We start from the raw sequence: 144,179 nt of genomic DNA on the forward strand, positions 1-144,179 counted from the left end.
CTTTCTTTCTTTCTTTCTTTCTTTCTTTCTTTCTTTCCTTCTTTCATATCTTTGGATGAGTGCTCTGTAGAATAATCAACTTTGCACCACCAGGAATCCAAAGAGTATTAAGCATCTTCTATCAGAGGCAACATAGGATGGAGGCAGGAACACAAAGAGACTTTTTTTTTTCCTGACTCCAACTGTCCATGTAGCTTTTGACAAGTTACTTTTCTAAGTTTTCATTTTCTCTTCTGGAAGACCTGAAAATCTCTGATTCTGTGGTTTGGGAACTTTACCTATTTTCAGTATTCTCTTGACAAACTAGGACCTACAGCAGGTACTTTTGCCAACATTCTCAACTTCTTTACTTATTTTTAAAATGTAATCCTACCAACCTGGCAAAACATCAAACTAAGCATCCTTGTTCTTCACTCAGCTTTAGCTCTACTGAGGCTGTTGGATAAAGCCACCCAAACTCTTATATCTGTACTTCATGGGCTCCCACTCTATTCCACCCTCTCTGCCTCTTAGGGATGTATTCTATGTTTCCCTTTTCCTTTTCTCACTATAGAAATATCTAAACCAGGGGAGCTTGGGTGGCTCAGTTGGTTAAGCGACTGACTTTAGCTCAGGTCACGATCTCACAGTTGGTGAGTTTGAGCCCCACATTGGGCTCTGCGCTGGTGGTATGGAGCCTGCTTGGGATTTTCTCTCTCTCCCTGTCTTCCCCTTCCTCACTTGGTCTCTCTCTCTCTCTTTCTCTCTCTTTCAAAATAAAGAAATGAACTTTTTAAAAAGGATTAAATTAATAAAAAAAAAAAGAAATATCCAAAAAATATCAGACATTTCTCTCCTGGCCCAGTGTTTGAAATGCATCTTTATCCTTTTACTTTTGACCTATGTTATCTGCTGAAATCCAATGGTTGGAACTACGGTTTAATCTATTACCTATCCGTCTCCTGGCAATAGTGACTATTATCTGACTACGCTTTAATCTTGCTTTCTAAAATCTACTTCATCAGAGGAAAATGACTTCAGCACCTAAATGGATAGTCTTTCACCTTTTCCAAAGAGTGAGCTATATTATTCTTCATGCACACTAGAGATGAAGAACCCACCCTCCTCTGAACGCTAGAAATGGATTCACCCTAAATCAGCGTGTAAGTAGAAGACGCGACCTCGGTGGCCTGCTTCTTCCCTCGCCTCCGCTTTCAGTTCCTCTTTTTGTCTTCTCAGCACTTGGTTCAAGCCATGTAACTGAGCAGAATTCTCGGATCCTCAGGCTTGCCGCTCTCTTGCATAAGGGGGTGGGCGTGGGGGATTATTAGGATACATGAAATCACCCTGAACTGCTAAAGTCATGCTCCTTCAAGGGAGCATTCACATTTAAATAAGCTTGTCAAAACAGGCTACTGCTCCTTTATCTTAATTCAAGATTTTCTAGCATGTGACACTTGAAAAGAGGAACTAGTATGAAGCAAAGGCACCCCTAAAAAATCCCTTCTGCTACCATAAAGAATTGAAAGTGAAACAGTATTGTGTCTTGTTTACTTGAGGAGGGGTTCTGTATGAGTGTCTAACAAGCATCATTTGGACATTTCATTGCCCACGTATTTCTAAGCTTCCAGATACTCATAAAATCAGAGAGAGAAATGAGTGACACAAGATTTATTATGTTTCCTTAGACTGTATCTCTGATGTAACTACTCAAACTGAATGCACAGAAACTCTTCACAAGCTGTGTGTGATGATAATGTAATAGTGTTCGGCAACGATTTGTAAAACATTTCCTATTCTTCAGTCATATTAGTGGTCCTACAAGTACACAGAAAAGATGCATTTCACCCACATATAGCCATTATAACTGATTGCATACTGATTGCATTATAACTGATTGTATACATTTTTAGTTAAACTGTAGACAAGTGGCTCATAGAGTGTTTTACGTAGAACAATAGTCTTACGAAGGGCTCTAAGAAGAAAGGAACCCGTGGCTATACAAGTTTAGGGAGAGTTATAAACTATATCCCCCTTGGAAATTTAAAACGTATTTAACCATGTAAAAGGCTCTGAGTGGCTCCGCAGGAAAGAAATCTAACTGTTTTTGGCAAAAATTTCTCCAAATTGATTAGACTACTAAACTCTTCTTTTCACTTAACACCCATTAACATTGTGAGCCAGTGCGCTGCATAGCATATTTGGGGAAACATTTTAGTACCCTCTTGTCAGTTGGGAAGGATATCTTTTCCAGCTTTTACCAATCCCCAAGTTCATAATTGCCATCGCATTTATGCCATTGCATATAATTTCTATCATAAAATGCACAAATGCCGATCCTTACTGAAAAATGCACTGGAAAAGTTTGTGGCGTTGTGTTTCCTGTTCCTGTGAGGGGTGCATGGTAAATTCATTCAGGTCATAAATCCCAACTACCTCCCCCAGAATCAGGCTTCACACTGCATTTACCTCCAACTTCGTTGTTTGAAAAAACACTTTTTATTTTTATTTTTATTTATTTATTTTTTTAGAGTTTATTTCCTTTGAGAGAGAGAGAGAATACACACAAGAGCAGGGGAGGAGCAGAGGGAGAGACAGAGAATCCCAAGCAGGCCCCATGCTGTCAGTGCATGCAGCCTGACCTCAGCCTGCTGTGAGGCTCGATCCATGAACCCAACCATGAGGTCATGACCTGAGCTGAGATCAAGAGTCAGGCACGTAACCGACTAAGCCCCCCAAGTGCCCCCAAAACACCACTTTTTAAAACTTCTTTATTTTTCTTCATTTCTATCACAAGGATTAGCAGAGGATAATTTGGGGGACAACTTCTGTTTCTGACTCTCTACCTCCCTCCCGCATTCGCACACGCACACGTACATACACACACACTTTTCATGTTTTCGTTGTGTTTTGTACTCTGTAGAGTAATAAAGAGTGGAATAAACTGTGCCCAAGGCACGACGTGTACAAAAGCAGGAAAAATAGGTAAGCAAATATGTATAATCAGTCTTACCCTTTAAGCCATATGATCTATCCATAAAAGAGGAATTTGGGGGAACTGTTGGTTTCTAATCTGAGATGGTTTTGGATTCAAACAGAACTGGGTGGATTCTAGGTGACCTTGTGCAAGTTACTTTATCTCTCTGGGACATGCTGTTTTCATTTAAAAAAAAATTTTTTTTAATGTTTTATTCATTTTTGAGACAGAAAGAGACAGAGCGTGAGCAGGGAAGAGACAGAGACAGAGCCAGACACAGAATCCGAAGCAGGCTCCAGGCTCTGAGCTGTCAGCACAGAGCCCGACGCGGGGCTGGAATTCACAAACCGCGAGATCACAACCTGAGCGGAAGCCGGACGCTTAACCGACTGAGCCACCCAGGCACCCCTGTTTTCATTTTTAAAATGGAATTATAATAGCTATTTGAAGAACAATTGAGATAAGGTATGCAAATGTCTGGCACATAGTGAGTTATCAAAAGGCAGTAGTAATCGTGTAAGGAAGAGCCTCACGGTAGAAGTGTCACTAAAATCAAAGTTTTTAAAAATTACACATGTGCCCATGTGTATAGAAATCAAGGCTAATGTGTACAGAAATCATGTTTGATTTTATCAGTACGTTTTTCAAGCTAGTTCCAATTTATGCCACATTGAAGATTCAAGGAGCATCTACTGGGACACTCTTTTCCAGCCCTAAATGGAGAGAACAACATTCCTTGATGCAAATTCTGGAAGCAAATAACCTCGCATGCCTGTCTTTTCTGAGTAGCTGCAGTTGGGCACAAATTTGACATAGGTCTCCGTATCTAGTATTTCTCCAGGAATTAACAATCTTTTTCTTTGCAGAGGTATTTGGATGCCAACTTTTCTACCTACTCCTCTTTAAGTCAGAAATCACTAACCATGTACAGAACAAGGATGAGTGACTCAGAAAGAAGACAAAATCATACCCCTGTACTCATTTCCCCAAATACAAATTATTCTTTTTTTTCTTTTCATATCCTTTATTTGACCCCTCAAACACTCTCTGTGTGATCTGAAACAAAACCAGGTATGAATTAAAGTGTAATAGTAGAGAACCCTCGGGGTTCATCTCCCTTTGTTCAACTTGCCTAGCTTGTGGCAGTGAAATGGGACAGAATCCCTCTGATGCAATGTCACGAATGGCAGAAATACAATGCTTAACGCAATATCATTTCTCTCGGTCTTACACACACACATGCACGCACGCACACACAACAGGCACACGCACACGGAAACTCGTAGCGTAGTAGACGGTGCTTTGCGCGACTGAAGTCAAACAAAACACAAACAATGGCTGGATTACTATGACAACACAGTCCGTGCCATGGTTTCTAGGAAGCTCTGGCAACTGTCTTCAATTTGAAGTATTTGCTCTGCTCCCTTCGATCATGTTAGCAGCTCTGTGGGCCTCACACTGTGTGCCTTGCCCATTTAAAGAGAGTTTCACTCTTTCTGTGCGCTTCGAAGTGTACAGAAATAAGGCCAGAGCAAATGAGTCCTTGCTCGGGGCGAGCCATTTCCCAAACCTCCCTCAAGGAGAACCTGCAAGGTCTTCTCATTGTCCTTTATACTGTGGAAAAACTGTAATGGCGAGACTGGGTTTGTCATCATTTTTTGAATTAATTACTGCAGAATTCCTAATTTCAGAGGGGGACAGTAGGGGCTTTTATGTGTTCTCATATTTTCTTTCATGGAGAAAAACATTCTGATATGAAAATAAGAGGTCACCTTTCTTCACCAAGATTGTTAAGTGGAATCAATTTAACCCTCTACACAATCCTATGAGGTAGGTATTATTAGCTTGATCTTATGAATAATGAACATTGGATTCAAGACAGTAAGCAATTTGTAACAAACCCACAATTTAATTTACTTTAAGAACAAGAGAGCCTAGGTTAAAGCCCAGTTACTCTGATATCCTAGTCAATTCTTCCCAATTTGGACCTCTCTATGCCTTTTACTGCATTCATGAAGATTGCTCAGAAAATAATGTTTCGGGAACATCTTTGCCTAAGAAATATTTAATGAAGGCAAACAGCAAAACTAAGAATAGTGCTCCTGTTGTCGGCTTCCACCGGGTCTGCGTGTAGAGAAGACAAAACACAAAATAGTGAATGCTTTTGAAAACTGATAGATGTATTTAAAAACCAAACGATAATCTTCTTTCACAGGTCTCTATAAATAATCTTGATGGAAAATGGGAAGATGTGAGTGTTTGGATTCTAGGTCACACTGAGGATTCTTCTAATATTACTGAAAGGTAGTTGATGAGATTATCTAATTCATGCACATATTGGCTTTCCCAACGATTAACTCAAAATTGTACAACTTGAGTGAGCCGTAGAAAGGGTAACTCGATGGTGACAAATTTAACTTCACAATATTATTGCCTGCACAGTTTAATGCTTATACACAATCTACAGTCATCCCGTATTGCCCAAGTCAATTCTGTATGCCCTACGAGACATAAACAGACACATGATACACATACCATCCTGGAGGAGCCTACCAGGAAGTCAGTGAGACAGAATTCACAGACAGAAAGGAATTAGAATGCACTAGAAGACAATATAGACTCAAAAGATATGAAACATCTTGCTCCCATCCAGCCACTATTGTTACTCACATTTCCCCCCCCCAAAAAAAAACAAACAACTAAAGCCCCATTTATTCTGTGATATCTTTCCTGAATTTTCTAGTTCATAGTTTCCTCCCTTGTTTACTGGTTGAGTCATGTTTTATCAATTATCATATAGATGTTTGAATTTCAAAATTTGTTAATATATTACCTGCTTTCCCAGCTAAATCATACATCTCTTGTTCAGGAACCATAGATGATTGATTCGAAGGTTTTCAAAGCCAGACACTTTGTTTTGCACAATGGATACACTACTGATTTGTTTTCCTGGTGATCATTAAAATGATGACAATTGTTAGTGGCATATGAATTCATAGAATGGAGCAACCACAGGCAACATTGGTACGGCGTTATGTTGTAGACACTCTGGATGTACTTGACTATGAGTTCCTCAAGCATAAGGATTATGGCTTTTTCACATGCATCCGTGTTTCTGTCCTAGCAGGATACCTAACACAGAGCAATGTTTGAAGGACAGTAGAGAGGGAAGGTGAATTGAAAGGAGAAAGGGATGGCCCCAGGTATTGAAGAATGGACTGGATACATGAAAAAGTGAGGAGTTCTAGACAAGAAGGACATCATCAACAAAAGAATAGTGGTTGAAGCTGGCAGCATGTGAGTATGTATATGTGTGTGTGAAACTATGTGGAAGCTATTCTAACTGGAACAAAAACTGCTTTATGATGGCACAGGACATTATGCTGAACAAGAAAGGTATTTTTCATGCTGTGGGGGTCATAGTGTGAAAGTTAGAATGAATAATTCAGAATTGGCACTGGAGGCACTGGGGCCATTACAGGTTCTTAAGATGATGAAAAGCATTTTTAGCAAAGTGACTTCGGAACAGCATCATTGCAAGGAGGAAGAGAAAAGAAACATTAAGGAAGGGAAATTGGTTTAGATACAATTGTGATAGTGTAATCATGGAATGATGAGCTGGAACTATGTAGCAATGTCACCAAAATGGATTTTCCTTTTTTTAAATCATTGGGTTGATGATTAACTGAACTTTTAGAGAGAGAGACAGAAAGAGAGAGAGAGAGTAAATATTCCCAAACTTCTAACTAGAAAGAGAGGTTGCCCTCACACATTGTGGTGTCATAAATGAAAATAAGTAGTTGGAGGAAAATGACAAATTTCATTTTGGACATGATTATTCTATGTAGCATGAGGTCATAAAAAGAACCATATAATAGAGATAAGACATGCAAATCTCTAGCTCTGTGCAGAGCACGGAAAAGGTGCTTAAGATGTTGAATTACTGTTTTCATTAAGTAACTTAACATCTTTAGGTAATTATGTTTCCTAAGAGACAAAAAGGCACATAAACTCCTGCTCTCATTACCACATTGTGAGAATACAATAAAATGGTGGTTGTTAGAACTTGTGGCTATTGTCTAATCTTATATTAAGTTATAAATTAGAGAGCAGAGCAGAGGTGTGCATTTTTGCCTGATCCCCATAGAGGTGGTTTATCTCCTCTTTTTAGGGCCCTACAAAAGACTAGAGGAAGATCTCCTATATCCACCTTCAAATGGACGGAAGATAGCAAACTCTAGAGAACGCAGGATTTATGTTTCTGAAAAACAAACCATAGGGTTGGCTGAGCTTTCTTCTGTCAACCAAGCACCTCTGCTTTCCTCACTATAAAATAAGAACAAGACAACCTTTTTTCGATTTAACTGATTTGTTCTACAAGCTTCAGCAAACACAAGAAGAGGACTCTGAATGGGTTGTAGAGGGACAAAGCGATGCTGAATGACAAGGATATATGGCTCTCTGAATTACAACAGATCTGCAAAGAACTAGAATCATGTAGAAGGAAAACACCTGATCACAGGGGACTTTAATTAAAGGGGAGAAACATTCAGGGGCACTTGGGTGGCTCAGTAGGTTGAGCATTTGACTTTGGCTCAGGTCATGATCTCGTGGTTCATGAGTTCAAGCCCCACATTGGGCTTGCTGCTGTGAGCCTGTCAGCGCAAAGCCCCCTTTGGGTCCTCTGTCCTGCTCTCTCTGGCTCCCCAGCTTGTGCTCTCCCCAAAATAAATAAATATTAACAAATAAATAATGGGGATAAAACATTAGATAATGAGTAGGCATATGGAATCTGGAGTCAGATGGAAGAGAGTTCATCTTGAGATAAAACACGACTCCTAGCTATGTGGCCATGGGAAAATTGCAGAAGTCAGCTAAGCCCCAACTTGTAATATGAGGCCCAGAAGAGGACCCACCTCCTAGAGTGAAGATATGACGACACGCAGGGTAAGTACCCAGTGAGCACTAGCTAACATTATTAAAAGGAAACAGCAGGAAAACTACTTTAGTCAGCACAAGGACAGCACTCATTTCTAGTACAGAGAAAGAGAGAGAGAGAGAGCGATGGAGGGAGGGAGGGAGAGAGGAGACAGCAGCAAAGATAGGTAACGAAGGAGAAATGAGACAAAAATGAGGGAGAATAAGGGAGAAAAGTGACAGGAAAAAAGTCAAAGAGCGACGGTAAAAGGGAACAAGGAAAGGATTCTTAAAATTAATACTTACAGTCTGAAATTTCCATATATTGTTCCTTTGTCAACGAAATGGAGGCAGGACACAATCAAATAGAATTACGAATGAAACTGGAAACAAATGTTAATTGGAAGCTCACTGGAAAGCCAGGTTGGTGAGCAGAAGGGTCAGGGAGGAAAGTGCCTGGTGTTGGATATATGGGAATGGAATAAAAGAGTGAAATATGACTTTATCTAATCCTTCACTGTGTCTTCTTCTTCTTATTTCTGTAGCCATATAAAAATGGTTGCTTAGGGGCGCCTGGGTGGCGCAGTCGGTTGAGCGTCCGACTTCAACCAGGTCACGATCTCGCGGTCCGTGGGTTCGAGCCCCGCGTCAGGCTCTGGGCTGATGGCTCCGAGCCTGGAGCCTGTTTCCGATTCTGTGTCTCCCTCTCTCTCTGCCCCTCCCCCGTTCATGCTCTGTCTCCTCTGTCCCAAAAATAAATAAACGTTGAAAAAAAAAATGGTTGCTTAAATAATGCACAACATAAGCCTTCTTAGTCAAATATGGTTTGGCCTATATACACTGTTTTAAACAAAGTACACTTACATCATTAGGAATGGTGCTATAATACAAAGCAAAGATATTACATTACACCAGGAAACTGAAGTCCTGTAAAGCAGAGGCTGCATTCCAACAAACTAGCAAACCTTTTTTTATAATCCCTATTCATACACAATTCAGAATGATGTAATGCCAGGTTATATATCAACTAAACCATTCTTTTACTGAATCTCTCACCCAAATGCCTGAAAAATCTGTCTGGAGTTGATGGCATGTTGAAGAAATGAATTCACTCTGTAGTGTATCTGTTATATATTACTACAGTTCTTCCACGAGGACCAAAAATAACTTAATTTAAGATGCTCATATTATGCTTAGGAAATGAATATTAACAAGGGATGCAAATTCACTGAGTTAGGACTTAACGCAATTTCCTTGTGAGTTAAGAAATCCTTGGGGCGCCTGGGTGGCTCAGTGGGTTAAGCAAATGACCCTTCATTTCAGCTTAAGTCATGATCTCACAGTTGGTGAAATGGAGCCCCACATGCTGTTAGCCCAGAGCCTGATTGGAATTCTCTCTCTCTCCCTTTCTTTCTCTCTCTCTCTCTCTCTCTCTCTCTCTCTCAGCCTTTCCCCCACTGTGCTCTCTCCCTCTGCCTCTCAAAATAAATAAAGAAACTTTAGGGAAAAAAAGGAAATCATTTATATAGACTGGGATTTAGAGATTTAGTCACCAAGAGATTTTTTTCAAACTTTGAACGACACGTAAAAACTTTGTAAGACATGTACATTGAGGGTTGGTCACAGGAAAAATTATGTAGTCTCTGCAATTATATTTAATGACCGATCACCTTTCAACTTCTCTCCCTTCCTCATACCCAGATACACATACCCAGAGACTCATCTGTCTCTCCCTCCACAGGACTTCCAACTGAGTCCCTACACTCTAGCTTTGGCTTTGACCCCTTCCTATAATATTACCTTTTATCTCAATACCCCCTACTCAGTTATTTGCTACTCAACGTGGTATAACAACAAATCAGGCTAAGGTGTTCCAGAACATTCATGTATTGGATTCCTTTCTAGTTAACATATTTGAAATTGAAAGGTAAAGTTTTTTGTTTTTTGGTTTTTGTTTTGTCTTTTGTTTTCTTAAGTTCAGTGGTGGTGCTGTAGAGAAGATAGTTTTGCTAGATCATTTATGAAAAATATAGAGGACTCATTTCATAAAAGCCTTGTGTGGTTTGCTTTGATTATTTTATTCCATGTTGCATCAGGCAGTAATTCTGCCCAGTTTCGAGAGTTATTCTTTGCTCTCCATTTAAAGGAGTTGTTCCAGAATCATATACTGTGCCACATACCCCATACTATGGGACAGGGAGACACAAATCTTCCATGAGATAGCCAGACAATTATAATATTTTTGGCACTGTGTGTATACAGTTAGGGTTCTAATATTTAGTACTGACAAAGGCTACTCAGAAAATTCCCTATAATTAAGATATAGATATATTCAGTAAATGACATTTTTTACTTCTCAAAACACCCAGGTTCCCCTTCAAAAATATTCCACCTAATTTCTTTCTTCAGGATTAAAAAAGACCCTACTTGTTATAGAAGGTTTGACTAAACATTTAAAAATAAAATGGAAAGCACTAAAAAGACATTTAAAAAATGCTATTCTGAGTTCTTTTTATAATTAATTAAAGTTAAGTAGAAAAACACAGACATAAATCAAAACCACTCATAATCTCACCCCACAGTATAGCTTCGTTATTTGATAAATACACATATATTTTTATAAGTAGCATATTTGTCTGTGTACATATGTACGTATGTACATCTATATACATATGTGTGCATATGCAAACATAGCTACTTGCATTTTTTATCTTTTTTTTTTCAGTTAACAATATATTGGCAATACTACCCTCTCCATTTTAAGTGTTCTGCACTCCATTTTATTAGTTGCTGTGTTGTCCAAGCTATGGCTACACGTAATTTACTTAAGTAATTCCTTATTGCCAGGCTGTGATAAAGCATCTTTCCTCTCTCTCTCCCTCTCTCTCTCTCTCTCTCTTTTCCTCTGCCCCTCACGCCTGCCCGTGAGCTCCCTCCCTCAAAATAAACATTTTTCAAATAAAGAAATAGAAAGAAAGAAAGAAAGAAAGAAAGAAAGAAAGAAATACAATGTTACCAATTCACAAGTATACCACAGTATATTAAACCCACCCCCAATACAGTCACATCGGGTGTTTTGAATTGTCTTTAAGTATTTTGAAATTTGAGGTAAGTTAGCAAACAAACCAACATTTGGCTCTCTGTTTTTCTTGCCAAGAAGTTGTAACAACCCGCGTACAAATCATCAAAGTTCATCTTTTCAGGACCCCACTATTCCCCCAAATCATCTCTAGCACGAAACCAAAACAGACTGAGAGAATGAGAATGAGAATGAGAATAAGAGGGGTTTCTGTTCCAGATTTCTACACAGCTGTCACACGAAACTGGTTGCTGTTGTGGCAGGGGGACCCTCCCTTTGGGTATTCGATAGCACCTCAGACATTTATGATCACGTCTTTGCAACTGACCCCCTATGAACCAGCATGGACTCAAAAGCTCAAAACAAACAGGAAGTGCTTCTGATAGAACATGATGAAATTTAAATAGAATTAGCAATGTTCTTAAGTCCCACTTGGAAGCATTTGAGCTACCACAACCAAAGGTCAGTGTGGAACTCTGGGTCGGGTCCCACAAAATCAGCTCTCACGCATGGTGGGGTACCGGAAAGCCACACAAGAGAGAAGAGGTTGAACAATTGTACTCTTGGCTGCCTTTTATCTTCTGGAATGGCAGCGTGAGTTGGGCTTTTTTTTCCCCCTGTGAATTTATCATGCCCTTGGCATTTGCCTCATCAGACTGGCAAGGACCAGTCTCACTGGCGGGAAGGTCATAGACCTTTCTGCCCAGCCGTGATCATTGCACAAGCGTTCATGCAGCACCCTTGCCTGATTGCTTTGTTCCCACATTTCCACTATGTTTTTTAGGACCATCACCTTGTGACCAAAGAATTAACTTCTACTTCTTTTCAGATCTAGGCTCCACCAAGTGCCAGCTTCAATCTGAAATACCGGCCCCATGCTGGAAGGGAGTGATAATTCATATGAAATCAAGGGCAGAGAATGGGAACAGCCTTCTACAACATTCTAATGCCCCTTAATGATTTATTGTAAATGAATCTTCCATGAATGCATTTATCTTCTTTTTTTGCAACTGTATTTTATTTTTATCACTATGTCACTTGCACTTGAATTGCCCAAAAACATCAGAAGCAGTAGCTCAGTGTTGGCCTTATCAAAACTATATGTTCAACAGTGAAAACCCTAAACAGTCCATCAGTAGGTATGGAAACAACAAGGCTTTGGGGGTAAATTATAACTTGGGGCAATCCCAGCTTCCCTTCTTGAGGCCAGCAGAGAACATCAGGCAAGGGGCTTCACCTCTTGGAGCTTCAAATTAATCTTAATGTTACCAGGATTTGTAACATTTGTTTTTCTGGGCTGTTATAAGGAGTCCATCATACAATAATGTTTAAGACAGCTCCGCTGGTAGCCAGTGATTTTTCAGAGTTTCCCCTACTTTTTTTTATCACCGTGAGTTGTGCTGCTCTCATTTGAAAGTGCTTTCTATTTCAAAAGGGTTCTTGCTGATGCATCAAATGCATATAATAACCAGTAACTATCCCCCTTAATATTTGGAGAACATCATTATAGTATTTATCTTTTATATAAGGCGCACATACGCAATGTGTCTCATTATGGTCATAGAAGTATTCTCATTGAATCATACCCCCTTCTGAAGGAAAACCACATTCTCAGTATCTCTCTCTCTCATTCTCTCTCCAATGTAGCAATGCTAGTTAATAGCTTAAGAAGGCTAACTTTCAACTGTCTAGTAATGCTCTTAAGTTGTAGGACTAAGATCCGCAATTCTAATATGGGGAGTTCTTGAGTTTTAACACCCAAATAATGTTAATTCGTGTGTCTCTTTACATAGAATCTTGGAGATCTTTTTAAAATTAAAAAAAAATATATGTAAAAACTTGTATTCCTCATTCTCTTTCTCCCAAGACTACTGGAAGGCAGTTCTACCTTTCATTTATACTTGTAACACCAAGACCAAGGAGAAGCTAGATACCTAGATATGGGCGAGGAATAATGTATTCAGAAGGCATTGCCAGAAATGGGCATTGATCATGAAGTCAGGGTATTCGAGTGGGTATTTTATACCATGTGCCACATCTGTGGGTTAAAACCCTTGCGGAAACTCACAGTTCTCTCTAAACTTCGTAGATACCATCTTCTCTGTGAATGTTCAACATTGCTTTACTCTACCCTCACTGGGCTTCTTGTTCAATGTGCTTGCTTTCCATGCTGTGTAAAAAACAATTTTTCGGGGCACCTGGGTGTCTCAGTCAGTTAGGCAGCCGACTTCGGCTCAGGTCATGATCTTGCGGTCCATGAGTTCGAGCCCCACGTCGGGCTCTGTGCTGACAGCTCAGAGCCTGGAGCCTGTTTCAGATTCAGTGTCTCCCTCTCTCTGACCCTCCCCCATTCATGCTTTGTCTCTCTCTGACTCAAAAATAAATAAAACATTAAAAAAAATTTAAAAAAAATTTTTCAAATGATATCTGTGGAGTAATTTTCAAAGCAAATTCGTAAGATTACCTCTAAACTAAGACCTAGAAACAGCATTCTTTTTTTTTTTTTTGGCCTTTCATGTTTGTCTTAAATTTATACTATATATTGTAAGAGCCCACCTCAAATTCAATGTCAGATATCATCAAGATATTTGGTAAAAGATGTCAAATGTTGATTATAGGAATTATGCCTGTGACTATGACACTGTATTGAAGGATAAGGGTGTTTCTGATCAAAGTTTTCTAGCCTATAAAAGCATATTAAAAATATCTAACAGCTATTATTATCTAACTCACAGGTGATGATTAATAAAGGAGTAAACTAGACTATCATTTAAAAAATATATTTATTTATTTTTGAGAGACAGCACAAGCAGGGGAAGGACAAAGAGAGAGAGGGGGGACACGGAATCTGAAACAGGCTCCAGACTTTGAGCTGTCCGCCCAGGGCCCTACGCAAGGCTCCAACCCATGAACCATAAGATCATGACCTGAGCCGAAGTTGGATGCTTAACTGACTGAATCACCTAGGCGCCCCTAGACTATCATTTTTAATATTTGTTGCCTGATGGAGGCAAAGTCTGTTGTCTGTTTCTTCCCTATGGGTTTCGCTGTGGATTCCAGTTCTTTCTTATTATTCATGGTCTCATGTCTGAGATGAACCCCCAAGATCAAACGCCATTCCACAGTGTTATGGGTTGAAATATGACCCTCCCCAAAAAAGATATGCTGAAATCCTAACTCAATGCTACCTCAGAATGTGACTTTATGTGGGAATAAGTTTCTTGTAGTTTTATTTCTATTTATTTATTTATTTATTTATTTATTTATTATTTTTTTTAGAGAGAGAGGACACAAATGCGGGATAGACGCAGAGAGAGAGAGAGAGAGAGAGAGAGAGAGAAGCCTAAGCAGGCTCTAGGCTCAGCATGGAGTCCGACACGGGGCTTGATCCCACGACCCTGAGATCATGACCTGACCCAAAATCAAGAGCCAGACACTCAACCAACTGAGTCACCCAGATGCCCCAAGGTTCTTGTAGTTTTAATTTGCTAAGTTAAAATATACTGGAGCAGGGCGGGCCCTTAACCTGATATAACTAGTGTCCTTAGAAGAAGAGAAAAATTTGGACTCAGACACAGAGAGAAGACAGCCATGTGATGTTGGAGGAAGAGTCTGGAACCATGTTGCCACATGCCAATACTTGGACAACAAAAGCTGGAAGAGGTGAGGCAGGACTGTTCCCTAAGGCTTTAGAGAGAACAAGGCCTTGTCCACATCTTGATTTTGGACTTCTCGTCTCCAGAACTGCAAGACAGTACATTTCTGTTGTGTTAAGCCGCTCAGTTTATGGCGTTTGGTTACGGCAGCCCCCTAGCAGATGGCCACACACAGTTTTATGAATTTCCGAATCATCCTGCTTTTGACTTTGGTACACATTTCCCCAATTATCACTTTGCCCAACCTTCAACCCACAAACTGCACTGCTTTTTTCTGACTTTGAATCTCTATTTCCTTTCTTAACTGTAATTAATGATCATCCTCCAATATTTTATGAACCGGAGGTGTACTGGGAGCACCTTTCAGGAGCAGATTGTTAAATTTGGGGGTATTTTGCAAGTGGATTGCTAGACTTAGCCATTATTTCAAAAATTACACTGTGTAAGCTTTAAGTTAGGTAACTTATGCTAAAACAAAGGGGATAAGTAATCAAAATGCATCTCTTCCTAATTATTTGACTGCATTTTACTACCATCTATGCTCGTGGGGCTATTTATGTCTCATGCATCTGTATGGTAGAAATCCTATTATAATGCTGTGCTGGGACCCATCTTTTCTCAACTCACACTGGAAGCTTGAAATCAGCCATAGTGGGAGTACTTACACCAGGAGAACTATCGAAAGCTACAAATCGGTTATTTTTACATTTTCAGAGAGCTAGGTATAAACATTTACCAGCACGCCTTTGAAACAACCCACAAGTCCACTCTAGAAGCCAACCTGGATGGCTACGGAGGAACTGACCAAGGCTCGCTTCATCGAAGAGATCACTCTTCTGGGCCCTGCTTGGCACCTTTCAGTAGGAATTCAGAAAAGCATGGAAAGAAAGTAAAAGCATATAAAGGGCTCCATTACAAATAATGAAGGCAGAGAGATTTGACAGGGATTGTCGAGAGGGGATAAGGCAGACTTAGATGCTGGTGACCTACTTTTAGTAGTGTCTCCTAAATCTCCAGGGAAGTGTTTAGCTGTGATTATAAATATTAATTAGATTCCAATCAGAGTACTATTTAAAGGATCTGTGCTCCTGAGGGAGAGACATTTTAGATAGGCAGATAGATAGATAGATAGATAGGGCAATATACACGGCATAAGATGTGTAAGCTGCTCAGGGTGCTAATAAACCAGATGATTCTACTTAGTAAAACAGACCCAACCCAGCTACAAAATTATAGGTGAATTAAACGGCCATAAACAGGCAGGGTAAAGTCTTCATAGCTTTACCAGATATCTAATTCCACTGTGTGTGGATAGGCTCAACATTCTTTAGTTTCGCGATGACATCTTCCTTGTTAAGCAGTTCATCGGCCGAACAAAAACATTTATAGGAACAGCAGCTCTCCACATTTAACGCAGAAATTCAAAGAATCTGTTACCCATGAAATAGCTACTTCCTAAAATTCTTAAGCGTAATTTGAGGCTGTTAGCTGGAGCTATTATCCTGCACTGTGGGAAGTGGAGTCTCAGGTTAGAGACTGTGCCCCAGCGCTTGAACTCTCTGCCAGCAAGAGTTGGGAAAGCTGCAAACTTTCAATCAGTGCCAGAGAGAAGGTGAGAGGCCTTTTTTTTTTTTTTTTTTTTTTCTTTTAACCACATTGCCAGCAGCAGATTAAGGAGTGGCATTACTCACACCACGCAAGGGCTGGCTGAGTCTACTTGGGCTGAAAGTAGTGCGTCCCCTACCAGGAAGCCTTCTCAGTGTGCATCACATCACTCTGCTTCTGTGACTGAGGCATTCTTTGAGAACCTGTCATCTGGGTCCAACAGTGTTCCTATTTAATTAGCCACTAAGTTTCTTTTTGTTTTGGTTGGCTTTGTTTTGTTCTGTTTGCAATGACAAACAAGAGGCTCCCTTTCCTTTTCAATGAGCACAATCCAACTAGGAAGGAAAGTCTCTTCTTCTCCTCCATAGTTTAATCCTCATTCTCAGATTTCCTAGGCATTCTAAATAGAAAAAGAGAAAAAGAAAAAGGCCAATCCAGGTCACATTTACGGCAGTCAGAAAAAGAAGCATGAAAATCTAAAAAGTTAGATCACAAATAGGATGAGAACTATTTTTATAATTTTACTTTTCAGTAGATCAGGCTCAGGGAACCAGGCGCTGGTTGGAGATGGACAGGAAAGAGCAGGGAGGGTATGCTGTTATGAGTGACAGCTGGGGAAATAGGAAAAGGTTATCCAGAGAGGTTCCCCCCCCCCCATTTCTCTCTGTTCTTCCTCTTATTCGTGATGACCTCACTCCCAGTCCAGATTCCCATCTTAGACCCACCACTGCCAGTTCTCAACAGCTGATTCCCCAGATCAAGATGTGCAATGAATCCACGGGGCTAACATACAAGGTTAGCAAGTGGTTCAATGTCTCATGCTTTTTTTTTTTTTTTTTAATGATAGGAGAATCTTGCAAACAAAAAACATTCTCAAGACCCAAAGGTTTGGTTTGTATGTTTTGTTTTGTTTTGTTTTTAAAGACCTTTTTTTTTTTTTTTGAACTTTTTGAGTAAGGAATGTCCTCATACCAGACCACATAAAAGTTAACACAACCTGTAAGAAGCCTAGTAAGGGTCCTGGGATTCTAATATGTTTTGAAAATTAGCATTTTGGCATTCAGAATGTGTCTATTTTATTTTATTTTTTTTTACTTTTTAAAGTATTTATTTGTTTTGGGGAGGGAGTGCACGTACTCGCTTGGGGGATGAGGGGGTGGGGGGGCAGATAGAGAGGGAGACAGAGAATCCCAAGCAGGTTCCACGCTGTCAGTGCAGAGCCTGGGGGCACAGGGCTCAAACTCACAAAGGGTGAATTCATGACCGGAGTGGAAATCAAGAGTCTGAAGCTTAACAGACTGAGCCACCCAGGCGCCCCAAGAATGTCTCTATTTTAAACTAAAATGTTATCAACCATTAAACTGAGAAAGCTGGAAAGGCTCAACATAATTAAGCTTTTCTTAAAATTTTTACCTTTGTTGTATATTCCACTAGCACAAAGTATCACTTTACATACAGGCTTTTTTTTCTTAACGAGGCCAGATTTATTTTGTAAACAAGAACCAAAAAGGAGGGTGACTATAGAGAGACATTTCACGTTTCGTAAACTATAGGAAACATTTATGTTTCATAAATTACAAGAAAAGTATTGCATGCCTTTGTGAGTTCTCAGACTCTGGTCCTTCGTTGCCTTGGAGGGTTTTCATCTAGCTGTAAACTGGACCTACCGTCTTTCATATTTTATCAGACCTTACCAAAATTTCAATTCTAGTTTCCTCCAGTATCTGGCAGTAACGTTCCAAATTAGTGTTTTCATTTCTTCTCCCACCCTCTGGTGGCACAGCTGCTGAGAACAAAAAGCTGACTACCCAGATCCTTAAGGGCATGCTAGGTTATCTTCTATCTAAAGAAGTCATACAAGCTGAAGCCGGACACATACAGGGCTTATTTTTACTTTCAGAGAAGGTTTCTCTGCAGACATTCAAAATGAAAACATACATACATACGTACATACATACACACAAGTTTTCTATTTCTGAGTGATCAACCTCAGTATCAAATACCAGTTTTACTGTCCGTGACTCACAGCAAAGGAGGTGTTTATTTTTTGTACAGTTACACTGATAATTTGACAATACACTTTTTAATTGACCAAGTACAAGCTAAACTATTGCGTTTGTAAAGCTATTCCTCTGGGCCCACCCTGTGCTGAACTTTGTGAGGGTTTGAAAACAACAACAACAGCAACAACAAGGCACAAACTGCTCTTGAGGGAAGTGCAAACCTTCCTGGATTGTATGTCCATCCCAGTGCGGTTCTTATCTGATGAGTTTGTGGTTTTCCAAATTCAGGGCAAAGCACGTTGCTTTATCTGTGAGTTGAGATTTAGCACTGTTCTCCTTTGATTCCGTGAATGGTTGTTCCAACTTTAAAAGGGGCCACTAAATTTACAACTGTTTTCTTCATTCATTTTTAAGAGTGAGAACTAACACACCAATTTCTGGCAGGCTGATAAGAGAACTTTAGCAATTTTCTCCTGGCGTGAAATATTTCATTCTGAAGGCCTGTGTTGTCTATCCTTATCACTCCTAGATGAGGCTCTACAAAACAACAAACTCTGAGATGGGATCTGCCTTCATGCCAAGTATAAAACCCGAGCGATGTTTGGGAATGGAGCCCACGAAGGACCAAGAACACAAGTAATTATTTGTCCCCCCAAATAGAGGAGCCCATATTTTCAAATATTCCAAAGGAACCCCCAAATCAGCCTACTGAATTGGAAAGAGTATCCTCTAATTGAAGATCATTCACACAAACTCGATATTGAGTCCAACCTATAATCCACGTAGCCCATGGCAATTTACTGGGTAGTATCTTATAAATAGATTATACGCGTTGGGTATCTTCTGAGTAGTTGAAAAATATAGCTAAATTACCAAACACAACGTTTCACTAGCTCTGTTCAGTACTTTTTTTCTCCCCGATTAAAAGTGTCTCAGCAACTTCAGCCTTTTAAAATCCACCCCTACCTCCGCACTCATCTAAATTATTCTGGCTACGTAAGTCTTCACTTCCGGCAGTGAAATACTGTAACATTTGGTAAGGTAATTCACTTTGGCCGGGCATTCTCACTGAACTTATGGTGAAACAGTTTCACTTTTTACTAGCGTACAAGTAGAAAAGGCTTCTTTCTAAAGGTAGACTTTTGCTGTATGGGAAGATCGGGGGCGGGGAAGGACGGTCCATTTCAACTCATTCTTCTCCCTCTGACTTGTGTTAACTGTTTTAAAGGTTCTGGCTACCAGGCGACCTAACACCCCTATGAGGTACTTCGACCTAAAGCAGTTCGCTGAAACTCCTAACAGCAGGGCTGGGAACATTTCTATTGCTCTTCTTGCCTGGGATATACGGTACAAGGGTTGGCCGTGGTTTGGTCCACCTGCCAGCGGAGTTTAAAGTTTCCAAGGCTCAGAAGAACACAATGACTGGGACCAAACTGCCTAAATGAGAAGAAGGGAATTTCTGCTGCAAGGAGAAAGCCGTTAAACTCCCGCTGAACTAACCACCTCTTTCACGCGGCCATGCACACGACCGACCTCCTCTTTCACTGACCAGGGATTATTTCTGCCAATCCAGGATATTCCGAAAGCTTGGAGACATATGGCTGGAAAATGAAACGACCCCGGAGTGTGGCCACATCTTACTTTGTGTCGCGTGGTACCAGATGGGCAATCAGTGAATGAGGCAGAGATGTGAACGGACAGTTTTATCATGTGAATTTTCCCCCCATAACGCCAAAAACCAGACTTCGTTTTCCCTCTCACTTCTTTGGGCTTATAATACTCGGATTTTCTCCTCTCTGCAATACCAATTGACTCAACTTTGCAGTGGGGTGGCCAAAAGGGAAGAGGATGAAGCGATCTCTAAAATCTCAGTAAGTGTCGGGGGAGCCACAGCACCCGGGAAACTGCGGCTGCGACCCGCCTCGTCCTGTGCGGATTTCAGGGTTGGTAACAGCGCAAGCGGTTATGGAGCGGACGGTGCACTCCATCCGCCGCCGAGGATAGAGACCCGGGCGCCGGGAGGGGTCGGTTCATTTCGCCGCAGCCTCGGAAGCCGCGGCCGCCTCTCCTCCGCTGCGTTTCATTACCATTATCCTCGTTCTTGAAAAGTCATGGAAGACGGCCCGCTGCCAGACCTCAGAGACATCGAGCTGAAGCTAGGGCGCAAAGTACCCGAGAGCCTAGTGCGCTCGCTCCGTGGGGAGGAGCCGGTTCCCCTGGAAAGGGACAGGGACCCCTGCGGGGGGAGCGGCGGCGGCGGCGGCTGCAGTAGCAGCAGCAGCAGCAGCAGCTGCAGCCTCCCCCCCTCCCTGTCGTCGTCCTCCTCGTCCTCTCCAACCTCTGGCTCCCCACGTCGTAGCCACTGCAGCGCCCTGGAGAGGCTGGAAACCAAGCTGCACTTCCTTAGGCGAGAGATGGTGAGTGCGGCGCGCCAGCTGTGGGAATGAGGGCCCCGCCGGAAGGTGGGGCGATCAGAGGAGGGGGGCGCGGGGAGAGGGCGGCGGACGCTGCAGAGCTGAGTGCAGGGCGCCTGGGCAATCCGGGGGGCAGAGGAGCGCGCGGGGGGCGCGCGTCTGGAGGCTTGTTTACCCCGGACTTTGCTCGGCCAGGGTTTGCTAAGACGGCAGAGCCTGCTTTGCTCTGTGTACTCTGTGATAGCGCCGACTCCGTGCTGCAGCCCCTGACCGCGTAGCTGCCGGTCCGCGGCCTCCCGGGCACCCTGCCCGCCGAGGGTTTGCAGTTACTAAGCCAGTCTGGGGGCTGCTGCGTGCCGTTCAGACTGTCGGTTCGAAAGGTGGCTCCATCCTTTGCACCCACAGCAAAAAGGACTTCCTGGTTTGCCGAGAGGCGGCGAGGCAGGGTCTCCGCCGGCGCTCCTTCCTGGCTCACTCTTGCACCCACTACCGCCCCCGCCCAGTGGTGCGGCAGCCGCAGCTGTTCCAAGGCCACCGTTCAGCTGATTCTCCACAGCTGGCTCTGAAAACAATGGCCCACTAGTCCTTGATGTCCTTAGGAACAGCTTGTTTCACTGTTTTGATCCTAGGGAGCAGGTGATCCCCAGGCCCAGGGATTTGCTAACGACCACTTCCTACCCTCTCTCTCTCCCCCTACCCCCACCCCCCACCCCCAGTCCTCAATCTGCAATTGTTTTCTGTGATGCTTGCAAACATTACCTTAAGAGTAGGACAATGAGACTAGTACAGGGTCTGAAAATACTTGTCATTCCGGATGTTCTTAAACGGACAAACTTTAGTGGCCCTGAGCTCTGGGGCCAGACGCTTGGCCTCTGTGAACCTCAGTTTATTTATCCAGTGAACTGGTTGGAGGAAATAATTCCTTCCTAAATCGTTTGAAGAAAGTGACAAAGCAACAGCATTTTCTACCAGCTTGGAGCAGAGGGAAGTTGCCACAGTGGTCGCAGCCAACCAGGAGGATGGCGGGGATTTTCCACCTAAAGGATCCTGTCTCCTAGGGCCTTGCATTAAAAAGTAACCAGAGGTGTTTCCCCTGGTTCCTCTCTTTCTGCATTTGGAACACTCAAGAGGTGATAAATTCCACAGCATAAAGTAATCTTGGTGAATATATAAGGGTAAAAAGCCAGTCTTCAGAGATCATGTCCTGTGTTCAGAATTTTCACACCGTGTTCTCTGCATAAAGGTCCTAGGATATATACTCTAAAAACCTTTATCGTAAGATCTTTAAAGTTGGTCTACCTAATAACTGTAGTTTTATGTAGTTTTATGTTCTGTTTTCTTCCTACTTGGAGTGTTCAGATGTTGAAAGCAAATTACACACACACACACACACACACTAACACACACCTATACATGTATAGGCATATATATTCATGCATCATGTATATTGCAAATTATTATTCTGTTCATGTTTCACTGTCTAACACACAGGTTATATATCTTCTTCAAAAAGTACTAAGCATTTACTATGGGTAAATGGGTGCTGAAAATACAAGAGCTTGTCTATTTAGGGCTCTCAAATCTCTTGCACTCATTTGCCATTTATTATTTGTAGTAAATCAAGCCAAGTGTGTTGAAGAACTCCGGGGGGGGGGGGGATCTGGTTATTTTCAACCAAGGACACTTTCTAGACTTATCTGTTGTTCTCAATGAAAATACCATAAGTACAGTAAAACTGTGTTTTCCCCAAACCAGAACTTGCTGTGCATGATCAGGGTGTATTAATAAATACATTTTTAAAAAGCAAACAGAAACCACAATGCTCTCAGCAGCAGATTGCTACATTGAGTATTTGTTATATTTTCTGTGTTTAACATCAGGATCCACAGAATTTACCCCAGACAGATGTTTTGTGTTCAAATTTGTGCTCCACAAAGAAAATAACATTAGCCTTGGGAGTTTAGAGGAAAGATTGGGACAGGTATATTCCCCTGCCAGTGAGACCCTTTTCCCCCATTTTACATAACTCTTTTGGGTGGTAGAAACCCCAGCTTCAGCATATCTGGGAAGCAACAGATTTGTTTTTTGTGTCAACTTGGCAGGTTTGTTATAAACACTGAGCAGGTGTTCTGCTGTTCTGCCTGTCTCCTCCCCACATCCCCATGTGGAGAAGTTAGGGACAGAGTGGAATATGACTTCTTAATTGTGATTTCTTATGTGCTTTTCTGCCCTATACTATGTGCACTGAGTTAACCTCCTTGGTATTAAGCGTGACCCCACATTTCATGTTTATTACTTTTAGTTCACACATTGTTCTTCTGGATTGTCTGGAATTACCAGGCGTTGGGCCTGCCCTTGGAACTCTCTCCCTAAGAAACACCTGAGCCATGCCCAAACCTTTCTAGAGACTTCCAGGAGTTAAGCCTCCCTTCTTTTCCTGTTAGATGGATGTGTATACCATTGACACAATATAGCATAGACTTGAAGGGGGGTAGTCTGAACACAAAGTTCTTTACATACACATGGTTTTATATAGCTTCTCTCACCTTTTATGCTTTCATGGATCATCTCCTTCTCTCTTATTTGAGACAGATTTTCCCAGTATGTGAAGTATTTTTATTTTGAATTTAGAGATCAGGAAATTTAACAATACAATAAACACAGAGATATACCTCGGAAATTTATAACGAGATTGGAAAGAGATGTCAGGCCTCTTGTACAAAGTCTGCCCAGTATGTGTTCACTACTTTTCTGTTCAGAGCGTTTTATTTATTTTTTTTAATGTTTATGTATTTGTTTTCAGAGAAAGAAAAAGTGTTTTTCCAATATATGTAAATAATCTCTGTCAAAACCTATGTTGCCACATTCTGGTTCCAGTCAGTTCTAGGTTATGTCAAGATGACTGCTAATCTTCACATGATACAATGCTATCATGAAAACTGCCATGGAAATACTATGTTCTAATTTCTATATTTTTGGGGTTTGTTTGCATAACAGCTGTGTAATACAGCAAATAGAATAAACAATCTCAAGCTAGTTACTTATCCTTTCTTGTTATTAAAACCTTCAAGTACCCCACCAAGTTCCTCAAATCTTGCTTTAATAAAGTTTCGAGGGAATACCCAGGACTAGACACAAACACACGTATACTCAGACACATGCGTACATGATTATTAGCAGAACATAAATCAAAATGTCAAAGATTTTAAGAGTGGTAGACTTATATTTGGTTTTTGATACTTTCTCTCATGGATCTTTTCTAATTCCCCCCCACACCCCCGTTCAATGGCTTGCTGACTTTGTAATAAAGTTATCTTATATTCTCTCGAAAAAAAAAAATTCATTAAATTAACTTCGCAGTTGCTTTGGATATGCTTCAGAGTAGGCTAGGAGATTTCTTGTTCCATACATGTTGATCTATAGATCACTTGTTCTATAATTTAGTCATCTTTCATAACTTCACAGTTTCAACAATATTTTTCCTATTTTATCACTTAGCTATTTTTTAAAGTTAGACAAAAGTTTAAGCAAAAACCCTTATGTATGTAATTGAGAATCTGTACAGTGGAAGACTCCTTCCTGGATGAGGTCACAAGTTAGTGGAAAAGATAAAATGGGAGTATCATTTGGCCAGAGAAAGATCGCAAACTACCATGTCAGCAGGTGCCCGATGCCATAGCAGAGATCAGGCTATCAGGTAAAGTGAGGAGATTTCTGACTGCGCCCCGGGCAAGGAGTTGAAATTGCTGATAATGCTACGAAGTAAGGGGCTTAATATTAGGGACAAAGACATCAAGGAGATGAGGAAATCTGATTCCTAACAGTGGCTTCTTCTGCGATTATGCACATGGAGTGTCATTATACTTACCTAAACCTGACAAACAAATCTTGTTGAAACATGTTTCCTTACACAGTGGCTGGAAAATTGACAGAAGTGAACACAAAGGCACTCGTGTCATTCTCCTAGAAACACATAGACACAATTTAGAGAATTTATACCTACCCTGAAAACAGTGACGTTTCCAAAACCTGATGGAGCCCCGCCCTGTACCTAGGAATGTATGTTGAATTACTGGCACATACTTGAAGAACACTTTCTGACCAAAGAGAATTCCTTTCCATTGCATTCAAGTTGCACAACCATACTGCCCTGATACTGTGAGAGACCACAAATATTGTGAGATTTTTTTTTTAAGACATATTATGTTCATTTCCATGACAGCACAAAACCCATATATTTAGCTTTCCATTTTGTAGTTAATAAGTCACAATTAAAAGAATTTGTCACTTTTTTTTTAATGTTTACTTATTTTTGAGAGACAGAGTCTGAGTGGGGGAGGGGCAGAGAGAGAGAGAGAGAGAGAGAGAGAGAGAGAGAGAGAGAGGGAGACACAGAACCTGAAGCAGGCTCCAGGCTCTGAGCTGTCAGCACAGAGGCAGATGCAGGGCTTGATCTCATGAAACATGAGATCGTGACCTGAGTCGAACTCAGATGCTTAACCGGCTGAGCCACCCAGGCGCTGGATTTCTGGTTTTTTAAATACTGCTTCTGAAATGGGGATTTATGGCTGGAGTCTCTGGAGTCCCTGAGTACTTGTTACATTCTTGTGGTGTTTTTTTTTTTTTTTTCCTTTGAAGGATGTTCCTTTTATTTTTCTTTAAAGGTTATTCTTCACTACTCAAGTGGTAGGCTTCTGGTTTGGTGGAATCTTCATGGGTTTGGACCTAGACAAGCTGGGATTCTGGCCAAGTCTAGAGCAAGTCGAGATACAAACCAGGAGAGCCCAGCCGGCTGCCAAGGCCCTGTACCCTCTCCCTCTGGAGACTCTTAGCCCATCTTCCCAGACGGAAGGCCTGTCTAGCCCTCAGTGGCTCTCTTTCTGGTTTTGTGCGTGGCATTGAGAAAGTTATATAACCACTCAAGGATTCCGCTTTCTTGTTAACATAGGGAAAAAAAAAATCTCTATGTAGGCAGTGTAAGAATTCAATGAACTAATACAAGAAAGTCAACAATTACATAGGCATTCAAAACAGTAAGGACGATGGCAGTAAGAGGTAGTATGTCAATGACACGGCTGTTCTGTTGATCTTCTACAAGTAGCTGCAGATGGGCAGTGTGGTTTGGGGACTGATTAAAGTTTAAGCATCTCCTCTGCTTGACTATCACAGCACCTCCCGCGTCACACGTTCCAAGGAGACACTATATTTCTATCTAGAAGTGAAAAAGAAATACGTGAGGCCTTTCCCTAGCTTCAGTCCGACTGAAATGTCGATTTTGATTTCAGACTCAACGTTTATGAAGCACGTGCTGTGAACTAAGCCCTCTGCAGTGTATGGGTAGCCTAGGCTAAGGAGCTGTAAGAACCTAATTTTGGGGTGAGCCTAGGAAGTCTGAGAACAGAGACTAGTATTTGGTTCGTTGACAACAAAAGCTTTCTAATGGGCAAAGCACCATGCATTTTATATGTATCATCCCAGTGAAACCTTATAATAATCTTAACTAAATATAATTTTCATATCTACGTTGTAGGTAAAGCGTTGCAGATAATTGTCAATGCTCAAGACCGCCTACACAGTAAAGAGACAAGCTAGGTCACGGTCAGAATCTGAGCTTTAAACCATGATTGTGCTGTTACTTTTCATGCTTCAGAATTTCTTGATGCCCATGTTGACACCCGAGATGATATACTCTTCCAGATTTTTAAAACTTTAAACATGTTAAACTATGTGTTTATTTACTGTGGGCTCCCTCTCACGAGTAACATCCATAGACCATCCCTGTGTCAGACTTGGATGACTTGGATCCAAGGCTTGGATGAACACATCCAAAAGTCACCTGGTTCCCAGCAACTGTACCCTTCCTGTCACCAATATCTTCATAAATACCTCCTCCCACTCCACAAATGCTGCTAGGGAAGGATTCTCTGGACCAGTTCAAGACCAGAGCTCAGGAGTGGAACTCAACAGTGTTCATGACCTACACTTTTAAACGCTTCCAACCGGTCACATTTTGGTTCCCTGAGAGATTCTGTTCAGGATGAGGTTGGATCTTAGGTAACCCACTAGGAAGAACCAGAAAACCGGGAATTGTGACACCATCTTGTGTCCATTTGAGCAGCACCTTCGAATCGCCGTTCTTCTGACAGGAGCTCTGTGATCCTATGTTTCTGTGGCGGTACCAGTTGCACAGCACTGTGCTGGGACTTCCCGCGTTGGGTGGCTGAACCGCACTGATCCAGATGGAGCCCAATGTAAATTGTGTTGATAGATTTCACAAGAAACAAGGTTATGTTTTCAAACATACATTTCAAACACCTCAGTCTAAGACTTAAAAATAAAACCTGAATAATTCATTTTTTAATGTTTTTTATTTATTCTTGAGAGAGAGAGAGAGAGAGAGAGAGAGAGAGAGAGAGAGAGGCAGAGAGAGAGGGAGACACAGAATCTGAAGCAGGCTCCAGGCTCTGAGCTGTCAGCACAGAACCCAATGCGGAGCTCGAACTCAGACTGCAAGATCATGACCTGAGCCAAAGTCGGACGCTTTACTGACTCAACCACCCAGGCGCCCCAATTCGTTTTTTTAAAAGGGAATAAACATTGAGCTAGATTTTCATACATAGCTATTATTATGTTCCTTTTACAGAGAGGAAAACTCTTGTTTCTGGGGCTGGGGTGGGGGGAGGTGAAATCATTTCACTAAGTCACTGTAAGTGGTTTCCCAGCCTTCCATTCAAACAAGAACCTCTGTGAGCCTGGTTATAGGCTGGATCCCATTCACTCCCAAACCCTACTGTGTCTGTGCACCATGGAGAATGCCCGTTTATTACCAATGAACATTTTTAGAGAAATTTCATCATAGCCACCAATGGATCTTTTGGTATTCCTTTAAAAATGTTATTGCTTTCTTTTTAGAAGTTAACGTCTGTTTTCTCATTATAACACTTCACAGAAATATATTATAAAAAGAAAAAAAAAGTGCCCTTTTACCTTCCCCAGACACCGCACCTCCTCCTTATTACTCCACACCCCAAGGGAATCACTCATCTGCTGACAGTTTGGTGTGAATCCTCTCAGGTCTTTTTCTGTATCTTTGCCAGCATATAAATGGTACATATATGCTTACATAAATTTGGTGTGTGTGGATTGGATTTTGTTTTCCTTATTTTACATAGTAATATTATATTACCTGACATTTATTGGAGGGTTGCGGTATGCCAGTTAGCATTCTAAACAGGCTTGATGTATTATGGTATTTCTTTCTCACTCCTCGCCCACTTTTGAGGTAGGCACTGTGGGATGTTAGGTAATATGAACAGAGTCCTGACATCTTAAGGAATTTTTACCTAGGAGACACCTGGACGACTTAGTAGGTTAAGTGTCTGACTTTTGATTTTGGCTTAAGTCATGATCTAACGATCGGTTGTGAGATCGAGCCCCGTATTGGGCTCCGTGCTGACAGAGTGGAGCCTGTTTGTGATTCTCTCTGTCCATCTCTCGCTGTCCCTCCCCCTGCGCTTGCTCTCTCTCACTCAAAAGAAAGAAATGAAAAATTTAAAAAAAAGAAATGTTTACCTGGTTAATCTTTATCTTATTCCTTCACTTTTATAAGCAACCTAATTAATTACTAATCAGAAGGAAAAGTAGTTACTTCACTTTTCATAATAACTGATTATCCAACTTGTAACAGGTCCTTTACAAAGTAAATTCTGCGCTTAGAAATCGGACTTAGATTAGTCTTTGATTCAAGAAATAACAAAGTCTTCCAATTGGAATGTACTCATCTTCAATCACATACTGCTTTTTTAAAAAATACCTATTTGGAGAGAGAGAGAGAGAGAGAGAGAGAGAGAGAGAGAATGAGAGAGAGAATGAGTTGGGGAGGGGCAGAGACAGAGAGGGAGAGAGAGAATCCCAAGCAGGCCCCATGCTCTCAGCATAGAGCCCGACTTGGGGCTTGATCTCACAAATCGTGAGATCATGACCAGGGCTGAAATCAAGAGTTGCTTAACCAATGGAGCCACCCAGGTGCCCCTCACATACCATGTTAACATAATCTTCTTATTGAGTTTTTTCCTGGTGATAATAATATAAATACAAACTCTAAAATTTGGGTCTAAAGGCTAACAGTCATAAAGCGATCCATGCCACATGGAGAAGGCAGAAGGGCAACCCACGGGTTTCATGTGCCTTCAGTCTTCATGGCTCAAAAACATCTTCGATTTTTGTCAGATATTGGAATGTTCGTGATATTCCAAGAGATTAGACATAATCGGAATATTTGAGTTCTCAATTAAATGATTCATATCTTTCAAATTGACTCTTGCAAGCAAGTGATGTTTAAAACTAAAACTATAATATGTCACTGACTAATAATCCCTCTCTCTGCAGGTCTATGCAGTGGAAAGCTAGAAGACTGGGCAAGCAAGGAATCAGGGCATGAGTGAAATAGGAATTTGATTATGACCTGGCACTGCTGGACCCAGGGCTTCATTTGGCAATTTCAGGACAGGACCCTTTTTGATTGGGTCTGCCAGCATGGCCATTGCAGCTCAGCCTATAATTCTGATACATTTTCTTATTCACAATGTTTGTTAATCCTGTCAATCTGGAGATAGCCACATTGGACTGTCTTTAGGGATGAGTTCTCGACCTGACCTGTGATGTCTTATGATTGATTTCAGATTTTCATAGGATAATCACTTCCCTTCCATCACATTCACAGGCATGACCCCACCCCTCTACTATCAACGTAGTGTTGCTTTTGTAGAATAGTTTTTAATTTAACAAATTCGCTAGATAATGTGTGTGAGCTACAAAATCATTAGCGTTATCTATTTTTAATTACAATTATGGAATGTTCTCTTTTTTCCTCTGTATTTAAATTAGGACACCTGAAGTGAGCTAGAATTAAGTCTTTGACTTTCCATATATTTGATGGGCAGAATAAAATTGTCGTATTCATACCCACCATGAGTAAATTCACAAAAATGTAACACCAGCATCCCAAACAGTGAGCTATGTCGGTTACAACTCTGGTTGCTGGCATAGGCTATTATTCTAATAGGTTCCCTGATTTTTTTCTTTTGCAAAAGTTGTCTCTATCATTGTTGTTTTATTGTTAACCAAAGCATGAGATCAAAGTTGAGAAGGAAATGTCTCTCCTCATGCTGATGAAGTCCAATTTTCAAAGCTGCTAAATTCAGAGATCTGCCTATAGTTCCTTTGCTGAGATTTTAATCATAAATAGCTACTGTTGACTTTTGATTGGTATGAAATTAACTGTGTTTCCAGGTTTTCTCTTAATTTCATAAAATTTAAAACTTATTAAAATGATACTAAACATGCAAACTGTATAATAGGACCTGAAGTGGAAAATATAAGTTCCCCGCATCCCTTTTCCCAATTCCCTCTCCCTAGAGATAACTACTATGAATAATATTCTGTGTGTCCTAAAATTTTTCTGAACATATGCAAGCATACCGGTAGTTTTTTTGTTTTTTGTCTTTGCCTTTAGCTATAATTATAGGTACCTATTTGGAAAGATATATGTATGTATAATTTTAAAATCGAGACTCTCGGAGCTCATGTTGCAGCTAGATTTCTAGATATAGCAAATACTCTGGTCTATATCATATATGACGTATATTTGATGTGTGTGTATATAACATATGATGTGCGTATGTTCATATACACACTTTGCCTCAAAGCACAATTTACAATGTGGCCACTTTGGATAAATTACCATCAAGGACAGAAGTTAGAAAGAGTCACTTTATTTGTATACAAAGATTGCAGTTGATGAGGTAAAGAAACAGAGTCAATAATCTCTAGAAGTAGAATAGAGCATCATAAAACCCTAGGGTGGAAAGAAACGTCCGAGTTCATCTAGACCAATTCCATACTATCACCCTAACCAGTCATCATGCATTCTTTGCTTGAACGACCTCAGGGATGAGAACTTCATTGGCTCCCAAGGCCGACCATTCCATTTCCAGACACTTCCGTCCATTAATATTTGTTAATCGGCCCTTCCGGTTGCTCATCAAAAGCACCCTCTATGATCATTCACCACAGGGAGGAATTTTCCAGCGTGTGAGCCTCCAGCTGTGGATTTATAATTTAAGATGAAAGCATTTTCAGGTACGAAGTGCAACAGAAGGTCAGTGAGTTTCTCATAGGTTTGTGTGTCTGTGGCTAAAATAAAGGACTTTCTTGCCTTTCTTGCAAAATGAGAAGAGAACAGCAGTGCAGCGCATTGCTGAGGATGGAGAGAAATGGGTGCCGTCCTGTACTGCTGCTGGGAGTGTGCACTGAAGAAACCGTGAGAGATAACCTTGACGCTGTACTAAAAGAAAGAGCAGAAAAGAGAATCCCCTTGACATAGCAGTTCTGATGCCAGTGATACTTAGGAAAAATATAGAAATTTACCCCAAGGAAACAATAATGAATTTGTTCAAAAATTTAGTTTATATATTTGGTATTCTGTGTGACTGAAAAAACTGGAGTAATCTGAATGATAAATAACAGTAGGTTATTTATGTGTGTGTGATAGAACTTTATGTAGCTATTAAAACTGTGCTGCAGAACTGTTTATGGAAGAGAGAAAGTGGTTATGGATATATTCATGTATAGAGTAAAAGGCTGAAATGAAATACCATCCAGTGTTAACCGTGGTATCATAAAATGGTGGGTTTATGGGTGTCTGTTTTTGTTTCTCTGTCGAGTTCTTTTGTTTTAAATATTTTTTTTAACGTTTATTTATTTTTGAGACAGAGAGAGACAGAGCATGAACAGGGGAGGGTTAGAGAGAGGGAGACACAGAATCTGAAACAGGCTCCAGGCTCCGAGCTGTCAGCACAGAGCCCCTTGCGGGGCTCGAACTCACAGACCGCGAGATCATGACCTGAGCCGAAGTCGGGTGCTTAACCGACTGAGCCACCCAGGCGCCCCGAGTTCTTTTGTTTTATCCAGTTTCTCCGCACCAAGTATATATTGTATTTTGATAAGAAAAAAATTATAGGTAGATAGAGTTTTAAAAAAAATAAAAATCAAAGAGTATGGGCTCTAGAATAAGGTAGAGCTGATTCAAGGAATCACAGCTCTTTAACCAGTGCTATGGTTTTAAGCACCTAATGAGTTTAATATTATGTAAAGTAGCTGGGATTCTGCCTGCCAAATAGTAGGCACTTATTTAGCATTGATTTTTTTTTTTTCTTTTTTGGTCCTTCCAAATGACCAAACTTAACTCTTTTGGTCTTAACTTAACCAATGACTTAACTCTTTTGATGCTTATAGGAAAGGATGAGACTAGAATTTTTCCTGCTATTCACATTTCTCTTTCTTCCTTTTCTTCCATTTCATAGAAGAAGGGACATGGCGATATATAAAATAACTTCTTGTCTTGCATGTACCACATCTGAGTTGCTAAATTTGGCATTAGGCGTCCCTGCACAGAAATGATACCTGAAATGATTAGTGCCCAAGGGAGAACTGGCCACTTCAAACTCTGGAACATCGCCTCTGTAGAGCAACGTAAATTAACAACCAACTGCCTCCTCAGGATTTTAGTCGTAGTGGCTGATTCAAATCATGGACAAGTCCACATTACGAAGGTAATGGAATTGACAGCTACTCTCAGAAATACTTGCAAAGCATTCCACAGTCTCTCCATATGAGCTAATGGGAACGTTATGCCTCTTGCCAGAAATAGGTGGGTAGAATATATTAGCACTCAGATAGATGTTCACATAGAGAGGAAATTAGTTCTTGCCCAGAATGCAGAAAAGGATTAGAAATATTTGATTATAGACAGAAACCTTTTTAGGATTTCACAAGAACCACAGGCGAGAATCTGAAACCATACTCTAGGCTTCTTCCATTTTTAAATCTGATGACAAAATTGTCAGGAAATAATACACAAGGAGCCACCAAGTAGAACTTAATTTAATCACATGGATCAGTGATTTTGGTCACACTATAACACTTAATGATTTAATGGTGGACTAAATATCGTGCATTGACAAAAATCTTCCCATAGTGAAAGCACATTATTATTTAAAATATGTTTATGAAAATAGGGGGACCTGGGGGACTCAGTTAAGCATCCGACTTCGGCTCAGGTGATGAACTCACGGTTTGTGAGTTCAAGCTCTGCGTCAGAGCCCGGAGCCTGCTTTAGATTCTGTGTCTCCCTCTCTCTCTGTCCCTCCTCCCTCTTTCACTCCGTGTCTCTCTCTCTCTCTCTCTCTCTCTCTCTCTCTCTCTCTCTGTCTCTCTCTCCCTCTCAAAAATAAATATTAAAAAAAAATTTAAATATGTTTATAAGAATAAAGTATATTTATAAGTCTCTGGGGCTAAAGATTTCCAGAGTGAAAGTCTTGACAAAATTCTGTATACATGACTTCATTTGTCATTTTCCTAAAATTAGGCTGTATATTCTAGCTTTGTTAATAATATTGCTCATTATCTTTTTCCCTCCTCACTATAATCATGTGAGCAGAGGCTGTGACTAATCAATCCTTGTATTCCTTAATGGCCAGCCAAGTATTTAGGGACCCCCATTTGTTAAATGTGTGAATTAAAGTACACTTTAGGCCTGCTTCTAATTTTTGTGTTTGGAACACATTAGCAACATTTCCTTTTTGGATTGGAACATAGAACCTCAATCCGTCCTCTGTATCCCACCAGCCAAACCCAGTCACAAGGAATGTAGGTCCTTGGTTAAAAAAAGAATAAAATAACTTTTCTCCAATCTGTTATTGTGATGAAAGAAAAGAAAAGAAAAGAAAAGAAAAGAAAAGAAAAGAAAAGGAGAAAAAGAAAGAAAAGAAAGAAAGAAAGAAAGAAAGAAAGAAAGAAAGAAAGAAAGAAAGAAAGAAAGAAAGAAAGAAAGAAGGAGGGAGAAAGAAGGAGGAGAGAAGGAGGAAGGGGGGGGAGAGGGGAAGAGAGAAAGAGAGACCGAGAGGGAGAGAGTGAGAGGAAGAAAGAAAAGAAGGGAGAGAGAAAGAAAGGGAGAGAGAAAAAGAATGTTTGTGCCTGCTTAGAGGTGGTACAGCAAAATTTCCTCTTGGTTGCAGGACCTACTCTATCCTTAGATATTGTCGGTCTCAGGAAACATTATTCCCAGGAGTAGTAGCTGAACCTAAAACTGCAAAGAGTTGTTTTTCTTCTCTGATAAGTAAACAAAGAATGTACATATCTTAGATTTTTGTCATCCTCTTTTCCTGCTTGGAGTGACCTTTTGAAGTTTCAGAGTGAAAAGAAAGAACTTTAAAGAAAAGGAAAACATTGTACTAACATTGTAGTCTAGTATTCCATGCGTAGTATATTAACATATGGTATGGTTTCTGTGGCGTTGGTTGAAAATAATGATCATTTAATTTGGCAGCCTAAACCTGTACATGGGTAGCATTAATCACGAGGGCATGAAGTCTCTGACCATGCCTGACACAGCCCTCGGTATAGACTTGAAAACTGATGAGTACAGTGTGACTCATGTCTGAGGTGTTTGCGATACTTGTCTAGATGGGTATACACGTCCAGGTGGGTAAGCTGCAGGAACAGGATGAGGAAGACTAGGCTCCTTGAGTGCTTTTCTAAGATTCTAGAATTGAGAGGAATTTCAAGGAATCAACCCATTTTTCTGTTTTTATTTTGGAACTAGAATCAAAAGATAAAAAATGGCTACCAAATATTCCTGTACTGCCTCTAAAGCAGCAATTGGATGGGTTTCCTTCCGTTTTTTTTTTTTTTGTCCCTATGTGAACTTTTAACATCCTCTCCCCAAAAATATTAGTTTGACTACCTTCTTGCTATAATGGGATTTTCCTGCTTTTAATCTTGGTCTTTCTTATTTATATATCTCCCACAGGAGGAATTCCAAATATGGGGCAGGCATTTATTTTTGAACTTTGAATTTTATTTATTTATTTTTAAGTGTTTATTTATTTTTGAGAGAGAGAGAGAGAGAGACAGAGCACAAGTGGGGGAGGGGCAGAGAAAGAAGGAGACACAGAATCCAAAGCAGGCTATAGGCTTTGAGCTGTCAGCACGGAGCTGGACACGGGGTTCAAACCCACGAACTGTGAGATCATGACCTGAGCAGAAGTTGGACACTTAACCAACTGAGCCACCCAGGTACCCCCAAAACTTTAAAATTTAAAATAATTGTAGACTTTACATAAAAGCTACAAAAATCACTATATACCCCTCACCCAGATCCCCCCATATCTTAATTTTTTGTGAGATGGTGATGAATGGTATCAGTGTCCTCTCATGTACTCTCTTTCTCCCTTTCTTTCTTCCCTTCCCCTCCCTTCTCTCTCTCTCTCTCTCTACACACATATTCTTAAACATCCTTACCTTAAAAGTTGCAGACATGATATTACTTTACTTCTAAATACTTCAGTGACCATTTCTCAAAATCAAGATCAGTTAGCAAGACCTAAGTGGTATCCTTCCTCCCTCCTGAGTACATTGCGGTCATAATTAATGACTTACATTACTGCTGAGTTCAGACAAGTCCTAAGAATTATTTTTCAACAGAGCCCTGTAAGTGGCCACTCAGCATCAGTCAGAAAGATGCCTGAGGCTAGCATTCATTTAAAGAATAGAATTGGGTCTACCTGAAGGGTAGTAGGGGCCATTAGAAGAGCATGCAATCAATTTCTCACTTTCTTATTGACTTGATGCTAGAAATTCTGCCCTCACAAAATCATCTGTCAGCCAGAGCTCCTGATTCAGATGAAGATATCAAATAATGAGTGGAAGATTTTGGACTCTACATGGTATTCAGTAAATACGTTTTCAATATTGAATACAGTAACAACACTATTACCTTCTACAACTTAAACTGTGTGGAAGTAAGGATTTGAGAGCCAGTTTTCTTGTTTTTTTTTTTTACAGTAAGGAAAAAGAAGGAAAAGGACACAGGAAAAGGAAAATCATATTTGGGCATTTTGGTCTAATAAGATATTTCTCCTGTGAGTCATTACCTTGCACTCTACACCATTGTTTACAAAGCATTTGCTATACCGTCCTCAGTCCTGGAGGTATGAAGCTACAATAATAACACGATGAATATAGCATTTGCTATATACGGTTCAATACAGTGTTTATAGTAATATTTGCTAGAATATAGTATTTGCCCAATACATATGACTATTACACTAGCCTTCTGCCTCATATTCTAGTTACTTGGTCAAAGAAGTAATGAATCAAGCGATACTATTACCATGACCCATATGAAATTTAGTTTTAAAAACTCAGGCAAACTCTTTTTGGAGATTATATTTAACAGTAAAATCCATATGTTGAGTTAACTCTTGAAAATACCCACTTGTTTTCCTTTAATCTGGCTATATTCAGGGTTTGCCAGGAAATGGCCCGACAACCCCAGTGAAATGAAATAGAATTTTAACTTTGGTATTCTGCCTCTTAACTTTGAGTTTATTACTTCATTTTTAAAATTTATTTTTGTGTTTTCTTTGTAATGTAGTCCTGGTTCCAATTATTCCTTACTTGGAAGTTTAAAAAATTAGTTTGGAAATGCCAGAATAAATACGTGAGAAGAAAGTCAGGGTAACTAAGAGATTAATGATCCTCTCTATATTTGTGTTTTTGTCAGGGGTGGGGGGGGGGAATGAACCAGCGTGTGACAGGTTTATTTTGGTAGACATTGGGCTTGTGATGATGAATTCAGATTACATGCTGTTTTCATAGGGAACAAATTTAAGGACTTAGAAACGGAGGTTGAATTTCCCCCGCTCTGTCTGAATCCCCTCCTTCCAATCACCATCCATTAATAGCCTAGGAAATTATATAAATTACCACTGTGTCTACCAATGTACATCCTGCTAGAAGGTTAATCTAGTGCCATGGAGAAATAAAATCTAGATTCTGCACACAGTGTGCTCAATATAAAAATGAAACTGTTTCCTTAGATATCAGTTTGGGTATGATTTCTTTGGGTTGTCAGTTAATCAAATTGATTTTTATCAGCATATGTATTTGATGTCCAGGGACTTAATCTGTACTTTGGAGGAGAGTTAGACTGATGAACATCCTGTATGTCCTGCTAAGCAGTTTTCGGACTTGTTTGGTTATGCAATGACCGTACTTTTTAATTGCCCTCCTCCAACCATGTTATAATTAACATTTATAAGTGGGATTTAAAGAGATTAATTTCATGGCAGATGGGAAACTCACTCAGTGAAGCAACTGACTACTTCTACTCTGTTGAATTTGAAATCTTACATGGATTCCTATATGATAAGATAAGATCAGGAATTTTGAGAAGATCTTAATGATTGTCATGTAGTCTACTGATCCATACTGTGACTTTAATGTTTGTTTATTTCTGAGGCAGAGAGAGACAGAGCATGAGTGGGGGAGGGGCAGAGAGAGAGGGGGACACAGAATCCAAAGTAGGCTCCAGGCTCTGAGCTGTCAGCCCAGAGCTCGACGTGGGGCTCAAACTCACAGACTGCGAGATCATGACCTGAGCTGAAGCCGGATGCTCAACAGACTGAGCCACCCAGGCGCCCCCATACTGTGACTTTAAAGAGCAGTTTCAACAACACAGTGAAAAAGCTTCTTCCAACAGTGCTCCTTCCATTCATGATACAAAGCAATCGTTTTAGTGAACCATATCTTTACTTGGCACGAAACATACGGAAAACCAACATGCTCTAGAGGGCGGTGCCCGCACACAATGGAGCTGCCCAAACATTTTGACTTAATTAATAAATAAAATAAGCTCAGAATATGGTGATTAGAAGTCAGTAAATAAATAATAAGGCTGAGCTCATAAATGGATACTGCTTTCTATGTTGGAGCCTTTTAAATAATCACAGCATAGCCATCTTATCTTACTGGCATTCACAAGCAAGTGGGTTGAAACGATTATCATTAGAGCCTATATACTGTTTTATTCAAAACCTTAACCATTAATTGGGTCTCCTAGGAGCACTATCAAATGCTCACATTGCTGAGTTGGAAGTGGAGATACAGAGACCAAGTGATTCATAGTAGATAAAGACCAGGGCAGATTTCCCACTTTCCAAACCGGTTGTCCAGAGTACCATGGAGCAGCCACTATAAATAGAGGAAATGCATTTCCAGCTAAACTTTAATTCCAAAAGCCCAGACATGATTACCGGGAATGTTCAGCAACTTCATAACATTGAGTGTTAGGTTGTTCTTGTTTGCTTTCAGTCTTAAGACAAATTGATTCTATTTGGATTTCACCCAAAATTCTTTAAGGAGAAAAACACTTTTACTTTTTTTTTTTTTTTTTTTTTTACATTGACTTGATTTTGTGCAGTAGGATCATATAACTTGAAAAACTTAGTCTCTACATGAAAATAACCCAGTGCCTTTTTGTAAGCAGAATTTGGTGCTGCTCAAGTGTTCTAACTCTTGAGAACAAATAAAATAAGTACAAGCTAAGAATGTCACTGATTCACACACTTGAAAATGAGTCCAACAAGAATCTACATGCCATCTCTTGACCACACACATGCAATTAATTTTGCCCCGGTCAAAAATCTTTGTTGCTCGAATTAAACAATGATGATGAATAAATATAAGTACTTCCAAATCTTCACTCCTTGTTGGGCGTTACAGACAGATGGAAACTCTCAGCTAAATATCATTTGACTATGTAACTATCCACCCTGGACGTGTTCGCCATCTCTGCTTCTAGAAATGTTTCTTTCATAGGAATCAAGTAAAAATGACACATAATTTTAAGACTCTTCTATATCCCCTTCCTGTGTAAGCTCCAGAAAAAAATGCACGTGAAGTTGAAGACGTGGATTTCAGGTTATTGACCAATTAATCAGGTAAACGAGGCACGAGGTTACTACTAAAACAGCAATATTTCGTCTCCATGGTACTGAGAGTTCTGGCTTAATCCCAAAGATCCATAACCTTAAAAAAATTAGTTTCTATAAGAAACAAATTATATTACGACCACTTAATACTGTGCCTAGGAACGGACCATTTACATCCTGATGTGCGAACCCAGCCCCATCTCAGTTCCTCAGATGTGCCTTGTATCTATTACTGGCTTTTGACATTCATACATGGTATTCTTTTTGCCTGTATCTTTCTTCCTCTCCCACCCCTGGGTGACATACCCATTTAGCTCTAACTTTCTACCCTTCTGTCCCACTGATGGCATAGTATTTTGTTTTCATTTTTTATTTTTTTTTACGTTGATATCCCTCACTAGACTATATGTTCTTTCATAGGTAGAACCGTGTCCAGATATTTCCTCTCTAGAATTTAGCAGAGTGTAAGAGCTCAGTATCCAAAGAATACATTAACAAAGCTACTTAGGAAGTGACCTCCAAAGGCATGATTAGAGAGGGGTTAACAACAGGTAAAGGTAATAGCTTGAGCAAATTTGGGGCTACTGTACTGAAAATTCATGGATACTGTGAATGAGTAACTCTAATAAAGTTAATGAAAAGAAGATAGAAAAGGTAAAATGATCCCAGTTAATGGGAATACTAGGCTGAGAAATTTGAGTATGGTTTCATAGGCCATAGGACCCATTATAGTTATTATTTTAAGAAATAAAAGCTGCTATGTTTTTGTATACTTACGATAGTTTTTTGTTCTGTTTTGTTTTTGTTTTTCTAACAATCCTCTTCATGACAACTAGTTTCCATGTGTTTTATATTATGGGGTCCTTAAAGTATGTTGTACTTTTGAAATACTTATAAACAAGAAAGCTCACTGAAAGTTCACTGATTGCCTAGGAATGAAAGTCTGCAACAAAATAAAAAATGATAAAAATATTTTTGGAACAAGGAAAGAGGGATTATACTTGCACAGGATATGCATATTTCAAAAATGTTTGTTTTCTTCCTATCACATATAGTTCCATATTTACACAGATTTTATTGATTACAAAACATGCCCTCAATAAATTTAAGTAGGCTTTATTAGTATGGTGACATTTTCTAAATAAAATAATTAAATGTTTTAATCATCCAAATAACATTTATCCACGATTAGTTATTTATATAATTCTGTTTATGACTGAATTATTTTGTAATTAAAGATTTTTCTGATTAAAATGCAATGTATACTCTTAAATGATAGCACTCTTGAATGAAAGTACATAAAATATAAGGAAGGGAGACAAAAATATGATTACATTACTCTGAGGCTGTTATTATAACACTTTAATCTTATTTTATTGAAGTATTTTTCTTCTGTAATTTTTCCTTTGCATTGTTGAGGCTAGAATATACACCTTATATCTTACTTTTTGTGGTATTTTTTGCTTGACATTGTATCATAAACCTTTTCCTGTATGATTTTCCTAAACGTAATTTGTATTGTATGAGAAATAGTCCCTTTTATGCACATTCCCCTAGTACTGGATAGCTTGTTTCTTCTACTTTTGTTGTGATGTTATAATATTTCAGGTTATTTCCTTAATAATTTCTAAGTTGGAAGACTACGTGTCTTTCCTTTTGCAACATGATTTTCCAACCCTTGAAATCTTTTTCTTTTGTCAGACTACATATTTGGGTAGATTCATTAGTTTTTTTAAACATTTATTTATGTTTTGAGAGAGAGAGAGAGAGAGAGAGAGCAAGTCGGGGAAGAGCAGAGAGAGAGAGGGAGAGAGAAGTCCCAAGCAGGTTCCGTGCTTTTCGGTGCCGAGCCCCAGGCGGGGCTCGAACCCACAAACTGTGAGATCATGACCTGAGCCGAAACCAAGAGTCCATGCTTAACTGACTGAGCCACCTAGGTGCCCCTAGTTTGTTTTCTTTAAAGGGGTGCATGACTGCTGTGTTTTTGAGTTCTTGCGGAGGGGAAAGGAAGCAGGTAAGCACGTGGGCTTCAGGGCCAGAGGGATCAAAGTGTGAATCCTAGCTCTATCATTTCCTAATCATGTAACGTTGGTAAGTTACAGATCCTCTCTGCATTGCAATTTGAAGATAATAGTATTTACCATTTAGAATTTTTATGAAGATTAGGTGCAAAAAAATACCTATAGGGTACTTCTCATGGTATCTGGAACTAGTGCTTTATTAAAGGCCAGCTCTGGTCATTTATGCTATGGTTGGTATTCTTTGTTGTCACCGTGGAAGTTAACAAGTCAATGGGTTTAAATTTCTATGTGGGATTACAAAAACGGTAAGAAAAAAAGCAAAACAGCACATGCATGGCCAACAACAAAACCCCACACTGCCTTGAAATGGCACTGCTACCAGGCCTCTGCCCGTTTCTGCTTCCAACCGGAAGGCTTTACTGACGGGTACTATGCTTATTTTCCAGAATTCCATATAGCACCTCTACCTGTTCTTTACCCTACCTCCTGAGCAGTGAATTCTGGTCATTGCAAAACCAGCTTAAAAAGTTGCCATTGCTACTACTGAGGAGTGGTACCCTCACTCCTCACCCTGGGTGGGAGTCACACCCTGATTAATTTATAAAAGCAGCACATACGGAGGGCTCCAAGGGACCCACGCCAAGTTTCAGCTGATTGCAAAAATTCCATTTCTCAATGAGGAGATAGACAGTGGGGAAGGAAAACAGGCTCTTTTTTTCCCCACTACTTTTAGAGGAGCCTACATACAACATAGATTATATTTTTTTAAGCTGCATTCACCAGGATTTTAGTTAGTAGAGAATAATCTCAAATTCTAATGATAGTTTGAGTTTAAGCTTTTATTGTGGTGACCTTGTCTTTTTTTTTCCTGTATTACAATTTAAGATAAGGTTTTGAGTTTTATGTTAATTTCAGGAAATTTTTAGGGATTTTAGTTGAGTAAGAACTATATATTTTCCTTAATAGATGTCAAATTGATCCAAACACAGTCTTATTGAGAAAACTCACACTCAAAGGAAAATATGACTTGACATCATCTTTCCTACTTATGTGGCAAACAGCTATATCCACTGAAATCCATCTGTTTAGTGTAACCTGCATGAATACACTTTTTTTTTCTATCAGAGTTTGTGAATTGTATTTATGAAACCAACTCCAAATGGATAAAAGAATATCAAACTTTTATCATAAGCATCATTATTACTATTTCTAATTTACGATGAAAATCATGCATCATTACAAAACTTGTAAATGATTCACAGATGACATTTTTAGTTTAATGTTAGGATAAGGTGTCATGTGAGCAAAAATAGGAAAAAACCTGGTATGATTATGAAACTGGGTGTCGGGACATATCCTGATGAATTCATCATGTACCATCTGCTCCAATAATTCTTGCCACTAGCAGCCATATTTTGCCGGTGGGTATTGTAGGTTCCTACTGTATTTGCTTGACTCTTTCTATTATGGAATTTTCTACATGATTTTTATAGACAGTACAAGGACCTGAAACTTACTAGCAAATTGCAAGTCCTGTAATTTAATAGGCACTTAAAAACTATCAGAAAATTAGGACCTAATTAGGTCTATATTGTTTTGACTGTTTCGTTCTCCAACCTTTTTACCTTATGTGATAAGAATTGAGAAGAGTGAATCATCCTATTCCCAGTAGCTCTTTTTAAGTGTTGTGACCCATCTGTTGCCATATGCCAGGCATCTGCTTTTATCACCCTCATTTGGGTCTTTCAATGCTGGAAGTGATGAATTAACTTTGAGTTTATGCTAATTTTTATTACAAGAGAACAGCTTATTTGCAAACCATTTAATCTGGCGGCACTGATTTTCAGATGTAAGCAAATGCAAGAAGATAAAAATAGAAATCAGCAATGTATATTTATTCCCAGCTACCTTTTTTGAATAGGTGTATAACTTTTAGGTAATTGGATACCCCTAAAGCTCCATTTCTTTAACAGGAAAATATGAGAAGAGATCCTTGATTATAAAATATGTATTGCATTTACATCAAAGTAAATACGACATCAAATATAATAGGTTCGAATTGCTCATGGAAGTTTATTGCGTATTCAGGTCAGTGCCTGTTTAATCCAAGTTACAGAATTCTTTCTTTCTTTTTTTCTTTTTTTTTTTTTTTTAAAGATGATTAATTTTTATCCAGAGCTCAACTATCATCAGAGGGCAGTAAGGTAATATTAAAGGCTAAGACCACACTTATCAGATCACAATGTAATATTCTCAATCCTTTAGTGTTGTGGAAATACCAGTGAACTGAAATCAGACAATCAAGCTGCCAATCCTGTGTCTTCCAGTAAGTAGTGATAAATTTGGGGCAAAATTCATCAATCCTGAGTATCTGATAGAATGGTCACCTGACTCGATTATTAACTATGGTATCTTTAGCACTAACGATCTGAGATGCTTATGCCTGTCTTTAGGGATATACTTTTGGATTGCATGGAATTCATCAGTCTAGTTTTTCATGTATACATTTAATTCTGAATGCAACACACACTAGATATTTAGACTAAAATAACATTGTCTTTAACAGATGAAAATAAAAATGACTTAACTAATGTGTATTGTGCAGGTTTCCTAAGTAGAATCCAACATATAAATAATCTTTTTGAACAAGGGAACAACCAGATTTGTTAGAAACCAGTTCATTCAGTTTCATTGACCTGCTTATGTACATTGAATTTCAGAATCATTGGATGTGACAGGCATTTTTTTTTTAGTTTAGATTATTTATTTATTTATTTATTTATTTATTTTTACTTTATATTTTTGTTGTTGAGAAATCATTGACGTACACCACTGTATAAGCTTAAGGGGTATGATATGATGATTTGATTCACATATATTGTGAAATGATTACGACAGTAGGTTCAGCTAATATCCATCTTCTGATAGGGATATAATAAAAAAAAAAAGAGGCAAGAAAAAAGGATAAATACTTTCTTCTTGTAATAACTCTTAGGATTTATGCTGACAACTTCTTATATATTATACACCAGTGTTCACTATGGTCATCAGCTTATAAACTACACCTCTAGTGATTGGAAGTTTGTACCACCTTTTGACCACCTTCCTCCAGCTCTCCCTTCTACCACTCCCAACTCTGGTAACCATAACGCTGATCCCTTTTTCTGTGAGTTTGGAAGTTTTATTTTTTGTTTGTTTAAGGCTCCACAACAAAGGAAGATAATACAGTATTCATATTTCTCTGATTTATTTCACTTGGCATAATACCTTCAAGGTCCATCCATGTTGTTGCAAATGGCAGGATTTCCTTGGTTTTTTTTGTTTGTTTTGTTTTTTTTGTTTTTTTTTTTTTTTGTGGCTGAATAATGTTCTATTTTATATGCATATACTAAACCTCTTAATCCATTCATCCATCAGTGGACACTTAGGTTGTTTCCAAGTCTTGACTATTGTATATAATGCTGCCATGAAGGGGAGGTAAGGTATCGTTGAGTTAGTATATTCGTTATTTTTGATGTGTTTACAAAATTGGAGTTGCTGGATCATATGGTAGTTCTACTTTTAATTTTTCAAGGATCCTCTATGCTATTTTCCATAGTGGCTGTATTAATTTGCATTCCCACCAGTAATGCACCCTTGTGCATATTTGGGGCACCTGAATGTGTGGCTCAGTCAGTTAAGGGTCTGACTTCTGCTCAGGTTATGATCTCACAGTTTGTGAATTCGAGCCCTACGTCGGGCTCTGTGCTGACAGCTCAGAGCCTGGAGCCTGCTTCAGATTCTGTGTCTCCCTCTCTCTCTGCCCCATGCCTGTTTGCGCTTTGTCTCTCTCTGTCTCTCAAAAATGAATAAATGTTATTTTTTTTAAATGCACAAGGGTTCCCTTTTCTCCGTATCCAAGCCAACATTTGTTACATCTTGACTTTTTGATAATGGCCATTCTAACAGGTGTGAAGTGATATCTCATTGTGGTTTTAATTTTCCTTTCTGTAATGACTAGTGATGTTTATCATCTTTTCATGTACCTGTTGAACTTTCATATATCATTTTTGGAAAAATGCCTATTCAGATCCTTTGTCCATTTTTTAAATTGTGTCATTTTATTTCCTAATGAGTTGCATGAGTACTTTATATTTTTTGGATATTAACACCTTATCAGATAATACAGTTGGCAAATATTTTTTTCCCGTTCTGTAGCATCGATGACTTCTTTTGCTGTGCCGAAGCTTTTCAGTTTCATGTAGTCCCACTGTCTGTTTTTTATTTTATTGCTTGTGCTTTAGGTGTCATAGCCAAGAAATCATTACCAAGACCCATGTCAAGGAGCTTTGTTCCTTTGTTTTCTTCTAGGAGTTTCATGGTTTCAAGTCTTACATCTAAGTTTTTAATCCATTTCAAGTTAATTTCCATGAGTGGTTTAAGAGATGTAGGTCCAGTTTCATTCTTTTACATGTGAATATCCAATTTTCCCAGAACCATTTACTGAAGAGGCTGTCTTTTCTCCATGAGTATTCTTGGCTCCCTTGTCAAATATTTGTTGACTCTATATGCTTGGATTTATTTCTGGGCCCTCAGTTTTGTTCCATTGATCTATTTGTCTGTTTTTATGCCAGTGCTACACTATTTGATTACTACAGTTTTATAATATAGTTTGAAATCAGGAAATGTGATGCCTCCTGCTTTGTTCTGCTTTCTTGGGATTTCTTTGGCATTTTGGGGTCTTTTGTGGTTCCATACAAATTTTAGTAGTGTTTTTTCTATTTCTATAAAAAAATGCCCTTGAAATCTTGATAAGGATTGCATTGAATCTATAGATGGCTTTTGGTAATACTGGTATTTTAACTATTAATTCTTTTGTTCCGTAAACACAGGATATCTTTCCGTTTATTTGTTTCTTCTTTGATTTCTTTTGCCCGTGTCTTATAGTTTTCAGTGTAGTGATTGTTCACCTCCTTTATTAAATATATTCTTAAGTATTTTGTTATTTTAATGCTATTGTAAATGGGATCAATTTCTGTTTTTTTCAGAAAATTTGTTGTTAGTGTATTGAAATCCTACTGATTTTTTATGTTAATTTTGTATCCTACAATTTTCTGAATTCATTGACTAGATCTAACAGCTTTTTAGTTGAGTCTTTAGGATTTTCTATATTTAAAATTATGGATATTTTAACACTAGTAAGGCTTGCAATCCAGAAACACACAACATCTTTCCACTTATTTGTTTTTTCTTCAATTTTTTCAACATTTTGTAGTTTTCAGTATACAAGTATTTTACCTCCTTGTTTAAGTGCATTCCTGATAAGTATTTTATTCTTCTTGATTCTATTATAAATGAAGTTGTTTTCTTAATTTCCTTTCAGATTGTTCATTGTTACCGTATAAAAATGCAACTGAATTTTGCATGCTGACTTGATATTCTTCAACATTGCTGAATTTATTTAGTAGTTCTAACAGGGTTTTATTTTTGTAGAATTTTTATGGTTTTCAACTTGTAACATTATATCATCTGTGAACAGAGATACTTCTTCTTTTCCAATGTGGATGCCTTTTATTATTATTATTATTTAATTTCTCGGGCTAGAACCTTCAGTGTCCTGCTGAATAGAAATGGTGATACAGAAGGCGTCTTCACCTTGTTCTTAATCTGGATGGGAAAGCTTTCAGCTTTTTACTGCTGAGTATGAAGTTAGGTGTGGGTTTTTCATTTATAGCCTTTGTTACAGTGAAGTAATTTTCTTCTGTTCCTAGTTTGTTGAGTGTTTTATCATGAAAGGTGTTGAATTTTGTCAGATGCTTTTTCTACATCAATTGAGATGATAATGGGGTTTTTGACCTTCACTCTGTTAATTGGGTGTATTTGATGAGTTTTCCTATGTTGAACCATCCTTGAATTCTGGGAATATTTCCTGCCTGGTCATGTGTATAATCCTTTCAAATGTATTTTTGAATTGTATCTGGTAGTATTTAGTTGAGGGTTTTTGCATCAGTAATCAGTTATTGGTTTATAGTTTTAATTTCCTATAGTATCTTTGATTTTGGTATTCAGGTAATGCTGCCTCATAAAGTGACTTTGGAAGTGTTCCCTCCTCGTCAATTTTTTGGAAGAGTTTGAGAAGGATTGGTGTTAATTCTTTTTTAAATGTTTGGTATAATTCTTCAGTGAAGCCATTTAATCCTGGGCTCTTTTGTTTGGGGGAGGTTTTGGGTTGCTTATTCAATTTTCCTACTAGTTATACGGGACAAAAAAGTTTTCCTAACCCCTACAGGATCCCCAGCTATGTCTGAAAATTATATTGACAAAAACATATTAACAGAAGTAAAGCATACAAATTTATTTAATATAAGCTTTGCATGGCATGGGAGCCTACATAAACAAATGGGAAAAGATGCAGAAATGACTAATCCCGAGTATTTTTATGTTAGGTTTGGTGCAGGGTGGACAGTCATGGAGAAATATGACAGATCAAAGAGTATGCCTAACTGTAACTCTGGGGAATCTTAACAAGGCCTGTTTGTTCAGATTCTTCTCAGCATCCACTTCTCTTTGGAGAAAAGAATGCTTTCCTCTGGGCATAGGGAGAGCACCTCTCACATGAAACTTTTATGACCTGTCTCAAGAGAAGAATGAAAGCAAGTGATCAGAGTGACCTTCCTGCTTCTGCTGTTTCCTCAAACTCTTTCAGTTTAAAAAGTTCAATGCACCGGGGCGCCTGGGTAGCTCAGTCAGTTGAGCGTCCGACTTGGGCTCGGGTCATGCTCTCGCAGCTTGTGAATTCGAGCCCTGCATCAGGCTCTGTGCTGACAGCTCAGAGCCTGGAGCCTGTTTCAGATTCTGTGTCTCCCTCTCTCTCTCTCTGCCCCACCCCCACTTGCAGTCTGTCTCTCTCTCTCTCTGTCTCTCTCTCTCTCAAAAATAAATAAACATTTTTTTTTTTAAGTTCAATGTACCAGGGCACCTGGGTGGTGGCTCAGTCAGTTAAGCTTCCAACTCTTGATTTCGGCTCAGGTCATGAACTCACAGTTCATGAGTTTAAGCCCTGCTTGGGATTCTCTCTCTCCCCTTCTCTGCCCCATCCCACTCACTCACTATATCTCTGTCTCAAAATAAATAAATGTTAAAAAAAATAAATACAGCAAAGTACCATTTTGGGGGGCACTCTTTCCTAAATGTCATCATAGGTCTGTTCACATTTTTTATTTCTTTATGATCCAGACTTGGTAGGTTTTGTGTTTCTAGAAATATACCCATTTCATCTAGGTTATCCAATTTGTTGGCATATAATTATTCACAGTATTCTCAGAATCCTTTTTATTTTAGTGGCATCAGTTATAATGTCTCCTCTTTAATTTCTGATTTTTGTTATTTCAGTTTTTTTTTCTCTTTTTTTTTAGTCTAGCTAAGGGTTTGTCATTTTTTTTTATCTTTTCAAAAAAAAAAAAACAACTGTTAGTCTCACTGATTATTTTCTATCCTCTATTTCATTTATTTCTGTTCTAATATTCTTTTCAGATCTCTTCTTTCTGTTAATTTTGATTTGTTTTTCTGTTTCCCGTTCCTTGATGTGTGAAGTTAGGTTGTTTGTTTGAAATTTTTTTTTTTTTTACTTTTCTGATGTAGGTGTTTTACTACTCTAAACTTTAGGGGTAAACTAAATTTTATTGAGTGCCATTGGGCCAGGATTCATGCCATGAGTATACCTTATCTCATATAGTTCTTCCAATCATACTAACCTACTAATTGAGTAGAAAATAAACACTATTTTATGGATTAGAAAATTGACATAGAGAAAATACTAAGTTACATGTCCAATTGATCAAAATAAGGAGCTAATTAGGGGAAGAATTACACTTTATCCTTTGTCTTTCAAGATCAAACCCATGTTCCTTCTAGGGTACCAGTCTGCCTGGGAAACAATTTTCCTACAGTGTTTCCTTTGGACCTTCATAAGGATATAGCAAGGAAACACTCAAATGCCCAAAGGAAAAAAACATACAAAATAAAGCAAAATCTATTGTTCATTAGTTGGTTTTAGAGAAAGCACTTAGGTAAAATCTTTCCGTAAGTGATATAATCAACGTGTGAGCAACACTCTGTTAAGAGCATCTGAATGGCTGATTCTTTGTAGTTTTTACAATGGAAAAGAGATAGTGTCTGCGTAGTGTCCTTCTTGACAAGATAAAACAGAAACTGGTACCTCTTATTTTAATTTAGACAAGGCGTAAAATTAATTGTGAAACTTAATTGTAAATTGTAAATTGTGAAACTTAACTTAATTGTAAAAGCAACTGAAAATACTTACCATTTTTACATAATGATGAGAATAAAATTCTTATCCTTGGTGCAAAACTATTCTCCCAACAAGTTGCACAAGCTGAGATGTGACGTCCTAATTATGATAATCACATTGTAGTTCCACATTGCACCTTGCCTTTAATAATATCTTTCATTCAAGAACATCTAATCATTCCGTAGGCTAGAACTAGTTGAGTCTAGCTACGTCTCCCTGAAGTAACATCAGGATATTATTTAAAGGGGGTTAAGTATATTAATGATGGCTAAAGCTGTTTAAAAAAATTTGCTGGGGTGCCTGGGATGGCTCCGTCAGTTGAGTGTCCGACTTAAGCATAGGTCGTGATCTTGCGATTGACATGTTCGAGCCCCACGTCAAGCTCTGTGCTGACAGCTCAGAGCCTGAAGCCTGCTTTGGATTCTGGGAATCCCTCTCTCTGCCCCTCCCCGACTCATGCTCTGTCTCTCTCTGTCTCAAAAATAAAATAAACATTAAAAAAATTAAAAGAAACCTTGCTTCTAATGTAGTAAATTAGGAATTACTGGAAGTATTTCTTAGAAATCTGTATCCTTGTTCCTTTGAATGGAGCACCAGGCTATTTTTTTTTTCCTAAAAGGAAACATGAGATTCTCAAATCATCTATCATTTTAAGAAATTATTACCATATTAACTTCATTAAAATGCTATAAGGATATAATTTAAAAAGGAAATCCTGCTTTAAGAACATTTTTTAAATGGACTCATTGAAAACTAAATGTGTTCAGTAATTAAGTTAGGAACAATTAATGTTATTGCATTGGAAAGGCATGTAACAAATTTCCTTTGTGCCTAATTAAAAAAAAAAAAAAAGGAGAATAAACAGACTTCAGAAAAACTTAAGTATGTCCTCAGATAGGGCGAACAAATCAAAACTCAAGAGGAAAAGCATATTTGTCACGAGAATTTTAAGAACAATAAGACTGGGTTTATGGGTGGAAATGAGAGCTCAGAATAAGAATTTGGAGTCAAGACCTCTGGGCCTTTCTATGTCATATACTTGAAAAGCACATACTTGAAGCCGTTCACCCCCATTTTTGCTTCTGATTGAAAAAAAAATGCAAAGTAGCCTTGCTTCACGTATACAAATGAACTCTGTTTTGAATTCTTGGCCCTATTCCACCTAAAACTGACTGTATCACTTTGGATTCAAGAGAATGAAATAGGAGTTACTTACAGTTTAGAAAATCCATTCCAGAAAGAGCTGTGCATAAAGGTAGCTGGTGTCAGAAAAGCTCTAGTCCGTATCTAACGTCATCCACAGCCAAGTTATTTTTTCTTTGATATCCTTTTCTGTTGGAATTAGTAACATTTTGCCCACCCTAAAGAACAGGCCTAAGATTCTAATGAAACCCTTTGAAGGTGTTTGGAAGGCAGCTCAAAGTCAGTCACCGACAGCACAGCGGTGAGGGAAATCCCATCAAGAGCTTCTGTTTCAGACAGTCCGGTGAGCTTTTCTATGGAATCAACTGTCACCGCCTTTCCAGACTTATCCTCGCTCAACATTCCAGGCATGATATCCAACAAATGACCTCTCCACATTCACCTCCCAGTGTATTTGAGACCTTCGGCCCTTCTGATTGGCTTGCCACATCCGGAGCATGAAATGAACTTTTACATCTCTAGATCTTTCTTTCTTTTCCCCCATTGCAGGCTCAAATGATAATGTACAGTCATCATACATACACTGTTAATGTGCTATTAATCAGATTTGGGGGCTAGAAGGAATTTTAAAGATAGCTTCCAATATTCTCATCCAACAGGAAAATGGAAACGGGAAGGTGAGGTGACTTGTTACAAGTCACAGGTTAGTTATTAACAGAACCAAGGTGTCGGTATCCTTGCCATTCTCACTAACCCTACACCATCAATGGGTAGTTGGGTCAGAGGGTATCATAGATGTAAATAAATAGCAAATCAGCCATCACCTCTGTTTTAAATTTTTTTGTATATCCTGCTGTAAATGGATCAGTGTAGATATAAACATGACAAATTACATACATCACATTCGAAGGAGAACAAACTCTCACATTTCCAGGTGAAATCATCTACACTAATTAGCATAAAATTCTAGGAGAAAACTGTATTGGAAAAATGAACATGGTATTTCAGGCAACATTTCAACATTAATTTCATTTAAAATGAATGAAATAGTTTTTCAGAATGATATCCTGCAAAGGGACAGTTTACATCCTCTGGTTTCTAAAAGACTAAAGTTAGAAGCACATGCATTTAGTTACTAGTAATCTGCTGTGCCAGAGATATCATTAAACTAATTGTGGGAAATAAAATGTAAATAGCTCCGTAAGATCATGAGCACTGAATCATCACAATACTTGGTATATGCTGAATCAAAGAGAATCAGAGAGATAAATTCATTGGAAATTAAAGAGGAAATCCATTCCTTCCTCATGCAATTCACTTCATGCAATTCACTCATGCAATTCACACTCAAAAGACAAAAATCGTTTAGTCTAATTTGAAGAAGTAAGTCAGGGGATGAGTGTTCTCTCATGCAATACAGGCAACTTTTCCCCTAATAAATGGGAGATAAGAAGTGATTAGGTAAAAGTAAAAAGGAGTTGAAGACCTAAGGATGCAGGTTTAACAGACACTTTTGTCACAGGAAAGTCACATTAGTAAGTCCCTTTGCATCATCGGCATTATCTATACTGTTCCAGGCCGGTCTTCGTTTATGCCAGTTCTAATAAGATTTCTCCCTATGGCTCTGTTATTTGATTCTTTCCAAGTACATTTTTCAGGAAAAAAGTCAAAAACATGACTCATACAAATGTAAAACAAGCACAAGGCAAAGGTTTATTTAACTCTTTAATGAGGAGAGAACTATCAAGATGGAAACAGTGGAGAAAGGAAGAAACAGAGGAGCGGAAAATAGTCCATGAGGAAAGGTGTGCTGAGTTAAATTCACCAGGAAGTGTCTTTTCTGTTTTAGTAGCTGTAAGACTGGGACCCCAACAACCCACTACCTAAATCCAGCTTGTCTGTTTCTGTAGAAGTTTTATTGGAACACAGGCATTCCCGCTCACTTACAATGGCTGCTGTTCAGCAACCTTCGTGTGAGCGTTGCCCAGGGGCCCCTGCAGATTCCCGAGAATAGCTTTGGTATAAAAGACATCTTAAATTTTTTCCCTTGAATTTACATTTGTATTTTAGGAAGGCCAAACTAAAAAGGTTAAAGTTTTATTAGAATAGATTAAGCTGTTTCATTAAAACATTATCATATGTGCCTAGAAACAATAAATGATTATTGTTTGGAGTAAGAGGAATACAATACAATTTTGATAAGTAAATTGCCCCCACCCCCACCCCCCCCAGCCCCGCCTGCCATCTTTTTTTGGATCAAGGGCATGGCAAAGTCAAGACAGAGCCCAGAAATTTTTCAGGTTAGATATGGAATCTCTACTATACGGACAGATTACACAGAAAAATAACTTTATTATTTCTTGGTAATGCTCCCATACTAATTTTTCATTCCAACAGAAGAAAATGAAAACAAGTTCTAGATTTGAATGAATCTATTTAGCAGTAATTTATTCACAAGCTCTTTTAAAAATGTATCTCCTGGGGCGCCTGGGTGGCGCAGTCGGTTGAGCGTCCGACTTCAGCCAGGTCACGATCTCGCGGTCCGGGAGTTCGAGCCCCGCGTCGGGTTCTGGGCTGATGGCTCAGAGCCTGGAGCCTGTTTCCGATTCTGTGTCTCTCTCTCTCTCTCTGCCCCTCCCCCGTTCATGCTCTGTCTCTCTCTGTCCCAAAAATAAATAAACGTTGAAAAAAAAATTAAAAAAAAAAATTTGGGAAACTTTGCTCAGTTTTGAATGGACTTATTAGGAGATACATTTTTTTTAATTTTTTTTTCAACGTTTATTTATTTTTGGGACAGAGAGAGACAGAGCATGAACGGGGGAGGGGCAGAGAGAGAGAGAGAGACACAGAATCGGAAACAGGCTCCAGGCTCTGAGCCATCAGCCCAGAACCCGACGCGGGGCTCGAACTCCCGGACCGCGAGATCGTGACCTGGCTGAAGTCGGACGCTCAACCGACTGCGCCACCCATGCGCCCCAAAGTTTCCCAAATTTTTTACACATTTTACTACTTTTCAGAATCATTCTTTGTGAATGACACAATTCAAGGACAGTAAAGGGGGTATTTTTTGGTTTGTTTACATCAGTTTTCTATATTGAGGTAAGTTCTATCCTTCACTACTTTCTTTCACATTCTGGAACAAATGATGTTGACAACAAAAATACTCCTCTCTTTGATAAAACCATATTTTAAGTATAGTTCTTTGTCATGATTATTCCTAGTCTGATCTCAACCATACATATAGGCCAAAATTTTTAATTAAAGTTACTAGTCTTTCAGAGGAAAACTGGAGAGTGATCATTTCCTGTCCCTATGCTGGCAGACCAGCAAAGCTTACACAATTACATTATAAAATCTCCACAGCGAAAAACATACCTTTCACCTTTGTAGATGACAAAATTCATGTTCATTAAAATGACCCAAAAATATAGCCACGTTATTACTGTTAAAGTAAAAAGCAAAGATATCCATGACAACTGGTAAACTGTGTGTCACTATTCTGTCGTCTTTAGAAATTATACGGATCTCAAGATTTTTATTAATTTGATTTAATGTTAGTCTAAGTTCTAAAATTAATAAATATCTTGCAGATTGTGTTCAAGCTGTCACAGAAGGATCATAATTACAGTTGGATTAAAAATATTGAGAATTTTAATTCAGTGTAGAAAGTATTGTATATTTTCTTAATCTTAAACAATATAGGGAAGAAACTTTAGCTTCTCTTATCAATAAACCAATCAGATTTAGGAAGTTAACATTAACCTAGTCTCTCTCACTAGAAGATAATTGAAATCTTTAAAAATAAAATTAGGGGCGCCTGGGTGACTCAGTCGGTTCAGCAGCCAACTTCAGGTCATGATCTCGCGGTTCGTGGGTTTGAGCCCTGCATCCGCCTCTCTGCTGATCTTTCAGAGCCTGGAGCCTGCTTCAGATTCTGTGTCTCCCTCTCTCTCTGCCTTTTCCCTGCTCATGCTTTGTCTCTGTCTCTCAAAACATAAAATAAATATTAAAAAATAAAATTAAATTACAGTTGACCTTGAACAACACAGGTTTGAGTTGCACAAGTCCACTTAACATGCGGATTTTGGGGGCACCTGGGTGGCTCAGTCAGTTAAGCCTCTGGCTTCAGCTCAGGTCACAATGTCACCGTTTGTAGGTTTGAGCCCCACGTGGGCTGTTTTCAGTGGAGAGCCCACTTCAGATCCTCTGTCCTCCCCCCACCTGTACCAGTAGGACACTAAAACCATAATCTTTGAAATTTTTTTTAACTGGAGAGAATTCATTTTCATGTCCTCCAGCCCCTCTCCTGCTCATGTCTCTGAAATTAAACATTTTTTTGATATGAGAATTTTGTACAGTGCCGCACTATAAATATATTGTCTTCCTTATGATTTTCTTAATAACATTTTCTTTTCTCTAGCTGATTTTATTGCAAGGTTACAGTATATGATACATATACAAAATATGTGTTGATTATTTATGTTATCAATAAGGCTTCTGCTTGATCGGAGGCCATGAGAAGTCAGAATTTATACGTGAATTTTCAACTGTGCAGCATTCTGCACCCCAAACCCCCACACTGTTCAGGGGTCACATATATATGTTTATTCTCAATACTGACAAAAGCAAGGAAAAGATATTTAGTTATTTATAGCCTAAAATTTCCAAACCAGTGGATGGCTAAAGATTCACTTGGATTCTGCCATAAACATGCTTCTGAGTTAGCATTATCCATGAGGAATGTTTTGATTTTTTTATTTTTCTCTTTCCCTGAAAAAGGTCAGGACATTCAGTGTATTGGAGTTCAGTTTCTTCATTTCCCTGAAATTCTGGGAATATTTATTAGCCTCTATATTTAGAAAAGTCTCCTTTTTCTTAAGGGACTTTATAACTTATCAATAGACTCTATAAATAGGAAAATATTTCATTTTCTTATCAATGAGCCGTAAAAGGTTTTTCCCAGTTTAACGCACAGACTTCAACAGGACATGAAATTTCAATTCTGCCACCTCAGGCACTTTTTAGAAAACACAGAACACACGTTCTCAAAAGGTTATCTTTCTATTCAGTGGAAATGCAATACCTTCTACATGGATTTGAGCACACCAGTAGATGAATGGTATAGACCAGCTAACCATATTCTGTGTTGTCTCTCAGTCTCACCCAACAGAGAATAGATTCACATCTTCCTAATAGAGATCACTTAGTGATCCCATCATGATACCAGATTGCCAAATATCGTCACCCCAAATGGGGAAGAATTAATAGATTATGTGACCTTGACTAACCTAGTGGTTCAGTACCCATGGGTCCCTGGAGTTGACTGTTTGCATAGGTTTTATACATGAGGATTCAGTATGCAATTGTGGAAATGGACACAACTTAAACAATGAGTAAACAAAACATGTAACTATTGACCAAGAATCTGGAACAACAACAAAGGAAAAACAAACAAACAAACAAACAAACAGAACAAAAGGTACCAAATCAGAAAAAGAAAACAGAGTCAGGAAAGATAAAGTTCTAATGGTCTTTGTGACTAACTCCAGAAGCCACTTCCTGGGCAACTTGGTTTGAGCCACTGGGAATCTCAAGGGAAAGCTCCAAATCCATCAAAGTATAATTTTCATGAAATTTTTAAACATTACTGTCATATAAACATGGAGCACATGTTGAAGATTTATTTAGTTCATTTAATGAGAGAACCAGCAAGATGATATCAACTGGCTCAAAAGAAATATAGAAATGGTCTCTCTGTTTTCTCAGAAAATATATGAAATAATTTTCTTCAGTTAGAGACAAAATTGTTCAATGTCCAGTAAGACAATAAAACTATAATCTTTGAACTTTTTTTCAACTGGAGACAATTCATTTTCATGTTCTCCAGACACGAATCTACAAATTAGCTAATAACTTTATAACTCTGGGCCAAAGTAGTAGTAAATAGCAGGTCACACAAAGATATACCCCCCTAGATAATTAAATAATGATTTGGTCATGAGTTAACATATCTTTGAGGAGACATTAAAACCATTTATATATCTTCAAGTTTACAGACTCTTTCCTTGGCTATCTCCAGTCTACCAATAAATTCATCAACATCATTTTTTACCTATATTACAGTTTTGTTGATTTACACCATTTTCCTTCTTCAAATTTTCATCTCTGTGCTTACATCACCCATCTGTTCTTGCATGTTGTCCACTGTTTTTCAGTAGATCCATTATCATATTAATCATAGTTATTTTAAATCCCTAGTCTGGTAATCCCCAAATCTGTATAATATCTGAGTCAGGTCCTGATACTTTCTTTGTCTCTTCAGACTTTGGTTTTGCTTTTTAGCACACCTTGTAATTATTTGTTGAAAGCTGGATATGATGTAAACGAACAGGAATAGATAGGCCTGAAGTGTGAGGTTTTGTATTTGTCTGATTAGGAGTAAGACTGTTTATTGTTTGCTGTAGAGTAGGTGTCAGAGATTAAAATTGCCTCTAGTGTATTTGTTTTTGTCTATTCTGTTATCTTTGGGTTCTCCTGGAGACTCTGAAATAGAGTCTGAGGCCTGGGATACTTTTAGCCGAAATCCCCTGTTGGTACCCAGGAGCCTTGTTGACCTGGTGGTAGGTTGTAGGGAAGGAGAACGCTTGTGTAGTGAATGATTAGGTCTCAGAATTAGTGAGCCTGAATTGGATGTTTCCCTTCCCCCGTGTTGGGTAAGCTCTGGCAACAGCCCAGTAAGTTAGGCTCTGGTAAAATAGTTTCCCTTGAGGACAGACAATGTTAAGGAGAACAGAGGGCTCTGAGAATATTTCAGAATGATAACTTGTCCCTTCCCCCTGCCAGAAGCATAGGGGATAGTGAGAACCTGGTGAGCTCCTGGAGATGACACTCATGAACATGTGGGGGTCTCCCTGAAATTGGGCCTCTTGGAGTTTTTAACTCTCAATCTAGTCTACCCTGAACCTCCAGCAATTCTTCAGTTAGAGTTTAAAGTGTTTCTACTGATACCAGCTCTACCTGGAGACTTCTGCTTCTGGCCTTATGCTCTTAGAAAGCAATGCATTTCTGTATCTACTTGGTTATCTCCCAGGGGCAGTGGTTTGCCCTGTGACCTCAGTTCTCTGATGAATTTAAGAAGAGTTGTTGACTTCCAGTTAAACTCTGTTTTTTTGTTGTTGTAGTTTTTTGTTTTTGTTTTTGGTTTTTGGTTTTTGTTTTTTTTTTGAGAGAGAGAGAGAGAGCATACATGCACAGAGGCACACATGCACAAGACAGGGAGGGGGCAGTTAGAGAGAGAGAGAGAGAGAGAGAGAGAGAGAGAGAGAGAGAGAGAGAATCCCAAGAAGGCTCCATGCTCAGTGAGCAGCCCTAGGGGGGACTCAATCCCACAACCCTAGGATCATGACCTGAGCCAAAATCAAGAGTTGGAGGCTCAACCGACTGAGTCACCCAGAAGCCCCATCACTCCTGTCTTCACAATAAAAACAAAGCTGAGGTGGTTCAGTTGGTTGAGCATCCCACTCTTGATTTAGGCTCAGGTCATGACCCCAAAGCCTTGGGGTCATGACCTGCATTGGGCTTCCTGCTGAGCATGGAGCCTGCTTGGGATTCTCCCTCTGTCTCTGTCTCTGTCTCTGTCTCTCTGTCTCTCTCTGCTCCTCCTTCCCTGCTTGCTCTCTTTCTCTCCCTCTTTCAAATTGAAAAAAAAAATTAAAAAAGAAAGATAGGAATGATAATTGCCATGCACTTTACATGTCAGACTGGAATCCAATGAGGATAACAATCAGCTTTATTACTTATTTGTTGTAATAATGACATTAAATTTATTAGATAAATTACTATGTAAGGCCATGGCACATAGAAAGCATTCAATAAATGACAGATGTTTTTAGTAATATTCTTAAAGCTAATGAAACAAGACAAATGAGACAAAATACATCACTAGACATGATAGTCAATGCTTTATCAGCAAATGTTGCAATGTGGCAGGTGTTGGTCATTGGCCACTCTTCAGGGTGTGAGATCACTGCTCTAACTAATATCATCTGGAAAGTCCCACCCAAAGTTTCCCAAATGAAACGGTCAGTGTTTAGACATCATATACAAAACAAAATTGATCTTCAGCATCATGAAGTGAAACATTTCAAATATTACCAAATTATCAACATTGGGTAAACATGAATGATTGTTAACAAAATGCCAGTGCCTCAGTTGTGTTTCCTGTGCAAAAGGACCATTCTATAAAAGGCGCTTCATAAAGAAAATGGGTTAACGTGTGAAAAACAAATCTGGCTTATGGGAGGCACTAAATAAATGCAACTTTTATCCCTATCCTAATCTCATTCCCCCTTTTCTCTAGTGAGGCCAGACTGAAGGGGATTTAAATGGGGAATTATGAAAAACAAGCTTACAATTTGATAGATTTCTCAGTATTGAAAATTCAGTGATGTCAGCTTCATTAATCTTTACTATATTCTAAACTCTTAAAATTATATCTGAATGTTATTGTCTAAGTTTAGTTGATTATCTTATCATTGTATACCCTACTTTCTATGGCCCTTAAATTATATGGCACATAGGGATTCTCACGTGGCTCAGTTAGTTAAGCATCCAGCTCTTGATTTCAACTTGAGTCATGTTCTCATGGTTTGTGAGTTCGAGTCCCACATCAGGCTCTGTGCTGACAGTGCAGAGCCTGCTTGGGATTTTCTCTCTCTCTCCCCTTCTCTCTCTCTGCCCCTCCCCATTCACATATCTCTCTCTCCCCATGAGTCAGGGAGGGACACAGAATCTGAAGCAGGCTCCAGGCTCCAAGCGGTCGGCACAGAGCCCAACACGGGGCTCAAACTCACGAACCACGAGATCATGACCCGAGCTAAAGTTGGATGCTTTACCAACTAAGCCACCCAGGTTCCCCTAGAGAATATATTTATAAGTGACCTTCATTGAAAGCATCCTGTGTCAGATACCAGAGGAATCATCTGTTGTTTCTCCTTTAGGGTAATAAATTACCATTTCTTATGGGGAAAATGGTGATCCTGTGGGAGATGCATATGGCCCCCTCTTGAAGAGCTTAACTTCCTTGAACATTTTCTGTCTCCATCAATAAAGATTTAACTACTCTATTTGTTAACTTTTATCCAAACTATACAACAGTGAATCAGCAGAGTAGCATTCCATGGGCACTGTGGTCCGGCATCCATCACCCAACATTATCCACAAGTAGAAAGATCTCTAGTCTCTTGCTACTCAACGTGTCCACATACCAAGAGCACTGGTTATTAGTTATTCATGCTGAGTAACTAATACCTCCAAACTTAGCAATGTAAACAACAGACATGTTCTATGTCATGGCTTCTGTGAGTCAGAAACCTGAGCACAGATTAACTGAGTGTCTCTGGCTCAGGGTCTGTTCACAAGTCTTCAGTCAACATGTTGGCTAGGGCTGCAGTCATCTCAAGGCTCAACTCAGGAGGCTCTGCTTCCAGCCTCACTCATATAGCCAGTAGCAGTTGGCGGGCCTAGGCCTTGCTAACTGCTGTCCAGTGATACCAGTTCCTTATCATGTAGATCTCACAATAGGACAGTTCATCGCCTGGCAGATGGTTCCCCTCAGAGCAAGCAACAGAGTATACCTGAGATGGAAACCGGTCTTTTTGTAACCTTTTCTCAGGAGAGACATCCCATCATTTTCACTATAATCTGTTCCTTAGAAACAAGGTAATAGGCCCAGTCCACACTCCAGGGCAGGGAACTAATGGGAGTGTGGATACCAGAAGGGGGTTACCGGGAGTCCTCTGAGAGGCCCCCAAGGATTTCCTAGCATCCGCCTGGGATGTGTTAGAAATGCATGATCGTGGAACTAGTGAACGGGATCTGAATTTTAACAAGACTCTCAGGTGACCCATATGCATGTAAAGGTGGAAAAGCACTCTTCTAGGGAGCAAGGCACATGCCCTTTATTCTGTCACAGAGGCTTGCTTCTCAGCTTAATGTTACTTACCAGTTGATGTTACTTTCCAAGGAGTGCAAAGTCAGTTTTCCTCATGACTCAGTTCTCCCCTGCCCACAAAAAGAAAAAAAAAGGGAAGGTTATGGAAGTACTACTGTGCTGAAGACAGATTAGAAAGAGAATCCGGGGGCGCCTGGGTGGCTCAGTCGGTAAACGTCCAACTTCAGCTCAGGTCATGATCTCATGGTTCGTGAGTTTGATCCCCGCATCAGGTTCTGTGCTGACAGCTCGGAGCCTGGAGCCTGCTTGGGATTCTGTGCCTCCCTCTCTCTCTGCTCCTCCCCCACTCACCTCTGTCACTCTCTCTCAAAAATAAATAAACATTAAAAGAAGAGAATTGGGAGACTGGGGAAGAAGTGGGGCATGAGGATTATGTCGAACAGATTGAATACCAGCATCAAGAAGTCTAGGGGCACCTGGGTGGCTCATTCTGTTGAGTGTCCGACTTTGGCTCTGGTCACGATCTCACAGCATGTGGGTTGGAGCCCCACGTCAGGCTCTGTGCTGACGACAGCTCGGAGCCTGGAGCCTGCTTCAAATCCTGTGTTTCCCTCTCTCTGACCCTCCCCCGTTCATGCTCTGTCTCTCTCCGTCTCAAAAATAAACATTAAATTTTTTTTTTAAAGAAGTCTACAGTACTGTTTCCTCAAAACCTCTTAAGTGCATTGCTAAATAACTCTGCATTAAAAATGCTATTTATAATGGTGGCCCATTACTAATTGATTCAGCTCAGTTCTACATGGTTCTTTTTATCAAGATAGGGAAGTGTGCAGCATATTTTGGAAATATATCCATTAAAATTATAATATAAAATGCAAATGCTTACATTATTTTTAGATATCTCTAGTCCCTTTCCAAGTATATTTCATGTCTCAATAATGCTTAAATAATAATCTATATTCAATATTTGAAATCTTTCCATAGAAAACACTAATAACTTTGGGATAAATATTTAAATTTTCCTCAAATTATGTTTAGTGGAAAGGGTAAAATTACATTAAATTTTTAATCCTGAATAGAAAAATAAAAGCCCTCAGGGGAGAAATGAAAGTCTCTAATTCTCTAATCTACTTATGATAAAATGCACTGGGTTAGGCAAAGCCTTTACTCTTCCTGTACCTTTAATTCAATAGCAAAAAAACAATATGAATCACTGAATTTTACTTTTTTAAAATTTTTTAAATTTTATTTTATTTTTTAGAGACAGAGCACAAGGGGGGTGGGGGAGGGGCAGAGAGCGAGAGGGAGACACAGAATCCAAAACAGGCTCCAGGCTCTGAGCTGTCAGCACAGAGCCAGACATGGGGCTCGAACTCACAGAACATGAGATAGTGACCTGAGCCAAGGTCAAACGCTCAACCAATTGAGCCAGGCTGGCACCCCTGAATTTTACTTTTGAAACCAATGTTGCACTGTATGTTAACTAAAATTTAATTTAAAAGATAAAATAAAAATAAAATAAAATAAAATAAAATAAAATAAAATAAAATAAAATAAAATAAAATAATAAAATAAAAGTGGGCAGAGGAATATAGCCAGTTTTCCAAAGAAGATACACAGATGGCCAACAGGTATATGAAAAGGTGCTCAATACCACTAATCATCAGAGAAATACAAATCAAAAGCATAATGAGATATTACTTTACACCTGGTAAGATGGCTGTTATTGAAAAGAAAATAAATATTAAGTGTTGACAAAGATGTAGAGAAAATGGAACCCTGTGCACTGTTGGTAGGAATGTAAATTGTTGAAGCCACTCTGGAAAACAATATGGAGGTGTCTTAAAAAATTAAAAATTATGTCGCTTCTGGGTATATATCTGGAGGAAACAAAATCGCTATCTCTAAAAGATATCTGCACTCCTTATTTTCAGTAGAGCATTAGTTACAATAGCCAAGTCATGGAAGCAACCAGGTGCCCATCACTGGATGAATGGATAAAGAAAATGTGATACACACATGCACACACACACACACACACACACACACACACAGGAATATTACTCAGCCATAAAGAGAAGGAAATTCTGCCATTCATGACAACGTGGATGGACTCAGGACATTACACTGAGTGAAACAGAGAAAGACAAAGAGTGTTTGATCTCACTTGTATGTAGAATCTAAACACACTGAACTCATAGAGTCAGAGAACAGCTTGGTGGTAGCCAGAGGTGGATGACAAACTTCCAGTTACAAGATAAATACGTTCTGGGGATGTCATGTACCGCATGGTGACCAAAGTTACCAATACTGCATCGTGTATCTGGAAGTTGCTAAGAGAATAGATCCTAAAAATTCTTAACAATACTGCATCGTGTATCTCCTGGAAGTTGCTAAGAGAGTAGATCTTAAAAATTCTTAACAATACTGCATCGTATATCTGGAAGTTGCTAAGAGAATAGATCTTAAAAATTCTTAACAATACCGCATCGTGTATCTGGAAGTTGCTAAGAGAGGAGATCTTAAAAATTCTTATCATAAGAAAAAAAAATTATTGTTAAGTATGCAAGGTGACAAAAGATAATTTATTGTGGTAGTTATTTCACAGTATGTACATACACCAAATCATCATCATTAGGTGTGCATACACCTAAAGCTGACACAATGTTATATGTCAGTTGTATCTCAAAAAACCTTAAATTATGCATCGAAGCCTACAAACTAAGACACCATATGAAAAACAAATGTTATAAATGTTCAAAACCATCACTTTTTAATGTTTCACTATTAACCATTTTCTTGAGGTTATTTAAAATATTTACTGTACCCACAGGGAGAAAATATTACCTAATGCTGGGCTACTGAGCACCTTTTCTCAGCTTCGTGTTTAGCGGCGTCACATTGGGAGCTTGCAATTAGCCATGGTTGGAGTATTGACAGCACAGAAATTAGAAAACGCTATCAATCAGAACTTGACTTTTATTTTGTTGACTGTCTTTAAGACAGTGATGGAGACAATGTTAATATGGCAGATTAAATTTAGAAGTGTGTCATGTCCTTAATTATTACATTTTTGACAGCATAAAAAGTTGGGAGATATTAAAAAACTCTTGTCCAAGTCACTAAAGATCACTAATAAACCTTTAAAGTTTTGACCTGACTAGTGCTGAACCACGTAACTAGGCTGAAGCAGCAACAGGCTTCCCTTTAATGAATATAATTTGTGCCAGGGTGAGAAATTGTTTAAAAGTGGATCACATAGGGGCGTCTGGGCGGCTCAGTCAGCTAAGCATCCAACTCTTGATTTTGACTCACGTCATGATCTCACGGTTCATGAGTTCAAGCCCCACATCGGGCTCCACACTGACAGTGCAGAGCCTGCTTGGGATTCTCTCCTTTTCCCTCTTACTGCCCTCTCCCTGCCTATAAACAAGCAAACAAACAAACCAAACTTTAAACAAGTAGATCACATAGATTAATGACAAAACGATTGAAAAAAGAGTGATTGGTGTCAACTCCTTGTTAAATTATGGTTGAACTGTAACGATAGGTTGCCGTACATATAAGAATTCAGCAAAAAATGTACAGAAAGCATTTTCTGAGAATCAACTAGTTACACACACACAAAAATCTATACACAAGTAGAATAAAAGGTAATGTACATTTTAGTATTATTTGTAAAGTGTGTGCTACACATCTGTTATATCAGCACGATTCTGGTGGCGCGTGAGTGTGGTTTTCCCAGGGAGTCAGTTGTTGGACATTTGCCACGCCACTCTGCCTCCTCCTTCCTTCCCAGTGTGAGCGGGGCCACTCCGTATCACAGGAGCACATCGTCATAGCCTCATCTGCCACGTAAAAATGACGTTTTAAGTTCTAACCGGGAAAAATGCACAGGCAGAAAGAATATTTGTTACGACTTAGTGGGGACACTTCTGGTCTGGTCCTTGTTCTATTCACGTGCGGTTCTCTGCCACAGATATCTCAAGTCCGTGTTTTTCTTAACGCATTCCAAATGAATTTCTGCTCAGGTGATTTATATTCTCTCTCATTGCCCCAAACGACGTTTTGCATATACATATTGAAAGCACTCAGGAGAAACAATATTCGCTGTATCAGAGTATGGAAAAGAAATTGACATCGCAGGCTCTAAGTGCTGACTGGATTCTAGCACTGGACAGAAGAGGACTGAAAAGCTCCCTGGTCTTATTTTGATGATCAGAGGATTCGCCAGCAGGGAACTGTGTGGCACTCGTGAGCAGGCCTGGTGGCAGGAATTTATATTTGACATTCGGGAGAGTCACATGTGCCCCCTTTCAAATAAACCAGATGCAGCTTCCTAATTTATCAAAACATTAATCAGTTAGCTGTGCAGATGACAGTGGTTTTATGTACGTAATTTAGTCTCGGGGGAAATTACTCTTCTATAAGGTTTTGGGAAAAGAGAGAACTGTTTTAGTTATTGTTCAGTTCCACAGAAAAACACCACAAATGGAGGAAGACAAAGCTGATATAAAAATGGAATCCTCCGTTGCCCAATTAGAAAGAAATTTTGTTGTGAATTTCAAACTGCGTGAGAAGGCAGAGGGAATTTCTGGCAAATAGCACTTGTAAAAGGCCGCAGGCTTTTCTCCTGAAGCATTTGAAACCAAAAGCAGTGGATGGAAATGTTGTACAGTGCCTTCTCGGACTGCAAGGAGACAATAATGTCCTTATGGATCCTCTGAGAATACAGTTAGAGAAGTGGTTTATAAATACAGCTATTAATAAAACCGCCAGAAATTTTAAGGATGGGTAGGCAGAAAATCTTCTGTGATCATCAAATTGAGGATGTGGTGAATTTGGAGAGGGAGCAAATTTGGACTCGATTAGATTAGGCAAGGGAACACACAAATAAACTGGGATAAACTGGGAAAACTATTCCAAACATTGTTATAGCAGCCTTTTAATAAGGTAGAAAAAGATGCCTTTAACTTTTTTTTTGTATATTTGGAAATAAATACAGCTGGAAAAAAAAGGCCTTCTACCGATTTCAAATTTGAAAAATACGTTCCTCTGAATTAGGAACTAGGATTAGAGCATCACGCATCACATTAAAAGGCAAATCTGATCTGTTTTCCTTTCTTTGTGTATGTGATTGTGGACTTACAAAGTCATCTTTCTCCCTTCTAATTCATACTGCAGCTTGCTGGACATTTGGGATTTAGGTCATGGATAGTGCAGATTTTACGTTAGAAGTACATACCTAGGAGATGGCCTGCTTTTATCTGACTAGTCGATCCTTGTAAACAAAAGGGCTGGAGTGCTGTCCACGCCTCCAGTATGACAAGACAGAGCCAACACTGCCCGTATTTGGAAGACACATTCCACAGCCCATGTACACATTTATGAACATAAATAGGCATATGGAAGATGATATGTATGTTTATCCTGGGGCAGAACACAAACAAGAAGCCAAACAGAAAGAGCTAAAATTACTGTCCTCTCCCAATTTCTGATAAGGAGATTAAAATTCACGGAGAGCTCAAACTGCTGGCTCGGGCCAGGAGTTCTTACTAGCTAAAACTTTGGCTGGAGCTGTTGACTAGCAAAACTGATGGCTCCCTCTCCTCCAGAGCCCACGTACTTTTCTCCTAGCAGAAACAACCTAGTAATCAAATGGCCACAGGAATGACCAAAGGATCCGGGATGTCAAAATGGAGGGAAATCCTGACATGATCCGATCTGCAGATCCTTTGGATCAAATAACATCATCATCATAAAAAAAAAAAAAAAAAAAAAAAAAAAAACCTCAATGTGAAAAGCAGACAAGTGCTAGGTGGTTCCTGAGTTGAGTTAAATTTTCAACCCCGGCAGAAATGACCTTTGTTCACAAACTGCTTTATCACCTCCACCGAGGCAGGTGACTCACTGGAGCTGAGAATACAGCCTCATCATTGTTCCTCATGAACGCAGAGGCCGAGGTCCCGTGTGCCCAGCCACTTTGCCCAAAGCTCACACAGGTTGACAGTGACAGTGACTGGAACCCTGTGCCGCGTTCCTCACATAGCAGCACAAAAGAAGTTGACTTGTTTAGCAACTCCCTGGTTCACTGCAAATTTGACCACATTCCTGCCTTCATGGATTCATTATGCTAATTCATAACCTTTGTAGTCTTTCAGTGTTAGAATGATGGCCTAGAAGAAAACACAGATCTGGAAAAGCTTATTATTAAAAATATTTTGCTGTTGGGGCTCCTGGGTGGCTCAGTCGGTTAAGAGCCCGACACTTGGTTTTAGCTCAGGTCCTGATCTCAGGTTCGTGAGTTTGAGCCCTAAGGTGGGCTCTGTGCTAACAGCGCACAGCCTTCTTGGGATTCTGTCTCCCTCTCTCAGCCCCTCTCCTGCTCAGGCATGCTCTCTCTCTGTCTCTCTGTCTCTCTCTCTGTCTCTCTCTCAAAATAAATAAATATATATATATATATATATATATATATATATATATATTAAAAAGACTATTTGGGGTGCTTGGGTGGCTCAGTCAGTTAAGTGACCGACTTTAGCTCAGGTCATGATCTCATGGTTTGTGAGTTCAGGCCCTGCATCAGGCTCTGCGCTGACAGCTTGGAGCCTGGAGCCTGCTTTAAATTCTGTGTCTCCCTCTCTCTCTGCCCCTCCCCCACTCGTGCTCTCTCTCCCTCTCTCTCTCTCTCAAAAATAAATAAATGTTAAAAAAAAAATAATAAAGGCGATTTCCTCTTTCCGGATCTCTCATTTCAAGTTCTGCTGTACACCCAGCTCACTACTTGTCCAAAAATGATACGAAATTTCAGCATTCACCCCATCTAGAGACCTGCTATGTTACAATCCTGAAGCGTGAGAGACTTCGGTTAAGCCTGAAGGTGAATTACATTGTGATAACTACAAGGACCAAAGTGGGGGAAGGGGGAGGAAGAAAAGAGGGAGTGACATTCAGATCTCTTTGAATCAATCAGTACAAACCTTTTTCTTTTTCTTTTTCTTTTTCTTTTTCTTTTTCTTTTTCTTTTTCTTTCTTCCTTCCTTTCTTTCTTTCTTTTTCTTTCTTTCTTTTTCTTTCTTTTTCTTTCTTTCTTTCTTTTTCTTTTTCCTTTTCTTTTTCCTTTCTTTTTCTTTTTATTTTTTCTTTTTCTTCCTTCCTTCCTTCCTTTCTTTCTTTCTTTCTTTTTCTTTCTTTTTCTTTTTCCTTTTCTTTTTCCTTTCTTTTTCTTTTTCTTTCTTTCTCTTTTTCTTTCTTTCTTTTTCTTTTTCCTTTCTTTTTCTTTTTCTTTTTCTTTTTTTTTTCTTTTTCTTTTTGTAAATGCCCTATTTGTTCCCTTTGTTTAACTCATTTCATCAAGTGTTTACAGAATACCTGTGCATGTGCTGTGCTAGTACCGGTTATCACATCAGAACAAACAGAATGGTGTTTGGAATGTGAGTCACACCTTGAAGTCCACGTCCTTTCAGAGACACTATCTCAGAATCTGTACATTTAAGCTAGGAATGCCAGTTTCCTTGTGCCAGGTTTGCATCCTGTGAATGAATCCAGATGGGATTGCACGCTGAGAATGCTTCAGTATGGAAATGCTCTTTCCAGAAGTTGCCTCTCTCCTCCCTCTCAAGTCCCATATCACTGACCCACCGCAAAACCCAAGGGAGGCATGTTCTTGACAGATGGTCCAATCTGAAGCAATAATTCCGCCCTTGAATAAATACCAATCAGGCACCTGCTACGTGCCCAGCACTCTTGCAGGTCTTGGGCACAGAGTGGTGACCAGAATGGACCAAATTCCCTGCACTCTGTGGTGCTTACATGCTCATGGGGAAAACAGAACATAAATATAATAAGCAGGATGATTTCAACTAGCTGTAAATATTGTGAAGGGAACCCAAAAACCATAGAAGAGTAGTGTTGAACTCAGCATGGAGATTGGATACCATGATAGATCAGGAAAGTGTTCTCCAAGAAAGGGAATGTAAACCCAGACCATGAACAGGGCCTCCCAACTCTATATCCTTAAAGTTACTGGACCTTATAAGGTCTCAGGTGAAAGAACTGGAAGTTCCCTACCAACGGGCCAGGCTACTGTCTCCTTGATAGATGGCCAGACGTTCTAAAGACGGACAAGAGAAACAGGGAGGAAAGGCGGGGTAGCTACCGGAGACAGAAGCATCATTGTGATTTAGTTCCGTGACAGATTGCTCAGACTTTCAAGGTCCATTGGCGATAGCAAAACCACACCTCAGTTCCAGGAGAAAGCGGTAGGAAGCAGCCTAGAGCTCCAGGTAATGGACAGGCAGCCATGTGAACTGGCCAGCCGGGCACTCCTACAGCAGACAGCTGTTTACTCTCTCCCCAGGAGGACAGAGGTGGAAGTTAAATCTGTAATCACTATCAGCCAGATCAACGCGTTCTAACTGACTTGCTTTCGTCATGTTTCCCCCAGCCGTGGTTCAATGGCCTGTGAATGTTTACCTTCAGTAGAAAAAGATTTAAAAAAAAAAACTGGTCAAAGGAAGCTTTTGTGACTTCACAGTCTACTCCTCTCTGATCTGCGTTGCTCAATGAAATTGAAAAATTTGTATCTGATGCAGTCACTGTGTGACTCAGACCAAAACTGCTGGAAAAAAATTGTCCTGAGTATGCTAAAACCCCAGAGTGACACATTTGTTGGGAATGTGCATTATTACCGCCTTAAGAGCCGAACTTTCACACATCTAAAATTATGCCTATTTCTTTTTTCTTTTTGAAGTTTATTTATTTATTGGGGGGGGGGGGGCGGGGAGGGACAAAGGAAGAGGAAGAGAGGGAATCCCAGCCAGGCTTCGCATGCTATCAGCACAAGAGCTCGACTCGGGTCTCGATCCCATGAACCTTGAGATCAGGACCTGAGCCAAAATCAAGAGTCGGGAGCATAACTGACTGCGTCACCCAGGGGCCTACTTCTAAAAACATTATGCCTATTTCTAAAAAAAAAAAAAAAAATCAGTGCTCAGGTCAGACGTTAAGATATGGAAAAATTGTAAGACATTTCTTACATGGGCCAGCAGAGGAGGCTGGACTCAGCTTTAGTGCTTGATAGAAGAAGAGGACTTCAGGAATGGGGAGGATTTAAAGAGGAAGAGAAGAAGTAGTTCAAGGGAGGGGACTAACAGAGAACACACCCGCAGCTGGAAAAGACCAGAACATTTTCACGCGACAGGGCGGGGCTGCGAACAAATGCAGCTGTGGCTCATTTGGAGAGCTGACGGGAAACGGTCCCATTTATGTCGCACCATGCCTACAGCGGGCACAGTGTGTTTCGTCAGCTACAGATGCCTAACAGAAGAATTTTGTAAGACTTTGGCTCATATGGGGTTTCTAGGCTCTTCAGCGGACCTAGACAATTTGTTGCTTGACAAATATCCGTTGTATCAAGTGTAACCTGAACAGTATCTTGATGGCCCATGGGGTGTGTGGGTGATTATGAGCATGAAGACTGCCAGAAAGCCTCCTTCCTCAACACAACACCGCTGCAAGGTCACTGAGCCAGCAGTGTCACTGAGACACTAAGACAGACAGGAAAGCCTCTCAAAAAGTACCCAGTTACCATTCTTCTGTTCATGGACACCTCAGAGATGAATGATTGTCACTGTTACCTTCTACACAGTTGGTTTTGGTCTTTTCTCAGAGAAGATAAGGAAGTTACCCTGGTTACTATATGTAATATCCTCACAAAATGAAGGGTTTAAAATCGTACTTTATGCTTTTTTATAAATTTATACATTTATAAACTTATGTATACATGTATAAATTTACGTATTTATACATACATAACTGGTAACCTCACATCTTCGAAGTCATTGATAGACATTCCATCTCTCCTAATGTTTGTTCACCACAATCACTCAATCCAAAGTTCACCTTCGGTTATGGATTAACTCCTAACCAGGAAGTACTTTTATAATATGAATGCATACATTTGAAGACAATAGGCTCCTTTCTCCCTTAAGGCTTGAGTCACTCATGACTGAATGCCTTTAATAATTCTAGAAACCCACAAGTCTGAATTAGCCTTGTATCTTAAAGAAAAGAATCAGCGGGGCGCCTGGGTGGCTCAGTCGGTTGAGTGTCCGACTTTGGCTCAGGTCATGATCTCGCAGTCTGTGAGTTCGAGCCCCACATCAGGCTCTGTGCTGACAGCTCAGAGCCTGGAGCCTGCTTCGGATTCTGTGTCTCCCCCTCTCTCTGCCCCTCCCCTGCTCATGCTTTGTCTCTCTCTCTCTGTCAAAAATAAATAAACATTAAAAGAAATTAAAAAAAGAAAGAATTAGCAAAGCCCAGCCTTTTAGATTAATGACCCCAAAAATAAACATTAAAAACAATTAAAAAAAAAAAAAGAAAGAATTAGCAAGGTCCACCCTTTTGGATTAATGACCCCAAATGGAAACAAACAAACAAACAAAACAAAACCAGAAATTCCATTTCAAACCATAATGAATGTGACCAGGACCTCTGGTGGCCAAATGTATTCCTGGCTCCTAGTCTAGGCACTGGAATCTTTATGGGAGCTATGTCTCTTCACTTCCAACTAGAATAGGGGCAATCATGAGAGTTCATGCAGTCTACCTCTTTCCATATTCTACAGGACCACCACGCTTTTGATATTAGTGAATGTCCCCCATTTAACTGTAGGACCTATAAAGAAATTCTACTTTGTGCTGTGAGACAGATTTCTTTGAAGTCGTTTAGGACTACACACCTAGAAGGCACCTAGGGAAGTTCTAGAACTTTCTCAGATTTTCATATACCAATTTGGAGTGGGACTTCCCCTGACATGTCCGAGGCAAGTAACCAGGTCTGTAGAAGACATCTGTATGCTTCATCTTGTAAAGTGGAACAGTATTGGTTGGCATCCTTTTGATTCAAGGAATATTAAAGCAATTTGTTCTTAAAAATAAAAGCATTATTTAGTACTATATATTTGTCAACATAGCTATAAAGAGTGCAGACCTTTTCTGTACTCTTAACTCTTTTCTGTAGATTTCAGCTTCTTCATCTGTATAATGGGGATAAAAATAATAATCTATGGTAACGGGTTGCTATTAATGAAGGTTGGACCTTGCATAATGATGTCTGGTACATTATCATGCAAAAACCAGGAGCTGCTACAATGGTAGTGATTCCTTAATTTCTACACATTTCTCTTCTCCCCACCTCACGGGACCTACATATATATATATATATATATATATATATATATATCCCCAGGTAAATATGGATAAGTGATTAGTCTGGCCAGAGAGAGGATGTGTTTCTGAGCAGAAAACCTGACATTCAGAATGGTATTCCCAGGCAACTTGGTTAGGGCCAGGGATGCAGTGGGAGTTTTACAGTCCCCTTTGGACCCGATGCATCTGGCAGGAAGTGAGTTGTTTATGACTTTCGCCATCGGTCAGGAGATTTCCAAAGATCCTGAGATGGAATGAATTTGTATTCTGTTCTGTGCATTGCAAGTTATAGACTGCAGAAGACAGGATCCAAATGAATTTTGAGTCTTTCAAAAATGTAGATGGGGCGCCTGGGTGGCTCAGTCGGTTGAGTGTCCGGCTTCGGCTCAGGTCATGATCTCACGGTTCGTGGGTTCAGGCCCCACGTTGGGCTCTGTGCTGACAGCTCAGAGGCTGGAGCCTGTTTCGGAATCTGTGTCTCCCCCTCCCTCTGCCCCTCCTATGCTCATGCTCTGTCTCTCTCTGTCTCTCAATAATAAATACACGTTTTAAAAACAGGTAGAATAACTGGCGTGTCTTTCGTCTCCCCCCTCTTCCCCGTAGGTTAACCTCAGAGCCACAGATGTGAGGCTCATGCGCCAGTTGCTTGTTATCAACGAGAGCATTGAGTCCATCAAGTGGATGATTGAAGAGAAGGCCACCATTACCAGCCGAGGAAGCAGTCTCAGTGGCAGCCTGTGCAGTTTATTGGAGAGTCAGAGCACCTCCTTACGTGGCAGCTACAATAGCCTGCATGATGGCAGTGATGGGCTGGATGGCATCTCCGTGGGGAGCTTTCTGGACACTCTGGCAGATGATGTCCCAGGCCATCAGACCCCATCAGACTTGGACCAATTCAGTGACAGCTCCATAATAGAGGACTCACAAGCACTGCACAAGCACCCCAAACTGGATTCTGAATACTACTGCTTTGGCTAATGACCCAGTTTTTTGCATGGGATTGGTGTGCAATTAACTTGTATTTATCCTTCTTCTCCGCTGCTATCTTTTTGGTGTGATTTTTTTTTTATATATATATATATGACAACCTTTTTAAAAGAAGCTTATTTTGAAACTGCTTGATGATAATTCTGTTGCTCCTAATATTTCTCATCTGGACTGATCTTTCTCTCGTACATCTCTATTTTTATTTATTACAATGATTTTTCTCCCTTCTTTACAGTGGCACAAGTAAAGTAGGGGGAAAAAGAATAAGCAATAATTATGTTTTTGCTTTTGTTTTCAGAGCAAGGGGTCAGGGATTACCAAAAAATAAATCTTTGCTAAATTTTACAATAAACCAAAGTCTGACAACAGTTTATTTTGTTCTTTGTATGCTTAAACAATTCAAAGTTTCATTTTCCAGAACATACTGAAGTTTATTAGGATTTGTATCGTAGGTTGGACAAAAGAGTTGCAACAAACGTAGGCATTATTTGTAGGCAAAAACTTCCTAGTTATAAAAACAAACAATACAGCTAGTCACATACTTCCACGTGGCAATTATTCGGAAGCCACAACTCTGTGAAATCTGCTCACTTCAACTTTGAGTTCATACTTTGGATCGTACTTTTGTCTTTAGTGACTCTAACTCAAACTATATAAGCTTAGTTGTGTGATAATGTATAGGATTCTCCCAGATTTCAAAGAATAATTGAGGTTAGATACATGAAGGTGATTAGAGAGGTTCTAACTTGTATTTTGAGATTTTGTTGACATTTGTTTATAGGTGTTTTGTGATTCTGATATGATATACAAACACATAAATCACATATATGGATGGATGGATGGATGGATGGATGAAGTGGGAATTAGAATCACCATTTGTGAAGTCTAATATATCTGTCATCCTGGAGTAAAAAATCTCTTAGTTTTCTGAAATGACATCCAAAAATATAACTCATGTAGTAAACAAACATTTCATTTTGGTGTGTTATGAATCTTCCACATTCTTTTACCTAAATGATTCCTCATGAGTGAATTATTGAGATTTCAAACTGTTCTTTGTAAATATGTTTCTGTACTAAACACCTTACAGTATGAATCAAAAAGCCTTCCTATTTATAATTGAAAAATGTCCATACTTGAGAAATGGTTTCCCCAAATTTCCTTTGTTGATATATAACTATTACACTCTTGTCAAATGTATTGTTTGCTTCCAGAACATATGTTATTCCATTTCCAATTAAAATCTATAGGGTCTATATTTTACACCAGTCTTTTTTTCATAAATTACTTGATATAATCCACATCGCAACAATCTCATGATGTGAAAATTGTCTCTTTTCTATATTTGAGGAAACTGAGGCACATGGAAGGTAGGTAACTGGATCAAATCACCAGTAAGTGTCAAGACTCGGATTTGAACTTGAGTCTCTCTCAGCCATAACAATAACAATGGCCCCTTTGATACCTATTGAACTTAAATAATAAAGTGTGGATAAAAAAGCAAATATAAGCCCATTACCAAAAAAAAAAAGACCAATATTTTCTTTCCAATCAGTGAGAACCCACATTTCCCAATACTAAGCTTTCTAAGCCCTTTCCTGAATTCACATGTCCGGAGTCAGTTTTGTTCCTACAGGTGAATTGGGGATTTGACATGCCAACCGTTACTAATGTATTTTCCCCTTCCTGCTTATTTTTACTTTCAACTTAGCAAAGGCTGGCTGATTGCCTATTCTGTTCAGTTTTAACCTAGAATTAAACCAAGCCGTTTTCAGCACAGATTATTTACCCAATTAAAATCTGAGAATGTTCATTATGACCTACCAGAGAAACATCCTTAGAACCAAGACTGATGCGTTCAAGCAGAGGGTAATGAAATATGTAACCAGATGTCTAGCACTGCAAGAACATCCTCAGTAAGAGGGAAGGAAGCAGACAGCAAGGGTATAAGAGGCATCAAGGGAAAATTCTCACCCCATCACAACCCAGCATTTGCCTAGGACAAGCCAGGTACATGAACAGTGATTTCTGTCCTCCGATCATACCTGTAGATTGTAAATCAAATGTGGCAAATTTCTTTCACATCCTCCTCTTCTTAATCAGGAAGATTAGGCTATTTGCCAATCCCATGCTCTCTGTATGTGTCCCATCTGTGGAAAGGATATTATAAAAGCAAAAGAGTATAATATGGGAAAAGTGTGTGGAATAGTTTTCATTGATCCATTGTATTTTAAGGGAAACTGTCATGAACACTGGCAGAATACTCGAGAATTTTTTTGGCTCTATGAGTTTCACTACTGTATGTGCTTTACATACTGTATGTATGTGTTCCTATTGATTTATTTTTTTTGCAAAATATATCAATTATAAAGTTTATGATTTAAATAGTAGAGTCATATGAAGCCAACAATGTTTTGATTGTTTATTTTACTAAGTGGAGGAAAATATACAGTCAAACAACACTAATTACTAACATATTTCTTTGTTTCAAAAGAATGAATGCATTTTTAACTAAAGAATCCCCGTAACTAATCTCTGACCTGGAGCATCTGATATTTGATCTATGTCAGCATCATGAGAAAATGGGGTAAAAAGTTAAAGGAAAAATGCCTTGTGAACTATTCTGCCTGCACTGAGCTGCCTTCTCCCAGAGAAATGGAAACTGTCCTTGGTTCTATAAATCTCTCCATTTTATAGACCCATCTGCCTTATAATGAGAAGGAGATAATTGGAGGTAAGGAACTTTGAAAATTTAGAATACATTTTAAGGGTATTGCAAATAAAGAAATGCCAGATGACCCAGTTAGAAGACTTTTTGATTTTTTTTAAGTAATCTCTACATACAACGTGGGGCTGGAACTCACGACCCCAAGATCAAGTCACGTGCTTTACAGGCTGAGCAAGCCCAGGCATTCTGACCAACTTAGAAGCCTTAATTAAACTTCAAAAACCTCCAATAATTATACTACCAGTCAGCCCCAAGTTGCATAACATAATGTGTTAAGTATTTGTCAACACTTAGAAATGCAATAAGGATTCTTTGCTGTTGGGTAAATTATAAAGGTATTTGAAGCTCCACGAACAACTTCAATCAGGCATTTAATGTATCCCCAACTCCAGCAAAACACAATTACCTCCATTCTGTCAAAAAATAGTTGTTTTGAGGTCCTTATCTTATACCTTAGCAGCAGATGACACATTAGATTATGCATTTCTAGAAAGACTTTCTTCATTTGGCTTCCAGGACATCACTCGCCCTTGGGTCCCATCATCCCCCACTTGCCTTCTTGTTGGCACACTCTGTTGCTGTTTTCTTTTCATATTCCTGACTTCCAAACACACGAATGCCCCTTTTCTCAATCTTGGTATCACTTCTATTCTAAAATGTCTCCCTTGGGAATTTCACCCAGTTCCAGAGCTTTAAATGGCATCCGTGTACTGAGATTCCCAAAAGAATATCTCTTGCCCCAGTTTCTCTCCTGAACTCAAGTCTCCCATGTCTCTCTGCCTCCATAAGAATTTGACTTAATGTCTGATAAGCATTAGTCTAAACATACAAAACTGGGATTTTGTTCTTATTTTCTAATCTTCTCCAGTTCAGAAAATGGTGTCTCCACTCATCAAATGCTCAGCCAAATCCAAGAAAGATAATTGCATTCTTTCTCTCACACCACATCCAATCCATCACGCAAATCATACAAGCCCCACCTTAAAAATGTGTCCAGAATGGACTACAAATTCTTACCCCTACTACTATTACCACACGAATCCAAACCACCATCACTTCTTCCTGGGTCTATCCCAATAGCCCTGTCTTGTTTCCTTGCTTCCACCGTTAACCTTTCCACAGTTGGTATTCAACACAGCAACCAGATTAACCTTTTCAGATACAAGTCAGATATTTACTAGCCTCTGTTCCAACCCTGTAATGTACCTCCATTTCTCTCCTTGTGTATAATCCAAATCTTTACCACAGACTACAAAATCCTATGCATTCTGTCACCTTTCTACCTGTCTGACTTCATCTGATACCATTCTCTCCCTCTCTCATTGTGACCCTCATTTGTATTCTTATTATCCTTAAAAACTCAAAATCCAAGCCATGTTCCTAAATCAGAATCTTTGCACCTATCTTCCATCTTTTTAAAATATTTTTCCCGGGACACCTGAGTGGCTCAGTCAGTTAAGCATCTGACTTCAGCTCAGGTCATGATCTCACAGTTAGTGGGTTTGAGTCCTGGATGGGGCTCTGTGCTGACAGCTCAGAGCCTGGAGCCTGCTTCAAGTTCTTTGTGTGTCTCTCTCTGCCCCTCCCGTGTTCATTCTCTCTCTCTCTCTCTCTCTCTCTCTCTCTCTTTGTCTCTCTCTCAAAAATAATATAAAACATTATTTTTTTTAATATTCTTCTCCCAAATACTCATAAATCTTGTTTCTCCAGTTCTTTTTGGTCTCTAGTCAAATGGCATCCTTTCTGAGAGGACTTCTTACATACACACTAGCACATTCTGTCCTTATCCTGGTTTGTTTTTCTTCATATCATCACTTAATACATAGTTTTGGCATGTACTTTCTGCTTCTCCACACTAGAATATAAGGCCTGTAAGAATAAGAACTGTGTTTTGTTCACTATTTTTCCCAACCACCTAAAAGAGTGTCTGTCACATAGCAGATACCAAATACATACTTTTCTTGATTAAAGCAATTAAAAACATTTGCTGGGTGCCTTCTAGGTGCCGGAACATGATTGTACTAGGTTCTGATGATACAGAAAGGAGGAAGGTATGAATTCTGCTTTCAAGGAACTCATTTTTATAGTATGTTTCTCTGGAAGGAAATGTAATGCCCCACCCTCCGAGACGTCCGTGGCCTAATCCCTGGAACCTGTGAACACCTTACATGGGAAAAGGGACATTGCAGATGTAATTAAGTGAAGCATCTTGAGATGGAAAGATGACCCTAGATTATCTGAGTGGACCCCATGTAATTATAAGGGTCCTTATAAGAGTAAGGCGGAAGTGTCAGAGGGAAAAGTATGAGGACATTAAACTTCTGGCTGTGAGAGTAGAAGGGTCATGAGAAAAAAAGTGCGAGAGGCTTCTAGAAGCTGAAAAAGACCAAAGAATAGATATGCCCTTAGAGCCCTGTTGACATCTTGATTTTAGACAAGTAAGACCCATTTTGAATGTCTGATGTCCAGAACTGTAAGATAATAAATTAGGATTTTAAGCCACTAAATTTACAGTAATTTATTACAGCAGCAAATTACTGCAAATCTTGGTAATTGGAAATGGAATGAAATGTCACTGTAACAAATGCCTAAAAAAGTGGAAGTGGCCTTGGAATTGAGGAAAGGGTAGGAACTGGACCACTCTGGGGAGCATGTTAGAAAAGCCATGCCTGCTTTGAACAGACTGTTAGTAAAAAGATGAATTTTAACGACTCTGCTAATAAAGACTCGGAAGGAAATGAGCATAGGAGAGAAAATCTATATTGTCTTAGAGAATACTTAAATCATCATTAAGCTGACTAACGGTAGTAAGGATAGTAAATGCGCTGCTGGTAAGGGCTCAAAAGGAAATGAAAAACATATTGGAAGTTGGAAGAAAGAGAATTCTTGTTATATAGTGGCAGAAAGTTGAGTGGAACTGTGTCCTACAGTTACATGGAAAGCAGAATTTGTAAGTGATGGACTTGGGTTTTTCTGAGGAAATTCTCAGTGTTGAAAATAGGGCTTGGTTTCTTCTTGCTTCTTATAATAAATTGCAGGAGGGAAGAGAAGGGGGAAGGGGGAAGAAATAAATAAAAAAGGAACCAGGACTTGATGAAATGGGAAATTCTCAGCTATCCAGATTGCAGAAGACTCTAAAACCGCAAGATTCACTGTCAAGAGCGTTCTGGAAAGATGGCCAAGAGTGTGACTGGACAACCATCTTGTAGTGCCTCAGAAGGGACAAAAGGTCAACATATTCAGTCACAAAGAGACATCTTCCTCAAAGAGATTAGGCCTGTGACTCATGGATCCACCTCCACCATTTCAGCGGAAGCCAAAACTAGAGATGAGGTTATCTAAGAAAGGCCCGTGGAAGGGGCTTCTTTTCTAATGGAGTGAATCCTTGTGACCTACATAGGAGACTCATGAAGTTCATAGTAACTTCATGCCAGCAGAAATACTGCCAGTTTGGACTGAAGGCGACAGAGAGGTCCAAATGAAAAAAGGCTGTAGAGTTCCCATAATTCCATAGGCAGAAGACAGGCTGGTAAAACTCTTCAGCTACAAATACTGCTATCTTTGATATTGAAAAAAAGAGGGGGGTGGGGGGTGACTCCAAGGGTGGAGGTGCAACCTCAGCAGAATGAGTCATAAGCCCAAAGGGCAGAGCTGAAAACTACAGAGGGTTATTCTTAGGGCCAATGTTAGCGTCTCAACTGCATTTTTAAATTCCCTAGGACCGGTACCCTTCCTTCCCTTTTCTCCTTTTGTGAACTGAAATGCCTGCTCCGGTTTCCTCTGCCTGTCCCACCACTGCATTTGGGGAACAGATAACTTGTTTCTTGAGTTTCACAGGCTTCAACATGGAGAGGAATTGTGCCTTAGAAGAGATTATCCCCAGAGCCTCACCCTTACCTGATTTAGATGATTTAGGTAAGGAAATGGGGGACTTTGGAGGTGATGAGATTTAAAAGAGAATTTGGACTCAAAGTTGATGCTGTATGAGTTGAGGCATTTGCAAATGTTGGATGGGGTGAACATAGTTTGCACATAAGATGGACGTCCATTATGGGGGGCCAGAGTCAACTTTGGTATGCAGTGCAATACCCTCTCCCCCAAGAGAGTCATCCTAATCAAAGATCCCTCTTAATCTTTAAACCTATGACTATGTTACCTTTTGTTACCTCAATAATACACTGCCTCTAGCTAAGCCTTTCTCTGCTCTAGTTCTGTGCTTTTTTTTTTTACTACCAGAGAAAAAAGTAGAAATCTGGACAAGGAGGAGTTCTGGGCCAAAAGATAAGAAAGTGAGTACATTAAGATTTGACCACCTGGCCACATTTTTCACAAATCATGTCTTAAGACAATTTATGTGGCCCCAAACTCCCATTCCTTCTGACTTTGTAAGTAAACCTGATGTCTACTGTAAATATGCCTGTGCTCCTAACAGCTAAAGTTACACCACTATCAATCTCCACTCTAGGAGGAATCCCTGAAAGTCCTCTCTTCCTGAGAAGCACAAAAACACTTAGGAAGGTGAGTTGAATCATATTGCATGGACTGATCAGTTGTATGCACTATAATCTCCTCTCCGGTACACCGAGCAACTGGGAGATCAGCCATCTTGTAAAACTACATATTTTAATTTCCACAAGATTGTAATTGTCACTTGTTTATTTCTCCAATGATTCTTATGGCTCCTTCAGAGTTATCAATCATCGTGAAGTGTTTACCACTTGATGGTCATTTGTTTGAGGAGCCTTTGAGCTTCATATACACTTTCTGTATTGTCAAAATGGATATTTAAAAAGTACTTATACTTATTAGTTTCAATAAAGTGCATTTGTAACCAGTAACAGCGCCTCTTTTTCTCTATATTTTAAATACCACCTGAACCACAGGCAAGGAATCCAACATTTTGTAAAATATTTTTAGTCATTAATATTGAAAAGTCGTATTTCTTGCCCATATGGAACATATAATTAAGGAAGAATGAAGATAACTAGAATACAGTATGATAGTTGTCAAATAAGAAGCATGGTCAGGGTGCCTGGGTTGCTCAGTTGGTTGAGTAACAGGCTCTTGGTTTTGGCTGAGATCATGATCTCACTGTTCATGAGTTCAAGCCCCACATCAGGCTCTGTGCTGACAGTATGGAGCTTGCTTGGAATTCTCTCTCTCTTCCGCTCTCTCTGCCCTTCCCCCTTCTCTCTCTCAAAATAAATAAATAAAACCTTTTTTTTAAGAAAAAAAAAAGCATGGTCTAATAGGGAAAGAGACATCACTGAATTATTGCAAAATCACTGTAGGAGTGCTGACAATACTGACTCCATTCCTGGCCCTCCATCTTGTTTGTGCTCCCTCAAGACTTCTCTTAGGGATGCATGTTTCCAGGCCGCTTGGAGATTAATATCCATACCTTAGAAATGTCCACCAAGGGATGCCCACTAGGATGGAGGGAAGCCTATTTTGGCTTCCCACGAATCTATTAGGGATAACATAATCTTTCTGCTTCCTGACACAGAAGTGGTGCCCCACAAGGTCTAATTATAGGTGAGCTGTCAATTAAGAGCATGCAGACCCTCTGAGGTGCATGTAAACACTTTGATCTCACGGTAATGCCCTTCTGTGTGTTCCCTTGCTCTAGAAAATCTGTAGACTAAGCTCTGGAGTTTGAGGACAACAACCATTCAGTTGCCGTGGATCATCTTCCACCCAATCTGCACCACCCCCCACCCACCCCCATCAATAAGTTACTAAATAAGACTGAAAATTGCATGGAGTCACCTGCTTTGTTTTCTGGTCTCAACTTGCCTTCTCAGGTTGTGGGATACTTTACTGTCCCCCTCACCTTCTAACAATCAGTAAACTATATATTTGGGAAATGTTAAAACCATATCTTAGGTTTCTTTTATTAATTATTAAGAGAGATACTTTAATAAAATTATCTCTGCATAAACCTTACCAAGATTAAGTTATGTTCTTGTCCTGGACAATTTTCCAAGAGAACTATTTAAGACAATGCTAGGTGCACCTGGGTGGCTCACCTGGTTAAGCGTCCAACTTCAGCTCAGGTCATGATCTCACTGTTTGTAAGTTTGAGCTCCACCTCAGCCTCTCAGCTGTCAGTACAGAACCTGTTTCAGATCCTCTGTCTTCCTCTCACTGCCCATCTTCCACCCGTGCCCCCCCCTCAAAAATAAATAAACATTTAAAAAAGATAATGCTAATAAATTGATGACTTAGAGTTTGTTAATAGATTCCTTGCTAACATAGCACTTATATGTTACCTATTCCAAAGGATAGAGTTATTGAACACAGCCAACATAAATACAAAAGTGAATGAAAATACCTATTTCCATGATTAATACCAGATACTGAACACCAGGAGCTGCATTAGATGTAACTGAGAACACTATTCTGCTGGAGGAGTCTGATGACCTTGAATATGGTAGCAAACCCATGCTATCTCAATCCTAGTAAATCTCCACATAAACGACTCAAGTTCATTCAAACAGTAATGGTCAGATTTCAGACACTAACTTAAGCTTTACAGACTCCAATTCTTACAGCATGCAGATTATAGCACGAAAATATTTTACTTAACTCAAAGTGGCTTTTCCTGACCTGAGATGAACCAAGAGAAAGTTTGTCAGCATAGTCATACTTACAGCCAACATAGTTTTTCAATGGTCCGATATCGTGCTTTTTGAGTCCAGTTTTGCCAAGAAGAAGAAGGATTTCTCTGGGTAAGTGTGGAAATGCAGTAGGGGTGTGATAGAAGGAGAGAGAAGAAAGTAGACAGAATTGGTTTTGCACAACGTTTGAATTCCCTGCCCAGCAGGACATAGTTTCTATTTGGATTTTATTGACTAACGAACGCATCAATCTTACATGATGCCGATGTAATCACTGTTATCATTGCCTAAATGTTTAGGAAAGCATTCCCATTAAACACTAAGCAACACTCTTTCAAATCTCCTCACCTATCATTCTGAATGATTGTTGTGTAGCATGCTTAACCTAAGGTCTGGTCAAGTCAAACCAGAGGCAGTGCTGGGATCATATCACATCTACCTGTATTTATGAGTGCTAGTTAAATTCCAAACATTGCCCGAAGTTGGCATTCTTTCAAGTCATTAACATCATGCACAGGGCCCGTTTGTCCAATGTGGGAGAAAGAATTGTCAGAGCCTGCATTATTTCATTCTTTACTAATGAGGGATCATGTACCGATAAATGCTGCATTCTTGATGATTTTAGATTCTCCTCAGAGTAATTTACTGCAATTATTTTTACATCACCCAAATCCACCTATAAATCAAAGACAGCTCTAGTGGTCCACTCTGCATTTTTCCCTTTCATGCAAAAGAATATATGCGAAAAGTCATAACATCTTTCACTCCTTTTAGTGTTGATGGATTCCAGCTTCTTGTCACTTTGCCTTGTCCTCAAAGCATTATCTTCACATTTTTTTACTGAAGATTCTTTGCAAACTTATTAGCAATGACTCTCTTGAGCAATCAGAAAATTTTGTCCACCATAAAAATTGAACTGCACCGGGCCCTAAAAGACCTAATTTTTTTTTTTGAATGCAGAGATTATATGGGGGTGCCTGAGCGTTCAGTCAGTTAAGCATCCGACTTCCGCTCAGGTCATGATCTTGAGGTTCATGAGTTTGAACCCTGCATGGGGCTCTGTGCTGACAGCTTGGAGCCTGGAACCTACTTAGGATTCTTCGTCTCCCTCTCTCTTCCCCTCCCCTCCCCTGCTCTCTCTCTTTCTCTCTCTCTCTCTCTCTCTCTCTCTCTCAAAAATAAATAAACATTAAAAAATTCAGTGATTATATGGTATTAATTTTCCAAGATCTGCTGAAGGACATGTAAAATAATCCCTCATCTGCAAATAAGGAAAATGAGACATTCTTGGGCAACTTGTACTATATGGTGGACAACATGGCCAAGTTGTCTTTTTAAATTATGTTTCAGAAAATGACCTGATGCACACTTGGCACAAAGAGTGAGTGGATCAAGGTTTTTGATCCAAGACAAACAAAAATAATGAATTCCACTTAAAATATAAATAATGTAGGGGGTGCTTGGGTACTCCATCAGCAGCAGCTGACTTCAGCTCAGGTCATGATCTCACAGTTCAGGACTTCGAGCCTGCATCAGGCTCTGTGCTGACAGCTCAGAGCCTGGAGCCTGCTTCAGATTCTGTGTCTCCCTCTCTCTCTCTTCCCCTACCCTGCTTGTGCCCTCTCTCTTTCTTTCTCTCTCCCTCTCTCTCAAAAGTAAATAAAATATTTTTAAAATATTTAAAATATTTTACATAAAATATGTATATACATACAGTTATATGTGAGCGTTAGACTGTTGATTTCGGTTCAGGTCATAATCTCATGGTTCATTTGTCCAAGCCCTGTGTCAGGCTCTGTGTTGACAGCACGGAGCTTACTTGGGATTCTCTCTCCTTCTCTCTCCCTCACTTACGCTCTCTCCCTCTCTCTCAAAACAAATAAATAAACTTAAAAAAATAAAATGAAATATAAATAATGTAATGTAAAAAGGAAAAAGACATTTAAGGAGTGAAATGTCATTGTAATTAACCTTAATTAAGGGGTGGTTTAAAGTGTGAAGTCCCCTGTCCCAGAATGCCTCTGTTCTGCCAATCAGGAGATGCGCACACTTGAAATAAGTAACTTTGCTTCTTGGTATCTCAGTTTTCTCATTTGTAAAATGGGCATAATGGACCCTGACTCACAGAATTGTTGGCGAATTAGCTCACATTTGGAAAGTGCTTGATATACTACGTAGTACAGGGAAATGCTTAATAAATAACGTCACTATTATTACAATAAGTAATGAAGTAAGGGAATCTATTTTATATATAAGAAGAAAGAAATGAAGACTGGCCCATCATCTTGCAAATAATTTAGGTATACATAGCATTGAAAGACCAATCCAATAGCAGTTTCTAACCAACTTCTCTATTGACTACCCCCTCCAAAGAGACTGCGGAGGTTAAATAGTTATACTTGTCGCCACCACCCTTGTAGTTAGTCATGGCTAGGAAACAAAATTTTGGTCAATAAGCTGTAAGTAGAAAGTTGACAGGGGTTTCTGGAAAAGCTTTTGCTGACTCCGAACTGTTTATATAAACCATTCTTGAACTCAGAATATTTTGAGCTTCGTACATCCTCATTTCCTATGGCCATTGTGAAACTCTTGCAAGAAAACGCATTAAAATTACAACTTGTATTTTAGGACCATTAACACACAGTGCCAGAAGTGAATTAAGGAAACTAAACACAGTTGTTTTTCTTCTGTCCGCAGGGTCAACATAATGTAGCTAATAAATCTGGGGATCTTTTAAAAAGGAAAACAAGTGTTTGGCTTTATAGTGGTACATGCTTTAGGGTAACAGTCAAATTTTCAGAATAATGAGAAGGCGCTAAATTCAGATTCGGTCTTCTCAAATTTAGCTTCTGGAAACCAATGAAGGTTCATAAAGAATTCTTCACATGTCAAGATTTTCTAAAAGCCTTGTTAATTTACTGTCACAAATTTCACTTGGAGCTATGTTTAAAATAATGGGGGGGGGGAGTATTTATGTAGTATGACTCTTTCTTCTTTTAGGTCCCTTACAGATATAATACCAGATAAATGATGACTTACTTTGGTAGATTTATTACAGACTGAAAAACACAGCCAATATAAATAAGAGTAGAGTTAAAAATGTAACCAAGCCTGACCTACTTTTCCTACTAGGTTTGTGAAATCAGTGAGAAGATAATAGGTGAAAAATGATGGCTGGCGATATCATTTATAGTCCGAGATGCCATTCAACAAAGAGATCATTTTCAGTCAGTAGAAGTTTACCAAGTGATTTATCAAAACTTTATCGTTCTCTACCCTCTTCCAAATTGTTGCCACTTGTAGAAGTTTGGAACATTCAAATTCTTGTGGAGTTTCTCTGGCATGATGTTAGGTTAAAAGTATTTGCTAGCAGGACAAATTGTTGTTTAAAAAAGTCCATTTGCCTGCCGTTAGAGTGAAAGTCCTTATCACCTTGATGACTAGAGGCTTCCTCTTGAGTTAATGAGAGTCACAATGCAAATACACCCAAATTCCAAAACACTGACAGGTCTATAAAAATGGCTGAAATCTCATCTAGCGCATTCTAAGATGGCAGACTAATGCAGAAACATAAAACCCTAGGTCTCTCAAAGAACTTGCAAAGTTACGCAGGTTGGGCCTGCTGAATGCTATTTTTGAAAAAAAATGAAAATATCACCATAAAAAAAGTCCTTCATTTTTGATTAGAGGTTACTAGGTTTGATGAGTAACATGTATGAACTCAGAGGTTTTGAAAGCCTTAAGAATTCACTTTCAAGATTTTGCTCACAAACTTGGAAAAGAAAAACAAATCATATGGACTTTTCTCCACAAGATTATATCTTAAGAATGCTACAGTGAAATCTAAATTATTCATTGCTGGTGTCGTTGTGATTTGGCAACTGGGAATTATTAGGTTTGCTTTAAGTTAAACACTTTACTTTTAAATAAATACTGTGATCCCTTCTTTTCTTTAATGAAGCCAATACTTCCATATTCTTGCAGAGGCTTGAGTTCCTAACTATAAAAGTCTACCCAATTTCATATTTCACACAGCTTCATTTTGAACAAATAACTATAAAACATGTTTCACTTAAAACTTCCCTTGTGGGACACCTGGTAGGTTCAGTCAGTGAAGTGTCCGACTCTTGACTTCGGTTCAGGTCATGATCTCACGGTTCATTTCATTGGGCTCCCCACTAACAGCGCAGAGCCTGCTTGGGATTCTCTCTGTCTGTCTCTCTCTCTCTTTCTCTCCCCATCTCTCTCTTTGCCCCTTCCCTGATCATGCTCTGTCTCTCAAAGCAAATATAAACTTTAAGAAAAAAACACTTCCCTTTCATCATAGTTATTCTGTAGTTCTGTACTCTAACATACTCCTTTTAAGAGCTTTCTATTGCAAATCGTGTCCTCATTTTATAATTCAAACCTACAGCTTTATCTGCCCAGTATTAGCTTTACAATGTAAGGGCATTCTTTCTTCCCAACAGGAGGAGCAAAAAGACTAAAAAACGTCATTAAGATCTAAGAATAAACCACATGATAAAATCTTCACTGAAGATTTTCTTAACAATAAAATTCAAAAGTAAAGTCAATGATAAAAAATTGCCAAAAGTTACTACAAATCAGGCCCAACAGCCAAGGTCCAGAGGCCAGGGAGATAAACAGAAAGAGGCCACATTAGAGAGTTAATCAAGATACCAAGCTAAAAGTATGCGACCTTTTGACAAAGGAAACCAGGGAGAGAGGTGTGGGTTCAAATGGGTAAACTCTCACCCACTATCCAAGAGATTAGGCAGTTCTAGAGACCAGCAAAGGCATGGGTCATGAGTGAGTCAAGCTAGATAAATGAGCCACGGAAAGTCAAACAAACCACCTGTTCTCTCCTTGAACATGGATCTGCCTATTTTCAGAATATGCCTTGAGAGTACTCTATTCATGCCTTTGCCTTTTCTTCTTCGTGCTCAAGAATTCCTTTCCTTCTGTGCTCTATCCATCCAAATTCATTCATCTTTGTTTATTTTTTTATTTATTTTTATTTTTTCAGTAATGTGTACCCCCAACCTGGGGCTCAAACTGACAACCCCAAGATCAAGAACTGTATGGTCTACCTACTGAGCCAAACTGACACCCTAATTCCTCCATTTATCTTTGAAGATCTACCTTTTCCAGGTGGCAGTCAGCTTTTCCATAAACCAGTAGTATGCACTGAACATACTACATGTCTTGTTACTTAAGAATTTGCTATATGATGTGAGTATATGTGTACATGAGTGTATGTTTGTAGAAGCATTTTGAAGATGGAGTCACAAACATTCAGCTCCTGATTGCCTATAAGGTTATATAATTTATAATATTCATTCTCAGTAGGTGGTCAACAGATAGTTCTAGAAGTAAATTAGTTGACTTTGTTTTTAAGCCCCGACAAATAAGTAAAAGTAATTTCTCAGCCATTAAAATCATTAGAAGGAAGTGTTCATATCATCAGCGTATTATCATTACCATTACCATTTGTACTATCAACATATTAGAATGGTTGGGTGGCCAGTTGGTTTCCCAGTTGGTTGGGCACCCAACTCTTGATTTTGGCTCAGGTCATGATCTCACAGTTCCTAAGATTGAGCCTAGCATTGGACTCGAGTTGACAACACAGAGCCTGCTTGGGATTTTCTGCCTCCCTCTCTGTCTGCCCCTCCCTTGCTCACTCACTCTCTCTCTCAAAGAAAAGCCAAAATTGCCATATTAAAATTTTTAAATTAATAAGAGTTAGTAAAATGAATAATTCAATGTTTTAAAATAATATCATCTGAGAGATGGGGCAAGAGATACCATTCACAATAAGGAAAAATATATAAAATAGTTAAGAATTATATTCATGAGAAATGATTTGATCTACCTGGACAAAACAAAGACCAAGAAACTATGAACCTTTCAGAAAGATATGATATAAAACTTGGGAAAATAGATATTTTAAATGCATAAATTTTTCCAATTAGTTTATGGAACTAAATAAGATAGTAATATAGCTGGCTGTAGAAGAAAAAAAAAAGAATCCACTCTAATTTTCATCTAGGGAGAAGACTGGGAAAAATATGGATGAATATATTCAGTAAAGGAAGAATAAAAGGAAAAAAATCCCTACCACACAATTATTTTTTTAGAACTATAATAATTAAGACAATGTGTTGCTGATATAAGAAAAAAAGATCTCCTGGAATAGAATAGATAAAATTATACATAAAGATTTAATATTTATAAAAGAAACCTTTGAAAACAATAGGGAAATAGTTTATTTAATCAATGACACTGAGGTAACATGTTAGGAATTTTAAGACAAAAATCTGTTTCAGACCTACAGCTCATGCTATAAACCAAAATAAATCCCATGTGTATTAGAGTGCTGATTTTTGAAATAATCATGAGAGCTAGAGAAGAAAATGTCTTAAAATTTAAACATATTGAGATGAAAATCAGATCTTAAAACAATGAAAAATTTTATATGTAACACTTAAAAGTTCTGAAATTCAGAAAAAATAGATTGACAAAAATAATTGCTGCAAATGGAATGATAAAAAAGAATATAATTAGAAAGAAAATCATCAGTGCTCCAATAAATAAATGACATAAAAATTTCGAAAAAGAGGAACTCAGTTAACAAAATAGAAAGTACTTTCAGTACTTATTAAATAATGACCAAAAGTAAGGTTTTATTTTGCTTATTAAATTCCCCAAACCTTCAAAAATATATTGGTATACATAAATTGCTTATATACAAGTAAGGTTGTATTATTCTTTACAATTTGAAAGTAAATTTAAAAGTTTTGAGAGCAAAACATATAAGAGGTAATCCCAAAGGAGGAAAAAGCCATAAATACACAAATGTTTATCAAGACATTAGTTAAACTAGTGAGGTAGAAATAACTTAAATATCTAGCAATTGGGAAAATGCTAATACTGTATGCACTGGAAATGATACTGATACAATCATTAATAGAACTATTAATAACAATAATTTGAAGCTTACACAGTAAAATAAAATATTTCATGAATATAAAGTGACAAATACTCGAACTTTTTATGAAGAATGATTGCAACTTTCTAAAGGAATATGTGCGTATCTGAAATTTATCTTATTCATTTTTGTGGTATTTTTTTCCATTTTTACTATGAAACACTTTAACATGGCAGTTACATTTTTTTAAATTAAACATAAACTAAGGCAGGGGCGCCTGGGTGGTTCAGTCAGTTAAGTGTCCAGCTCTTGACTTAGGCTCAGGTCATGATCTCACGACTCGTGAGTTCGAGCCCCGTGTTGGGCTCTGTGCTGACGGCTCAGAGCCTGGAGCCTGCTTCAGATTCTGTCTTCCTCTCTTTCTGCCCCTCTCCCACTCACATTCTGCCTCTCTCTCTCTCTCTCTCAAAAATAAACATTTTTTTTAAATAAAGATAAACTAAGGTATACCAACTAATTAATATTCATTTAAGAGTCCTTAAAAAAAAATTTTTTTTTAAGTAGAATTCAAGCCCAGCACAGAGCCCAGTGTGGGACTTGAACTCACAACCCTGAGATGAAGACCTGAGCCAAGACCAAGAGTCAGATGCACTTAACTGACTGAGCCACACAGGCACCCCAACGAGTCCATTTTTCAACACCTTCACTATTTTTAGATATTACATTACTTTTTAAACTTTACTTATTTAGTTTAAAAAATATTTTCAACTGTGATTTTTTTCTGTTTCCCCAATATTTAGTGTGGTGGAGCATCTGTTCATCCTAACTGGCATTTATTTTTTCTTCTATGACTAGACTGTTTACTTTTTGCCCATTTTTATTGGTATTTTGTTTATGGTTAAGTAGATGATTTTCTATACTAATGGTAAAAATAACTTGCAATATCTACTGTATTTTAAAGAGAGAGTGGGAGAGAGAGAGAGAGAGCACGAGTGAGGGAGAGGGGCAGAGGGAAAGAGAGAGAATCTGAAGCAGGCTCCATGCGGAGCCCACATAAGGCTCAATCCAATGACCCTGGGATCATAACCTGAACCCAAGTCAAGAGTTGGACACTCCACTGACTGAGCCACCCCGGTGCCCCTGCAATATCTATTCTAAAAGGCTATTTTAAGTATGAAGACTGTTAGATTCTTAGTGTCATATGTTGATATCTTGATCAGGATTCATGTATAGAAATGAATGTCTCTATTGTTTTATTGTTTGTAAAGCATTTTCACATACATTATTTAATTTTATTTTTATAGGTTAGATTTCTATGGATTAAGCGTTAAGTTGTTTATTTTCGGAAATGTCAAGTTCACGCCATTGTAAGCGTGAGGTTCCCGTGCTCTACTGTGAAGTTCTTCAGGGTCATAGTCAACTGAACTGGTTTCAAGGTGAAGATTCCACTGAGAAACTACATGATCCTTTGCAAAACCGTTTCCTCGGGCATTCTGTGGAAAAGTTCTCTTTGAAAACTGCGTGAGAAGTAAATCAGACAGCAGTATCTAACTGAAAATCCTTCGCAAAATTTAGAGAACACACCTCCTGCTTTACTTCTGACATGGTTCTGCACTATTCCATAAAAGGCGGCTCTCAGAGGAAGCCCTTATCAATCATTTATTGTTTGCTGATTGCAATGTCCATGATTCGTTTGAAAGTCTTCTGTATGAAATATTCTAAAAATCAAGATTCTCTTGCAAATGCTACAGGTTCATGAAAACTAGATAAGGTAACCAGCTATTACTGAAACCTAAGGTGTTGGTTTCACGCTGAGATTTTCACAAAGGAATATCTGACCCCCACCCACGAAAAGACTTTTAAACAACTAGTCAGAGCTATCAGCACTTAGGACTGTTTTCTATCAGAACTAAGAATTAATGAATCAGTTTCATGTAGTGTCAAATGCATTATAGACACTCAGTAAGTACATATGATATGATTAATACCAGAAAAAATATCTCACCCACTAGTCATTTTCCAGAAAGACTTTTAATGTTGTTTAGTTAGTTTCAAAACAAGTTTCTAATTTGATTTGGTATAATTCGATTTTATAATTATGTGCTTTACTTCTTAGCCTGGCACAATTACCTTTTTGATTTGTACATTATTCATGTGTGGCCCTGCTGGGTTTCTTAATTAAACTAGGTAAATGGTTCTCACTGAAATAGCACTCAGTTGAGAGTGTCTATATCCCACTGTTTATGCCTGCTTTCTTTCTTCTCTTAACTTCCCAAGTTAACCGCTATTTTAGTTTCTAGTGTAGGGTGGGATTGAGTCTGAATCAAATTCTCGCAAAAGAATTGAAAACCTCACTTTAATCCCCAGAACCTAGTAGAATTCCTTGAATTTGTGAAGAGGAAAATATGTTTATTTACGTATATAAGAAACTCAGAAGCTGAGCTATGTGGGGTTTTATCAATTAAAAAGTGACGCTACCTGTGCACCTGGGTGGCTCAGTCAATTAAGCATCTGACCTTGGCTCAGGTCCCAATCTCACAGTTTGTGAGTTTGAGCCCCTCATCAGGCTCTGTGCTGACAGCTCAGAGCCTGGAGCCTGCTTCAGACTCTGTGTCTCGCTCTGTCTCTCTCAAAAATGAATAAACATTAAAAAAAGTTTTAAAAAAGTTGTCAAGAGAAAGAGAACATATGCAAAGGAAGGCTGATGAGTTCTCAATTTAAAATAAATGGAGGGGCGCCTGGATGGCTCAGTCGATTGAGTGGCTGACTTCAGCTCAGGTCATGATCTCGTGGTCTGTGAGTTCGAGCCCCACATCAGGCTCTGTGCTGACAGCTCGGAGCCTGGAGCCTGCTTCAGATTCTGTGTCTCTCTCCCTCTCTGTCCCTCCCCCACTCACGCTCTGTCTCTCTCTCTCTCTCTGTCAAAAATAAAAACATTAAAATTTTTTTTAAATAAATGGAAAAAATTAGAAACATCAGACATTATGGACCCAATGATGTCATGTAATACGAAGTGATTAACATCATCTAAATTTTAATACCTGAAAACAGGAACCATTGTATTCTAATTGAACTTCTAGATTTTTTTTTTAATTTTTTTTTCAATGTTTATTTATTTTTGGGACAGAGAGAGACAGAGCATGAACAGGGGAGGGGCAGAGAGAGAGGGAGACACAGAATCGGAAACAGGCTCCAGGCTCTGAGCCATCAGCCCAGAGCCCGACGCGGGGCTCAAACGCACGGACCACGAGATCGTGACCTGGCTGAAGTTGGGCGCTTAACCGACTGCGCCACCCAGGCGCCCCTGAACTTCTAGATTTAATGACCGGAGAGTAAAAACATACTAGAGATAGACAAGCAAGTTAAGTACATGAAAAAGCAATCACCCAAAATCAGGATATGGCCATTCTATAACACAAAAGACCAGGTTTCTCCAGACAAGGGAAGGAAGAGGAAATTTTAGTGAAAAAATTAAACAAAAGATTTAAGATACCTAGCAGACAAATATAATATGTGGACCTTGTTGAAGCTAAATTGAAACAAACTGGCTAGATATAAAGCTTTCCTTGGGAAAGTTAAAATTTGAACATATCATTGATATTAGATAACTAAAGAAATAATGATATTTCTCGTAGATGGAAACATAGATACATTTTTCAAATTCCTTATCAGAGCTGCATATGTATGGATGAAATGATGTGACAACTACAATTTGCTTTAAAATATCTAGTCAAAAACGTAGGAGGCAGAGAATAAAATAAAATAAAAGAATCATTTCATGTTGTGTTTTTTGAAATTGAGTGACCAGTATTACACAGGTGCTCATTATGAAATCACCTGTATGAAATCACATTATTAGAATTTCTAGTTGGTTTCTCATTGTATTTTCTGTTTCTCTGCTAACATTTTCCATCTTTTCATTAACGGTGAACATATTATCCTTTATATCTTTATTTATTTTTTAAATGTTTTTATTTATTTTTGAGAGAGAGAGAGAGACAAAATGCAAGCAGGGGAGGGACAGAGAGAGGGAGAGGCAGAATCTGAAACAGCTCCAGGGTCTGAGCTGTCAGCACAGAGCCTGACGCAGGGCTCGAACTCACGCACCACGAGATCATGACCTGAGCTGAAGTCAGACGCTTAACCCTGCTGAGCCACCCAGGCGCCCCAGTCCTGTATATCTTTAAACACCAAAGGAATAGCTGCTTTAAAATCCTTGGGAATTCCAACACCTCTTTTACCTCAGACTTGGTCTCCATCATTTTGTTCTGTTTTATTTCGTTTTTTGAAGAATTTTAAAGTGATTTGTGTGTCACTTACCTTTGAATTTTATGTTGGGCTTTGTCAATGTTACATTGTAAAGACTCTGGATTCCGTTATATTCTTCTGAAGAATCCATTGGCTTGCTAGTTTTCGCAATTAATTAATTTGGTTAGACTGAAAAAGCAAACTTTGTCCATTCATCTGCTCCAATCTCATGCCAGCCTTGTATCCTTATCAGGATTTTGTTCTGTGCCTGGTTCAAAGATGTGGGCATGGTTTTATATGCCATTTGGGAATCCTCCCTCACACTCTCCTTTTGAGAACTCTCCCTTACTTTTAGTGACTTTGGTTGCCTTAAACTCAGTATTTTGGTTCTTCAGGCCTGGAAGCCTGCAGGATTCTTATCAGAGTTTTAACCACTCCATAAATCAGCAACTTCAGCCTGCTTGGGATTCTAACAGTCACACAAATGGCAGAATCTCCATGTACCATTTCCTTCTTCCAAATGTTGACTTACCTCTAAAATTTGCCTGTTTTTATTTTCTATTCAGTCATTCATATCGCTTAAACATTTTTATCCATTTGTTGTTGTTATCTATTGTAGTGCCAGGTTTGTTTGGAACTTTAGTTGACATAATACACACACACACACACACACACACACACAGGGGCACGCAATTACTTAAGACTAAAACAAAGTAATAAGGGTGTAAGAATATTAAAATGCAGGGGACATGGATGGCTCAGTCAGTGAAACATCTGACTCTAGATTTCAGCTCAGGTCATGATCTCCTGGTTTATAAGATCGAGCCCCATATGGGGCTCTGCACTGACAGTATGGAGCCTGCTTGGGATTTTCTCTCTCTCCCTCTCTAAATGCCTCTCCTCCTCCTCTCTCTCTCTCTCTCTCTCTCTCTCTCTCTCTCTCTCTCTCAAAATTAACATCAAAAGAAGAATACTAAAATGAATAACATCAGAGAAACTAAAAAATATATAATAAGTAAAATACCATTGTACTGGTGAAGAATGGATGTTGGAAGAAAGAAAAATGTTACTAAAGTTTTTATTTGTTACAGATCTGATCAAAAAAAGAATATTAAAATGCATAAGAATACCATGAGAGAAACTAAAAAATTATAGTAAATAAAATAACGATTATACTTTTATTTTTTATTTATTGTTTTAACATGAAATTTATGGTCAAATTGGTTTCCAGACAACACCCAGTGCTCATCCCAACAGGTGCCCTCCTCAATGCCCATCACCCACTTTCCCCTCCCTCCCACCCCTCATCAAGCCTCAGTTTGTTCTCAGTTTTTAAGATTCTTTTATGGTTTGCCTCCTTCCCTCTCTGTAACTTTTTTTTTCCCCTTACCCTCCCTGTTAAGTTTCTCAGGAACCACATAAGAGTGAAAACATATGGTATCTGTCTTTCTCTGTATGATTTATTTCACTTAGCATAACACTCTCCAGTTCCATCCATGTTGCTACAAAAGGCCATATTTCACTCTTTCTCATTGCCAAATAGTATTCCATTGTATATATAAACCACATCTTCAATATCCATTTGTCAGTTGATGGACATTTAGGCTCTTTCCATAATTTGGCTATTGTTGAAAGCACTGCTATAAACATTGGAGTACAAGTGCCCCTATGCATCAGCACTCTTGTATCCCTTGGGTAAATTCCTAGCAGTGCTATTGCTGGGTCATAGGGTAGATCTATATTTAATTTTTTGAGGAACCTCCACACAGTTATCCAGAGCAGCTACACCAGTTTGCATTCCCACCAACAGTGCAAGAGGGTTCCCGTTTCTCCACATCCTCGCCAGCATCTATACTCTCCTGATTTGTTCATTTTAGCCACTCTGACTGGCATGAGGTGATATCTCAATGTGGGTTTGATTTGTATTTCCTTGATGAGGAGTGACGTTGAGCATCTTTTCATGTGCCTGTTGGCCATCTGGATGTCTTCTTTAGAGAAGTGTCTATTCATGCTTTTGCCCATTTCTTCACTGGATTATTTGTTTTTCGGATGTGGAGTTTGGTGAGTTCTTTATAGATTTTGGATACTAGCCCTTTGTCCAATATGTTATTTGCAAATATCTTTTCCCATTCCATTGGTTGCCTTTTAGTTTTGTTGATTATTTCCTTTTCTGTGCAGAAGCTTTTTATCTTCATGAGGTCCCAATAGTTTATTTTTGTTTTTAATTCCCTTGCCTTTGGAGATGCATCCAGTAAGAAATTGTTGTGACTGAGGTCAGAGAGGTTTTTTCCTGCTTTATCCTCTAGGGTTTTGATGGTTTCCTGTCTCACATTCAGGTCCTTCATCCATTTTGAGTTTATTTTTGTGAATGGTGTAAGAAAGTGGTCTAATTTCATTCTTCTGCATGTTGCTGTCCAGTTCTCCCAGCACCATTTGCTGAAGAGACTGTCTTTTTTCCACTGGATACTCTTTCCTGCTTTGTCAAAGATTAGTTGGCCATACTTTTGTGGGTCCAATTCTGGAATCTCTATTCTATTCCATTGGTCTATGTGTCTGTTTTTGTGTCAATACCATGGTGTCTTGATGGTTACAGCTTTGTAGCAGAGGCTAAAGTCTGGGATTGTGATGCCTCTTTTTGGTCTTCTTCTTCAATATTACTTTGGCTATTCAGGGTCTTTTGTGGTTCCAGAAAAATTTTAGGGTTGCTTGTTCTAGCTTCAGGAAGAATGATGGTGCAATTTTGATTGAGATTGCATTGAATGTGTAGATTGCTTTGGGTAGTATTGACATTTTAACAATATTTGTTCTTCTAATCCATGAGCATGGAATGTTTTTCCATTTCTTTGTATATTCTTCAATTTCCTTCATAAGCTTTCTATAGTTTCCAGCATACAGATCTTTTACATCTTTGGTTAGATTTATTCCTAGGTATTTGATGATTCTTGGTGCAATTGTGAATGGGATCAGTTTCTTTATTTGTCTTTCTGTTGCTTCATTTTTAGTGTATAAGAATGCAACTGATTTCTGTACATTAATTTTGTATCCTGCGACTTTGCTGAATTCATGAATCAGTTCTAGCAGACTTTTGGTGAAGTTTATTGGGTTTTCCATGTATAATATCATGTCGTCTGCAAAAAGTGAAAGCTTGACTTCATCTTTGCCCATTTTGATGGTTTGATTTCCTTTTGTTCTCTGATTGCTGATGCTAGAAATTCCAACCTTATGTTAAACAACAGTGGTGAGAGTGGACATCCCTGTCGTGTTCCTGATCTCAGGGGGAAAGCTCTCAGTTTTTCCCCATTGAGGATGATATTGGCTGTGGGCTTTTCATAAGTGGCTTTTATGATGTTGAAGTATGTTCTTTCTAGCCCAACTTTCTTGAGGGTTTTTACTAAGAAAGGATGCTGAATTTTGTCAAATTCTTTTTTGCATGGATTGACAGGATCATATGGTTCTTATCTTTTCTTTTATTAATGTGATGTATCACATTGATTTGCGAATATTGAACCAGACCTGCAGCCCATGAATGAATCCCACTTGATCATGGTGAATAATTCTTTTTATATGCTGTTGAATTCAAGTTGCTAGTATCTTGTTGAGAATTTTTGCATCCATATTCATTAGGGATATTGGCCTGTAATTCTCTCTTTTTTTGCTGGGTCTCTGTCTGGTTTGGGAATCAAGTAATGCTGGCTTCATAGAACGAGTCTGGAAGTTTTCCTTCCCTGTCTATTTTTCGGGACATCTTGAGAAGGATAGGTATTATCTCTGCTTTAAATGTCTGGTAGAATTCCCCAGGGAAGCCATCTGGTCCTGGACTCTTATTTGTTGGGAGATTTTTGATAACTGATTCCATTTCTTTGCTGGTTATGGGTCTGTTCAAATTTTCTATTTCTTCCTGTTTGAGTTTTGGAAGTGGGTGGGTGTTTTAGGAATTTGTCCATTTCTTCCAGGTTGTCCAGTTTGTTGGCATATAATTTTTTGATACTATTTTCTGATAATTGCTTGTATTTCTGAGGGATTGGTTGTGATAATTCCATTTTCATTCATGATGTTATCTATTTGGGCCACCCCCCTTTTCTTTTTGAGAAGCCTGGCTAGAGTTTTATCAATTCTGTTTATTTTTTCAAAAAACCAACTATTGGTTTCATTGATCCACTCTACTGGTTTTTTTAGATTCTATATTGTCTATTTCTGCTCTGATCTTTATTATTTCTCTTTTTCTGCTGGGTTTGGGGTGTCTTTCCTGTTCTCCTTCTATTTCCTTAAGGTGTGCTGTTAGATTTTGTATTTGGGATTTTTCTTGTTTTTTGAGATAGGCCTGGATTGCAATGTATTTTCCTCTTAGGACTGCCTTCACTGCATCCCAAAGCATTTGGATTATTGTATTTTCATTTTCATTTGTTTCCATATATTTTTTAATTTCTTCTCTAATCGCCTGGTTGACCCATTCATTCTTTAGTAAGGGGTTCTTTAACCTTCATGCTTTAGGAAGTTTTCCAGACTTTTTCCTGTGGTTCATTTCAAGTTTTAGAGCATTATGATCTGAAAGTGTGCATGGTATGATCTCAATTCTTTTATATTTATTAAGGGCTGTTTTGTGGCCCAGTATGTGATCTATCTTGGAGAATGTTCCATGTGAACTCAAGAAGAAAGTATATTCTGTTGCTTTGGGATGCAGAGTTCTAAATATATCTGTCAAGTCCATCTGATCCAATGTATTTTCTTTAAATTTTTGGATATGTTTTTTAGTAGCTGCTTTGAAATTTCCTTCTGCTATATACAATATCTCTACCTATTGTGAGTCAATTTATATTACTGATTTTTAGTTTTCCTGAGTTTGTGTCACTGTCTCCTCTTTCTTTGTATGTCCAATGATATTTAGTTGAAAATCAGACATTATATAAAATCCTTTGTAGCAACTTTGGATTCTTCTGCACTCTTTTGAGTGTTGTTCACCTTTCATTTGTTTGAATATGCTGTTAATTTGTCTCAACTCAAACTGTAAACTGTATCTCTTCTGTTGTGTGCAGTTGTTGACATATTTGCTTCAATATCTGTGTTGTTTTTCTTTTTTAGTTTCCTGGCATTTTCTCCTGGGTCTGCATAATTTAGCATGCAGCCAAGGATTTGGGCAGAATTTATACCAGATTTTGGGACTCATTTTCTCTGTATACAATTTTCTAGGAAGTCTCCCCTACAGTTTTAGCTTCTCAGCCAGTCTTAGTTTCCATCTTTGGAAATCTAAATTTTTATACATCAGCTTTCTGCCATTTGACCTTCACATGATCTGAGGAATGCATTCAATTAAATTAGTAGAAAAAGATTACTTTGTGCAGCAATCTCTTTCAGGATTAGGTTCTGCTCTGGTCCCTGTATTTTTTTTTTTTAATATGAGGCATAGAGTGTTTATAACTTGGCAGTTTTTTTTTTTTAACTGATGAAAATTGTGTGTAACAACATTAAGAGGAGAGGGACTATCATTTTCTTTAGATTCTCAGGGAGGTTTGTGACACAGAGAAATAATAAGAACCACAGTCTTAACTAACAGTTAGATTCTAGATGTGTTTTTACATTTCATTTATAATGATGTCGCTCAAGTAGTTTTAGTTATTCCTTTAGAGATAATCCAAGTAGATTTGAAACTATTTTTATTTGACAAATTTCACTAAAATATTAAATCATATGGGAGTGCCCTAAGGCTGCAATCTCTCCTTATTTTTGATTATCTGAATGCCCATATGTATGTTTTTTTTCATCTCTGTTCCAAGAATGAGTATGGGAAAAAAACCACAGAAGTTTGGATTTTGCATTCCAGTCTCCTATTTTCCAAAAAAGAAAAAGGATCAGTACTCTACATTAAAAGATATGAGAATCTTCTTTATGTACATGGTGACATAGTGGTAATAAAATCTTAGTTTTGCTAGCTGACTTTAGACACTGAATGCAATATGCTTAGTCTGATTCAACACAATGGAATGGAACAGATTTAGTGTTTCCCTCAAAGGTTATGTATAAGATTCATTTTAATCTCCCTAAACAAGACCACTCCATTCCATTTTAAAACTTGAAAGAATCAGCCCAGGTTTAGAAGTAGCTATATAGACAACTCACATTGAACCCATATTATTTAGTAATTGGATTTTGGAGAGTTTACTTACTTATAAACAGGCAAACAAAAATATTGATTCTTTATTTTCAAAATATCTGGCCCTATTCCATAAATTGTGAGGTTAGAGCTGTATTTTCTATTATATTGTGACTGGCTACTTTTATTTATTTATTTATTTATTTAACACTTTTTTAACATTTTTATTTATTTTTGAGAGACAGAGTATGAGCGAGTAGGGGCATAGAGAGAGACACACACACACACAGAATCTGAAGCAGGCTCCGGGCTCTGAGCTGCCAGCACAGAGCCTGACACGGGGCTCGAACCCGTGAACCATGAGATCATGACCTGAGCTGAAGTCAGACGCTCAACTGACTGAGACATCCAGGTGTCCCTGGCTACTTTCATTTATTTACTTATTTTATGATATCAAAACCTATTCTGAAATGTCAGAGATTCTTCAATCTAGTGTAGTATTTAAGCAACAAGTAAAAAGGATAGATTGCCAAATACACTGTGATAATTATATTGTATGTGCTATGCTTACAACAAGCACAAGGGATGTGGGATGACATTAAAGAGATAGTGAAGAATATTAGGGATACACTTAAAGGAGAGAATACCCCAGAAATGATTATTCCATGATTGCAAATGGGTGATAAAACTTTTGTTTTTGTATGACTAGGAATGGATGATAGGGTCTGTCAGAATGAATTTGAACAGAATTATATGTCATTTTTAGTGAAATGGGAGGCATTCAATATGTTTAGGTACTACCTTGAGGTATAAGTGGTGGGAGACTGAAGAATTTAAATTTTTTTTTTCAACGTTTATTTATTTTTGGGACAGAGAGTGACAGAGCATGAACGGGGGAGGGGCAGAGAGAGAGGGAGACACAGAATCGGAAACAGGCTCCAGGCTCGGAGCCATCAGCCCGGAGCCCGACGCGGGGCTCGAACTCACGGACCGCGAGATCGTGACCTGGCTGAAGTCGGACGCTTAACCGACTGCACCACCCAGGCGCCCCTTGGAGACTGAAGAATTTAGATGGGACAAGATTATGAAACGTTTACAGCCTAATGGGGGTCCATGACCATTAAGAATTTGAGATATTTAAAAAATAAAATAATAAAACAATTTTAGAATCTCATCTTCCATACAATTTCAAGATTGGCTTACATGATGAAGTGAAGAGAATGACACAATCTTTAGCTTAAAATGCCACTGCTAACAATTTATGGGGAATATTAAAGGGGGTATTTGAAGAATCAAAGAGTTAATCCGTATTTAACATGCTACTTCAGTGGGTTTTTTCATCTACCAAGTGGCTTTAAATACATGTAATATCTTTATTGAATTCCCTCTAATTCCTTTGATTCTTGTCCTCAGATGAGATAAGGATGAAAACTGTTAGAAGAGAATCTAGATGATGTCTGGAGAAGAATAAAGGAGAAAACTAAACAAATCATTCATAGCCTCTACTGGGATGAGATTAGTATCAAGATAATGATCCTGCTTTTACAACTTAGAAACCCTATCTGCAGTCCTGAGCCCCTTACCTCCCAGGAACTCCAAGAAGCCTCTATGGAAGCAAGCAAGCTATATTCTTCACAGAAAAGAGCCATAGCAGTTGCACGAGAAGTGAAGTGCTCCAGATATAAGATTGGATATTTCATTTGTTAAAACTAAAAGGCAGGGGCGCCTGGATGGCTCTGTCAGTTAAGCGGCCGACTTCAGCTCAGGTCATGATTTTGCGGTCCATGAGTTGGAAACCCGCGTCGGGCTCTGTGTTGACAACTCAGAGCCTGGAGCCTGTTTCAGATTCTGTGTCTCCCTCTCTCTGACCCTCCCCCGTTCATGCTCTGTCTCTGTCTCAAAAATAAATAAATGTTTAAAAAAAAGTAAAAAAAATAGTAAAAAGCAGCCTCTGGAATGGGAGAAGATACTTGCAAATGACATATCTGATAAAGGGTTAGTATCCAAAATACATAAACAACTTAGAGAACTTAACAACCAAAAAACAAATAACCCAGTTAAGAAATGGGCAGAAGACATGAATAGACACTTCTCCAAAGAAGACATCCAGTTGTCTAACAGACACATGAAATGATGTTCAACATCACTCATCATCAGGGAAATACAAATCAAAACCAAAATGAGATACCACCTTGCACCTGTCAGAATAGCTAAAATTAACAACATAAGAAACAGGTGTTGGCAAGGATGTGGAGAAAGGGGAACCCTCTTGCATTGTTGGTGGGAATGCAAATGGGTGGAGCCACTCTGGAAACGAGTATGGAGGCTCCTCAAAAAGTTAAAAATAGAACTAGCCTATGATTCAGCAATTGCACTGCCAGGAATTTATCCAAAGGATAGGAAAACAAGATTCAAAGGGGTACATGCACCCTGATGTTTGTAGCAGCATTATCTATAATAGCCAAATCATGGAAACGGCCCAAGTGCCCATCGAATGATAAATGGATAAAGAAGAGGTGGTATATATATAAAACATAATTATATAACTTATATATAATATATGTGTACATCATATACATATATATATATTATACATATATATAATATATGGTATATATAATGTATGATATATATATATATATATATATATATATATTGGTATTTGCAATGATGTGGATGGAACTAGAGTGTTACTATGCTAAGCGAAATGAGTGAGTCAGAGAAAGACAAATACCATACAATTTCACTCCTATGTGGAATTTAAGAAATAAAACAGATGAACATACAGGACGGGGGGAAAGAGAGAGAGAAGGCAAACAAACCATAAGGGACACTTGACAGAGAACAAACAGAGGACTAAGGGGGGAAGGTGGGCAGGGGAATGGGCTAGATGGGTAATGGGTATTAAGGAGGGCACCTGTGATGAGCACTGAATGTTGTATATAAGGGATGAATCATTGAATTCTATTCTGAAAACTAATATTTCACCGTATGTTAACTAGAATTTAAATAAAAATTTGAAAAGAAAAAAAAGAACATTAATAAAAAAGGTTTCAGTGGTCAAAAAAAGAGATAAGGAATCCATTTCAAGAAGACTAGCACTAAAAATGTGGAACCTGTATTTTTAACGTTAATTTATGAGTCTTAGAAGGTATTATGCATGATGCTGTGGTTAAAATTCACAAAAAGCACTTTTCCAAATTTAAAAAAATGAAATCTTACCTGTATTACTAAAAAATGTTGGGGCGCCTGGGTGGTTCAGTCAGTTAAGAGTCCAACTTCAGCTCAGGTCATGACCTTGTGGTTTGTGGGTTTGAGCCCCACGTCGAGCTCTGTGCTGACAGCTCAGAGCCTGAAGCCTGCTTCAGATTCTGCGTCTCCCTCTCTCTCTGCCCTTCCGCCACTCATTCTCTGTCTCTCTCTCTCTCTGTCTCAAATAAACATTTAGAAAAAAATTTTTTAAGTGTGGATATATATGTACATACACATATATATCTCCATGCTTTTAGATAGACAAAAGTATATATAAATATATAAATAATTAATACAAAAGCATATGTAAATATATGCACATGTAACTTATTATATTAATATTTAACATATAATTTAATAGTAATTTTTAATATTTATAAGTATTAATATTTATTATACACCAAGATTTTTAGAAAAAAGTATATATAAATATGAAAATATTTAGAATTAAATATTAATAATAAATATATAATCAAATTAATATATTGATCATATATATAAATTTTAAACATATTAGTATATATTAATATACATTCATATAGAAAACTATACTAAAACTATACCAAAGTGCATACACACGTACACACCTTTGTCCCTTTTCTATAACAAGCAAAAGACAGAGTTACAGACTTATATAGAAAGTAGGACACATTTTCATCGGGAAGCAAAAACATAAAATAAATAGCCTCTTCTTGTATGAATCCTACAGAACAGCTAAAGGCTGACTACTGAACTCCCCCAGTTACCTTATTAGGAGTGGACTCAGCAGTTCATTTTATGGTCATTGTTTTCATTGCCCCTTTCCACAAATGTCATAATTGCACTGATTCATGATACCCGCAATTGTCCAATTTGGGGGAACAAGCAGTGTCATTCATCACCTTTTATTTCCACATATTGCAACCACTGATTTCAGTCACTGAGGGAGTAAACAAGGAGAGTCACGGTCAGTCAGCCTCAGGCAAACGGATTTGGGAAGAACGTAATGAGTTGGTGAAAAGGACAAACTGACTTCACCTTCCCATTAATAAAATATTTGTCCATTTCTTTTCTTTATATAGAATTGTGTGCATGTGAACCAATCTGCAGCAAAAATCCTGGTTTGGAAATAGTACTGAAAATAAAGTATATTTAATTGTTTAACAGACAATTGCCATACATATGTATTCTAATGCATTTTTTTCTCACCAAGATCATTAAATTACTAGGTTGCTACCATTTAAAATCAATCTAATGTTCTTACTACCTTCCATCAGAAATCTAGTTGTGACAATATCAAGAATAGCCTGCCAAAATTTTGGTTAGAGGTAAAAAATTAGGTGGTCCTTAGCAACCAAGAAGAAGAAGAAAGGATATCTCTTTCCTGACTTAGGTGAGAAAGAACATGTAGATAAATGGTTATAATATGAGAGCATTTGATCCTAAAGTCAAGATATGTTGAGTCTCCCTTCCAAAAACAATTTTCTACTAAAAACAAGCAGTCAATATAAATGTGTGCAACAACATTGGCAAGTCATTTTTCTCTTTTAAATTGAGAATCTTTATTCATTCTCTTTGACTAAGGAATCCTTATAGATGATTTTTTTTTTGTACAAATAATGTAGGGAGAAAATATATTTCTGGAGGTATTCCTGATAGTGGCATTTATAACATAAATAAATTTGGAATAATCACAAAATCCTAAAAAGAATAACAGTTATATTCACTTTGCTACAAACACAAGCTAGAATACTATACTACAATTGAAATTGTTTTTGTGATAAAATTTGAAAATATGCGACAAACATTAGCTCATAAAGTTAAATACAAATACACAGTTAAATAGTTAAAGAACTCATCCTATATGCACACAGTACAATGAATAAATAAGTTGTGGAACATTTAGAAAAGGGAATCTTATGCAAAAATATAAATGAACTGTGGTTACATGCAGTGAAATAGATAAAATTTATTAGCATAAATTTAATAAATTTAATATTGAGCAAAAGAAGTACAAAATGCATATAGTAAGATGCCATTATGCAAAGTTAAGCAACAATGTTACTTGGAGATATGCATGAACAGTGAAAGCCCAAATGAACAAGTACAAGGAAAGACATGATTATTGCAAGGTCAAGACAGTGATTACCTCCAAAGAACAAACAGGAAATGATCAAGAGGTAAATCACATTAAGGGCTTCTGGGAGGTTAATACTACCTTTTTTCTTCACCTGGGTTGTGGTTACAGTGATGAGTCTTTCAAATTAATTGTTTTCTGTACTTTTATATCTAATGTGATATATTTTATAGTAATAAGTGTTTTTATTTTTTTTTTTCAACGTTTATTTATTTTTGGGACAGAGAGAGACAGAGCATGAACGGGAGAGGGGCAGAGAGAAAGGGAGACACAGAATCGGAAACAGGCTCCAGGCTCTGAGCCATCAGCCCAGAGCCTGACGCGGGGCTCGAACTCACGGACCGCCAGATCGTGACCTGGCTGAAGTCGGACGCTTAACCGACTGCGCCACCCAGGCGCCCCAATAAGTGTTTTTAAAAGGAATTCAGAATCTCTAATGTTTTTTCCAACTCTGGAGAAATAGCAGAAAATAAGAATCGAACTAGGATTTGAAGAACAGATAGAATTAACACAAATAAAGACAGGATGAAAGGAATTTCCAAAGATACACAACTGCATGGCCCAAAGGGAAGACAAAACAGACAAGTTTGGCTATATTGATGAGTATATGAAGGCAATTGGAGGGTATTATGCTAAGTGAAATAAGGCAGAGAAAGACAGATACCATATGTTTTCACTCACATGTGAATCCTGAGAAACTTAACAGAAGACCATGGGGGAGTGGAAGGGGGAAAAGAAAAGTTACAGAGAGGGAGGAAGGCAAACCATGAGACTCTTAAATACTGAGAACAAACTGAAGGTTGATGGGGGGTGGGGAAGAGGGGAAAGTGGGTGATGGGCACTGAGGAGAGCACCCGTTGGGATGAGCACTGGGTGTTGTATGGAAACCAATTTGACAATAAATTATATTTAATATAAATTTAAAAAAAGAAAGAAACTTTAAAAAAAAAAAAAAAGGAAATTAAGCTGAAACGTTACAGGCAAAAGAAGCCCCTGAACCCTAAGCAAATTGCTTACAATAGGAATAACTAATGGAGTTTTCTTCCTTTTCTTTTTTTTTTAAGTTTATTTATTTTTGAGAGAGACAGAGACAGCATGAATGGGGGCAGGGGCAGAGAAAGAGGGAGAGAGTGAGAATCCCAAGCAGGCTCTGTGCTGTCCATGCGGGACTCACAAAACTGAGATCATGACCCGAGCCAAAACTGAGTCAGACACTTAACCGACTGAGCCACCCAGGGACCCCCAAGACAATAATGTTTTATGTGAATAAAAAACTTGGATTAATCCTTTGCTTTCCCTATGACCTGCGGGCAAAATCAGTATCATCCCAATATCCCTAAACCACTAGGATATAGAGCAGGCATGGTTGAAACAACTTCGGTATTTCCTCCTTCCAGGCCTGAGAGCAGTTTCATATATCCACTTTCCAACACCACCGAGTTTTCAATCCACCAGCTCCTATGTATCCGGGTCACTAAGTCTAGAGTCCTAATTTGGTTCCTGTATGCTGTCATTTTGATAGTTCCTATTCCAACCAAGGCCCTACAGTAGTTGAGCCTTTCAGATAAGTGCATAATTCAGAGATCCTGCCAACACTTTCCATACCTAGTTCCAAGTCCCTAGTAGGACACATGGAATTTAGTGCTGAATATAGCTTACCTTTCAGTACAATATGTCTTCATCTCCCTGACTGCCCCCGGTATCCAGTTCTGCTGGCCAGTTAACGAACGCATGCCTAGTGCCTTCTCCTCAATTAGCTTGCCGTTGGAAGTGTGGACAGATTTCACGATTTATTTGTATCTGCGTTTCCAACTTTAAGAATAGAAATTTGTTCAACAAATAGAAATGGATATGAAATGGATATGAAAATCAACTGTTGTCTAGGTAAATTGATGTTATCACATTGCTTTCCTAATTTTAGGCTAACAACATTACTCCTGACCAATGTGGAAATGCTGAATAAATGTATGTTGCAATTATCAAGTATTGAGTAATTTTTTTAATAAAGAAATATGTTTTCATTTTTCAGGAGAAATGAAGTCATACTTCCCCTAGACGATCAACAAAAATTACCTTTGAAATATATGATTGGAGTATAATTGCTTGATAAGAGATGAGAAAATTTAAAGAGTAATTTCCAGTGGCCTGAAATGTTCTATTCATTATTGTGATGACTCATAGACACCATTTGCCTTTCCCTTAAGAATGAAGAGTCTCCACAGCAGAAAACAAAAAACAAAAACAAAACACCAGGAATTCATTTTTTAAAGTCTTGGGTATTCACATTTTAGTTACATAAATTATTTCTTGATTTAAAAAAAGGAATCCACAGCCTTTTGTTTTCAGATACTTTGTTTTTAACGTCTTTTCCCAGTAAAACAATCATAAAGGAGGGTGGTGCAAAGCAATTAAAATAGCTTTGGTTATAAATTATCCCTCCAGAGACTATGATCTGTAGTGATACATCTGTTTTCACAAATAACGATTGCCATAACATTGCATTACTGAATTCTCTTCTATGTAAATATTTGTTCCAGCCCAACTTATCCTGAGTTACTCCCACTAAAGCTGCCATTGATGTGTGCTCCTTAGAAACTTGAGTTTTTGCTATGTCTCTGTTCTCTAGTGCTTTGATTGTTGCATAAGCCTGTGCATAATTTAAGGGATTTGTCAATTCTTAATTATTGTGTTTCATCTGCTGCATATTATTCAAGTATAATGCTTTGCCTCTGGCTGTTTTCTGTGTACAATTGTAAATCAATTCCGATTTCTAAATGGGAATAGAAGAAAGCATCTACCTGTATTTACTTATGTATTTGTATTAGACCACAATCGTTGACTGCAAATAATTGGCAAGTATTCGGTCTAGTTCAAGTAAAGGAAAAAAGAAAAAGGAATTCGGGCAATCCTCAAGGGACAGGAAATATATCAAGACCCTTGAGGGAATTCCCAACTTTCTTTACATACATGTCTCTGTGAAAACTGGCTCTTTCGGCTTCAAAATGCACATGGGAGAATATGGATGCTCCACTCTCCTGAGTTCGTGCAGAATTAAATTTATTGTTTCTTGTTCTGTATCCTCAGTTTTCAAGAGAGGGAGAGAGGTTGCCTCAACCTCTTCATGGTCCTTACAAGGAGTCAAAACAAACATAGATGCTGGGAAGCAGCCCCTTTAGAAAAGGATGGGAAATGGTTTTCTATAAGGAGGCCATTTTATATATATATATATACATATATATATATGTATATATATATATAAATATATATTAAAACATATATATATAGTTAAATATATTTCTTAAATATATTTAACTATAAGCTGTCTTTTTTAAAGTTTATGTATTTATTTTGAGAGAGAGAACATGCAGGGGAGGGAAAGAAAGAGAGGGAGAGAGAATCCCAACTGGCCCCACACTGTCAGCGCAGAGCCCAATGCTGGACTCGAACTTGTGAACCATGAGATCATGACCTAAGCCAAAATCAAGAGTCCAAGATTCAAACCACTGAGCCACTCTAGCTGTCTTTTCTAAAATGAGCCTTTTGTTTCTTGAAATACATACCTGTACTCTCAGTACTACCTTTGGCCTTAATTTGAATCCAGATCTAGAATCTGCCTATGAGCCTAGATAGATATATTTTGTAATAATTAGTCCCGTTAGGAGAACACACAGAAGACGTTCTGATCTACTCTGTGATTCAGAGGTAACTTTGGCATGTACAACGTGGAGCTCTTCAAGGCTGTTGCTTCAACTCTCATACACAGGCTCACTAAGCAGGTAGACAACTTGAAGCAAATGCCAGGAATGTGTGTTACAAGGAAGCTGTGTGATTATTAGGCAAAAACAATGTGCAATTCATTCCTCTTATTAATGAGCCGTTTCCCCTTCAGGCAAATTATTTCGCCAATGTATGATCATGAAGGGCTTCAATCAGACCTTCTTGCAAATTGGACATATTGCTGGACAGATGCCATTGATTTAGAAATACACACAAGGCTTTTTCAGTAGAGCTTTCTCACAAAGCAACCTGGAGAGAGAACACACAAGTCCATCAGTCCCAGATTATCTGATGTTCAACTTCAGAAGATTTCCTTATGGGACCAAAAAGACAAGAAGGTATTTGGGCAGTAGAGGAAAACTAAGACTTAACAGAGAAGAACAAAGTCAGAGATGAATTTAATTAGTGGCGGGAGATATTGACAAGACATATAGTACAGAAAAGAGAAATTAGAAAGATTATCCTCTTGAACTTTTTTTTCCCATTTCTATAAAATCTATTGTTAAAGGCAGAACATTGAGAAAGATGTTGTCCGTCATCAGTACGGAAGAGTAATCCTACTGAAAAAGCTTGGTTTTGTATGTACTGTTTAAACATACCAGAGCATATTTAAAGCAAACATATTCTAATGGATTAAAATTCTTATGTCACATGAGCAACAGGATAAAGTTAAGAAAACCATCTTCTTTCCTGTGATTCCAAAATTATCAGACATTTTTAAGCAAAGTATTCTCTTTGTTGTAACACCATTTAGAAGATGGGAAATGGATGGCAGTCAGGTGAACTTGAAAGAAATACCTGAAATTTTACCAGTGGGGGAAAAAATATCACAGTATTACAATACCTTGAAAGGAGAAGAAGATAGGGAAAAGGGGAGGGAGGGAAAGGGGGGAAGGGAGGGAGGAAGGAAGGAAGGAAGGAAGGAAGGAAGGAAGGAAGGAAGGAAAGAAGGAAGGGAGGAAGGGAAGAAGGAAGGGAAGAAGGAAGAAAGGAAGGAAGGAAGAAAGGAAGGAAGGGAGGGAGTATGGAAAGGGATACTGAAAATCTTGCATTATTGCTATGAGAAGTCCCACAACCAATATTAATTTGGCTGCTTCTCCCTTTACTCTGTCCCATTTTATAAGATTTTATGGCTTTAATCACCTTAGGGAAAGAAGTACAATAAAAGTGCTTTGTGATTTTCTAAATACACAGACTCTCCTAATTCCTGTGAGATCTCCATCAGGATTTTGGAATAGAGACCGCGACTACTTTATGAAAAGCATCCACTAAAGAGAGTTCGTTTGTTATTTTGATGATTATGACCAGCACTATCGTGTGCCAGAAAGCATTAAGGTGCTAAACCGCAAAATGAACAGTGTTTAATATGTGCTTTGGCGGTCATGCAGATTCAAATTGGGTTAGTTAACTCAGATTGCATTTTACCCACATCTTTCACCCTAAAATTCTGTCACTGTCACCACTGAGGTATAAAATACCCGTTTTTCAGCTCATAGGCGTTTCAGGGTTACCTCAAGGACAATGTGTAAATATTTGAATGTCCAGTGCAAAGAAGCCAATTTCCTTCCCTGCACCCCAACAACCTCACTCCAGGACAACATAAAGGAGAAGTGACCCCACTCTATTCTGGCACAGAGAATTAATTCCCAGTGAAATGATGGTAAAAGGAGATGTATCAACAGTAACATTTTATCTTTCTCCTGTGTGGTGTTATTACTGCCGGGAGATCACATTGGATCCGATCTTCCCAAACTCGGAGAAACATTTGCCACAAAAACTGTGTTATCTTCCTACCTGGCCTGGATTTTGTAGAACCAGAATCCTTGTTATGGGCTCTGCCACTACTTGAGTTGCAAATACACCGTCCCATTTTCCTAGCTATTATGTTTCCTAGTTATTATGCACGCAGGAAATGTTAAGAAGTCTATTGCTGTCTGTGGCAGCTGGTTTCGGCACTGAACTAGGAGTGCTTTGTGAGGGACCGTGGTGTCTCGTTTAGTTTTGTATCTCCAGCCTCTGGCCAAACACAGGAAGAGCTCAACAAATCCTGAAAGGACAAATGGACTCCAAATGAAGCATCATATGGAAAGAGGGGAGCCTGCCCGGCTCTCCCGTTAGACAGTGACACCATTTAGAAAGATAAGATCCAGTTTGAACGGAATTTTGGATTTTTCTATGTCAGCCACAGACCAACATCACGGGAAAACAGCCCGCTTGCAAGGGTCCTTGAAGCCAAGATCCCAGAGTTAAGCCTGAGTTAAATATGAAGAGAGGATTAATAAGGCATCCAAATTAAGCTGGAGTACTTCATGTGACAATATATTAATAATACAACGGAAATAACCTACTAATCTAATAGTCGGGAAATGTTTCACTGGATCAGGGCGCGTGAATGAAACCATGACATGAAATATATATGATGGACCCATGGAACTGTTAGCCTTCAATGACACAACGTATCAGTTTACTTCATACCGTGCTTGAAATCAGATTCGCCTCTTAACGCTGCCTTTTTTTCTAATTCCGCTCTGCTTTCATGGCCTGCTTTGCCTAATTTCTATCCGATTCTCTTATGCTCAAGTTAACACAATTTTCTTCGTGTCGATACAGCGCCTTTTGCCTTCTGCAAAAGGCCTGGCTCACCGCAGGCCCTGGTCATGCTCACACACGCGCAAGGGAGTTCATATCCTGTCGACAAACTATGGACCTGCGGGAAGGAGTCACTGGTGGCTAGATTCTTTCCCTTTTCTCCCACATGATTAACAGTCCTATAATGTAATGCCTAAGCCTTCTTGGTGAATGTTTCCACAAGACCAAGCTGCAAACTTTATATTGGTTGAACCTGCCTCACTACCTTTTTTTCTTTATTCCTGCTCCCCGGAATTGCATCGCCTAATGGAAAATAGGAGCACACAACACTTGGCCTCAAGCTCTGCTTTCTGGAGGAACCAGGTAAGACGTTTAAACTGGTCCTGAAAGAAGACTTTCAGGCCCGGATTTTGGATCTGGAATACCCAGGTAGCGATCATTTTCACTTCACATGGTGGGGATAACAGTATACTTTCGAGGGCTTTCCCCACACATGTATTCCTGTTCTGCTCCCCATTACATTATTATCTGCCAGGTTTGTAGAGCAAAGCCAGAAATGTACAGTAGCCATCCTCGAAGAATTTCCAGCTGCAATTTATTTTAAAAAATAAAGCTAGAAACTGCAAATGGTGTTAGGCTGGTCATTAAAACTTGGAAGTTCATTCAAAATACAGTTTTAAAAATGAATAGCAAGTATTCAGTGAAATTGATGTTGATTTTACCCACAAAATCAGACAAGACCACAAACTTTTTTTTTCTTTTAATATGAAATTTATTGTCAAATTTGTTTCCATACAACACCCAGTGCTCATCCCAACAGGTGCCCTCCTCAACGCCCCTCACCCACCCTCCCCTCCCTCCCACCTCCCCCATCAACCCTCAGTTTATTCTGTTTTTAAGAGTCTCATGGGGCGCCTGGGTGGTGCAGTCGGTTAAACGTCCGACTTCAGCCAGGTCACGATCTCACGGTCCGTGAGTTCGAGCCCCGCGTCAGGCTCTGGGCTGATGGCTCAGAGCCTGGAGCCTGTTTCCGATTCTGTGTCTCCCTCTCTCTCTGCCCCTCCCCCGTTCATGCTCTGTCTCTCTCTGTCCCAAAAATAAATAAACGTTGAAAAAAAAAATTAAAAAAAAAAGAGTCTCATATGGTTTGGCTCTCTCTTCTCTTTTTTTTTTTCCGCCCACAAACGTTTTTATTTGCATTTTTAACTTTTGGTGATTGACCCCAATTTGCCTAACACAGGAAATGGAAATATTCATGGGGGAAGGAAAGAGACTTGGTGACGTCTGTCAGGGAGAGAAAGAAATAGGGGTAGATAGATAGAAGGAGACTGAGGAAAAGAAGGGGCAGAATAAAATTAAAGAGGGACAAGGCTAGATCCCTGGACTTGAGCATTGTACAGTGGCCAGGCCTTGCACTTCGAAAGATTCCAAGTTGGGTTTAATGCCCTGCTGTCAGGTGTCTTAACATTTTTAATTCTGTAACAAAGGGTTCCCGCTTTCATTTGCACTAAGCCAGGTGCTTTGTGCAAATATGTACAAGTGATTCAGCTGGTCCTGGGGCAGAGAGATAGAGCAGAAAAATTGGAATGGAAAGAAAGAGACATAAAAAATTATTTTGCTCTAGTTAAGAATAAAGAGATTGGGGGCACCTGGCTGGCTTCAGCTCAGGTCATGATTTCACCCCTGTCTGAACTGTCAGCTCAGAGCCTGGAGCTTGCTTAGGACTCTGTTGTCTCCGTTTCTCTCTGCCCCTCCCCCACTCACACTCTGCCTGTCTCTCTCTCTCTCTCAAAAATAAATAAACATTAAAAAAACAATTTAAAAAAATTAAAAGAATAAAGAAACTGGAAATGAAATGGATTTAAAAAAAATTTTTTTTAACATTTATTCATTTTCGAGACAGAGAGAGACAGAACGGGGGAAGGTCAGAGAGAGAGGGAGACACAGAATCCGAAACAGGCTCCAGGCTCTGAGCTGTCCGCACAGAGCCCGACACGGGGCTTGAACTCACAGACCACGAGATCATGACCTGAGCCGAAGTCAGACGTCCAATGGACTGAGCCACCCAGGCGCCCCGAAATGGATTTTACAATGCAGGTGGATTTGGTGGACACATGACACAATATTGAATGGTGTGGGATGGGAAGTTTATCCGTGACACCCTCCCAGTTTTTCTAGAGCCCACGGCATAGAGAAAATTGTAAACCAGTACACAAAAGCAAGAAGGGGAATAAATGTGAACACTGAAGCTGGACAAGTACAGGTGTATGTGTAAAGGGGGGAGGGGGCAGAAGGTTTCAATACTTCATCTGTCAAAGAACGAGACCTGGGGCATCTATAATATGATGCAATCAGTGACCAGAAAGAGTACAGGGGAGGGGGTAAAACAGACAAAACATTAAAGTGTTTTTATATTACATAAGGCTGATACATTAAAATGTCAAATACCCAACCTGAGATGAATCTATCTCATGCGAATTTTTCCAAAAAACTGGATTATATTATAGCATTTTCTTTTGTGCCCAGGACTGTTACAGATTCTGGGAATTTGGTGGTAAATAAGACAGACCATAGTGCCAGTCCAAAGATAGGCTACTTATGCAAGTAACTACCCGATTCAAATTGTTGTAAGTGCTTCGAAGAATATATAATGAGTTACAAAAATTTACATGTTAGAAGCCCAATCTAGTACGAGGGAGGGAAATGAGACCCTTCCTAAACAAGTAGCATTTAAGTTAAATGAATAGGGGTTAGTCAAGCATGAAGTGAAGGAATTAAGGAAGCATTTCATGGGGCACCTGGGTGACACAGTCAGTTAAGCATCTAACTCTTGATTTCAGATCAGGTGGTGATCTCAGGGTTGTGAGATCGAGCCCCCCCTTCGAGCTCTGCATCGAGTGTGGAACTTGCTTAAGATTCTCTCTCTCCCAGGGCACCTGAGTGGCTCAGTTAGTTAAGCAACCAACTCTTGATTTTAGCTCAGGTCATGATCTCTTGGTTTGTGGGGTCGAGCCCCATGTCAGGCTCCAAACTGAGTGCCTGGAGCCTGCTTGGGATTCTCTCTCTCCCTCTCTCTCTCTCTCTCTGCCCTGCCCCCACTCCTGCATGAACATGTGTGCTCTCTCTCGCTCTCTCTCTCAAAATAAATAAACTTAAAAAAAAAAGATTCTCTCTCCTTCTCCCTCTGCCCCTCCCCACTCCCCCCTCTCTCTCTCTCAGTTCAGGCACATAGCCAGTATAGCAAAGTTACATGCAAATTACATGAGGCCAAAATGCCAGAGAATTGCTTTTCTTTTGTTCCCTGTTGTACTTTACCACCTAGGATAGTCCCAGGCACATAGTAGATGCTCAGTAAATATGTACTGGATGAATGAATAATTGAAGGATGTGTTCTCAGTTAGTTTAAAAAGCCCAAAGCCCACAGGATCATGTTAGAAGCAAACCTTCAAACAGTGAGCAGGTTGTAGTCACTAACAAGTACGGGTAGAAATAAAATTCAAGAAATAGTGTGAAAGTTACCATTAGTCAAGTACTAAGGTCTGCAACAGCTTGAATCATTCCTGTTCAGAACACAGTCTTCAGGGTCCAGCAGGTTTTTCACAGCCCATACATTAAGGAAGTCTACAATGTCAAAAGTTGTATCACCTGCATAGATGCTCTGCAAGTCTAAGTAATGGATCATCCTTCATATAAACCAGCTCAATCACAGTAAGACCATTTACCTTTGAGTAAACTGCATCGTGCATTGCTTGTGAGTGGTTAAGGCTCCGATAGAAATGTTTTTCTTTTATTTTCTTTCAGTCTAACATACACTGACCACTGACCCAAGACAGAGAGTTTTGGTATTGCATAATTCTTAAATCACTCTGCTGAATTGTTTCCCTTGGACAGAAACTTAAGGCTTAACACAAACTCGTGATGAGTGATTCAGGATTGCCCCTTTTTCTTTTCTGTGTTTCCATTGTCTCCACTAAGGAATTGCCTCACCCACAGCATGCATTTTCTGAGTGACTTCAGTCTTTACAATTGAAAGAAAAAAAAAATAGAACCCGATTTTAATTTTTTTTAACATTTATTATTTTTTTAACGTTTGTTTTTGAGACAGAGAGAGACAGAGCATGAACGGGGGAGGGGCAGAAAGAGAGGGAGACACAGAATCGGAAGCAGGCTCCAGGCTCCGAGCCATCAGCCCAGAGCCCAACTCAGGGGCTCCAACTCAGGGACCGCGAGATAGTGACCTGAGTCGAAGTCGGACGCTTAACCGTCTGAGCCACCCAGGCGCCCCAACATTTATTTATTTTTGAGAGACAGAGACAGAGCATGAGTAGGGGAGGGCCAGAGAGAGAGGAAGACACAGAATCTGAAGGCTCCAGGCCCTGAGCTGTCAGTACAGAGCCAGAAGCAGGGCTCGAACCTACGAGCTGTGCACGAACTGTGAGATCATGACCTGAACCAGTCGGACGCTTAACCGACTCAGCCACCCAGGCACCCCTTGAACCCGATTTCAATTATTGTTTGCTTTCAGACTTTGTAAACATCCAAATACGAATTCCTTGTTTTAACTAGCTAATCTTGCTCTTTCTAAGTGAACACAATATAATTTAAAATATTTATTTTGTTAACTGGTATTCCTTTCACATGCAATATGCCAGTAAGATCTGTATACAAATCATAATATATTTTAATCATTTATGTAATGAATAAGTCATTAATAAATTAAACTATTAACAAATAGGTTGTTTTTACATGTACTGGCTGCTCCTGAAGACATGAACTACATCATAGACATCTGTGAATTATTTATATTCATTTTTAATGTGCCTGATACCCATTCATTTCCTATCTACAGCCCACTTTCTTTTTAAAAATTTTTAAATGTTTATTTACTCTTGCAAGAGAGAGACACAGAGTATGAGCGAGGGAGGAGCAGAGAGAAAGGGAGACACAGAATCTGAAACAGGCTCCAGGCTCTGAGCTGTCAGCACAGAGCCTGTCGCGGGGCTCCAACTCAGGAACCGCGAGATCATAACCTGAGCAGAAGCCACACACTTGACCGACTGAGCCCCCCAGGTGCCCCTACAGCCTATTTTCTTATTGACCAACTTTTTAAAAAATCTACTCTTATTTATTAGTTTTTTTTGGTGTCAGGCACCACATTCACATGAACTTACTGATTAAATGTGCTATACATACAAAGTTCTAAACACTATGTTGATTGAATAAGCACTCAATAAATATTGGCCATTTAATTTTTCATCTAGTCTCTACATATATCATAGTATCTTACAAGGTAGGTATTGTTGTCCCACTCCACAAATGAGGACACAGTGCTCCACGAGGTGAAGCATGAAGTCACTTGCCCAAAGGGACCCAGCCAGTATGTTTCTGAAATCAGTTGTGTCTCCTCTCAAGCAACCACCTCTCACCACACGTGATTTCAGAATATTCTTGGGACAGGTTTTGTGGCTCATCAAAATAAACATGCACTGAAAATACAGGAACCTAAGCCCTGCTCAGACATCGCACAATGTAGAGTCTACGTGGATAGAATACGGACTTGTTCTTCTTAAGGAAGTGAACTTATCGGGATAAGGTACAGAGTTTAGAGAATCTGCCGTAAAACCAGAGGAGAATCCAGCAGGTATGGGGCCTGCCTCCTAGCGCTGACCATTTGAGCGAGTTCATTCCCCCAGCACAGTTACTAAGTACTAGCTTTCTGTGAGGCACTGTGTTGACCCAAGGGCAATCAGACCAAGGTAGGAATGTCAGAAGTGCTAAGTGCCCTTGTCACGCAAATACTAAGAGCAAAACAGACTGCAATAAACAAATAATTGCAGACTGGCAATTTGACAAAGGCAAATAAGGTGCTGAAAGGCACTTTGTTACAACTTCAGATGTCCAGTCCTTGTAGTTTTCCAATTTGCATATTAACTTTTTAAAGATAATTAACGTTGTTCACAACCACAAAAGGTGTATCACGAATGAGTAGAGACTGTCTCATAAGTACGATGATATTTTTAAATTATTTGTAAAAAGTCATCAATATAATCCATCATATTGATGTTGTTTAAAAACAAAACAGCATATGGTCTTAATAGACTCAGAAAAGAATCCATAAAATATATCATCTCTTTTTCTATTTTTTTTAATGTTTGTTTATTTTTGAAAGAGACAGAGTGGGAGTGGGAGAGGGGTAGAGACAGAGGGAGTCACAGAATCCGAAGCAGGCTCCAGGCTCTGAGTTGTCAGCACAGAGCCCAACACGGGGCTCAAACTCACAAACTGTGAGATCATGACCCAAGCTGAAGTCGGATGTCCAACTGACTTGAGCCACCCTGGTGCCCCTATAAAATATATGATCCTTTTGTAACCAAAACTCAGCTATATTTCAATAAATGACTTCTCTTATCCTAATGAAAGGCATACCTAGAAGAGTAGTTCTCAAACTTTAGTTTGCCTACGAATGAATAATCTGGGGGACATTATTGAAACACAGATGTCTTGGATCATCCTCTTTCCCTCAGAGTTTCTGATTCAGTAGGTCTGGGGTGGGGCTCAATAATCTGAATTTCCAGGGTGACTGAGTGGCTCAGTAGGTTAAGCATCAGACTCTGGATTTTGGCTCTCAGGTCACGATCTCAAGTTTCGTGAGACAGAGCCCCACGCCGGGCTCTGTGCAATCAATGTGGAGCCTGCTTGGGATTCTGTCTCCCTCTCTCTCTTCCCCTTCCCCACTCCTTCTCTCTCTCTCTCTCTTTCTCTCTCTCTCTCTCTCTCTCTCTCTCTCTCTCTCAAAATTGGTAAATCAATTTAAAGAAAAAGAATTTGAGTTTCTAACAAGTGCCCAGGTGATGTTGATCAGTGGTCCACAACACTGACCATGCACTGAGAGTCACTGGCTTATAGTCTTAATTGTAAAAGAGCAGAATCATTCACTGTGAAGTCAGGATCAAAATAAGAACTCTCAATTCTGTTCTATCATTTAGAGACTCTAAGTAGAATAACACGAAAATTAAAAGTATGAAGAAGTTCAAACATTGAAAAACAAAAACAAAACATTTGTCTTTATTTGCAGGCAATATGCTAAGCCACATACACAATCCAAAACATTCACTTAATACATAAAAACACTCCATGTTTATGTGTGTGGTTCTATATGCCAGCGAGAACCAATCGGAAAAGCAATTAAATACATATTTTATATGAAATTTTACATTTTAAAATTAAACTACTTAGGGATATAGCAAGAAAAATGAGTGGAAGATATCGTGAGTGGAAGATATGTAGAAAGTTGTAAAAAAATTTTAATTTTTTTTAACATTTATTCATTTTTGAGAGAGAGAGAAAGAGAGGGACATAATGCTAGCATGGGAGGGGCAGAGAGAGGGGGAGACACAGAAACCTAAGCAGGCTCCAGGGTCCGAGCTGTCAGCACAGAGCCCAACATGAGGCTCGAACTCCCGAACCGTGAGATCATGACCTGAGCTGAAGTCGGTGCCCAACCGACTGAGCCACCCAGGCGCCCCCAAAAGTTGTTAAATTTTACCAAAGCGTGCAAAAGAGGACCTATGGAAGTGCCAAGGAACTAGAAAATATTAATGATGTTATTAATCTATGAATTTAATTAGTCCAAATTTAAAACAATACCAACCACCTTCTCAATAGAATTGTTCACAGAATGTAAAAAAGTTAACCTTGAATTCATTTGGAAGAGTACAGAAACCAAAAATGTAAGAAAGTTTGGAGGACGAGTTCGGAGGAAGTATATAAATTACACCTATGGATATAAACAAATAGACCAACGGATCAGAACAGATGGCCTTTTAAACGGATACTTGTATAAGGTTCATTATATGATTTCCCCACAATTTAGCCATCCCCCTAGTGATGGAACTTTAAATTATTTCATTATGTTTGCTACTGCTATCAGCACTACATGGAACATTCTTTATATTTATCATCATCGACGTGCGTGTCAGCGTTAACTGATTTCTCTTGGATGTACACAGTAAATAAAGCCCAATTGCTCTCCAAAGTGTCTGTACCCATTTATACTTCTATCAGGATGAGAGAGATACAGTTCTTCACGCCTTCTCCAATACCTGGGATTTCTGGGTTTCTTATAAAGTTTCATAAAACTAAGGAGTCAGAAATTATCTTCCATTATTTTATTTGTGTGCCTGTCACTACCAGGCAAGCTGAGTATCACTTCACAAGTCTATTGACCACTTAGTTTCCTCTTCTGTCAAGTGGCCGCCCATATCCTTTGCTCTTTTAACCTACTGCTGGACTTCTTTTTGTTCATCAGTCTGAACTCCGGCTGCGATACCTTGTCCGTTGTATGAATTTATGTAGTCTTGACTCGTCTCTGCTGTTTGACTTCAAGTTTTGCCTGTGGGTCTTTGGTTTTGAAGTTTGAAACGCACGCTATGGAAACCGGTACCTTAAATTTGGGGTTAGGATTTTTGGTGTCTTATAGAAGACATTCCAAAATCGTAACATTTGGAGATGTTTCAAAAACCTATACATGAATCCAATATATTGAATGTAAGACAAAATATCGCAATCAGAACCAGAGGGTAACCCACCCCCTTCAGAATAAATAGCATGCCATTTGGAAGACCGCGGGGTGAGCTCAGCGTATCCATCTGTATTCCCAACATAGTGCCTTGTAAAGTTTGCACTTATCAGCCAGCTTGCCATGAAGGCACGTTAGGAAAGACTAGAGTGACTCAAATAAAGAAATAATTCCTTTTCTGCCTTATTGATGTTCGTGACTCGATACACTTTTTTTTTTTTTTTTTTTTTTTTTTTTTTTAGTTTATTTAAATTCAAGTGAGTTACCACACGGTGTAGTATTGGTGTCAGGAGTAGAACCCAGTGATTCATCGCTTACGTACAGCACCCAGTGCTCATCCCAACAAGTGCCCTCCTTAAAGCCCATCACCCAGTTAGCCACCCCCCCCCCCCCCGCAACCCTCTGTTCGATACACTTTTAAAAACATCTCAGCTCTTTTCTCTTAGAAGTTTCTTTGGGAAAATTCAGTGAAGCGGAACCCTTCCATAACCACGAAAGTTGGCAAGCTGCCTTGATGAAAATCGTTACCATACTGGGATGAACTTCTGGCACTTGTGTGAATCTAATTGCAAGAAAATGTCATTCTCTTAAAGGAAATAGTTGGTTTCACCGGCCTGTAAATCCGTATTAGCTCCTCTAAGCCACTGGTTCAAACTGAAATCCAGGAGCTGGTTCATAATAATTAGCTGCGGCTCAATCAGTTTGAATCACAGTCATTTGGCTATTCCAAGAGACACTGTTAATATTAAAATACTCGATGGCACCTGCTTAGCATGTTTGCCTTCATATGCTATTTCCAGTTTCTTTGTAAGTTTGCCAAGTGTTTTCAAATGAGTCCCCTGGGAAAATGACCTATCAGTAATTTTTTCCTGCATTTTCTCAGGCTGATAGGAGAGCAGTTCTTTGATCTTGCTGAGGGTTGCACTTCTTAGTTTTCTAAGCACAGAGAAACCTTATGTTTGTGCAGCTAGGCAGAGCTTTGTGCCAGCACTGGATATTTTTATGTCTTACATAAAGCTTAAAAGCTGAAATCATGATCTACAGGTTAGAGGAACAGAGCATGTCTCAATGTTTTGCCTAAAATTATGCGAGGCTCTTTATGCTTTATCCTTTAGAATTTTATGCTTTGATACTTTGCTTTTTCCATTACTTTTCTCAACGAAACCTTCTTTCCTTACCACTCAGTCCCTCCTCCCACCCACCCCCTTTCTCAAAAGTACACAGAAAATCATTATCGATCCTTTGCAGACAGGGGAATATTTTGTTTCCATTATCTGAGATAGAAATTAATAGTAATAAAGTCATCGTTCTCAGTGATCTAAGATAAAAGTCATCTTTTTTTCTTTGTTTGAGTAGTGGGAGAACAAAAGTTATATAGAAGTGTCACGCCCTTACAGTGATGGAAAACATTAGAGGAATGGATTTCACATCAGGAAATCTAGAGAGGAAAAATCCCTTCCTTTGGGATGGTGTTAAGTTTCTTTTTCCAGAGAGGGCAAAAGATCCACTAATTAATAACAAAGCAAAGGCAGGATGCCTGTGACAGCAGTGAAGTTTATTCATTTATTTTCTCCTTGAGCAGATAAAGAAATCTGATAAATTAATTCTAATTCTCAGAGGTGGGGGGGGTCAGATTGTTTTTTGATTGGATTTCCCTTATAATTTGAGTATTTTTGCATTTAAAAATAAAGCAATTTCAATTGAAAAATTTGTATATATATATATATATATATATATATATATTTTTTTTTTTTTTTTTTTTTTTTTACTCTGCCCACATAACATCATTGAAAATTGGTTTCCCCACCTGGGAAATTTGGGTGTTTTTTTCCTACCTTAGAGAATCATTCCAAAGATCAGCTGTTAAGAGAAAAAAAGCTGGTGTAGGAGAGGAAAATTCTAACATTTGGGGGCATTTGGGAGGTCACTGAAATTGATTATCAAGATGGGGGGGGCTCTGTTGGATTTGGGATGAGCAAGTACACTCACAAAAGTGTTTCATTTCACTTCTAAAAAAATTGGTAAGACTGTGCCAAAGGAAAAAAAAAACACATACATAAGTCTCTGAGCCTTCCAACATAATATTCTGCAGCCCCTGCATTAATAAAAGAATGGGTTCTGGTTTCAGACAGCCTAAAAAAAAAAGAGTTTCAAACTCCCTGAAAGTATTGGTTCTTAAGTAACTTAGGGAAGTTACTTAATTTCTCTTTCTCCCCAGCTTTATTGAGATGTATTTGACATATAGATTGTGTAAGTTTAAGGTGTGCAATGCATTGATTTGATACATTTATGAATTGCAACATGATTACTACCATGGCATTAGCTATCACCTTCATCCCATCACATAGACACCACTTATTTTTTTGTGGTGAGAACGTTTAAGACGTACTCTCTTAGCAACATTCAAGTGGACGATCGGTTTTATTATCATGCGCTGTATGATAGTTTAAAAAACAAATTACAAGGATCAAATTTAAAAGGTTCACTTAAATCAATTTTCCGGGGTAGTGATGGGGAGACTTTTTTTAAACTGCTATAATTACCTTACATGCAGATAAATATTTATTTAATTATTATATTCTTGTGGGACCCAGTCTTGTGAATACTACCAACAAAAAACTATTCTATTCTGGCACAAATAATCTCAAAATTATAACAGAAACATTCATATGGACGCATATGTGTCAGTTAGTATAAAAATATAAATAACTCACAACTCATGCATTAGTCATTTCTGTATTTTATATTATATGTTTCATGGTTTTAAATTTTCAATGAGAATATAACTAAATCTAGATAACGGAATCTTATTTTTTTTATTTCAGACAGTAAAAAAAGAAAATATTGGATATAATCCATCAAAAAAAATAGACCTACAAGTCTTCCTTTTATTTCCTTGTAAAATATACCATACACATGGAAGTATATATAAGAATATATAAGTTTGCAGGGGCGCCTGGGTGACTCAGTCAGTTGAGCGTCTGACTTCAGTTTGTGTCATGATCTCACAGTTTGTGAGTTCAAGCCCCGCGTCAGGCTCTGCGCTGACAGCTCAGAGCCTGGAGCCTGCTTCAGATTCTGTGTCTCCCTCGCTCTGCCCCTAACCCACTTGCATTCTGTCTCTGTCTCTCTCCAAAATAAATAAACATTAAAAAAAAGAATATATAAGTTTGCAGAATAAAAATAAAGAAATCACCCCTATGGCCATCGTCAAGCTTAAGTAACAGAACACTGCTAGTATATTAGAAGCCTCCTTTGTGCACAACTGAATTTCCTTCCCTCCTATAGAAGCAATCGGAATCCTATCTCTGGTGCTGTTTCCTTTCCTTCCTTCTATGCATGTATATTTAAATAACACATTGTTCAGTTTTGCCTGTTTGGAACTTAGTTAAAGTAGAATCACTTTGTGTATATTCTGTGTCTACTTATCTCACTCAACATTATGTTGATAGAATTCTTCTAAGTTGATGTGTATAGTTGTAATTCCTTCATTTTCCTTGTGATACAACATCATAAAATATGTATACACCATGATTTATTCATCCAACCTATATTAGATGAACATCTGGGTTGTTTCTGTTTAAGGCTATTGTATTGGAGTTGCTCTGAAAATTTCTGCCTAGGTTTCCAGATAAATGTGAATAAGAATTCCTCTAAAGTGTGGATCAAGAATGGGATTCCAAGATCATAAGGAATGCACATCTTCAAATATGCTGGAAAATGCCAAACCACTTTTCCAAATCGGCGCTGCAGTGGATGACAATATTAGATATGGTCAACTATTATTTGGCTGCATACTGCAGTTAGCGAATCTTTTCAGAACTTTAGTTGGATCACATCCTTGCTTTCAAGTCTTCAGTGGATGCCCTTACTATCAGAATAACGACGCAAACCTTTGATCTAAACCACAAGGCCAAGCTTTATCTGATGGCAGTTACTGGACATTTAAATTTTGCCAGCTCTATGGTAAGTAGTTGTACACTATAGTGATTTTGATTTGCATTTCCCTGATTAGTAACTGAAGTGAATACCATTTCCTTAGTTTACTAGCCATTAACTTTTGCAAAGTACTTGACTCTATCTTTTGATTGATTTTCTGTTGGGCTGTTTGCCTGCTTCTTATCTCTTTATACCAGTTCTTCTCTATGTTTCAATAATTCAATCTGTTAATTATATACGTCTGCAATACTCTTACTCTGTGACTCCTATTTTCAGTTTCTTTATGGCTTCTCTGGCGAAGAGAAAGTCTTAATGTTAATGTAATTAAATATATTGGTCTTTATAGTCTCCAGATTTTGTTTCAGAAATCATGAGGATATAAAAATATCCTGCTCTAATAACTTCTAAAATCTTTATTTTTGCTTTTCACATTTATTATGGAAAGTCACCTGGAATGTATTTTTTGTAAGGCAGGGATCTAATTACATTTTTTCCTATACATATAACCGATGGTCCCCGTTCCGCTTATTGAAAAGTCCAGATTTTCTCCACTGATCTGTAATACCTGCTCAGTGAAGCTCCAAATGTCTCTTTGGCATCTGACTTGCACTGGGTGCAATTTGTGTGCATTTGACAATTTTTATATCCCTGCACCAACACGCCCTGTCCTAATTACTAGAGCTTTTTTTAAGTCTTTGTGTCTGCGGGGCTCAGTTTTCCAACTTGCTCTTCAAGAGTCTCCTGATGGCTTCCGCCCTTTGCAGTTCTGTATAAATGTTTCGTTTATTTTGCCAGATCCCATTAAAAGGATAAAAAATTTTAAATGCATTGGCTCTATAGAACGATTAGGGGAAAACTGACACAATGCTGGGTCTCCCATGCCATGAGCATTATATATCTATTTATTTTCTAAAACTGTATTTCAGTGGAGTGCTGCAAGGCTTTCCACACAGAACTTAGAAAGGTTTTTGTTAGATTTATTTCCAGGAAGTTTATGCTTTCATGCTACTATAAATAGTATCTTTTGAAAAATACTCACTTTTACTCTCTTACTACTATATCAGAAGTAAAACAGATTACTGTACATTGATTTTCTATCTATACATGTGAACATTTATCTCTAACAACTTATTCTGTGGGGGGGTTTATGTTTCTTCTGCAATTAATGATAACTCTATTTCTTCTTTTTTTTTAATTAAAAATTTTTTTTGACGTTTATTCATTTGTGACAGAAAGAGACAGAGCACAAGCAGGGGAGGGGCAAAGAGAGAGGGAGACACAGAATCCAAAGCAGACTCCAGGCTCCGAGCTGTCAGCACAGAGCCTGATGTGGGCTTGAACTCACAAACTGGGAAATCATGACCTGAGCTGAAGTCGGAAGCTTAACCGACTGAGCCACGCAGCTGCCCATTTCTTCTTTGTAAAATGTTTACACCTCTTATTTTTTTCCCTTGCCTTATAGAACTGGTTCAGACCTCCAGTGCGATATTAAATAGAAATAGTGATAAAAGGCATCTTCGTCTTTTTTGGGTCCTAAAAAGAAGGGTTTTGGTACTATTGAATATAAAGTTTGCCTATGAATAGACATTGAACTGTGTATGAAAGACTTTGAGGGGCTTATGTTAACATAATATCTTACATATTTTTATATTTAATCTATTTTTATTTCTTAATTTTAAATACATTTTGTATTTTTTGAGAGAGAGAGAGAGAGAGAGAGAGAGAGAGAGAGAGAGAGAATCTTAAGCAGGCCCCATGCTCAGCACTGAGCCCGATGTGGAGCTTGATCCCATGACCCTGGGATCATGACCTGAGCTGAAACCAAGAGTCAGATGCCCCATCCACTGAGCCACCCAGGCACCCCAATAAATTTTGTACTCAGGGAAAATACAACTTGGTCATAAAGTATTATTACCTTCATTCTACAATGCTGGCTTCAGTTTGTTAATATTTCATTTATGTGTTTTACCTTTATGTTTATTAGGAAATTTGACATGAACTTTTTCTTACTCATACTCTCCTTGTGTGTTTTGGCATTGATGTTTGGTATGCTAGCTTTAAAAGATGAATAGGGAGAAAAGGATATTTCTGTCTTTATATTCTCAGATATTGAAATTATTTCTTTAGCACACAGCACAATGCTGTGGCAGTCACGATGATATGTGATCCATGAATCACATCCTTTTCTGCATGGTACACAGCTAGACAACATTTCCCTGTTCCTCACAGGTACGTGGGGCCATGTGATGAAGTCCTGGCCAATGGAGTGTGGCTTATATCATGTGAGTAAATGAGATATTGTATGTAAAAGTGCTTTGTCATAATGACTGTTCACATCTGAGACATCATTTTTCAAGAAAAGTTTTCTCATTTTTTAGTGGCGGGTAATAATATAAAAAATAAGTCGTGGTGAGCCCAATTGGTGCTTAGTAAGTATACACTATTACTATAATTTAATACAATAATACTGTCATGATAATAATACTATTATACTTTTCAAAAAGACTTCACTCTTAATTTACATTCCATATAAAAATACAGGTCCATAACTTCAGTTTCCAAAGGAGATAAAGTCAGAGCAATTATGGAAAAAAAAAAAAGTTGCTCTAAACAACCATCATAAAAATATTCCTAATATGTTGAATTGGGTAAAAAGGACAAAAACGTGGTTGTGGGAGTACTCTCAGAACTTAGGTGCCCTTCTATCCTGATAAGATACCAGAGATCTGGGAAACTTCTGGATCTTTCACAGACTGGATGGTCTCCCAAGACCTGGGAGTGTTGCTCTGTTCCATGCAGAGCAATACTAAATAGAGTTTATGCAGGAATAATAATGTTCTCTCTCTAAGTTCTGTTCTCCTGCCAGGTTAAGCCAGTCTAATTTGAACCTCAACGATAGCCTTTGAAGAAAAGAATAAGGTAAAAAGGAAGTAAATATGGGGACTATGTTTATATGAATCCCAGATACTGATAGAACACATTTTTTTCATTCCTTCCCATAAGCTATGTCCCAGCTGATGATCTCTTTGGGTAAGGGGTGAAATAGAATCTGTATGAGTCTATACAGTAAGGACCAGGTATATGGACAGGCAGGATATGGGCCTGGATTCCATGATTTGATTTTGTGAGAGTGATGATTATTTTTTTAATGTTTATTTATTTCTTTTGAGAGGGAGAGAGAGAGCACATGTGTGCACATGAGCAGGGAAGGGGCAGAGAGAGAAGGAGAGAGCACAGAGCCCGATGTGGGGCTTGATTTCATGAACCATGAGATCAAAACCTGATCTGAAATCAAGAGTCAGATGCTCAACCGAGCCACCCAGGTGCCCCTGGGTGATAATTTTTTTTAATTTTTTAAATGTTTTTATTTTTGAGACAGAGGGAGACAGAGCACAAGCAAGGGAGGGGCAGAGAGAGAGGGAGACACAGAATTTGAAGCAGGCTCCAGGCTTTGAGCTGTCAGCACAGAGCCCAATGTGGGGCTCGAACTCACAGACTGTGAGATCATGACCTGAGCTGAAGTCGGACGCTTAACCGACTGAGCCACCCAGGTGCCCCCCCCCCGGCCCCAGGTGATGATTATTGACATGATAGAACCATGGCAAATGGACAGGATGATCATATGGACATTGACAAGGAACACCACATTTGGAATCTATGGGAATAAAATAACTAGATCCCATTCCTACTACATTTAATTGTGAACTGCTGTATAATTGTAATATTTCTTCACTCCCAAAATTGGGTCATTCATAGGCCTGAGTACCTTACTGGTTTACAACAAGAACCAATAGGATAAAGAAAAGCTCCATACACTAGAAAGGTCCAGACACATTAGGGGACAGAGAAGGATCCTGTGATAGCTAAAACCACCTGGACAAAGATCCAGGCTAGCAGAAAACTGGCTTTGTGTAACAATTAGCTTACAAGATTTTTGTAAATATAAAAATACGCATAACATGAAATAGTATCAGGGTGACAAAAGTAAATAGGATTAGTTATTCTGTGGCTGTCAGCTATATAGTAGCTCTGATGTACTTTACGTTCTGGGGCTAAAATCAATGTTCTTTTCAATGTGACCTGTTCCAAACAGCCTCTGATACGATCGCTCAGTGAAATGTTGATATCGATGTGCCTTGGTAATTTACTTACTGCTAAAAATAAAAATGCCTATTGTCTTTATCAATGATGAAAATGAGACACAAGAGCCAGAAGTCCTTTACTGTAGAGTTTACCCTTTACCCTTTGATTCTGAAAAGACCTCTTGGTTTCCATTCACTTTAGAAATGCATGTAAAGTAATTGAGGGGAATCGGTGCATGGGTTGGAGAAGACCAGAAAGGAAGTTACAAATCAGAAAGGCACCTAAACATCAGGAAACACGTGAAAATTTCTCATAACACATACAATATGTTGTCACTGTAGGAAGATAAGATAGAAAGAAATATAGAGTCATATACAGCGATCTATATAACTCATTCAGAGTTAGAGATTTCTTTAATATTTTGACCTATATCCTTCTAGACATTTATTTATGGAGAAAGATTTTTAAAAGGACTTTCCTCACAACAGTTCTTGGAGTGACTTGATGTTATCTCCATTTTACAAAGAAGAACACACTGAAACTCGGGAAAGATAAGTCACTTGCTTATAAACTGATGAATAACAATGATAAAATGATTTCACAGTTCAAAGTTTTTTTCCTGAATCCAAAACTCATTGAAAAGATTGATGTTGCTCCAGATGACATAAGCAACATGGTAGAATAGGAAACCCCGGATCCTCCTTCCTCCCATGGAGATGCCAGTTCAACAACAAGACATGAACCGGTTCTCTTTACGAAAAGCCCAGAAACCAGTTAAAAAGCTCTTGTATCCCAGGCAAGTAGAAACTCAGACACCTCAGAGCCAATAGGAAATTTTAGGACATGTTCTCACATGGCTCCCTCCAGCCCCTGTCACAGTGCCAGCTCGCACCTTCCTCCTGGGGAAGGAAAGAAAAGAGTCGATAGTACTTCCAACATTCTGGCGATTCAGAAGGAGCTACCAGAGAGACTGGTTTCTGACCCACCTGCCTCAGAGTGCTGCTGGAGCCCAGCATACTCTCAATGCCTCTGGGCTGCTGAGGACAAAAAAAAGAGCTGAGTGGCAAGCTCTTGCTCCAGAGGACGTGCATTGCTCAGCAGCCTGTCTTTCTGGAGGAAAGAGGAGACAATGGAGCATGTGCCCAAGGTTCTGGCTTTTTAGGAGACCAGTACTGGAGTGCCGATGGGATTCTAGATGCCTTGGGACACACTGAGAACACAAAAGAACTGGCTGGTACAGGTACAGCAGGCAGACACTGAGGGAACAAAAGATTTTAAGATCCTGGAAACACGCACACGCCCCCCAAAACCAGAAAATCCCTCTAAGTAGGAATCTACATGCACCTGTGCAGAAAAGACATATCCACAGAAAAGGTTTGAGAGGTACTAGATTCAACAGGTGGGCATAATGTTTTTTTACCTTGTATGAAGCCTGTCCTTAAAGACAGAGAGAGGTGATTGTTTTTATCACATGTGTGGATACCAATCCCAAATGACAAGGAAGACACACACACACACACACACACACACACACACACACACAACACCAAGTAAAAATAGCTCAATCAAAGGCACAAAATAAATCTCCAGAAACCAACCAAAGGAATTGAGGTATACGAATCACCGCGGAAGGAATTAAAAATAACTGTCAGAAACGTCATTGTCACAAATGTGTTCAGTGAGCTCTGGGAAATGATGCATGGACAAAATGAGAATTTCAACAAAGAGAGAGAAAATACGGTTTTTAAGAATCAAACAGAAAATTCGAAGTTGAAAGGATACAATATATGAACTGAAAAACTGATCAACGGTAGACAGGATCGAGCAGAAAAACATATCAGTGAACTTGAAGATAAGTCATTTGAAATTATCCAGGAAGTGGAGGACAATAAAAAGAATGCCAAAGAGTGAAGAAAGGCTAAGAGAGTAATGGAATGCTATCATATGGACCATCTGGAGTCTCAGAAAGAGAAAAGAGAGAGAAAGGGGCAGAAATCTTATTTACAGAAATAGTGGCTAAAAACTTCCCAAATCTAAAGAAAGATATGGACATACAGATATGAGTACCCCAACAAATCTCAAATGGGCTGATCCCAAGGAAATCTACATCAAGGCACATTATTATCAATTTGTCAGAAATTAAAGACAAAGAGAATTATAAAAGCAGCAAGACAGGGGCACCTGGGTGGCTCAGTTGGTTGAGCATCCGACTTCAGCTCAGGTCATGATCTCACAGTTTGTGAGTTCGAGCCCCGCGTCAGGCTCTGTGTTGACAGCTCAGAGCCTGGAGCCTACTTTGGATTCTGGAGCCTGCTTCTGTCTCCCTCTCTCTCTGCCCCTCCCCCACTCATGCTCTCTCTCTGTCAAAAATAAACATTAAAAAATAAAAAAAAAAAAGCAGCGAGAGAGCAGCACATACTAGGGGGCCCCATAAGCTTATCAATGTATTTCTCAGCAGTAACTTTTCAGCTAAAGAGATAGTGAGATGATATACTTGAAGTTGCTGAAGTTAAAAAAAAAAAACAACTGCCAACTATCAGTACTATATGCAACAAAACTCTCCTTCAAAAATGAAGGCAAACTGGGCTTTCTCAGATAAATAAAAGCGAAGGAAGTTTATCACAACTAGATCTGCCCTACATGAACTGCTAAAGGGAGTCCTTCAAGTTGAAACAAACAAACAAACAAAAACAAACAAAAAACACTAAGCAGCAGCATAATGTATATGAAAGCACTAAGTTTTCAGGCAATACTATGTTTTGTACATATTGTGACATATAAATATATTTAGCATATTTAATATATATTTAATAATATAGTCAATATATTGGTAAATGTATACAGTACAGGGAAATGTATTAATGCATTCTGACGAAGCCAGAAACCCATAATATTGTACTGGTGGTGCATAGGTCACTTTTAATTCAGTTATACAAGTCAAAAGACAAAAGTCTTAAGAAATAAATAAATAAATAAATAAATAAATAAAACCTATGTATGGGACTGAAGTTAAGTAGTTATCATCTTTTTTTTTTAATTTTTTTTAAGTTTATTTATTTTTGAGACAGAGAGAGACAGAGCATGAACGGGGGAGGGGCAGAGAGAGAGGGAGACACAGAATCGGAAGCAGGCTTCAGGCTCTGAGCCATCAGCCCAGAGCCCGACGCGGGGCTCGAACCCACGGGCCGCGAGATCGTGACCTGAGCCGAAGTCGGACGCTTAACCGACTGAGCCACCCAGGCGCCCCAAGTAGTTATCATCTTAAAATAGGTGATTATCACTATAAAATGTGTTATGTGAGCCCCATGGTTATCACACAGAAAAATCCATAGAAGATACACAAAAGAAAATGAGGAAGGAATCAAAACATATCCCTAAAACAAACAAAATCAGGGAAACCCAAAGGAAGACAGTGAGAAGAAAAGATAAATGAAAGAACTAGAAGACACAAAATAGTTAACACAATGGCATAATAAGTCCTTTTAAATCAGTAATTAAGTTTAAGTTGATTAAACTCCCCAAACAAAAGATACAGAATGACTGAATATAATTAAAAACAAAACCTTAAAAAATAATAATAATTAATTAATTTAAAAAATGTAAAAAAAAAGGGGGGGGGGTTGCGCCTGGGTGGCTCAGTCTGTTAAGCGGCTCAGGTCATGATCTCAAGGTCCATGAGTTCAAGCCCCACATCAGGCTCTGTGCTGACAGCTCAGAGCCTGGAGCCTCCTTTGGATTCTGTGTCTCCCTCTCTCTCTGCCCCTCCCCCGCTCATGCTCTGTCTCTCTCTCTCTCTCTCTGTCAAAAATAAATAAACATTAAAAAAACTTAAAAATAAAATAAAAACAAAAACAAAAACAAAAACACAACCCACAAAAACCAACATCCAACTATATGCTCTCTACAAAAGACTTGCTTTTGATTTAAGGACAGATATAGGCTGAAAGTGAAAAGACAAGAAAAGATATTGCATGCAATTAGTAACTAAAACAGGGCAGAAGTGGCCATAACTTACATCAGACTATATATATCGGGCTATATCAGACAAGATAAACTTTATATCAAAAAATGTCACAAGACAAGGGAAAAAGTTATATAATGAAAAAATGATCAATTCATCAGGAGGATGTTGCAGTGATAAATATATATGCACCCACCATCAAAGCACATAAATATATGAAGCAAACATTGACAGAAGTGAAAAGTAGAAAGCAACACAATAGTAGCAGGAGATTTCAATACTCTACTTTGAATACTAGAGAACAGATCAATTAGGAAACAGTACAGATTAAATGTATCCAACGGGCATGAACAGAACATTCTACCCAGAAGCAACCAAACACACATTCTTTTCAAGGCACATGAAATATTCTCCGGGATAGTTTACGTGTTAGGTCACAAAATAAGTCATACCACATATGAGAAGATTGAAATCCTACCAAATATCTTTTCCAACCAGAATGGAATGAGACCAGAAATCAACAGTAGAAAAAAATAATTGGAAAATTCACAATTATGTGAAAATTAAAAACATGCTCTTGGGTCCATGGGTCAAAAGTAGAAATCAATGTGAAAATTAGGATGTGTCAAAGAAGAAATAAAAATAAAATTTAGAAATTATCTTGAGACAAATCAAATAGAACACAACATACCAAACTTATGGGATGCCACAACATTACTAAGAGGGAAACTCACAGCATCACACATCTGTCTGTTAAAAAGGTATCTCTTGAACAACCTAACTTTACACTTCAATTAACTAGAAAAAAAAAGGCCTAAAGTTAGAATGACAGATAAACCCATTTATAGTCATTTTATAACTATTGATTGAACACTCTGAGAATATTCTCTGTGTCTCTCGTATTACCTCATAAAGTGCAGGATTTAAGCACAGAAGACATTTAACAAATACTTGTTGAATAAATGCATTTAAGCATTTGTAAAGGACAAATCTATTAAAATTTTCTAAATGTTACAGGCTAGTGAATCTTTTAGAATTCATCTGCAAGGCTGATTTTCAGAACTCTATAAAGCTAGAAGTTCACCAGTGATTCAAAGAAGGTAGCCTCATTCCTGAGAGAAATAGTTGGGAAAGACTATATGCATGATATTGGCCTTCATTTATTCATGCATCAGATACATTTAGGAACTACTTGCACCACCAAAGGAGGTGAACATAGGTTCACAGTCTAATCAGTAGCCAGACCATATATAATGAAATAGATGGAAAAAAGAAGCAAATATAAGTGGTTATGGGTACAGCAAGATTAAAGCAACTGGCACCTCTTGTAAAACCTCCCACTGAAGGTTTTACACGTATATGGAGTTTTAAAGGAATAATACATACAGAGTACGAGGAGAACACTCTAGGTAGAGGAAGCAGCACATGAACAAATCTGGCTAATTAGGGAATTTGTAAAATGTTCAGAAGATCTGGAGTGTAGGACACAGGTCGGGGGGTAAGAGAGAACATGTGCTAAATCAGACTGTGAAAGATTACAAAAGTCTAAGCTCCGAGTTAAGAAACGTAGTAGAGACTTAGCCAGAATTAATGCCATCTTCACTGCAATCCCAACTAAATGCAAGGACTGAAAAGCAACAACAAAAGACGTTGCTAATTGTGTATCAACTGTATAGATCAATGCATGTGAAAATTGTACCCATCCGTTAAATTCCAGGCAATGTATTTGACCTTGTCAAGCAAAATCAATCGCTGTTCCTTTTTCACAGCATTTTTGTACTATCTTACAATACTGGTCACATTTGACTTAATATTCTACATATAAGTGAATTACACTATATCCTCCAACTACATTTTTAACCCCTTGCTTGTCTCTGTATCTAGCACAGAGACTCAGTTAATTTTTTTTTATATTTATTTATTTTGGGGAGAGTGCAAGTGGGGGAGGGAGGGGCAGCAAGAGAAGGACAGAGGATCTCAAGGGGGCTCTGCACTGACTGGCTGACAGGCTGACCGCAGCTAGCCCAACGTGGGGCTCAAACTCAGAAACTGCAAGATGATGACCTGAGCCAAAGTCACACACTCAACGGACTGAGCCACTCAGGTGCCGGGAGACTCAGTTAAATTGAATGGCACCAAATGGAACTGAGCTAAAGCATTATTTTTCTCTCACAAATGTTGCAATCTTTGGTATTCACTGAATCACAGATGCCATCACAAAAGGTACCTTTCACGATATATAGTTGACTTACATTAAACCCAAACAGCAACAACTAAAGAAAAAACAAAAAAGAACACCATGTTTGGTTACTGACACCTAACCTTTGTCTTTGTTAGACTTGACTCAGCAGAAATACGAAGCCTGATAAGATTGCCTGTATTTCCAGCTTTTGTGACCTTTGTATATTCATCTAACTATTGTGAACTTTGGCCCACTTATATTCTTTTGCAGCCTGTATATTTGTGTCCCATTCACCTACAAGGTCGAGATATTCCCTGTCCTAAAGAATCTGTTCACAGAGATTTTGAAGGCTGGGAAAGACGAGGCTAGTCGACATATACATTCTGTGTTTCTTTACAGAATGGCCAATTGATTTCTTTCAGGGTAATCTCAGCCCTAACTGCTAATCTGGATAGGGAGTGCCACAGTATTTTCAGAAATACTGGAGCAAAAAAGTGTATGTTTTTCTTTGCTTATCACTGGCTCAATTAAAGGATAAACCTCAAAGAACTGTGGGCCAAGCCACCGAAAGGGCTCAGTGTAAAATAAATTGCTAAGATTTTAACTGTTAAGGGAATACAGTAGTTATCTGAACTAGATCACAAGTCAGGCTGTAGAGGAAATGTGTAAGTCAAGAATGAAGAAGGACAAACTTTCTTACCCTTGTTTTCCATAATTTTGATTTCCCTTTTTGCAGGATCAGACATTTCCTGTTAGAGATGCTTATGTGAATTTTCCCTGCCATAGTGGAAACTCATTTATAATGTTTTAAATTTAAAAGTATAAAAATTCTGTAACGTAAAATCTCCACAGCTAATGCTATTTAATTTCATAGTCAGATGTTTATGCTAAGTCTCTGATGATCATTTGTATCACTTTTATTCCATTATCTCGTTTGCTACACAAATATATTAATTTAGTTAATTGTGCCTTAGTTTCCTGAGGGAGTTAATATGATTTCTAAAAGAACTCATAGCTAGAAATGTCTTTTAAGCTCCAGAAAAAAGTGGTCAACAAATAAATTCAATGTCATCATTCTGATGAATTTTTAGAAGGATTCAAGAGTTTAACTGGAGGATCATTTAACTATGTGATTCAGGGAAGGGGTAGAACCATGGGAGAGAGGTGTTTCAGAAAAATAAAGGGTTTCAGATTCCACAACCACAAAGAATTTAGGAGAGTCTTTCTTAAATCTCTGAGGCTGGTCATAAGTTGTGTAAGTTACAAGAATAACTTGTAACAAGAATAAGTTGTGATAAGTTACAAGAATAGATCTAAGAATAGATCTAAGTTACAAGAATAGATCTAAGAATATATTTTTTGAAAAATGATACTCTTCTTTCTGTCATCTTTTTGCTACCAGGAAACTCAATATAATCTACTTTTTAATTGTGTCTGTTTTTTTTTTTACATCAGATTAAAGGTAAAATTAGGGGTGCTTGAGTGGTGTAGCTGGTTAAGTGTCTGATTGTTGATTTCAGCTCTGGGCATGATCTCATGGTCCGTGGGTTTGAGCCCTGCATCAGGCTCCACACTATCATTGTAGAGCCTGGCTGGGATTCTCTCTCTCCCTCTTCTCTGTACCCCCCTTGCTCATACTTGCTCTCTCTTTCAAAAAAAAATTTAGAAAGATAAACTTTAAAAATAAATAAATAAGTTAGCCTTTTGAAAAAGGTAAAAAATTAAGTTCCGTCTCTGGTTTCTGTATTTTCTTTAAAAATATTTATTTTTGGTCTTTTTAGAATTGCCTATAATGTACGCACTGCCATTACAATATACAGCATTTTTTTTTTTGGTAAAGGAGGGAAGTGTGTATTATAAATAAAAAAAAAAAAAATTAGAGGGGCGCCTGGGTGGCTCAGTCGGTTGAGCATCCGACTTCGGCTCAGGTCACGATCTTGCGGTCCGTGAGTTCGAGCCCCGCGTCAGGCTCTGGGCTGATGGCCCAGAGCCAGGAGCCTGCTTCTGATTCTGTGTCTCCCTCTCTCTCTGCCCCTCCCCGTTCATGCTCTGTCTCTCTCTGTCTCAAAAATAAATAAATGGTAAAAAAAAAAATTAAAAATTAGAAAAAACATACTGAACTATAAATCATGGTTTTAAAATATCCTTTTTTAATCATCTTGAAAAAGATGTAATTTTTGCAATGTTGTAACTTATTAGACAAATGCTTGGGAAGATTTGAGGTCCCTTTCCCTTTTCTTTTAATTTTTTTCTTCTTTTATATGGGAAATAGCTTATAGAAATCTTCTCTTCTTTCAGAGAAATCTTAATTCTCTTCTCATAAATTTTATATTGAACAAACCAATAGAAACAATTGATAGGAACAGAGTCAGAGAAGAAAAATGAACGTAGAGTTTGAAACAGTGTGTGGGAAGAATCAATGGTTCCCAGTTTTGATAAGTTAATGGAAATTCATGGCACCAAGATATAGCCTACAGAAGGGGTAACATGCTTGAAGAGGGAGATAATGAGCTCAATAGTGTCGATACTATGCACTAAAACAATGAAATACAAAAATGAAACCAAAACAACAGAAGGACAAGGAAAGTGTCTATGATAACTCACTGAACCCTACCGCAAACTCACCTCCTCCCGACACTATGTGGAAGACTGATTTCAGAAGTGAGGTTTCCAATGTTAATCTGAAAGATGGACCTCTGCTCAGGGAACGCACATAACACCTTCTAACTTAGATCATCTCCTGGGTTGAAAGGTAAAGTATAATGTAACATACCCCATAGCCAGGGGATAAATAGGCTTGGGTTACCAGTGCATTATTTGGCTGCCCTCATCAGAAACATAAACCGTCTCTGCAAGTTTAAGATAAAACAGGAGAAGCCTGATCGTTTGACTCGAACAAAACCATCCTAAGTGCAACTGCTATCTTCCCTCCTGATAGGGTACATGAGTCAGGCCCAGCTGGAGACTGTATCTAGAAGGATTGCTGCTGAATTTTCTGAGGCTGCCCTTCTCTTGCACACGTTCACTAACATGATCATCTTGTTTTTATTGAAACAGTGTGATAAAAGTTGCATAAAATCTGCAAATGGTAACTAGACTTGGAGAAATCTTGCCGGCAGCAGAACCACCCTGAAACCCTGAACCAAGTCCTGAAAGGTAATAGTTTTTTGGTATTTGGCTGCCTGTTGATAATATTTAATGTCAGTTTCCGCAGCCAAGAAGAAACAGATCAATCCAGAAGATTTTGGTGGCCTTTTTTCCCCCTTGTGTGTGAAAATACAAAGAAAAAAAAAAAAAGCACATGATAACAGTCCTCTAATAAAACTTTGGGGATCATTTTTACCAAGTGGCCACACATCTGTGACTATTAAAAAGGAAATCTGGCACTTTTGTTCCTTATTGTAATATTACCATCCCTTATTTCCTTCCCTATGAATATTTTAAACCCCACCCATTCAATGACCCAAACCAAAATAAATCTACTCCAGGCAAACCATGTGTGCTTAAGTAAACAATGCAGGCAAGCATAAAAGATTAAGACAAAGCTCCTGCTAAAAAATGAGAATGTTAAACCAGAAAAAAACTCAAGTTTCTTTTTTAATAATATATGTTTTCTTTCAGTATTATTCTCCAAGAGTCACTGTAAGCATTTACGTTTTCAAGAAAAGAAGCATTCTCTTTTGTAAAGCTTAATAAGCACAAAAATATATTTATTTTTTCAGAAACATATGTGTGGATCAGATACACACTAAAAAACTTAAGCAAATTACATGTAAGATTCAAAGAAAGATGATTTAGTTTTCGTTATAGTGATAATCTCTTTAAATGTTTCCTGTCCTATTAACCAAATGATTAATTATTCAGCATCGATTATATTTAAGACATGTGCTGGCAAGGATTATAAGTGTCAATATATATTTATATACACATATGTGCAATACACATCAATGTATGTGAGTGTGATATGCATTGTTTTAAGTACAAAAAAAATGTAACCAATCAGGGCACCTGGGAGGCGGTTGAGTATCTGACTTCAGCTAAGGTCATGATCTCACAGCTCCTGAGTTTGAGCCCCACGTCAGGCTCTGTGAGGACAGCTCTGAGCCTAGAGCCTGCTTCAGATTCTGTCTCCGTCTCTCTCTCTCTCTGCCCCTCCCCCATTTGCACACTGTCTCTCTCGCTCCCTCAAATATGAATGAACATTTAAAATTTTTAATGAAAAAAAGTAATAAATGGGACCAAGGGTGAAAAACACATGTTCTAAAAGCAATGTCTTAATTCGCTATGACTTTTGATGTTTAAGATTCAGAGGCCAAATACAGATTTCTGAGGAAGGTATTCTTTGTGCAATGAAGCAGAGAAAAGAACGTGGAGAATTCTACTAAAAGTGACCCAGATAATGAGAGTGTGAGTCCTCTGTGGTTGATCTAAATGTATGGTTGAAAAGAAAAAAACTCAAAACAGAAGCAAGGCAAACACTATTGATTTGGCCTCTTTCTCTTCATGGAGACCCAGTCTGCTGCTACTTTGACATGAAAATAATACATCAACTCTAATTAGTGCTATGAACTGGAATGCATCACTGTTTGCGATGAGGTGAAGGGCTCCATTTCTCCAAATCCCACACTCTGGTCCTTCACCTTGGAGTTTTGCAAAGCCTCTCGTAGTATCATCAGCTGCACTCAGGAAGTAGCTATTTGGAGTTCAATATGGAAATGATACCAGAGCTGGAGTGGAAGCTTGTGGAGTTTTGTACAATGTCAGCCCACCCTTTCTCTGTGGAATAGTAAATGCTGGCAAAGTAGACATCCTCTCATAGAATAATCTCAGCTTTCTCCTTGGAAAAGATGCAGATAATAAAAAGAACATTCTAATATGCAGCCTTAAGGAATGTGCATTAGCATCCTGTTTAGAGGGATCAAAACCGGTATCTTGAATCAGCATTACTGACTGTCCTCCTATGTCTGTCTGCACTAGTAGTTAGATAATCCTTTTCTTCATTTTTGTCTAATGATATTTGAAAGCCTATGGCATTTACTGCACTATCTTAAGTAACCAGTGAAAAGCAAAGTTGAGTGGAATGTTCCAAAGTTATCTAGTAAATTCATTTTAAGAAAATAACACAAAGGGCTTCTGGGTGGCTCAGTCAGTTAAGCATCTGACTCTTGATCTTGGCTCAGGTCAAAATCTTATGGTTCATGAGATCGAGCCCAGCATCAGGCTCTGTTCAGACAGTGCAGAACCTACTTGGGATTCTCTCTCTCTGTCTCTGTCTCTCTCTCTCTCTCTCTCTGCCCCTCCCCTGCTTGGGCACGCTCTCTCTCTCAAAATAAATAAATAAACTTAAAAAAAAAGAAAATGAACCACCTGAATAATTCAAATAAAAATAAATTCCATCACCACTCTTCTCTCTCGTTATCATGTGATTTGATTATATTATCCTCACATCTCTTGTATCATGATCAGAATATATCAAAATGCAATTGTGTTGAGTTGTATTTCTATTATGAAGACTGAAATTTACCAGAGTCTGTTTTCCTATGTTGGTAAAGTCATTTTGGAGTTATTTTAATGAATGGCCTACTCTTACATTCTTCTAATTTGTAAACCCAAACAAGTTCAACTACCTTAAAATGGTTGCAAGTAAGGTGAGAAATAGTACACAGGAAATGTGAGATTTCGCAAACCCTTCCAGGATTGCTAAAGATTCTTTTATTAGCATTTGCCTAGTGGAGGCAAAATGCTGCAACTCCTCTAAAATGCTGCAACTCAATTGAGCAATTGTAAAGGGGATTTTTACACAATTTGTCTGGGATAATCATTGGGTATTTGTCTATCTTCGACTGCAGCGTATGACAAGATGTTGGCATTGAGATCTAGGTGGTATTGCTGAGTTTGGTATTCTGTGATGATACATGCCAGGACATACAAGTGAAACTAAACTGTGCATTTTGCACCAGGTACACAGGAAGCTCATCCTTTTCCATAAAGTAGGGGCGTTGACTCTAGCTTTCTTCAGGAGTGGGGACACTGTGCTGAAAAACTAATCTGATACATAAGCCCGTCACCGAAAGATATCTAGCTCACTCTGTAGTGCATCACCCAGGGGTCAAGAGAAAACAGATTTTTCTCTGTCCCATAGCTCTATCTTGCTCTTTTCTCTGACAATACTTTTCTTCACTCTATCTCCTCAGTGCTGGCAAATGATTACAAGGACATAGGCTATACAAGGAAAAATAGTATAAACTCTGCAGTATTAAGAAATATTTCATGGTGGTTTACTTTACTCAGTCCTTCATCTCTCCCTATCTCATACACAGCCTCCCCCGAGCCAAAAATATAATCCTAAATGCAATTCTATTTTCTTTCTGTTGCTGAAAATCTTCCAGTGGAAACACATCGCCTGTGAGACAAGTACAAATCCATTGCAGGGCACACAAGCCCAACTATTATTTGGTTGCTGTTTATCTTCTCCATCTTTTAGTTTATAATCTAGAAACACCAGATTACTATAGTTCTTCAGTGCACCTCATGATGGATCAAGCATGCTGCTGCCCATGATATGTCCTCTACCTTCAATCTTACAAACCTTGACCTTGCTGCCCCATACTTAAGACTTGGTTCATTGATAACTCCTCCAGAAAGCTACCCATGAACCCTCACTAAACTCTTCAGACTGAGCCATGGGCCCTTCTTGTTGATCCCATAGCACCCTCTGCTGTTTTTCCATTTTAGCATATATCAAAGTGGGTTTTCTGCATCTTTCCTTCCTAGGAGACTGTCAACTCCTCAAGGTCATAGACACACGTCATCAATATTTTATCTATCTCTCTGCTGCGCCCTCAGCCACCCTCATTCCCGCCTTCCAAGATGGGAATGGGTGGAGGAGACAATAAAAGCAGAGACAGAGATAAATATGTAGAGAGAGAACAGTGACACCAAAGGAATTCTACAGCAGAACAACCTGCTTAAAACAAAAACAAACCCCATTACAGGAGACTTGTTTGGGTATGTCTCCATTGTTTGCAATTTGAAATGAATAAAATTAACACAACACCCAGTAAATCTTCATGGGATTGCCTCCTGGTGAAATGACAAATATCCTTCCTGCTTCCACAACATGCTCTATTCCTCTTCCAAACATGTTTCTCACCTGGAATATATTCCTACTGTCTAGCCCCATTCAGACCTAACTCTTTAAGCCTGGGTCAAGTCCCATTGCCCCTCTAAATACTTTTCCAATTACTCCGCAAAATATTTTTATCATCTCTGAAACCCTAGAATACTAACTTTTATTCTCACCGCTCATAAATATTTTAGGCTTTCCTTCCTTCATATTTATTTGATCTCAAAAAAATATTGTCTCATTGAACATATTGATGATTGTGCCGTGACAAAAACCACTGGTACTCATAATGGTCAACTCATGGTGGCCAAAAATAGAATTAATGCTTAACTGAATGTTTTTCTAATTTCTTCGATTTCTCTTTCATTTAGAAGATCATTGATCTATGCAGAATAATTGGTTAGATTTGAATGTATTTTAGACTTCTTTTATCCACTCGTGGTCTTGTTAAAAAAAAAAGCTGGAATTGTAAGTGTTTGAGGGTAGATAAAGGAGCTGTGTATAGGCAGTGGAAAGCTTACCTCCCCTGAAATAAGTTATTTTATGTTCTAATTTGTCACAAATTCTCTAGATGACTTTGGGAAGGTATGTTTCCTCTTTGGATTTTAGCTTCCTCCATGTAAAATGAAGATCATAGAGCAATTTTTCTAAATAGAAATGTCCTGCATGCTTAAACCCGTAGTTTCTTGATTGATAAAAGTTTCCATATGTGTGTGTATAAAACTCACAATAATTAAATATAAAAATATACATGTAAAGTGCTAATTCTGTATATGATACAATTTTAGAAACTCAATAAATGCTACACACTATTATTATTTGTTTATTTATCACAGTAGATGATGGAGTGACATTGTTCAAAAACCAAATTCCTATATATGCGAACATACACATATATATTATATATACATAAATCAACTACATACACACACACACTCACACACACACACATGCATCATCTCAACTAGTTCTCTTGACCAATGTTTATAAGAACAGAAAGAATGAGGGGCACCTGGGTGGCTCAGTCGGTTAAGCGTCCGACTTCGGCTCAGGTCATGATCTCACAGTCCGTGAGTTCGAGCCCCGCGTCGGGCTCTGTGCTGACAGCTCAGAGTCTGGAGCCCATTTCAGATTCTGTGTCTCCCTCTCTCTCTGCCCCTCCCCTGTTCATGCTCTGTCTCTCTCTGTCTCAAAAATAAACGTTAAAAAAAATTAAAAAGAAAAAAAAGAACGGAAAGAATGAATAATGATAGGAAAAGACAACAAATAAATGAGACATACTGGTGACTAAAAGTGAATGGAGCATGTCATTTTTCTGTAGTGGTAAGACAGACCTGTTGGGACATCTTTCATACATAAATTGGATGCTCTGCGGCCACACGACAGGAAGACAAACTTTACTTCTTAGTTTTCTTTAGGGTTGTGCAAACTCCTGAGTTAGATTTCCTTTCAGTGGCTAAAAATAAAGGCTATTGAATCTCCAGGGAGATTCTGAGTGACACTCTTTCAACAATTAAGCTCAGTCAGATCTACACTTTCTACAGCAAAGAACATACTTCACCAATTACACCTGCTTATATGATTGTCTACTCCCTCAAACTGAGTTTATGTGTATTCCTAATACCCAGTGTCTTGCTAAACATATAGTAGATACTCAATAAATGCTTGCTGAGAAAACATATCCTTAATGAGTTTGCTTATGCAACGAGTTTGAATGGAATTTCAATTCAGAATGAAATAGAATGTCCCGTATTTTAAGGAAAGTTAGCAAATGGAAATCATTCTGTTATATATATGATTTGTATGCTACCTCCTTATAGAACAAACAGGACTTGAGGCAGTGCTGGAAGTCAAGTAGCACTAAGAGCAAAAATTTTAAACTTATTCTTTCAGGTGAGATTTAACCAAGGAGCATAATTTCAGAAAGGACTTCTATGTTCTTGGCCTGATCCTTTCATATTCTAAAACTGAGGAAAAACACGCATTTTAATAAGTTGCTTTCACCTGAGATGCCACTATAATAATTTAGATTTAATTAGTACTTGCTATTATTTAATTATTTGCTACTAATAAGATTTAATTCTTTTTTTCCCACTAAACTCTACCCACATTGTGGGGCTCAAACTCACGACCCCAAGATCAAGAGTCTCACGCTTTACCAACTGAACCAGGCAGGCACCCAAGATTTAATTCTTATCTATAAAATTTGTTGTACTGTTCATCGGGAATTTTTTCATGAATACAGATTATTACATCCTGAGTGTGTTTCAGCCTTAATAGGTTTGTAGCCCTGATCCAGATTACTTACAAAGTAGAAAAAATAGACAAATTGAGAGTTCCCTGTATAATGTTTTCCTCTTTGATTCTGGCTCATTTATAACTGCTTGGTGTAGTCTTGGGGTGACATTGCCAGTTCTAAGCATCTTCACTTAAAATGAAAATAGACTTCAATCAAAGTTAAAGCAGGAGGAAATGACTTTGCCTGGAGTCATGGCTTTTTCCTTCTGTGGCTGCATGTTTTTAACTTCCTGTGGGACTGGCAGTGCAGTGCTTGATGTCCCTTACCTCTCTGAAAGCCTTATAAGGTTGTGCATGCGAATATACTAGGTTGGCTGGTTGGTTTACTATGAAGTAAACATACTCCTAAAAAGGCTAATTTACCATTTCTATCTGATCTTAAGTTGGATAAAGTAGTCCCTGCTATTTAGAGCAATACTTAGCCTTGCCAAACACAGGGCTTCAATTAAAAATTGAAAGTTTAACGTTGCCTGACTTTGTTTTGATATCATGCAAGGATCTAGTCAAGGAAAAGACATAATTCCTTTAGCTTCAAGACATAAGGCTTAGAGTAAAAGACATTTGGAATTATTTCTACCTTGCAGGAAATTTGAATTCTAATTTTGCATCAACGTCCAATGTGTAAGTCAATTCACCTTTGCTAAGGCACTGTTTCCCTCATCCAATAGGATTGGGCCGAGCTACATACCAACAATAGCAGGTTTTACCGAGGAGTTCAAGTGACTACTGCCCTCACTCAGAGTACATTCACTGAGATGTTGTTTCAGCTGAACTATCTAAACACCTAAATCCAATAGACTTCTGAATGTCAATAAGGCTGTGGTTTTTTAGTCAAGAGAAACCTGAGAATGAAGTAGGAAAAAGCATGCAGGCTGGTAAAGGAACCAGGTTCCACTCCCATTTCTTAGTGGGACATTTTTGCGGTCTACAAAAAAAGTCAAATGCCTGATCTGGCAGAGAATCGGCATTCTAGATTGACTTTTGCATCAGTAGTTGATTTGGCACAGAAATAGTCATTTATATGGATTCTAATTTTCCTGTTCTTGAACATTCCTATTTAATTATTTATAGGAATCTGCCATCATCTGTCCAGAATTTTGTTTAGGCCATACTGATTTGTTGGTCATGCTTGCTTTTTCTGTCCTCTGTTCTTCCAAACTGTCTCCTCTGAGACATCCCAAGCCTCTCCCCAGGCTCTGGGGCCCTTTGTTCCTTTATTTGTGGAGGAAGAACTTTAAGTTCTGTCAGTGTGGATGGATGAGGGTGTCAGGAAGCCCGAAGCATTTTCATGCTAAGTTAATAGAATCCAAGCAGTAAATGGGGAAGCCTTTTCCCACACTCATGACTCACTTTCTACATGTGCAAATATTTAAGTTACAGGTGGTATTTTCAGAATTTACAACCAAATGCAAATTTTCTAAGTTTCCCACAGCCAGACTTCACCACACTCAATGATTGAGGAGGGCATACTGGCCTGGTTAGTTAATTGGTTACATGTAAAATGGATGCCTTGTTATCAAAAATTAGTGAGTAAACATATCTGATGACAGACAGACCTGGGCAAAACTCCTGGCACTGACGCTAACTAGATTTTTG

At 38.6% G+C, this 144,179-nt stretch overlaps 1 protein-coding gene across 1 annotated transcript; it reads left to right on the forward strand.

Annotated features, from left to right (window-relative positions):
• The first annotated feature begins 20,324 nt into the window (after nt 1-20,324).
• Nucleotides 20,325-73,330, forward strand: LURAP1L (leucine rich adaptor protein 1 like). Its single transcript, XM_019815953.3, has 2 exons — nt 20,325-20,633; nt 71,684-73,330. Exons 1-2 carry the CDS (start codon nt 20,328-20,330, stop codon nt 72,056-72,058), a joined length of 681 nt encoding a protein of 226 aa, XP_019671512.2. The 5' UTR covers nt 20,325-20,327; the 3' UTR covers nt 72,059-73,330.
• Nucleotides 73,331-144,179: the final 70,849 nt, after the last annotated feature.

Source organism: Felis catus, chromosome D4, assembly GCF_018350175.1.
Source record: "Felis catus isolate Fca126 chromosome D4, F.catus_Fca126_mat1.0, whole genome shotgun sequence".
In the NCBI taxonomy this organism is placed as follows: Eukaryota; Metazoa; Chordata; class Mammalia; order Carnivora; family Felidae; genus Felis; species Felis catus.

Excerpts from the sequence above, each read along its gene's own strand:
- LURAP1L (XM_019815953.3), top strand. The coding sequence starts at position 20,328 with ATGGAAGACGGCCCGCTGCCAGACCTCAGAGACATCGAGCTGAAGCTA. Across the intron at positions 20,634-71,683 it reads ACTTCCTTAGGCGAGAGATG|GTTAACCTCAGAGCCACAGA; the intron begins GTGAGTGCGGCG and ends TCTTCCCCGTAG.